This window comes from Prionailurus bengalensis, chromosome A2 (genome assembly GCF_016509475.1).
Source record: "Prionailurus bengalensis isolate Pbe53 chromosome A2, Fcat_Pben_1.1_paternal_pri, whole genome shotgun sequence".
NCBI classification, from domain to species: domain Eukaryota; kingdom Metazoa; phylum Chordata; class Mammalia; order Carnivora; family Felidae; genus Prionailurus; species Prionailurus bengalensis.
Window position 1 is genome coordinate 99,485,342 of NC_057348.1, and position 144,179 is coordinate 99,629,520.

At 37.3% G+C, this 144,179-nt stretch overlaps 1 protein-coding gene across 1 annotated transcript; it reads left to right on the top strand.

Moving 5' to 3' along the window:
• The first annotated feature begins 40,880 nt into the window (after nt 1-40,880).
• Nucleotides 40,881-107,257, top strand: SDHAF3 (succinate dehydrogenase complex assembly factor 3). The gene is made up of 2 exons (XM_043588937.1): nt 40,881-41,197; nt 105,062-107,257. The coding sequence occupies exons 1-2, from the start codon at nt 40,904-40,906 to the stop codon at nt 105,263-105,265; spliced, it is 498 nt and encodes a 165-aa protein (XP_043444872.1). The 5' UTR covers nt 40,881-40,903; the 3' UTR covers nt 105,266-107,257.
• The last annotated feature ends 36,922 nt before the right edge of the window (nt 107,258-144,179 follow it).

The window sequence follows — 144,179 nt, forward strand, 5'->3', positions numbered from 1 at the left end:
TGGTGAGTTAGATTAAGTGGAAAGAGAAGAAAGTTTTCTTTGGAAGGGGTGGGGGAGGAGAAAGAACATCTTTCTTTGCAAATGCAGCACCCTGGGAAAGCTGGCTGCTTGCACACTGCTGGACCAGCACATCGTGGGATGTGCTGGGACCTTGAAGGGCTTTGCTACCAGAACTTTCAGAATTCTCCACATTGCCCTGAATCTGGAATGTCTGGTGGGCTGAAATCATCGTGTGAGATGAAGTAGAATGCATTGTAAGATGAGTCTCTTTGATTTTGTTCTCCTGGGGGTCCAGCTGTGGAAGTGACCAAGCAGTTCTCCAGAGATGGAGAGGCCTGGGAGAGAGGGGGCAGATAAAAGGTAATTTTTTCCTACAAGTCATAGAGATCTGACTGCATATGCCTCCAAAAATTCCTGAAAAAGATTCAGGTTTGGAAGCATCAAAAATGTAAAAAAACACAAAACTTTCCAATTAAAAAAAATCTATATTCACTCTCATGAATTTGAAGAACAATTATGCATTTTTGTCTTTAATAACCTTAACCCAACAAAATGACATTTTGTGATAACCCTATCTTTAACCCTTTTATGGAGTAATTATCAGAGATAGGAACAGGAGCTAGAATCACATGCTTTTGTTATGCCCAAGAAAATGAAGTGGGAAAAAAGTCCAGATGCTTAACGTGTCAAGCGTATGAAATCTTTGCTTCCACTTTAGTGCATGTCTGGCTTCCCATCACCTTAATTTAAATAGTATTTTGGGGGAGCAAGAAAAAAAACCCAAGAATTTGAGTTAAATACAATTCAGTTACCATAGGAAATGGTCATTAAATATTTCAGAAGTCATTTTATGTAGTACCTATTTACAAAAAGTACATACACAGCTACTTAAAAGCCTTTATTGGGAACACAAAGGATATTGTTATAGGATGCTCTGTTCAGAACATTAAGCTATAGCTAAACATCTTGAATAATGAGAGTATCTAAAATATCTTCATTGGCTCAGTAATGAGGACTGTGTTTACACATGAGACAGTGTACTTTGAGCTTCCAAATTGTCACTGCATTAAAAACTCCATTATGACACAAGGAACTCTGGGGTTCTGCTGTAGCAATAGACCTCTGACCCATGTGAGTAAGTTGAACACTCCAAGTCAGATATTGGGTGAATAAAATGTTTTAAAATCACTTGAAAAAGAACTAAACCACTAAGTCAATCTGGCTGGTACACTGCTTAAGAAGTAACAGCCGGCCCTATATGCAGCACTCCTGAATGCCCAGTACTAAAGAAGGGAGCTGTATTAAAAATAAGAATGCAAGAATTGGAGCCAGTTTATTTTAGAAATTATAATCCGCTCTCAGGTAGTCAGAATTTGCTCTTGGGAAGAGATTGGATGTGAGGGAGAGCTAAGTTAGGAAACATTTTGGCTGTAAATATTATGGATTTAAAATTTTTTCTCTTGCCTTGAAAACTTAGTTTATTTTAACCCCACTGAATGCTGTACTTCTAACCTTGAGGTAGGCTGGCAACAGTGCCATCTAGTGGTCATATTGATTCCTCTTCTCTCTCCCTCTCTGTCTCCTCTTTATCTCTGTCTCCATCTCATGCGCCCCCACCCCCCAAAAGAAAGTGTTCAGCACTTCAAGTTGAATTCTCTATTAATATCCACACTTAAATGGTCTTTCTGGGTCTCTAAGGTGCTTCAAATACATGTGTTGATGGATTAAGACTGAAATGTTTCACTTTGACTGTTTCTTTGACTTGTATGAAAGTCACCTAGCAGTATAGCAAAGGGAGAATAATTGGGCTCAAATATTTAAAAGGACAAGTTTGACAGCCCAAAGCGCTTAATGATGGATAGAACGCTCACAGGTGCTGCATTTGCTTTAGCACTGTCCCGCCCACTTCGTCCCATCCACACAGAAGGCTGCCACCAGACTAATCTTCCCAAATAGTAACTTTCATCAATCCTCAGTTGCCCACCACATTGAATTCATACGTGCCTGCTTGACTTTCAAACGGCCCGTAAGAATAGTCCACTTTAATAGTTTCTCACTGTTCCTCTGCTCATTCCTCCATCCCAGCCAAGTGAGTTTCTTCTCTGTCCTCTGAACCCATCATGGTAATTTCTCCTTTCCTGCCTTTGCTTCTCCTCTTCTCTCTCCCTTTCTTCTCTGCTGCCTATTTTTCAAGGCTCATTGTAAGCCCATCTCTTCCCTGAAGCCATTCTATTCTTTATTCTTTAAATCTATGCTGATCTCTCCATCCTCCAAATTATCATTTTACTTATACTCAGTACCACACAGTGAAGCATTAAACTGCTTTTTGAGTGTTTCATGCTTCTTTGTCTTGTCTCATCTTTTAGAGTTTAAACCACACAAAAGCAAGGTTTGCCATTTACTCACTGTTTTCTTGTATGTGTTTTTTATATTTTCCTTAGGGTCTTTGTGGGTAAGGAGGAGGGTAGCAAATTATTTGAATGACAGTACAGATGAAATAACTTAAGCTGATGTTTTGGTACAATCTTAGTTCTTTAATGCTATAAAACATGCAAAGCACATCTTCTTCTTTTTTTAATGTTTATTTATGTATTTTTGAAAAAGAGAAGAGAGAGCATGAGTGGGGGAGGGGCAGAGAGAGAGAGGGAGACAGAGGATCCGAAGCAGGCTTGGTGCCCTCAGCGCAGAGCCCAATGTAGGGCTTGAACTCACAAACTGTAAGACCATGACCTGAGCCTAAGTTGGACACTTAACCAACTGAGACACCCAGGTGCCCCAAAGCACATCTTCTTCTAAACCATTCCTTATTTTTTTTCTCACATTTCAGTGGAAGAACTCTGTTTCCTTTTGTCCAATAAGCTCATGGATTATAGTTTTTGGTAACTACTAGTATAACATTAAGCTGTGATGCAAATCAATAAAATAAGCCTTAGATCAACTTGAATTGTTGTGAAAGTTTATTCCCAGGAGATTCTCAAGGCAACATAAACATAGAATAAATTCTTTTGCAAGTCTCAGATCCTATACAACAGAGAAAAAAAAAAACTTAGAATACTATGGAAATCTTTCTCACTGTTTAAAAGCTCTATTTTCCTTTAGGAAGCTCATCTACTCTAAAAACGTTATCTTGTATCTCCAACTCAAGTTCTGTTCACTATTGTTTGACATCTTGCTACTTTTCAAATACCTGTGATATACTATCATGTGGACTATTAAAGAACTTTGAATGTCAAATGAAGATCCCTAGTTTCTATTATTTTTTAAATAAAAGAACATTCCGTACCAGAATCTGGATAAATAATATTTAAGATTCTATTACACATCTACTAAGCATTGGCCAGGTTAATACCATATTGGTTAAGATTCAACTGAAGGATTGAATTCTCTCCTGGGCACCACGTTTTGAAAGAGACAGACAAATTGGAGAGAGTTCAGAGGGGAAGAACAAAAATGATCAAAGGTTTGGAAAATCAGCCCTGTGAGGAAAGGTTAAGAGAATCAGGCCTGTTCTGCCTAGAGAAGAGAGGGCTGAAAAGGGCCATAATAACTCTCCAAAATACATAAAAGGATGTTTTCAGGAGGAAAGGGACCAATTATCCTCATTAGTCAACAAGAACAGGACCAGGAGTAATGGGACTTAAGCTACAGCAAAAGAAGAAAAAAAGATTAAATATTATGAAAACCTTCATTTCAAGGCTGGGCCTAATGCTTTTTCTGAGTTAGGGATAAAGAAATCAGTCCTGCTGTGACAGTAGGGAAATATCAGAAAATTACCAGAGAAAACCTTGACAACTCAATTTTAAGAGAAAAAAAAAAAGAGGGAATTTTGATATTACATTTCAGATTTACATTAATGTCCACCACACCAGCCCAATGAAGGAATGGTTTTCACCAAAAGTCTTACAAAGATGCACAGAAACATAAATACAAAGGAGGAAAGATAATTACCCATTTCTATACCATCTTGGCTCATTCTTTCACAGCATTAACCCAAAAAATAAGTTTTCTCTTAAAATGATAAAACTAAAACTGTCAATGCCCTTTGTTCCTGGGTTAAATATGATAATTGTATTAAGTGACAATAGGACTGATAGACCTTTAGGTACAGATAAGTCCAGCATGAATGCAATGAAGAAAATATAATATATATGAAAATAATCAAAATTGGTATGTGATTTATTTTTATTGCTTGCTATTTACTCACTATTTTCTTAACCTCCTACTTCACTTAGAAGGTCAGAGTTATCAAACTTGAGTGCTTTGTGTGCATTCTATTCTATGCCATTTGCGTCTAGATCCATTTCCTTTCTGCACAATTCTAGTTCTAAACCTCCATTTCTCCATTCCTTCCTTGTCTCAACATGTATGTATTGTTACCCACTGTTTGACCAGGAACTAGGTTAGTGCTTTTAGCCAGTTTCACTCAATCACTCTCTCAATTGTTTATTTAACAAATATTTGTTAAATGCTTTCCATATCCTGGGCCCTATGATAAACACTCTGGCTACAGCTGAAGACAGGACATAGTTTGTTCCTGCCTTCACGGAGCACACAGTGTTGACACAGCACACACACTGAATGTGTGATGTGTGTTGAGAAGGGAAGTAGAGAGTACTGTGGGGCAAATAGCTGGGGAGTCTAAGCTAGTGTAGGGAAAACTGCCTTCCAAAGGAAGTGACATCTGAAATACAAATAAAAGTTAGCAGGTACATGTGGGGGGAGGAGATGAGGCAGATATTCCAGGTAGAGGGAATAACGTGTGCCAAATTTCAGAGAGGAGAATGAGAGAGCAGTTGTGTTTATGAATTTACATGTTTTAGGAAACTACCTTAACAGGCCTTTTTTTAAAAAGCAGGATTTGGGGCACCTGGGTGATTCATTCAGTTAAGTGTCCAACTATTGATTTCAGCTCAGGTCATGATCTCACGGTTTGTAAGTTCAAGCCCCTCATCAGGCTCTGTGCTGACTGTGGATCCTGCTTGGTATTCTCTCCCTCTCCCCCTCTCCCCCTCTCTGTGACCCTCCCCTGCTTGTGTGCTCACTTTCACACACGTGCTCTCTCTCTCTCTCAAAAATAAACACTTAAAAAAATTTTTAAAGTGGGATTGGACAGGGGTGCCTGGGGGCTCAGTTGGTTAAGTGTGTGACTCTTGATTTCTGCTCAAGTCACGATCTTATGGTTCAGGAGATCAAGCCCTGCCTTGGGCTCTGAGTTGACCATGTGGATCCTGTTTAGGATTCTCTGTCTCCCTCTCTCTCTCTGCCCCTCCCCTTTCCCCAGCCACCCCATGTGTTCTCCCTCTCTCTCAAAATAAATAAATAAAGTTAAAAACATAAAATGAAAATAAAAAATGGGATTGGACAGTGTTTCCACACAGCCCCTTACCATTTGTAACATTTGCCCCAGAGACACAGACTTCCACAGGAGAGAGATCTACATCTACAGAAAAAAACCTATTCATAGCTACATGCACCCCATAAGTGTTATCTACTTGTTTTTTTTACAAGCTTTTTATTATTATATTACATCGATACATGTAGAAAGATTGCTGTTACAAATTCATCACCTAGTTTCAGTGAGTATCAACATGTCTAATCTGTTTTATCTATGCACCCCAGTCCCCCTAATCCCCACCATGTCATAATTATTTGGAAGTAAATAAGTGGCTTTTTTTTTAAATTTGAAATAGTATTTTGTGAGCCTGTTCTGGAGTAGATGTTAAGAGATTATTCTGCGTAATATATATTAGAAATATTGAGTTTAGGTTACAGATAAGAACTTGGGAGAGAGGATCTGCCCTCTTAGGCCTGAAAGAGGAAGAAATTGGAAAAAGATGTATGCATCAAAGAGAAATACTCCAAAATATGGTGGATTGTGGAGCCCAGGAAGAAAAAACTAACTTTGGGAAATTCCCTGAGTCCGGGTTGGGGAAGAATATTTAAGTTTTATAAAATACATTGAATGTTATTTATTATTTGGTGCTGATCTGTAATTTGTTTCCATTTTCCTCAAATTCTAGTAAAAATGTGAAGGTTCATAGAGTAAGTATGCAAGTAGCAAACAAAAACCTACTCTGGATAATTTAAACAGAAAAGGAAATTAGTAAAAGGATATTGATGCCAGAACTAAAAAGCCATGGCCTCCAAAAGGATGGGAGTTGGAATATATGTAGCAAGGATCAGTGGACAGTTCTCAAGGCCCCTGCCATAGGGTGAATAACTTGAATTTATTTTTGTCTTTGTGATTTGCTCAGGATTCAGATTCCCGCAAGAGAGTTTCAGATTGGGCTAGCTTGGATCACATGCTCATTGCTTTGATGTAAGTCCTATCAAGACATATCCAATGGATGAGGCTTGGTATCCCAAAGAAGAACAGTTAGTGGCTGCTGAGCTGGCAAAAACCACAGATGTGTGCTTCTCAAAAGCATTTTCTTTTACAAAAATATAAAATGCCACATAAGTAGCATTTCCGTTGTACCGTGCACAGTGATTCTTGAGCTTGAGATTTTGATTAAGATTCATGAATGTGAAGCTATGATCTTTGTGGCTTTCCTTTTTAATGCATCAGAACCTAGTTCTAGATTCTAATTAATATGGCCTAGAATGCAGACACCAAAGACAAAGGCACTTCTATATCAAACAATAGTCTTATATAAATGCAAGTCATATGCCTACCTTGAAAACCAAAATAAGCCAACAGTTTTCTAGAGTCACATGCTAAAATCTTTTTTAAAAGATAAATCCCAGTTGTAGTCAAGTTACATATAGGGCTAAAAGAGGAAACAATCATCTTTTTGGAACTTGGGGTCAGCCTTCAGAAGAAAGGAGGGGAGGGCGGAGGCAGTCTTGATATGAGATCATGTCTTTTTAGATTACGGTAACGATGATGGAAATGAAGACAAATATGTGGACTCAGGAGACACTTTGGAAGTCGATTTGTATGATTCTACATCATAAGTACTTTTAGAAGTGAGAGTCTGAAATGACTGTAATACTACTGCTGTTTGCTTTTCAAGTCCTCTTCCCTGGTAACCACAAAACGTCCCTCGGAAAGTGACATTGTTATCATTCCAACTCTACAAATACAAAAAGAAGACCTGCACATGTTTAGTGATTTATCCAAGGTGAAAAACGAATCCTGTCACTTTGTTGATTCCCAACTTGTTTTATATCACATTATGGCATATGTGGCATCTCATTTTTCTTAACTATAGGTTTTCAAGGCACTTCCAGGTACCTCGATATCTTCCAAATCAAGATATCTTCTATCTGTCTAAAAGGCCCCATTTTTTAATGTTGTTCATTTTGGAATGGATGACAACTGTGTGTGTGTTTTGAATAAGGAAACGGACAACATATCACAGAAATCAGGACCTTTTCAAAAACCTACTTGGAAATTCTACTCCTTTTATATCTATTTTGTCATATTTTGTTCACTCTGACAGTAGTTAAGATGATGACAATTTCCATGAAGAATGTTTGTTAGGGAAGAAACCAATCATGATTTCTTTTTACCACATCTACTATGTGGAGACTGTACAATTGCAAAAAGACAGATGGCAAAAACCATGTCTGCTCCACTGAAAACATGAGGTTTCTTAGCATTTGTTTAATTAAATACGGCTGCTTCCACAGCTTCTGAACTGATGTTTTGAAGAAATAAACTCTCTAAGAAGAAAAACTTATTCATTTCATTTTATTTGCACAGTTCATGCCAAGTTTTCCAACCAACTCACTTTGCAGAGCTATAATAATATCCAGGAGAGCTCAGGAGAATATGTGAAAAACGGATTGACTCCAGAGTGTTTAGAGTAGGGATTTGGGGTCAGCTCTGGGTGCTCACTAGTTCATATTTAGCACTTACTGGCTGCATTTACAGTTTGCTTGGTTTCTAGCCATTGGAATGTACACCCAGAAAAATCCAGTTGCTGAGGTTATGATGCTTGTTGGAAGGATTTAGGGATTAGACTGGAGGAAACAGGATTCTGGTTTCTGGCTCTGCTCGTGATTGTCTCTGTGTGACTTCAGACCAGCTCCTCAGCTTCTTTGTGCATCCTGCCTCCCGTGCCCTGCACCTTCCACTCCCCACCCCCCCCCCCCCCAGCAATGAAAGGAGCAGTGAAACATAGAGGTGAAGACACTTCAGGGCCAACATAAGTAAATCTGAACTCATGCTTTATGATACTTGGTCTCTTTGTGATCAAAATGTGAGTGGAAAAGAGTATGATTAAGAAGATCTAGGGGCACCTGGGTGGCGCAGTCTGTTAAGCATCCGACTTCAGCCAGGTCACGATCTCGCGGTCTGTGAGTTCGAGCCCCGCGTCAGGCTCTGGGCTGATGGCTCAGAGCCTGGAGCCTGTTTCCAATTCTGTGTCTCCCTCTCTCTCTGCCCCTCCCCCGTTCATGCTCTGTCTCTCTCTGTCCCAAAAATAAATAAACGTTGAAAAAAAAATTAAAAAAAAAAAAAAGAAGATCTAGGGCACCTGGTTGGCCCAGTCGGTTAAGTATTTGATTCTTGATATCAGCTCAAGTCACGATCTCACCGTTGGTGAGATCGAGCCCCACATCAGACTCCGCACTGACAGCGTGGAGCTTGCTTGGGAGTCTCTCTCCTCTCTCTCTGCCCCTCCCCCTGCTCTCTCGTGCTCTCTTTCTCTCTCAAAATAAATAAATAAACTTAAAAAAAAAAAGACCAAATAAGTAAGAAGTAATCGTATGTAATAGGGTTCTTTTGTTTACACTTCCAGAGAATCTCTTTTGTTTTTATTTTGACACACAATATTAAAGGTTCAGGTGTACAACATAGTGATTTGACATTATATACCTTGGGAAAAATGGTCACCACAATAAGTCTCGTTACCATCTGTTTCCATACAAAGTTGATACAATGCTAGTGACTACATCCCCATGACTTATTTCTTTTATAACTTAAAGTTTGTACTTCTTGATCCCTTCACCATTTTGCTCCCTCCCTCAACCCCCCTCCACTCTGGCAACCACCAATCTGTTCTCTGTGTCTATGAGTCTAGATTTTGTTTTGTACTGTTCTTCTAGATTCCACATACAAATGAAATCATTCACTTTCTATGTGAATCATTCACTTTCTCTGTCAGACTTATTTCATTTAGCATAATACCCCCAAGGTCCATCTATGTTGGTGCAAAAGGCAAGATTTTTTATGGCTGAGTAGTATTCCTTTGTCTATAGTGTGTGTGTGTGTGTGTGTGTGTGTGTGTGTGTGTGTATCACATCTTCTTTATACATTCATCCACGGATGGACACTGTGGTTGTTTCTATCTCTTGGGTATTGTAAATAATGCTGTAATGAAAATAGGGGTGCTTATATCTTTTCACATTAGTATTTTTGTTTTCTTCAGATAGATACTCAAAAGTGGAGTTACTGGATCCTCTGATAGCTCTGTTATTAATTTTTTGAGGAACTTCCATGTTCTTTCCCAGAGTGGCTGCACCAAAGTACATTCCCACCAACAGTGCAGTAGGGTTCTCTTTTCTTCATATCCTTACCAACATTTGTTATTTCTTGCCGTTTTGATAATTGCCATTCTGACAGGTTTAAGGTGATAGCTCACTGTGGTTTTGATTTGCATTTTCCTGTTGATGAGTGATGTTGAGCATCCTTTCATATGCCTGTTGGCCACCTGTATGTCTTCTTTGGGAAAATGTCTATTCAGAACCACTGCCCATTTTTTAAATTGGATTGTTTGTTTCCTGGTTGTTTTATTGTATGAGTTCTTGAATATTTTTTATATTCCTCTTATAGGATATATGATTTGCCCTCTCTCATTCAGTAGATTGCCTTTTCCTTTTGTTGATGGTTTCATTCATTTTTCAGAAACTTTTAATTTTGGTGTAGTCCCAATAGTTTATTTTTGCTTTTGTTTCCCTTGCCTTTGGAGTCAGATCCAAAAAAATATCACTAAGACTAATAAGGAGCTTATCGCCTATGTTTTCTTCTAGGATTTTTATAGTTTCAGGTCTCACATTTAGGTCTTTAATCAATTTTGAGTTGATTTTTGTGTACAGTGTAAGAAACTGGTTTAGTTTTATTTTTTAAAGTTTATTTATTTATTTATTTTAAATTATTATTAATAATTTTTACACCCAACTTGGGTGGGGCTTGACCTCACTAGCCTGAGATCAAGAGCCACGTGATGACTGAGCCAGCCAGGTGCCCTGGTCCAGTTCCATTCTTTTGCATGTAGCTGTCCAGTGTTCCCAGCACATTTATTGAAGAGACGGTCCTTTCTCTATTGTATATCCTTGCATCCTTTGTTGTAAATTAATGGACCATATACACTTGGGTTTATTTCTGGTCTCTCTATTCTGTCCCATTGACTTATGTGTCTCTTTTTATACCAATACCATACTGTTTTGATTACTATATCTTTGTAGATAGTGTGAAACCAGGGAGTATGATACCATCAGCTTTGTTCTATCTTTCTCAGAATTATTTTGACTATTTGGAATCTTTGGTGGTTCCATATAAGTTTTAGAATTATTTGTTCTAATTTTATGAAAAATGCCATTGGAATTTTGATAGGGATTGCATTAAATCTGTAGATTACTTTGGTTAGTATGGACATTTTAACAATATTAATTCTTCCAATCCATGAATATCTTTTTTTTTTTTAACTTGGGTCTTCTTCAGTTTTTTTCATCAATGTCTTACAGTTTTCAGAGTACAGGTCTTCAACCTTCTTGGTTAGTTAACTTTATTCCTAGGTATTTTGTATTCACAGAAGTCTTTCATTGTATACTCCCCTGCATCGTTGAAATTCTAGATTTCAAAATTCATTTCAATCAGCTTCTCATGTTTTGTATCTATCTGAACCTGAGAAGCTGAAAATGTATCTCTAAAAAGATATACTTTTCCATTATTATTTTTTACAAAGGTTTTTATTGTTCTATTTCACTCTAGACAGATTTCACTCAGAGGAAAAGATAATAATGACTGATGTGTCAAGGGAAGGTTTGTTTAGATGTGCATTAAGGATACAACTTGATGTTTTCATAATATACTGTGTACAGTAGATCTAGCCCAATTCTTGCTTTTAGCAGATGCCTAGTTCTAAAAGGGAGCATTAGTTTTGTCTGTGGGAAGTTAAGTACTTGATAATTGATTACCTGCAAGTACATTCTGCCTTTTACAAATGATCACTTTGTGATTATTTATTCTTCAATTCACTTTAGCCCAGGAGAATTTACACCCAGTTGAAGCATAGCGATACACTAACACCATATGCCGTGATGTGTCTAAAGTTAGGGACTGTGTAGTTTTCCTTGGTCTGACTCAGGGGCTTGTGCTGGGCAGTGGTATCTGTTGCTCCCAGCTCAACTGGGCTGGCTCCATCCCCTGGTGTCGTGGTTGGCACATGACCTGGGCCTCACAAATGAAAGTCCTACTCTATCCCTTGCCTACAGTGACAGGTTCAGGATCATATGTCTTATCCTGTCCAGGCCAGTGATAATTTGGGAAAGAGAAGTTATTTTGGCACTGCTATGCTGGTAGGATGTAAACGCAGAGCTATCTGGCCATCGTTGCCATCATAGCTTCTTCATTCTCATAGGAAGACATAAAGACAATTTGCTAAAAAGGTAGTAAAGGTGAGTAATATTGGTCTTATTAGTAATCAAAGCAATGGAAATTAAAACAACGATTAGGCATGATTTACTTTTTGAATTGGAGGGTGATTCATTGACTAATTAGATGATAAATCAAAGTGTAAGAAGGGATGCTGTAAATGCTAAAGGTTATAGGGGTAGAAATTTCTGTGATGTTTTTTAGAAGCAATTTGAATGTGTATCAATATGAAGCCACTTTATATCTAAAGGTAGGAAAATGGTAAGTAAATTATAGCAGATATACTTGGGGTATTTTAAGGTCAAGTGAATCAAACAGAGTACAAAATTGTAGGTTCATAGTCTTTTAACACCATCTATAATAGAATTATAATTGATTTGTTATATATAATATGTTTTGTCTCTATGATATTTCCGTTTAAAATACGTATATTAACCAATCATTATTGAGCACTTTTAATATCTTTCCCCCTCTGCTCCAAGTACTATTGTATTCTCTCAGCTGGTAAGACCTAGTGAAGTCTCTTAGGCCAAATGCCACTAGCCTCACCTCTTCCACACTGAGTGTATCATGCAGCGGGTACTATTTATTCTTCTAGGGTTTCTCTTCATATACTTTGTACTTCGTGAATAGTTTTGCCTCAAAACGGTTGACACAATGCATGCAAGTAGTAGTGGAATAACCATTTCCCAGCATCAGATATTAAAACTCAACATTACTGGAAGTTTGAGGAGTCTTCAAGGAAATGGCAGAGGAAATAAAATAAATAAATAAAGTAAAATGAAATAAAGTAAATAAAGAGGATCAGGAGATTAGCGATTGGTGGAAATCCTTCAACTTTCTGAAAACGTATGAACATCACTGCTAATCAGCAAACTTTTTCAGGACAGAATTCCTCTTTTTCTTTGTGGGAAAACAATTCTTTCTTACTACAAAATTTACAACACATGAGAAAAACATAATAAAAACTCTACATAATACATACATAATACTCAACATAATAAAAACTCTTTCTGCCTATGTAATTTGTAAGTCTCAGTGCAAAATAAAAATGTGGAGCCTTTGTTTAAAAGGCAGGAGAAAAATGAATAAAAAACAAGGGGAAAAGTGCTGTTAAAGGTACACATAAAGCTTTTCCCTTTTTGCTGGGGTCTCTGTCTCGGCCTGATTATCAATGTTTTTTCTTTGTTATTTAATGTCATTCTAAGTAAAGAAAATTTTGAAATTTCCCATTTATTTTTATATGATGCAATGCCAATTTTAAATGAAAATATCAGAACACAATATAAAAATGAAAGGGAAATGTTCTGCCTCCAGGGATCCAGTAGAGAAATATAAGCCCTAATCAGGCAGGGTGGAAGAAGTAAGAGAGGATCCCCCCACCCCAGGCAGGAGCAGGACATGCTTTTGGGGTGAGTGCAGACCCTCACAACTGTCCAAGGGCATGGGTGCTCATGTGCATGGGCCTGATGGTTACCAACTTCTGCTCCTGCCAATACTGAACCCAGGCAAGGAACCTCAGCATTGGGGCACCAGGGGAGATCTAGGTAAGTCCACAGTAGATGGCTGATCCCCAAGGTTCTTTAAACCTCAGGGCCATCTACTACAAAGCTGTCATCATCAAGACAGCATGGTATTGGCACCAAAACAGACACATAGACCAATGGAATAGAATAGAAACCCCAGAACTAGACCCACAAACGTATGGCCAACTCATCTTTGACAAAGCAGGAAAGAACATCCAATGGAAAAAAGACAGCCTCTTTAACAAATGGTGCTGGGAGAATTGGACAGCAACATGCAGAAGGTTGAAACTAGACCACTTTCTCACACCATTCACAAAAATAAACTCAAAATGGATAAAGGACCTAAATGTGAGACAAGAAACCATCAAAACCTTAGAGGAGAAAGCAGGAAAAGACCTCTCTGACCTCAGCCGTAGCAATCTCTTACTCGACACATCCCCAAAGGCAAGGGAATTAAAAGCAAAAGTGAATTACTGGGACCTTATGAAGATAAAAAGCTTCTGCACAGCAAAGGAAACAACCAACAAGACTAAAAGGCAACCAACGGAATGGGAAAAGATATTTGCAAATGACATATCGGACAAAGGGCTAGTATCCAAAATCTATAAAGAGCTCACCAAACTCCACACCCGAAAAACAAATAACCCAGTGAAGAAATGGGCAGAAAACATGAATAGACACTTCTCTAAAGAAGACATCCGGATGGCCAACAGGCACATGAAAAGATGTTCAGCGTCGCTCCTTATCAGGGAAATACAAATCAAAACCACACTCAGGTATCACCTCACGCCAGTCAGAGTGGCCAAAATGAACAAATCAGGAGACTATAGATGCTGGAGAGGATGTGGAGAAACGGGAACCCTCTTGCACTGTTGGTGGGAATGCAAATTGGTGCAGCCACTCTGGAAAGCAGTGTGGAGGTTCCTCAGAAAATTAAAAATAGACCTACCCTATGACCCAGCAATAGCACTGCTAGGAATTTATCCAAGGGATACAGGAGTACTGATGCATAGGGCCACTTGTACCCCAATGTTCATAGCAGCACTCTCAACAATAGCCAAATTATGGAAAGAGCCTAAATGTCCATCAACTGATGAATGGATAAAGAAATTGTGGTTTATATACACAATGGAATATTACGTGGCAATGAGAAAAAATGAAATATGGCCTTTTGTAGCAACGTGGATGGAACTGGAGAGTGTGATGCTAAGTGAAATAAGCCATACAGAGAAAGACAGATACCATATGGTTTCACTCTTATGTGGATCCTGAGAAACTTACCAGGAACCCATGGGGGAGGGGAAGGAAAAAAAAAAAAAGAGGTTAGAGTGGGAGACAGCCAAAGCATAAGAGACTGTTAAAAACCGAGAACTGAGGGTTGATGGAGGGTGGGAGGGAGGGGAGGGTGGGTGATGGGTATTGAGGAGGGCACCTTTTGGGATGAGCACTGGGTGTTGTATGGAAACCAATTTGTCAATAAATTTCATAAAAAAAAAAAATAAACCTCAGGGCCAGATATGCTGACAATCTGGATGGGAAAAGGGAAGAGGCATGCCTCTGCCCAGACGCAGCCTCTTGGCTGGCTGCCCAGCAGAATGGCTTGTGTGCTGTGCCTAGGAGTAGAGAAGCAAGCCACTGAGAGCCCATGCATCCTGTGGGGAGATGGGAGGAGGCGGGATCTCACCAAGCTGAGGCTCCAAGATCTTGGTGCATGCTCCATTGTCCCATTGGACTTCACTCACAAAATTCAAATCCAAACATAACATTATTAAGAACTTCAGGACAGTGACCACAGAGCACAAAACCCCAGTATGGGGCCCTTCTGAGCACCTGGCCCCACGTGACTGCCCTGGTTTCACCTCACAGCCCTATATGAAGGACACACCTAGACTTGCTGTCGTCTCCCAGTTTCAGGATATGTGACTCCAGTCTAGGTCACATTTCTTTCTCTGTGTGTGCTTATTGAGCTTAAGATTATGTAACTGAATTCAGTGCTTATTTAAAAAAAAATTACCCAAATAAAACCACTGGACACTAATTAATCCCTTAGTGTGACAAGACTGATGTGAACCTTACTTACTTTCTTACATGAGGGTTCTGTCTCCCCAGATGATTTGTGAAAACCCTAGAGGGCAGAGACCCTGTTTGTACCTCTTGAATCCCTTTGCCCACCATCATCACCCCCTCATTGCCTAACATGCAACTTGAGTCTTCTATTTATGATGGTGATAACTTGGCGTGTTAAGTTTGCTCTCTCCAAATGAAGTAATTACCTTGTTTAGAATAATAAACACGTGCCTAGTCCTAGGTACTGTGCTATAAGTGTTTGCAAACTCATTAAGAAAGCATATTGAATCATCTGATCTTAAAGCTGGAAGGAAGAGGGCGTTCACCAGTGGGCTTGCACTCCTGGTCTAAAGTCACACAGCTCATTACTGACAAACCTGGGACTAGAAACCACGTCACCAAATTTTCAGTTCAAATGCTTTTTGTAATACATGGTACTCCTGCTAAAATTTTAATTAGCAACATGCATTTTTTAAATGTTTGTTTTATTTTTGAGACAGAGAGAGCACAAGTGATCACAAACCATGAAATCATGACTTAAGCCGAAGTCAGAGGCTCAACCAATGGAGCCACCCAGGCGCCCCATAAGCAACATATTTGAATACTGATGGGGTGCCTGGGTGGCTCCATTGGTTAAGCCTCTGATCTTAACCAATGACCGGTTCAGGTCATGATCTCACGGTTCGTGAGTTTGAGCCCCACGTCGGACTCTGTGCTGACAGCTCGGAGCCTGGAGCCTGCTTTGGAATCTGGGTCTCCCTCTGTTTCCCTTCCCCTCCCTGACTCATTCTCTCTCTCTCTCTGAAAAATAAATAAACATTAAAAAAATTTGAATACTGGGAGCCCATTGCATTACACACAATGGAGAGATGGCTTGTATCTAACAATAAGAACAAATTGTGAGAATTGTGAGAATAACTCTCATTCTCAACTTGAGAAGAATGATGAGAAAAAAGGAACGGCTTATTCACATGATTTAAAAAATTCTACTGTTTGTATTTTCCTGTTAGGTCTCTATTGCCTCCACGTAGTTTATTTATTCTCTACCACCGTCTTTGTGGTGGAAAAATGGAAAATACAAACTCCAGACCAGCTCCCCAATCATTCTGCTCTTGGCTCACAGCCTTTCTTCATTGTACAGAGCACCAATATTAACCTTAATCTGCTGTTCCTCAAAAGACACATCAGTTGATTTCCTGCAGTTATTCAGTGCATTTAACTCAACACATTTTTGCTGAAAGTCTATGCTGTGTTAGAGAACTGCAGAGGTTATAAAGGTAATTAAATAAACAATAAAACAAACCGATCTTATTTTCAAGGAGCTCAGAAACAAGGAAAGGAGACACCAGTTTTCTTTGCTATTTTGTTTAATCCAAGTCACTGCTACCTGTTATTACGACTAATCAAAAGTTGAGGTGTATTAGAAAAAACAAACACCAGATGGGGAAGCTGGAGGCCTTGAATCTAGTTCTTACTCAGCTTTTAATTAGCTGTGTGACTTTGGGCAGGTCACTTAATCACACTGGATCTCCATTTTTGTTTTTTCATCTCTAAAATGAGAGGTTTAGATGGGAAATAATTTCAAAGCTCCCTTCGAAGTCTAAAATCCCAATTTATGATTACAATATATTTATGTGAACTAGCAATCACCTAATTTATTCCAGATTATGCCAAAATTAACTTATAATTAACTGATGTTACCCTCACTTTAATTCAGAGTACTGAATAAAACTGAAGTTACAAATTGAAATCAAAATGAAACAAAGCTTTTTAGTGTTGGTGATGTTGGCAAGGAAGGCAGTAGTGAAGGTTTAAATGGCTATATTCTTTTTGTTTAGCTTTTGCCTAATTCAGAGTTGCTGGTGGGAAAGCCCTACTGTGTCTTGTCTTTTTATTTTAAGGTTCAAAGCATGCGTGTGCACACACACACACACACACACACACACATCTTATTGAAGTGCAAAGGAAGGTGAAAGAAGGTATTTTGGCTCAGGGCTTACAATTCACCTATTCTTTGCGCCAAAGGGGGGTTTCCTCTTTCAGCTGTGGTTAGTCTTGATTTCTGTGTGAAGCATTGGGCAGACTGGTACATACGCATATACAACTTTGCCACAGATCATGCCCAGAAGTCCTGACAGTTAAAAACTGTACATTGGTGGTCCTGACCCCTAAGACCCTAGTTTGACAGGGTGCAGTATAGAACTCACATTCTTGTAAGTGTCCTCAAGGTTGGCTTTTTTTTTTTCTTAACATTTCAGCATATCTTTGCTTTCCTTTGATTCTTCTGAGGTTTAAGAGTGGTCACTGGCAGAATTACACAAATAGAGTGTTCACAGCTCAGCAGCCCTTGGATCCACATTTGGAGTTCTACGTGGGTGGCATAGGAATAAATGCCAATAAGAATCCAGGACAGATCTTTTAACAGAAATTAAATCACTCAGGATACAGCTCTGAAAGCTTCCACTAAAAGGCCTGCAACACTTAAAAATTATAACAGTAGAAAAAAAGCCAAATTAAATATTGCTAATAGTGTGAATTTACTGACCTTTTACAAATATCTCTTTTCATATGTCTACCAATTAGTAGTTTTAATAGTTTTAAAATTAAGAGGCCAGGTAGCCTTTAGAATTGAGTTTAGCTTCACATTAGATTCTTAAAAATTGAAGCTAGCAACAAAATTTCTTTGTGTTTCTACTCTGGCAAAAAATAGGGTTGTGGAAACAGATTGGAAGACGAGGAAAATATCACCTAAAGTATAGCCTATTTTTCTACGTTTATATCTCCTATAGGATGTCATCAGTTATTCTGATGCAATCAAAATCAATTTCACTGAATTCAACATTAACTAATTATACTTCCAAAATTCTAATAACTGTAATATCAATGATATGTGTTCATCTTTCTTATTTAAGATTAATGATCTTATTACTATTAATGACTAGCATGCTCAAGATTTTCGCTCAAAAATTACTATGATTGAGCAATTCATATTGCATATATGTAAAAGTATAGATATATTTTTTTTTCCAGAAAACAATCTCAATTTTAGCTTTTAGGGTAGCAGCTATTTCAGGTTCTGGTTTTGTTTGTTTAGAGGCGGGACCAATATCTGAATACACAGTGAAATAATTAACTTTCATTATTTTCCTTTAACTATCGAACATTAGAAGTAACCTAGGTTAAGAACTGTCCCTGTAATTCCTTCCTGCCTGGTTGTTGGGCCACCCATGCTGAGTAGCCGTGGAGCCTGATTTTTGCATCAGAGCAATATTTTCCTCCAGTAGTCACTATACTGTGCTAGGACTGGCATTAAATAATGGCCTCAGACAAGGCTTTCCTGGGACACAGTATATGTTCTTCCCTGCCTCATTGCCAGGGCGGTTATTCTCAGGGAAAAGGTATTTCCAAAGAAGATTATGAAAGACTGCTGGCTGCCAAGCGAGGAATTTTGAAAAGAGCTGTGGGGTTGGAAGAAATGATTGTGATTGCATATGTTCCCTGGGATCTCACAGAGAGCAAAAGCTTGTAAAAGGAGAAGACTACTGCTTCTACCAACCTGAAAAGCAAAGGGGCCTGCCCCTGTGGAGTTGTAAAATACAGATATAGGATTGGAAGCAGCATTCCCCTCTACCGTTACGGAAGGGCTAGTGCCTTTATTCTGTAATATAACAAGCCAGAAGGTAACTGACATTTAATTGGAGCCAGTTGACACTATTGAGTCTGTTAGAGTTGCAGAGGAGGAAAGTCTATCCACCAAATTGTTGCCAATTTCATCCAGCTTTGGCTTCTTATAAGACTTTCATGAAGATGAATGGGCAGGAGGAAATCAAACCCCAGGTAACATTTCTTGAATGCTTTCATTGGGAGGATTGTTCCTATGGTCTCCTGTTGACCCTTATACTCTTCCTAAGAGCCACATAGGTTCTTGGTAGATGTGGAATCTGAAAAACTCAAGCGAATTACTTAGTTATTGTTTATAAGCAAGTGGGAGCAAAGAATAAAGACCAAGACTCTTGAATCCAAACTCTGTGGTCTCTATGCCAAAAATCTCAGGCTGCAAGGGTTCTGGTCAGCAATACTGTTTTTTCCTCACAGCTGCAGAAAAATTGGGTCGTGAGTTCTATACTTTTGGTGACTATTGTAGTTATTGATGCTGTGTAACAAACTATCCCAAAATTAGTGGCTTAAAACACCGACATATTTTATAATAGTCATGTTTTTTATGGGATAGCAATTTAAGAAGGGCTCAGCTGGGTAGTTCTGGCTCAGAATTGCTCATCTGATTGTTGTCAGACAGTAGTTGGAGCTGGAATAGCAGATGGCCAGAACATCTGAAAGCTAGCCAGTCATCTCTCTCTTAATATCGTATCTGAGGCCTCTCCCCATGGACTCTCTGTGTAGCTTTAGTTTGGGCTTCCTCACAGCATGGCAGCCTCAGAGTAGGACTTCTTAACATGGGATCTCAGGGCTCTAGCACAAGTGCTTCAGCAAACTGGGTGGAATTATATCTGCGATTGAGAGTGAAGAGATAAGCAGCTATGCATATGCAGATATGCTGGTTTCTGTGATTGGAACTCTCCTTCTTGGACCCAAATTTTTTTTCATTTTTTAAAATTTTTATTTAATTCATTTTTTAAATTTACATCCAAGTTAGTTAGCGTATAGTACAACAATGATTTCAGGAGTAGATTCTCTAATGCCCCTTACCCATTTAGCCCATCCCCCCTTCCACAACCCCTCCAGTAACCCTTTGTTTGTTCTCCATATTTGAGTCTCTTCTGTTTTTGTCCCCCTCCATGCTTTTATATTATTTTTGCTTTCCTTCCCTTATGTTCATCTGTTTTGTATCGTAAAGTCCTCATATGAGTGAAGTCATATGATATTTGTCTTTCTTTGACTGACTAATTTTGCTTAGCATAATACCCTCTAGTTCTATCCAGGTAGTTGCAGATGGCAAGATTTCATTCTTCTTGATTGCCGAGTAATACTCCGTTGTATGTATGTGTATATATATATATATACCACATCTTCTTTATCCATTCATCCATAGATGGACATTTGGGCTCTTTCCATAATTTGGCTATTGTTGATAGTGCTGCTACAAATTGGACCCCAGTTTTTAAGACATTATGTGTTACTAGAGAATATGCTATATGGTAGAGTTCTTCCTTGAACTACTAGGACATTAGTGAAAAAATCAAATGTGTGCATTCATGTAGCAAAAAGTGATACTTAAGTCTGTGTTTGGCAAAAGAAAGACAAAATGAGAAAAGGCCAAAATTTGGTGGACTCATCCTATAGAAACCACACTCTGTAACTCAAATAAAGCAATAGCTGGTGAAGGTGATGCGCCATGTCTATATTATTATGACATCCTTAAATGGCTTTGTATATTGAAATAAATCCAGACAGAAGCATGGAGCCTGTGCATAAGCTTCTGGAAAGTAAAGTATATGGCATAATCAAGGGACAGAGGTTGATCTTAACAAGCCTTATTTATCTGGAAATTATCCATATTAATTAGGGTAAAGGCTAAGTGATTCTCATAAAGATATTTGAAAATGCCATGGTTCAAATGAGATAGAATGTTCTATTTCCTTTATATATCAGTCCAGAATTAATTGGCAACTTAGGGTACGTAGGTGGTTCTGTTTCATGAAGCAATTCAGGGACTCAGGGTTCCTTCTCTCCTGTTGTTATGCCATCCTTTAGGTGTTGTTATCTTCAACCTTGGCTCATTAGCTTTATGCTGTGCACTTGAGCCTGGACAAGGGGAAGGAGTGATAAATTAGATAGAAAAGAATTCACACATTACTTTTGTTCACACCCCACCAGGTGGCATTTAGTCCTACGCCTTTGCCTAGACACAAGGAAGACTGGACAACATGATGTCAGCTTGGCAGCCATGTGTTCAGTTAAAATGTGAGCTTTCTGTCTTGAGAAGGGAGTAGTAAGGATAGTAACAGGGGGCAGTGAACAGTCTTTGCCACAAAATTCTCATGGAATTATAGAGCCTGCATGGAAATGCTGGTAGAAAAGATAATTATGCTGAAGACATTATTCTCTCTTTATTCTCACTTTACTCATCTGAGCCACTGCAACCATATCTAGTTTGAGTACTGCTGGAGAATACTCAGTCTGTAAGAGGGATCTGGCTGAGGGTCCAAAAAGAATGGAGCCAGAGAACTGATCAGCTCCAGATTACAAAGCAAGTTTTTTACTTGTGGCATCTCTATGGAGCCACTTTGTCACTGATAGTGTGGAATAAGAAATCAAGAAACAGATATCTGTGGAGCACCTACTATGTGCAAACTGTTGTTTTGGGAGCTCTGTTAGATAAAAGGAGTATGAGATGATCCTTGCCTCTACAGAGCACAACGTCTACTTGGGTAGACACAGTCTTGAAAAGTTGAAGAGCAATGAGATCATAAAATAATGGTTTAATATTTATTTGATTACTCATTGTGTGTTCTATAACCCAAAAGGACCATATGGCCCATTGAAGATCCATCTAGCTTCTCTATTAGGTAGGCTGTCTTATGAAGGCAGGAGACAAGCAAAGCAAAAACAACAACAGTACTGAATTGTAAGGAGCTATAGAGAGAAGATACTCTAAGAGTGTGTGGACTGGGGACTGACAGTCCCACTCAGTCCAAACCACCTAGCCCCTTATGTCCACTCATGGGCTAGTGAGTTCTATAGAGAGAAGCACAATCGAGTCCAAGGATAAAGGGCATTCTGGGGGTTCAAGTCCTCTTAGGGAATTTCCTGAAGAAGTAAATGTCATCTTTCATTGGGAATGGATAAAATGGAGAAAAGAAAGGGAGGTTTGGGGATAAAGAGACAAAAATTAAAAAGTGTGAGGCATGTTCTGGAACTATCTAGTTGTGCCAATTGCCTAGAGTGGAAGGTACAGAAACAGATTGGGGAGGAACCGGAGCTGGGATCAGTTTATGAAGGACTTTAAATGCCTAGGCAAGAAATCTTTTTAATGTGCTGTCTTTTGTGGAAAGCAACAGGGTGGGCTTGGCAGCAGATGTTTTTAAATAACACGCTACACCTAGACAGTGAAGGAACATGACTTAGCTACATTAGAATTTAAATGTTAGCTGGAAGTTGCTAATCACAGTGGTTTCTTCTGGAACCTGGGGCAAACACAAAAGTTCCATTTTGGAGATCTATATTTAACTAGCTAAGCATCTTTTACAGACTTTGGTCTTCGGGTGTTTAATCAGTTTTTGTTTATTGTGTTTAATGAGCCTGGTCTCAGACAGCCTCCTTTGGGGCTTCCTAAATATGAGTGTCTTCAGGAGGGAGAGGAGCAGGGGTTCACTGAGGCCTCTCCAGGTTTGCCTGTCGCTCAGAGGAGTATGAAGCCTTCAGTATCATTACTGGTTCTTGGCACACAGCCATGAAAAAGATGGACGTGAGACTATATATTTGTGCTTTCATGGCTGAAGGCAGGTACTGCTGTAACATCAGGTGACATCACTGTAAAGATCAAAACAAAGTGATAAAAAAGCTTGCTTGGAGTAATTCTATTCTCACTGACAATAAGGAAATGAAAATAAAGAGAAATTTAGTAGAGGAGCCTGCATTTCTAGCACCCTTCCATAGGACAATGGAGAGCATTTGGTTAGATATTTGTTTGATGAAAACACATAATGTACGTATATTAGCACATTCCCAATGCCAAGCACAGTGCCTGGTACCTAGGAGATTTTTAATCAGTTATGTTGAATGATGGAATTAAGTAATCATGTAAAATAGTTGTGGAACAAGTACCAACAAGAAAAATTGTTAATTATGCATCTGCTTGTAGGATAGCCTTTTTGTTTGTTTTGTTTTAAAAGGCTCAGAAATTATGGGGGGAAGGAGAAGTAAAGCACAAAGAAAATAATGAAAAATCACTTCTCGTTTCACTTTACCAAGATAATCACTTTAACATTTAGGTGTTTTTCTTACATTCTTCTTTCTTTGTATGTCTTTGTTCATATATAAAATTTAGTTTATGTAAACCAAGTACATAACCTGGAAAACAGAAGCATAGATTAAAGAATACTATGTGTACTTAGGTTTTTTTCTCTGCTGTTGTAAGACATGAAAAAGATATGCAGATATATATCTATATCTTATGAGTCATCAGTTTTTTTTTTGTGAAACAAATCTTACTTAACGTATCAGGAAATCACTTAAACATTAATTAATATGAAAACAATGATTGAGATCCTTATACCCTTTTTAATTTTATTGTGTTAAATCTTGGCTATCTGATGTGTACAGCTGACCCCTGAACAACATGGGTTTGAACTGTGTGGATCCACTTAAACACAGATTCTTTTTGATGAACACAGTCCAGCACTGTAAACATGTTTTCTCTTCCTTATGATTTTCTTTAGAACATTTTCTTTTCTCTAGCTTTACTTTACTGTAAGAATACAGATACAATACATATAACATGCAGAATAGGTGTTAACCAACTGTTTATTTTATTGGGATGGTCAACAGTAGGCTACAAGTAGTTAACTTTGTGGGGGGCAAAAGTTATACATGAATTTTTGACTGTGCAGGGGTATGCTCCTTTTTGCTCTAGATTTTTAGCAGCATTCAACTGAGGTCTAATTAATATTAAACTAAAAGAAAAAAAAAATTTAAAAGATAGACCAAAATTTGAAAGGTTTTGAAGCCACTCAGCTGTGTGTGTCCATTAGTCAGAACTTACCTTCTTCGCTGAGGCTTTAACAAAAGGAAAAGAGAAGTTAGAGGCATATTTATGATTGCCCCCGTATTGGTTATTTTGCCAAGACATGATTGCAGCCTCTAAAACTAGCTTCTAGAGGAGCCTCCAGTCAAGAGATCTATGGTGAAGATAGCACTTAGGCCAGGGAAATATTTTAATATATTGGTATTATATAATTGGATACTATCCTTGTTTTCCATAAGCCCTGAAAGGCTATCCACATACTTGAAGTTTAATGTTTTGAGTATCCTCTACTATATCAGTATGCCAGGAAAATAATGGGCTTTTCTTAAGTAGAGTAGAAGGGGGCTTCTATGGAAGGCATTTATTGTGCAGTTGGGATGTTTTCCCCTCCTTTTTTCTTCTGCTTTCGTATTTAGCTGCACAGGAGGTACGATTAGGCGCCTGGGAGGGGCAAGGAGAGGCTGGTATGTGCTCTCCCAAACCTTTACCACAAACCCGGCTGCCTAAGCTGAAGCAGCCACACAGAGAGCTAAGGAAACTTTAAAAAGTTAATTAAGGGAAAAAAAGCAAACAAAATAATACTATAGTGGATTTACTGAGTGCTGTAGCCTTGCCAGGGAAACCGCAGAGCCTGCATTTATATGTTTCTTATATAAGACATATCTAATTAAAACAGGAGACGAGACAACAAGCTTTCTTCTAAGTTCATTTAAATACATGTTTATGTTTGTGTTTAAATTCCCTGTGGGTTAATGTAACGCTGATCCAAAGGCATAAAAGCAATTTGATTAGGCAACTGTAGGCCTTCGTGAATACTTTTAGCCTTGAGTACTTAAGACTTAATCCCTCCCATACCCCATACAAAAGCTATCTACTGAGGCTGGGCAAGCCCCAAACCTGAAGATAGTACTTCCCCGTTTGGACTGATTCACCTTCACCTTCATGGTATCCTTTCTCTCCTGCCATGGCCTTATTAATTCAAAGATTATTATACTTGAGCTTTATTTTTGTTCTTCTCTGTTCTTGATTATTTATGCTATCCTTTCAGATGATATTTGACTCTTTTTACATATCATACCACTTATTTTTTTAAGCAATGAAAATACTTTAGATTGGACTTCAATTTGGAAAAATTGTAGACAGTTGCAAGTTATCCAAAATATCCACATATACATATCTGAGTAAGAAGATGCAGTTTGGGGAAGTAAAATGTCATTCTCTATTAGCTGATGATACAGATTATGTGTTAGCACCTCATTTCTTCAAGTGTGGCTCATGGCCCAGCAACATCAACATCACCTGGGAGCTTGTTAGAGCCCTCACCAGACCAACTGGATCAGAATCTGCTTCTCAGCAAGATACCCAGATGATTAGTGAGAAGCACCAGTGTAGGATAAATGTTCTTTCTGGACAATTCATTCTTCCCTCAGGCTCATCTTCTTGAGACATTAGTTTTCTCCAATAGGAGGACTTTGGAAAACGTTGTGTGTGCTCAGGTCAGAGTCATCCTTAGGCCATCTTGAATGGCCTTTTATGGACCCATGAGGAGTCTGTTAAGTAGAGTAAAAATGAAAAATTACTGCATAAGATTTCAAGCCTCCCCTTTAATTATGTGTGAATTTAATTTTTAATGGTGCTGGACTATAATTATTTTAAAAACTGATTTGTTTTACATTTGTGAACACATTTAAATCGGGTACTGTTGAGCAAAAATTTTTATTTATTTTTAAATTTTTCTTTATTTTTTAAAATTTCTTTTCAAAGATTGTAGTTTTAAGTAATCTCTACACCCAGTGTGGGACTTGAACGTACAGTCCCGAGATCAAGAGTTCTATACTCTACTGACTGAATCAGCCAGGTGCCCTCCCAAAATTTTCTTTAATATCATGCACCTATACATGGCAAAATAAGTTCTCTGTAAAATGTTTCTTCTCTGCTTGAGAAAGTCTGTAATTCCATCATATATCCATAAAGGAAGATTGAACTTATGTTCTTTTAAAAATTTTTGTTAATAATGACCCTATTTGATCTAACTTTGAAATGTGTGTTTCATAACTGGTCTCATATGTTGTGACATTCTTGAGAAAGGCTATAATTCCATGATATATCTATCTTAAAATAATCTCCTCTGCTTAAGAATATTATTGTACTATCCAAAAGGCCAGTTGAGGCCCAATTAAATAAAGCAATAAAACAAATTATGATTTGTTCTACAGTTGAGCCTAATTCTTAGACATCTGTGATATTTGCTATTATATTTTTAAAGAAATCCTGTAAACATTCACTGCCAAAGTCTTATTTTATGAAGGAAGAACAAATGTTACTTTGCTTAAGCACTCTTAATGAAACCTTGAAAAGAATTTCTAAGAAGTTACTGGTTCAGAATAATGTAGTGTCCAGAATTATCCAGCCCCTACTCTTCATTCCGTAGATAAATGATCCTCCTTCATCATCATGACTATAGAATGGTAGGTAGAGACTAGCCACTAATTTTCACCTAATTTGTCATTCTCAGCCAGCATGAATAGTAGCAATTCAAGTGAATTCACAACACAAGTCCAAGACTGAAACGTTCTGTTCCTATCATTGATGCTGAGAGTCTGTCAGATATTGCAGTATTTATCTTGAATCAGTAAACTCAGTGCAGATTTATAAGAGATTATCTCTTTAAGAGCAACCATCCTTGTTTCTCAATGGAAGGTCATTGGGAAATAACCTTGCGTATGGTAGGCGCTCACATGTAAACTCTGGTTTAAGAATTTGGGTCGTCACCTACGTTGCATTATCTTATTTCAGTTAATTTAACTTTCATACATCTAAGATGTTATGTCTAAAGTGGGAAAAGTTAAAAAAGACTTCTTAAAATAAGAAGTGCAGCTTCTATTGGCTATCAATTTACATCACCATCATCATTGCTAACACTAATCAGCGCTTCCTATGTGCTGAGATCCTTTTTACATATTAAATCATTAAAACATGCAAGAGGCTTTGAGGTACAAAATATCACTCTCATCTTTAGAGGAGAAAACTGAGACCCAGAGAGCTTCAACGTTAGTCCAGGATCATGTAATCAACAAATGGCAGAGCAGGGATCTAAGCTAAATATAAACATGATTTAGTCACCTTGAATTTGTGAGGATGAAGAACACATATTGTGAACTTACTGTAATGTGGTGGTTGAGGGAAAAGAAATGACTTCCCTTTTCAGACAATTATTTTTTGCATTTGTTTATATACTAATTACTTTTGCTTTCTGTAGGTTAAAAGCATAATAGCATTATGAAATGGAAATATTTGAATTTATCATTTAGAATTTTCCCCTTCAATTTTAAGAAAATTGTACAATATATAATTGTACATTATAATGTTTAATATAATAAAAATATATTTTATATTATCATAAAATACTTTTATACATATATAATGAGAAAGTAGATTAATAATAGCTCAGCTGCAAGTTTGCCTTTGGTTTCAGTGTGATTTAAAATTTTTTTTAATGTTTATTTATTTTTGAGAGAGTGAGAGAGACAGAGTGCAAGCAGGGAAGGGGCAGAGAGAGAGGGAGACACAGAATCCAAGTAGGCTCCAGGCTTTGAGCTGTCAGCACAGAGCCCGACTCGGGGCTTGAACTCACAAACCGTGAGATCATGACCGGAGCTGAAGTAGGACCCTTAAGTGACTGAGCCACCCAGGTGCCCCTCAGTGTGATTTTTTAAATCTACTTTTATATTCTGCAGGCACAGACTTTTACCTTGAAGACAATGGGAAAGGTTTGAAGGCTTTGAAGGAAGGAAATCCAGTTAGATCCAATTGTGTAATCATTTAAATGAGGGCAAGAGTCTAGGCAGGTGGGTCAATAAGGTAGGGGAAAAGTGACTGATTTACAAAAGAAGTCTCAACAAAAATTCCTCAATTACAAGATAGATGAGGAGAGTGAAAGACGTTACGGGTGTCTCTTGAGTCTAGGTAAACTGAAGAATGGTAGAGAAAGAGGTCTTTGGAGAAAAATGTTGAGTTTAGTTTGGGACATAGACTCTAAAGAGATGAAGGGACATCTAATTTGAACTTAACCCATGGTTAGATAGGAGGGCGGAAGCTGTAGAGAGGTCACAGGTGTGTGTGATTTGATAAGGTATCCTGGCACTTTTCCAGGTAAGGGTACAGCGAGAGCTTCCAGAGTGGTTACAATGGGCTTGGCCAGGTGGGGGCAGCAGAGCATCACCAATTGCTGGAGACAGCTGGACATAACAAGGGCACTCAAGTAAAGGTGATGTTTGAGCCTTTGGATGTGTTCACATTTGGGGATGGGAGGAAGAACTTCAGGTAGTTAAGGACGCACAGGAAATAGGGCCCTAGAGGTGGGATCACCTGGACGGTACAAATGTATGGCAGTCAAAAGATTTGATTTTGAGAAAGATTTCTAGAAGGTCAAGAGAGAGTAGGTATAAAAACTGAAGGCAAATGACTAGTGACTTTGAAGAAAGTGATCTTAGAAGAGTAATGGAGCCAGGAATAGATTAAAAGGGATTAAGTGGGGGATAGGAATGGAGACAGAGAAATATGTAATTTTTTTCAAGTTTGCCAATGAAGGAAGCAGAGTGATAGGATGGTAGTTTGAGGGTGAGGTAGAATAGATGGAGAGATTTATTTTCTTCTTCTTCTTCTTTTTTTTTTAATGTGAAGTATTCTTGTAAATGTTTATGAGCTGAATCGGACAATCTCATGAAGAGAATAATTGAAGATGTCAGTGAGAGAAAGAATGAGTGGATAATTATGAAGCCACATCTCAGAAGGATTAGGATATAATCAAGAATACCGGTGGAAGTCTTGGGTTGGAGGAGAGTAGGAAGGAAGAAGATACAGTTAATGGAGATTTTGTGGATCTTTATTAACAGTGCCAACTTTGTATAAGTAAGCTGTGTTCTTTTTCTTTCTTTTTTTAAGTTTGTTTGTTTGTTTATTTATTTATTTATTTATTTATTTATTTATTTATTTATAGCACAGCTGCACATGTGGGAGCAGGAGAAGGCAGAGAAAGGGAGAGACAGAATCCCAAGCAGACTCTAAGCTGCCAGCATAGAGCCTGACTCTGGGCTTGAACTCACAAACTCTGAGATCATGACCTGAGCTGAGATCAAGAGTCAGACGTTTAACTGACTGAGCCACGGTGCCCCAAGTAAGTTGTGTTCTGAATGTTCATTAGTTACTTGGAAAGCTTATACCATGTCCTGAGAGAAACACTCTGGTATCGTGGATGTGGCAAATGGGAAGTGGGACAATTCTGGAGTGAGCTCTTTGGGCAGCCCTGAGGTTATAAATCACCTCCTGCTGTATAATTGTGGATGCAACCTAGAGTTATATCACTCTCCTTTCACTCTTACATCCTCTTCCTCAAAGACAATTTTTGCTTTCATGGTTTAGAATATTGTTAGCTATATAAAGTCTCTATTCCCATGATTGCAGAAACTCCTTAGTATTGAAGTACAGGATATTTAGTAACCAGTTTTTAACAGTGTCTTAATATCTTAGGCACTTTTCTCAGAACCTAAGTGTCTCCAAGTTGGAAATTTAGACCATTGGTTCTTAAGCCTGCCTGCACATTAGAATCAATGGAGGAGGTTTTAAGCAATGTCAATGCCTCATCCCACTCTCAGAGATTCTGATTCAGGTGGTTTGGAGTGGGCTTGATTATTAGTATCTTTTTTATACTGGTTTCCCAAGTAATTGTAATATACAGCCAAAGCTGAGAACCATTGACACAGACCAGTAGTAAATTCTACTGATACTATTAGCATCTTTTCAGTGCATCCTGTAGCATAGGCTGTCCCTTCAAACTCAACGTGACTAAAGTGCAGTGTATTTCCAAAAGTAGTTTTCCCTCCTGACTTTTCTGTCTTTATCAGTTGTATTACCGAAGGGAAACCAGGGATACTCTTTCATTCAGGCAATTGTCCCTTTTCCCCCATCTGGTTTGCCCCTATATCAAGTGTCATTCAGAGTCCCATGACTACTCCTACTCCTACCTCAGGCCATCAACTCCTGGCAATCTCAAGCACAGACTCATGTATAGACAGTTGAGTTCATTATATTCTTCTGTAAGTGGCACATTGTAGTCATGGGTTCAATACAAGGCCTTTTTTTTTTTTTCATCTGAATGAAACTATTCTCTTTCTTTCTTTCTTCCTTTCTTTCTCTTCCTTCCTTCCTTCCTTCCTTCCTTCCTTCCTTCCTTCCTTCCTTTCTTTTTCTTTCTTTCTTTCTTTCTTTCTTTCTTTCTTTCTTTCTTTCTTTCTTTCTTTTTAGACATTTGCTTATTTTGAGAGAAAGAGAGCAAGCATGCATGAGCAGAGGAAGGACAGAGAGAGAGAGTCCCAAGAAGGCTCCCTGCTATCAGCACAGACCCTGACACAGGGCTCCATCCCATGAACTGTGAGATCATGACCTGGGCTGAAATGAAGAATCAGACGCTTAACCGACTGAGCCACCTGGGCACCCCTCATTTATTCTTTTAGCAGACTATTTTGCACATGGCTGCCAGCTTTTCCTTTTTTAAGCACTGCTCTCACCATATCCTCCTGGCTCAAAATTTCTAGTAACTTTTATTTCTTACCCTCTAAATGGTGAACTGTGGGGGCAACTGGCTGGCTCAGTTGGTAGAGCACTTGACTCTTGATCTCAGGTTTGGGGTTCAAGCCTCACTTTGGACACTGAGCTTACTTTAAAAAAATGGTGCATGTGTTGCCTTTTAAGGCTATCCATATTCTAATCATTTTATTTTTTTTTAATTTTTTTAACTTTACTTATTTTTGAAGGAGAGAGAGACAGAGCGTGAGTGGGGGAGGGGCAGAGAGAGAGGGAGACACAGAACCGAGGCAGGCTCCAGGCTCTGAGCTGTCAGCACAGAGCCCGATGTGGGGCTCCAGGTCACAGCCATGAGATCATGACCTAAGCTGAAGTTGGATGCTCAATCAATGAGCCAGGTGTCCCTCTCTATATTCTAAATCTATTCAATTGCAAAGTCACTTCTTTGGTCCCAGTTTCACCAATTGTTTAAAATGAGACATTAAGAAATACATATGTATAACTATATATATAATTATACTTATGTATAAAATATATGTATAAAATACAGGTATTATAGGTATATATTAAAACATGTGGATATTCTTTAAGCTCCACATGTTTTATTTTTTAAGACAATTTTCTTCTACCATCCAGATAATTCACAATTCTAATCAGCTTGGTTTCTTCACTGTTTTTATGACACAAGTTCAGTGCTGCTTCTCATGTTGTTTTTCTCTTTCAAAGAGCACTCCATCTTTCCTTAGCCCTTCCATATTGTATCTGTCATTCCAGGCCCAGCTTAAATTCCACTCATCTATAATCTCTTCTTAGAAGAGCAACTGAGTATATGCATCATGAAAATGATACGTGAAAAATGAAATGCATGTTGTTTCATGTCCTTCCCAGTCCTTCAGTGCCTCTTCTTGATATTTTTTAAATACTCTGTTACGTTCCTTTTCTTTGCTCTAACATTTACATGAGAGAATATTTTTAAACTTCCAAATGGTTGTATTTTTCTCATGTAAACTTTTGTTGTGATTTTCTAATTTCATGTGTGGTGTGGTCAGAGAACAAGGTCTGTGAATTTCCTGCTGTTTAAAAAATTCTTTGGAGATTTTCTTTATGATATGATCTAGTTTTTGATCAGTTTTTGTAGAGATTTCATGCAAACTTGAAAATAATATAAACTCTCTTTTCAACTGCTTTTATTATTTATTATTATTTTTTAAAATTTAGCAGAGCGAGAGAGTGAGTGCACGCATGGGGGAGGGGGCAGAGAGACAGAAAGGGAGAGAGAGAATCCCAAGCAGAGTCTGCACTGTCAGTGCAGAGCCTGATGTGGGGCTCTATTCCACAACCACGAGATCAAACCGCCTGAGCCAAAATCAAGAGTCAGACGTTCAACTGACCAAGCCACTCCGGTGCCTCTCAACAGCTTTTAAAACAGTAATGTAAAATGTATTTTTTATATAAAAGAGATAGAGCTTGTTCAAAATTGAAAAGTATGTCAATAATCCTACCAGAAACAATAGCACTGTTAATATTTTAAATATTAATTTCTAGGTTTCCTTTTAGTTAAAAAAAATTACTATCTTATCTATCTATGTATCTACGCATCAATCTAATCTCCTGCTTTTGATGCCTAACAACAATTAAGATGTACTTTCTCACACTAAATATCAACATGGGCACTGTTTTTAAAAGCATATTAAACATTCCATTGTGTAAATATATCATAATTTACTTAATCAGTTTCCTGATGTCGGACATTTAGATTTGATTCCGTTTTTTTTACAATTATAAATAATGCTTTGTACTTCAAATGTTAAGATAAAGACCAGAAAAACAGTATAGTCATTTGTTCCTGTTAATCCTTAGAAATGTGATAAAAGATATATTTTAAAAAGCTTCGAGGGGAGCGTGGGTGATGGGCACTGAGGAGGGCACCTGTTGGAATGAGCACTGGGTGTTGTATGGAAACCAATTTGACAATAAATTTCATATTTAAAAAAAAAGCTGCAACTGGATTAGAAAAATAAAGGGATGCATGATGTTCTAGAAACTGTGAGGAATCCCTGATAAAAGGAGAGTAGCTGGAATCTCCTTTAAAAAGAAAATTCAGCCCAAAAGGTATGCAGAAGAGTAGTGCCAGCAACAGATGAGAGTGATTCCAAGAACGGCCACTCCTGGGGAGATACAAGGCATGCAGGGAGGGTCCCGGCAGCTAAGAGGGTGATTAGTTAGGGTGCTACAGCAGGAACAGCCAGGTGTCTATCTGCAGGTGAGGGCAGTGAGTAAGAGAGCTTGGATCACAGAGAGAGGTGAGTGCCCTTCTGTGGCTTGACAAGGACTCAAGGAGAAAGGAATTTCTACAAGTTGAAGACTGCCCACTGAGATACACAAACTGGCATGACAGCCTAGTGGCACATCCTTTCCACGCACCTACTCCTACCGAAAATAGGTGGGCATTCAGTACTTAGTAGCTTATCTGGCTTTTCCCTTGAATAAAGCAGAAGGAATAGAAACACTAATAAGGCATCTGAATATGAAAGTAAATCCCCAGTCAGAATCATCCACATTTGAGGAGAACCAACATCAGGAAAGATAATGAACTTTAACTGAAGGACCTACACCTCAGGAAACAGTTAACAGAAAGCAGAACAGAGCTTTAGAATAAGTAGACTTTTGGATAGGAGTATTCAAGAAGAGAAGAGAGGATAGTGCATCATTAACCAAGAATAGTGAATGGGACAAAAAACTTAATGAATGAGCTGAAGGCAGATGAACACATCTGGAAAGTCAAGAAATTCTTCTAGAACAGAGAACCAGGGGCTATAAATATGGAAAGTAGAGATAAGTAACATTTTGGCATCCATCCAGTATAAATTCCAGAAGGCAATAGTGGAGATAAGAGAGGGGAGGTAAATTTTAAAGAAAAGCAATAGTGTAGACTGTCCCAGAGTTAAAAAAAAGTCATGTGCCCTCATTTTGAAATGAATCAAAATTAAACCAAAGCAAATCAAATAAACCCAAACTACCAAAAGCTTATTCCCAGATCCTGAAAGGAACTGAGGAAGAAGAAATGAAGTACAAAAGTGGTGGTGAGGCAAGAAACTAATAAAAATTAATGTTAAATTTAAATATGTATTGATTGTTAAGAAAAAGTACTTTTAAGAGTACTTTTAATTGAACCCACAATTCCAGCTGATAACAACAGAGGACTTTGCAGAAGGTAGGCAGGGAGAGAAATAGAATCATGCCAATGTTCTGATCTTATTTAGAGGAGGACATAGCTACTGATTAACTTTACATGTTGTTGGAACCATGTAACATTATGGGTATGGGTTAAAAATTCAAGAGTCATAACCAGAAACACAGATATAGAATGTAAATCTTTCCAGTTAGTAGTTCAATAAAAGGAAACACAGTAGAAATAATCTGGAAATTGTGGTAAGTAGAAAAAAAAAATATGACACCAGGGACTAGTTCAAAAAGGACCATTAAACACAATCAATATGAATAGGCTAAACTCATCTACTGAGAGTGGATTATAAACGGAAAATCTAGCTACAAATAATGAAGAGGGGACAAAAGAAAATGACAGATGATGGTTGACAATAAAAAGGTACCTGAAGCAAATGGTAACAAAAGGAAAGCAATTGTAACTATACATTTTTTTTTTTAAATTTTTTTTTCAACGTTTATTTATTTTTGGGACAGAGAGAGACAGAGCATGAACGGGGGAGGGGCAGCGAGAGAGTCTGGAGACACAGAATGGGAAACAGGCTCCAGGCTCTGAGCCATTAGCCCAGAGCCTGATGTGGGGCTCGAACCCACGGACCGCGAGATTGTGACCTGGCTGAAGTCGGACGCTTAACCGACTGCGCCACCCAGGCACCCCTGTAACTATACATTAATATCAGACAAAATAGAATTAAGACAAAAAATATTTAAAGGGTCCAGAGGAACTCATTTCTAAAAGGTACAAGAAGATATAACAATCATAAATCTTAGTATGTCAGACATAACCGACTTTAAAACTAACTTTTTTTTTAAAGTTTATTTGTTTATTTTGAGAGAGAGCAAGGGCAGGGGAGTGGCAGAGAGAGAGAGAGGGAGAGAGTGAATCCCAAGCAGGCTCTGTGCTGCCAGTGCAGAGTCCAACACGGGGCACGATCCCATGACCCCTAAGATGGTGACCTGAGCCGAAATCAAGAGTTGGACAGTTAATCAACTGAGCCACCCAGGTGCCCCTCAAACTAACTGTTATATGTAATCTAACATTTAAAATATAGAAAGCAAAAACAGATATAACCAGATAGACAAACCAACAAATCCACAATCATACTGGGCAACTCTGATGCTCTGCTTTTTGAAACTGAAAGATAAAGTAGGCAAAAACTTAAAAAATAGAGAATTCAAATAATGTAATTAAGCTTGTTCTGAAATATATTTCACATACACATTTTGTACCTACAAAATAGAAACAACATATTCTTTTTTCAATTTACTTTTTATTAAGTTTTTAATTTTACTTCCAGTATAGTTAACATACAGTGTTATATCAGGTTCAGGAGTACAATATAGTGATTCAGTGATTCTGTATATTTCTCAGTGCTCATCATGGTAAGTGTACTCTTTAGTTCTCTTCACCTATTTCACTCATCCCGCACTCCCCTCCCACTTCTGGTAACCACCCGTTTATTCTCTTTAGTTAAGAGTCTGTCTCTTGGTTTGTCTCTCTCTTCTTTTCCTTTGCTCATTTTTTTTTCTTAAATTCCACATATGAGTGAAATCATATGGTATTTGTCTTTCTCTGATTGTCTTATTTTGCTTAGAATTTTACTCTCCAGGTTCATCTGTGTTGTTGCAAAGTTTCATTCTTTTTTTTTTTTAAGTTTATTTATTTATTTTGAGAGAGTGAAAGAGAGAAAGAGAAAGAGAGAGAATCTACTGTCAGTGCAGAACCTGATGCCAGGCTTGAACTCACGAACTGTGAGATCATGACTTGAACAAAACCAAGAGCTGGACATTCAATTGACTGAGCCATCCGGGTGCCCCAAGATTTCATTCTTTTTTAATGGCTAGGTAATATTCCAGTGTGTGTGTGTGTACCACATCTTCTTTATTAATCTATTGATAGACACTGGGGCTGCTTTCATAATTTGGCTCTTGTTAAACAAGACTGCAATAAACAGGGCTGTGCATATCCCTTTGAATTAGTGTTTTTGTATTCTTTGGGTAGATACCCAGTAGTGGGACTACTGAATTATAGGGTAGATCGATTTTTAACTTTTCGAGGAACCTCCATACTGTTTTCCACAGTGGCTACATCAGTTTGCATTCCCACCAACAGTGCATGAGAGTTATCTCCACATCCTCGCCAACACTTATTATTTCTTGTGAAAACAACATATTGTTTTAAGCATACTCAGAACCTCAAAAAATTGTGTGGAAGGCCCCCAGGAAATTTGAAGAAATTCCTTTTCTCTATAAGTTGATAAATTACAACTGATTCATTGACTATAATGCAGTAAAATTAGACAACAGTTATGAAAGAGAGGCAAAAATCAATTTTTACATCAACTAAATAGCTTTTGGGAAAGGAGGAAATATGTGTAAGTGATGAACTATTGCATATGAAACTCACAGTGTATGGCCAAAGCATCAATCATTCTCAAGGTTTGCTTTCTATATTAGCATTAGCTTTTAAAAAATTTCACGTGGGGCACCTGGGTGGCTTAGTCGGTTAAGCGTCCGACTTCGGCTGAGGTCATGGTCTCACAGTTTGTGGGTTCAAGCCCTGCATCAGGCTCTGTGCTGGCAGCTCAGAGCCTGGGGCCTGCTTTGGATTCTGTGTTTCCCTCTCTCTCTGCCCCTTCCTTGCTCATGCTCTGTGTCTCTCTCAAAAGTAAATAAACTCAAAAGTTTACTCAAAAGTAAATAAACATTAAAAAAAATAAAATAAAAAGTTTATTATTATTTTTTTTCTGTGTAAGATATTTTCACTGCTCAAAACGATAGCAAAGTATAAACTTAGGAACATGTCACTTCCATTCCTATCTCTCTGCCTGCTCCTCACCCAAACTCATCCCTGTAGGTAACTTAAAAAAAAAAAAATCAGTCTTTGGTTTATCTTTTTGCACAATGAGGGAAATATTATATATGTTCTTTTTCCATTCTCTTTTATGCAAAAATCTTGCCTACTGTATCAGATGTTTTCCTATTAGCTAAGGTATTGGATTTTGTGTTGAGAAATCCATTGATTTCTTTTTTTTATTATTATTTTAAAATCAGAAATGGGTGTTGAATTTGTCAAATATTTTCCAGCTTTTTCCAGCTTCTGTGGCAATGGTCAGTTTTTTCTCCTTAGAAAAAATTAGTATCGTTAGTACCTTAAATTATTATACATGACAATTTATCTCAACTTTGTTTGATTTTCCATCCTTATTTATCAATAATTGTAAATATTTAAAACATTCCTTATAGTTAGATCTTTCTCTCCAGGTATAAACACATTTAGTTCCTCTTTGATATTTCTTGTGTAACATGTTTCAGAAACTTAGAAATATACTAAATGAAGACTAATATGTTTTCCAAAGTGACTTTCAAAGAATAGACTTTCTATGAATTTATTTGCTTCTCTCATTCCTGAACTGTTATGTTTAAGTTTGAAAGTTTGGCTTTCAAGATGATCTGCTTCGTTACCATTGCATTTCAGTAGTTAGAGATACTCAGCTACCAAGTAAAAATGTTTAAAGAAGTCTTTCCTCTTACATTTTCTCCTCCACATAGTGATGTTCCTATTAGGGACTCGAAGGTAAAGCAGAAAATGAGAGAACACTTCTGATGTTGTTTGGGGGACTATAGGTAATTACCACTGTTAAATCTAGCTTGTTCATCTCTCCAGGCCTCTAAGCATATGAAAGTTGTTTGGATCAAAGATATATCTTGTTCCAGGCATTTGACTTTTCATTATTTTTGAAGATTGAAAATTTGGCATTTAGTAGCCATAAATTAAAAACTGAGCCACATGTGCAACCAAATCCAAGCCTGAGGTCGTGTTTCCATACCTAATGGCATAAAGCAGTTTCCAAATCTTTTCTCACCAGCCTCTCCGATTCACCAACCCTTTCTCATTCTGCTGTAGAGGAAAAGGGTTTAACATTATTTGCAAGTAAGAATTATTTTCAACATGTCAAGGTAAAGACTGGGGCACACTACAAAGTAATAATGCAGTATGCTCCTCACAGGTGTTTTCTTTCTCCTTCTTTCAGTTAATTTTTTCTTATTCATTGATTTTTCCCTACCTCCTTTGTCCTCACAGTTGTCTGTTTGTCAAAAAACTTCTCTAGCAGCTTCTTCTATCTTTTTTTGTGTGGGAGTTCTGTACAAATTCCACACTGCATACTTCAATTGCTGGGTATACTGTGGTTGTTATAGTTTGTGTACCCTGAAAGGCTTAGGGGATGTGTTCCACATAGAGTTTTGAGGAGTTTCCCCTTTCTCTTAAAAGTCTTTTCAAAGCAATTATTCCAGAATGGATATGTGTCTGCTTCTACCTGCACAAAAAAATTTTGAAGGGAATCTGGGAGAAATCATGATTACGTCATAGATTTGGAAAGTACTGAAAATTGCCTAACCCAGCATTTGACATGTAAGAAAATCCAGGCACAGAGTGGTTGTGTGACTTGCTTAAAAACACACAGGAAATGGGGCGCCTGGGTGGCCCAGTCGGTTGAGCGGCCGACTTCGGCTCAGGTCACGATCTCGCGGTCCGTGAGTTCGAGCCCCGCGTCGGGCTCTGTGCTGACAGCCTGGAGCCTGTTTCGGATTCTGTGTCTCCCTCTCTCTGACCCTCCCCCGTTCATGCTCTGTCTCCCTCTGTCTCAAAAATAAATAAACGTTAAAAAAAAAATTAAAGGGGCGCCTGGGTGGCGCAGTCGGTTAAGCGTCCGACTTCAGCCAGGTCACGATCTCGCGGTCTGTGAGTTCGAGCCCCGCGTCGGGCTCTGGGCTGATGGCTCAGAGCCTGGAGCCTGTTTCCGATTCTGTGTCTCCCTCTCTCTCTGCCCCTCCCCCGTTCATGCTCTGTCTCTCTCTGTCCCAAAAATAAATAAACGTTGAAAAAATAATTAAAAAAAAAAATTAAAAAAAAGCACACAGGAAAAAGAAACACATGGAGAAAGGATAAAGGAAAGGCCTGCATGTGTTCTGATCTGGATTAGTGACCAGGAATACAACTCAGATCTTACTTTCAATTCATGGCTATTTTGACCACAAGAGGAAAACTGGTCAGCCTAAATTGGAAGGTCAAGGAAACAGAGAAAGTTTTGTCCTCAAAACATACCTCACTGTCCAGCTCTTTGTAGAAAAATAATAATAATAAAAAAAAGGTCCTCTATCATTATAGATGTTATTGCTTGATTCCTCTTCCCAAGGCCTAACCACTATGTCTTGGCTTCTTTTTCACCCATCATTTGCCATTTCTGAGTATTGATTGCACAATGTTCTGTGGACCTTTTCCGCTCCCTTTAGGCTGAATTAAATCTTATATTGTTATTTTTTATTAATTCATTGGCAGAATGTTTTTTCCACACTCTAATAAGAGCTTTGGCTCTGAAAGAAGTATTTATTATACATATAAGTTAGCCCCAAAGGAAACCAGAAAAAAAGCAAACTGGAACAAGAAATTAATTTTCAATTTATAGGGATATTAACAGATGAAGTATGGTTAAAAAAAATTCCTGAAGTAAAATAACCACATTGCCATTCAATCCTTGCCATTAATGTGGTTTGTCATAATACCAAATTAAATCCATTTTTTAAAAATGTTCTGTGCTCTTTTAAACAAATATTTTTTTCTAAATTTTAAGCAGAAGGAAAACGTCCATTCAAGGTAATCAATATTAGAGTACTTACTATTCGTCAGGCACTGTGGTCGGCCCTGAAAAGGATTCTAAAATGAATAAGTCCTTGCCCTTGTTAGCCTGTGCGTGTCTTCTTTGTCTTTCAAAACGTCTTTGCACAGAAAAAAGTCTGTGAGGGAATCACACAAATTCCTACACTGCCCCTTCATCACTAGGTCATATGAGTCCCTTGACACCCTCAAAATCAGAAAATGCCTGCCCTCACGGAATTTGTATTCTGGGGTATGTGTAGGGGGGAAAAGACAATAAGCAAATAAGCAAAATTTGTGTTTTAGAGAAAAACAGAGAGGGGGCTTAGGGAGTTCTTGGCATGGTAATGTTGCAATTTCAAATACAGACGCCAGGGAGGGTCTTAGAAGGGGACCTGAAGTAATGAGCTGAGTGAAATGAAGATGTTAGACAAGAAGACATCTATAGGGGAGAGCATTTCTGGCACAGGAAACACCAAGTGCCAAGGCCCTCAGTTAGGCGTGTGCCTGGCCTGTTCAAAGATGAACTAGGAGGTAAATGACCAGTATGGCTGGAACTGGCCAACTAGGGAGAGAGCAGTAGGAGAAAATTTAGAGAGCTAAGAAGTGGAGAGACTTTGGGTTTTTCTGGAGTATTTTGTTGAGCAGAGGAGTAACATGATCTAATTTACAGTTTAGGTGGATCATGACCAAAGTTGATAATGGCCAGAAGCAGGAATACAAGAAGCTACCACAATATTAGGAGGTATTGACTGGAGAGAGAGACGGTTGTAATGGAGAGTATTGTGAGAAATGGTCGAATTTGGCACACATTTTGTTAGTGGAGTTACCAGGATTTGCTGAAGAATCAAAGGTGTGATGGGTCTGAATGAGGCCAAGTTGCTGCCAGCTTTGGAAACCAGTCACATTCTCAGTATCATCTTTCCAAAAGGTGGAGATTTTTAAACGTCCTGATTTAATGTTTTCATCTCAGACTATCTATTCAGCATCTCCAGGATCGTGGCCCTGGAAATAATACACTTAAATGTTTTTCTGTGATTTTTCAGCCAATTTGACTGGAGCTAATGAAACCTGCTGGTTTAGGGCTCACTTGAAAGAGGCTATATTCAGGGCACAAATTGCGAGCACACTGCTGTGCAAAGTATGTGGGTAGGTGGTCTCGTGAATGTACATATTAATCCTAGTCCCTCTCTAATCCCTCTGGGAGAAGAGAAACACTCGAAGACACCTGAAGTGGGTCGATCCAACCACGGAAGGCTTCCTGGAGGGGCCCGACTTTGAAAAAAGCTTTCCCAGGCCTGTATCCGTGGGTAAGAAGAATAGAAAAGAGAGTGTGGCGTGACTGAGGGGTCACAAAAGGCCCACGCCAGAACTCCGGTTGGCTGCCATTCTCCCGGGAACAATTGTGCTTCAGTAACCGCGCCAAAGGTGTTATCTCCACTAAGGCCACGCCTCCTCCAGGCAAGGACCCGCCCATTTCCCCGTCCGCCACTGCGGCTCAGGTTTCCGGAAGGTCCTGATTTTAGAGCGGACCAAACCGGATGAAGGTCGCGCGCCCTCTTCCGCCCGTGTGCCGGTTCACAAAGACCCCTCTTCTAAGTGGGGTGGGTACGCGTCGTCCTTTTGCGCAGGCGCGCGGTGTGAGGTCCACGCTCGCCTCTATGCCGGCAGGGCACGTCTCGCGGGTCCGCGCCTTGTATCGGGGCATCTTGCTGCTGCACCGGGGTCTGCCCCCAGACCTTAAAGCCCTTGGTGACCAGTACGTGAAGGACGAGTTTAGGAGGCATAAGACCGTTGGTTCTGACGAGGCCCAGCGTTTCTTGCAGGAATGGGAGGCAAGTGAATGCCACCTTTTCTTTGCCCCAGACCCTCAAAGGTGTCCCGGTTTGTCCCCGTGAGAGATCTCCTTTCCCTGCTGGTTTCCCGCGGGCTCCACGCAGGATCGAACAGCGGCAGCCTGTTGCGTTTGAATTAAACAGCGCAAAGCTGTTCAAACAGTACTTCCCAAAGTTACATGATCTGCCGGTCTATTTCTGCCACCGGTTCCTGGCAGGAGCAGATCCCGTTACATCAGCGTCTCCAAAACAATTCGTCTTGAGCTCATTCCCATGCCAGGCTCTGTAGAAATGAGGATGGGAGGTTACAAAATTGAATAAATCACCGTCAAGCAGCTTGTTGCCTCTCCAGTACCTTGCACGTAGCAAGCGCCTATTAATAAATTAATGGTTTTCTCGTAACGTAGTTTTCAGACTTAGAGGCTTGTTTCCATACTGTTTTCTAAATGTCCGTGCCCTTTCTCGGGTCTTAATAATGTTCTCAGTTGACTGATAACAGATACCGGATACAACTGCAAGCAGTGGAGGAGAAAAATGCTCAGAGTTAAGTCAGGTGAAAGTTGATTTCTCGGGAATTTCAAGTTTCGTTACTTTGTTGCATGCTGTCCTGTACCATTGCATTAAATCTCAGACACGTGCATTGGGGATTAGCCCTTTGACTTCCCATCCCTTTTTTAGAGTAAGGCTATTTAGAATATTTCGTGCGGTTAGGGGCCTAGCATAATTGCCTTAGTTATGATTTGCAAATATCAATAAATGAATGGATTGGGAGTTAGAGTGTCATCTCAGGTATTTGAAAGCATGAAACAGTGTTAGTAAAAGAACAGAGGTAAGTGATTCTTTGAAAGCTTAAAAAGTTGATGGCCAAATTGATGTCGGTTTTTTTTTTTAATTATAAAGATTATGGTTTGAACACAGAACGTTTTCACTGAATCTCAGAATTCTTGATTGTAGTTTGCAAGATGGTTATTTAGACAATGGTGAAATTTAGAACTTTTATAAAAATCATGTGTGTTGGAGGTAATTAGACTGCATGGAGCCAGGGAAGTTGAATCTTAAATGCAAATTGCTTTCTTTTAATATGGTAACTTGGTCTTGGAGCCAGAACTGGATTCAGATTCAGGTTCTGGAATTTATTAAATTTCACATCGCTTAATTTTTCCTAGTCTTATTTTCTTATCTGTAAAATAATAACAGTATTTATGCGCCTCTAAATTAATGTCTGTAAATTTATTTATAAGCACTTTTTAAATTGCTAATTGAGTGAATCTGTAAGAAATTAGGGTGTTAAAGTGACATTTTTAAAGCTAAGTCAGTTTGTGACAGGACAGAAAGGAGAATCTAGCACTGTGCTGAGAAGATATAAGGGCACTTTGAGAGGTCCTAAAGTGTAAGAACTTGGAAGTTTTTTAGCAAGAGTAAAAACTCAGAATAAATTGGTAATAGGCTGGAGGAGAGAGGCATAAAAATAGAAACAACCAGGTAAATAAAAAATGTGTTGATCAACCTACGAGGCTTGGTATCAGGAATTCAGCCTTTTTTTTTAAAAAAAAACCTGTCGAAATAATCTTAGGCTTACAGAAGAGTTTCAGAGACAGTACTGAGTTCCCATATATTTTATATCCAGCTTCCCCTTACATTAAATTAACATTGTACATAACCATGGTGCAGTTATCAAAAATAAGAATGTAACGTTAAAAAAATAAGGAAATTAACATTGCCACAGTGATGTTAACTACAGGCCTTATTCACATTTTGCCAGTATATCCCCTAATGCTCTTGTTCTGTTGCAGGATCCAATCCAGGATCCCACATTGCATTTAGTCATCCTGTCTCCTTAATTTTCTTTCGTCTGTGACAGTTCTTCAATCTTTTATCTTTCATGTGTTTGACACTTTTTTGAAAAATGTTGGTAAGTTGTTTTGTAGAATATCTCTCAGTCTGGGTTTGCCTGATTTTTTTTCCCCTCATGATTAGATTGATGTTGTGCGTTAGTGGGAGGGTGATACCGTAAGAGTGATGAGTTTTCCGCAACACATCATATCAGAGGGCACGTCATACCAACACGACTTATTGTTTGTGATGTTAACTGTGGTCGCTTGGTTAAAGTGATTATCTGCCAAGTTTCTCCACTGTAAAGTTATTATTTTCCCTTTTGAAATTACTGTATCTATTGGGGGATACTCTGAAGATATACAAATATTTTGTTTCTCCTTAAAGTTTTCCAGTTACTTTAGCATTCATCAATGGATCTTGCCACTGAGTTCTCATTGTGATTTTCTATTGCCCTCATTCCCTCTGAATTTATTTCTTGGAATGTTTCTGTGGGTAAGCCTTGTCCCTTCTTCCCCATTACTGATCTACCATTTTCATTTATTTTTTTGGAATGAAGAAAAGTGTATTTTGATGTGGCTAGGGCCCTGTAATTAATGAGTTCGCAGCTGGGTAAAGATTAGTTTAAACCTAGTTATCTAACTATTTGGGTAAAGTAATAATTCTCACAGTTTCAAGGCAGCTCAGTCTTTCTCAAGTCTGGGAGTTAGAAGGGGGGTAGGGTGGATTCTGCCAAGAGAGCTAGTTTTTCTATTCCAAGGATGAAGACTAGAGAAGATTCTAATGACTTGGAGGGGAATAGAACTTGGCTAGCACAGTGATACCAACAAGTGATATCCTTCAGCCTTCTGGGCTTTTTTTCTCTCCTATGTGTTCTTCAAAATATCTGATTTATGATTATGTTATATATGATGCTACTATTTATGGCATGGGTTTCTGTTGTTTTGGTTAATGATGATTACATATTTGGCACGCATAAGTATTACTAGCTTGATGCTTATGTTTATGTCAAGCTAATTTTTTTATTTTTTTAATTTTTTTTTTTCAACGTTTATTTATTTTTGGGACAGAGAGAGACAGAGCATGAACGGGGGAGGGGCAGAGAGAGAGGGAGACACAGAATCGGAAACAGGCTCCAGGCTCTGAGCCATCAGCCCAGAGCCCGACGCAGGGCTCGAACTCACGGACCGCGAGATTGTGACCTGGCTGAAGTCGGACGCCTAACGGACTGCGCCACCCAGGCGCCCCCGTCAAGCTAATTAAGAGTAACACAGTTGTAGACTTACTGTTCTTTGTGGACTTTGGATTTGGATATTCTCTCATATATTTCTAAAATTACTTAAGAACTTGAATGTATTCTGAATTTGCTTTACTTTAAAGGGTAAATTTGGGTATGGGTACCACTGGGGAAAAGAGAAAGGAAGGATCAGGCATATTAGAGGTCCCAGCATTAGGAAAGTTCTCTGTTCCTTTCGTTTGTAATCATGGAAAACTGGCAAATGATAGAGCGAATTCAGCTGGGGAACTTTCTGTTCAAGGACCACTTAGGGGAAGGTAGGAGGAAAGTATTTCATGTTTTCTAAGGATAAAAATGTATATGCTTACATACAGAGAAAATAGTGAATTTATATAATATCTTACCATAAGAGAAAAAAAAATGTAGGTTCAGTAAGAGTTGTTGGGAATCTGTTAGGGAGAATGTGTGTTGTAATCTTACCTCAGATCTTTTAGGAGGCAACTCTTAGCAGTGGAATTGGGTCTGGGTAGATGAGGGGTCTTATTATTGCATTTTTAAAGTTCTAACTGCTCAGTTTTGAAGAATAACTGATTTAGGTAATACTTTCCTTTTTTTTCCCCCCTCTCTGTCTGCCCTGTTGTGGCGAGAAGGACTATTCACCACTTATTTTCTGGGAAATCAGAAAAAAACGTTGAAGATTAAATAGCAAGTAAAACATGGTTGTTATAGAGTGTGAGATGAAGAGTGATAAACAGCTGTCAGGACTCACTCTGAACAGACTCTGTGTGTTTAATTTTTCCTTTTCTGCCCCATTTGTTTATGTCCATTGTTTTCTTGTCAGGTTTCTTTGTTTTTCCTAAGTAGCTGTTTTGCTCTGAGTCTGTTGGGATATGTTTATAGTAGAGGTTATTTCTGGAAAGAAGTTGTTTCTTTTTGCTTACACATTCTATAAGTAGTTATCAATCACATTATCGATCACAATATCAATCTTATTATTGCCAGGCAAAGTGCTAGGCATTGTGGCACACAAAAATGAATAATAATTGTATTTTATTTTCATGGTGTCCAAAATTTAGTAGCGTATATTAGACAATTGTAATACAGTAGAGGGGCGCCTCAGTGGCTCAGTCGGTTGAGCATCTGACTTTAGCTCAGGTCACGATCTCATGGTTTGGTTCATGGGTTCGAGCCCTGCATCAGGCTCACTGCTGTAAGCACAGAATGCGCTTCAGATCCTCTGTCTCCCCCTTCTCTGCCCCTCCCCTGCTCACTCTGTCTCTCAAAAATAAATAAACATTAAAAAAATTCTAATACAGTATGAAAGTGTCTGTTAAATGCGATGGGAGCAAGTAGGGAGTGGAGACGGTTGAGGGCTACATATAATGTCTAGTTGAGTCTTGAGCAAGTCAAAGTTACCATGTCAAGAAAAAGACTTTCTCAAAAGTGGGAATAACATATACAGAGGTATTGAGGTCAGAAACAGTATGACTTTTTCTAGGATTTGCAGCGATGTATTTAGAATTTAGTGTCGTATATGAGAGATTAGGAAGAGATAAAGTTAGAGAGGTAGCAAGAGCCAGGATATTCTCCTAAGGATTTTAGGAGTCCCTGAATTTTAGGATTATTTGGAATTCCTGAAAGATTTTAAGCAATGGTGAAATGATTCGAATTATATTCTAGAAAGATCACTTTAGCAGCAATATAAAGGAATGATGAAGGATGAGTCAGATTGAAGGTAGGGAGTATTATTAGGAGAGATGTTGTAATCCCAAATATATATGTGCCCAAACAAAGACAGGTGTTGAGAATGGGGAGTATGGATTTAAGTGTTATCCTTTATAATGTAGAATGGGACTTGACTTGGTGACTGATGGAGGGTGAATGAAAGAAGAGGAAATAGAATGGATAACTCTCAGGTTTTCGAACATGATACCAGTAACCAGAGTAGGTCTGTAGAAAGGGCAGATGAAGAATGAGTACAGTATGGTACATTTTGTGTTAAGCATTTTGGTGGGACAGTCAGGTGGAAATGTTCTGAGGTATAAGTCTCATACTTAGGAGACAGGTTGTGGCTGGAGATAGAGAATTGGAATTCATTATCTGTAGTTAGCTGGTCGTTCAAAGGTATGGTTGAAAGTGCCCAGGCTGGGTAAAACCTGGGCGAAGGTAGGCAGAAATAGACCACTAACATTTAGGAGTTAAGAGAAAGAAGGTAGTAGTATAGTGCTGGAACTGTTTAGTTCTTTTCTTCTGCAGTTGGTTGGTTCTGGCCTCTTCTGCACAGGAATGTACTTTTGTCCTTATGTTTAATTGTGTAGATTTGTATGATGGTCTAGATATTATGTAACATTTGCTTTTTTGTTTTATTTTGTTGTATTTGAGAAGAGGATGTGCTTCATAGTTCATGTAACCATCCATTTGTAGCTCACAATATCCTTGTCTTAAAACTTTGAAGTAGATCATCAGATAAAAAATGTATGATTAAGTTGCATGTCACCTATATTTAGAGTTTCCCTAACTTAGGATAATTAGGCTTGAATGGGTATTTTGCAGTTTTTATAATTGTATGCCTTTCTTACCTGATTTGGGGACCTCATTTTGTCGCTTATTAACATCCCGATTTGTGGTTTGTGTTTGAGCTTGCAGAAGAAAAGGAATCCTCTGTTCCATAGATGGATCGTAGATGTTGGGGGATGCATCTACGAAGTAAGAGAGAGTCATTTGTGAACTTCTCAGTTGTGCTGTTCATTCAGCAAGTTCCTCAATATAGTGTTTTTGTGATGGTTTATTGGATGGTGATGGTTTATTGAACGGTGATGTATGTTTTCTTCATTAAGCTTTACCTTTTAAAAATTTTTAGCCATATTACGATCCTTATCTAATGTGGAACAGGGGATAAAGGAGAGGATATGAAACTGTCTATCTTTGGAACATAAAATTTTTTCCCCTTTCTGAGGTATTTGGCTTTGTAGTGATGCTTTTAAGATGTTGTTTTTATTTAGGAATATTTAACTTTTATTGATGTCACGAGATGTGTTATAACAATGCTTGTGTTATAAATAGCTAAAGGTATTTTAAAAATCCCAATTTGATCAATATTGCATGTATTGACATTACTGAAACATACAGGTGTATTTCTTTTATTTAAATGATTTAAAATTTATTTGATTTTTCAGGCTTAAAATAATGGTAGTATAATAATATTAATATGCTAGTGGTTATGGTTCTAAAATACATCTCTACACCCAATGTGGAGCTTGAGCTCACGACCCCAAGATCAAGAGTCAGGTGTTTTACTGGGTGAGCCAGTCAGGCACCCTAAAAAAATAAAGAAAAGAAAATAGATCTGTATGTGTGTGTGTATACATAACACACAGTCTTAAAAATTTAAAATAAATGTTTGCACAGAATTTAAGAAGATAAAGGATTGTATATGCATAGGTTTACTGGTTTAACATACTATTTTTTTTTGAAATATATTTTACAGTTGCTTAAGAAGAATGTCTGAAATTTTACATAGAGAGTATTAGAATTGACTGAAAGGGAGCTTCAGATTGCTAAAATAAATTCATTTTTTATTTTTAGTTAATGCACTTAAAAAAAGTCAAGGTAATGTATGCACATGGTTAAAAATTAGTATAGTACGGTTATAATAAAAAGCAATATTTTTTATTCCTTATTTATCTCTGTAATTGAACGTTTTTCATTATTATGTCTCAAATACCTTGTGAATTTTGGTCATCTGTCCTTATTTACAAATAAAGCAGTAAGAAACAGAATTCTGCATACAGATAGGCTTGTTGATTGGAAACTTACTTTCAGGGTTAGACTTTCAATTAATCTCCCTTAGATTTGCTTCTCACTCCTAGTTTCTTTACCTACCTGTATTTGTGTTCAGTTGGTTCTGGTGGTTTGGCTTCATCTTCAGCTATATTCTCTGTTCTGTATTCTAAGCTTTGGCTCCCTGTATCTGCACTGTTTTATGAGCTATACTCTGCTACCTGCTTTCTGTCATGAGAAATGTATTGAAATCTCTTGGCTGGTAATGGCTCCATTGTTCTTTAGTCATTATGGATTACTCCTAGAAATTCTTTACTATCAGGTTAAGGAGGTTTTGAAGGGGAGGAAATAAGAAATACGCTGCTGCTGCTGCTGCTAGGGTTTCTCCAGTCTGCCATCTTAAACTGGAACCTCCATTCTTTCATTTTTAAAGATAAAGTAACTAAGGCTTACATAAATAAAATAACCTATTTGGTATCACACAGCTAGATAGGACAAAAATCTTGTGCTCTTACCTCATGAAATTAATGTTTCGAAAAAATATTAAACTTTTGCAACATAAAATGTTTTTTGGTGTTTTTCCTTTGAATTTTGCTTGTTTGCTTGCAACAGTTTATTTGTATATTTGATTTTTCCTCCAGTTTTTGTATTTTTCCTAAGGGAAAGAGAAGCTTCTTAATCATATTTTTATCTTCTACACCTCTAGCATAATAAATAAAAGTTTAATTATTGTTACATAATGATTTATTTTTAAGTTTATTAGCCCAAGATGCTAGTTGCCACACATTTCTTTCTCAAAAATTTTTTCAGTAATGAAATGAGAATGGAAGTTGCTACGATACATCTGTTAAACTGTTGTTAAAGTTGGGCGCATACATTTTTCTGTAATTTTTGGAAGGTTTATTTAGGCCTCAGTGGTCTCAGTAAGAATAGTATTTTATCCTTGAAGATAGGGATGGACCAGTACATTTTTTTACCTCTAAGATATGCTTATATTAGATGAGTTAAAACTGTATCAAATTGGCTTAACTTATTTACACTTTTATGGTAACACTGATTTTTCTGTCTAATCTTTTCTGTTGTTTTTAGGGTAATATGTTTTTATAGTAATAGAATGGGTAAGAAAAAAACAAAACAAAAACATTGTATTTTTTTTTTTAAGATTTAATGTTTTTAATTTTTTTAAATTATTTTTTAATTTACATCCAAGTTAGTTAACATATAGTGCAACAGTGATTTCAGGAGTAGATTCCTTAATGCTCCTTACCCATTTAGCCCATCCCCACTCCTCTAACCCCTCCAGCAATCTTCTGTTTGTTCCCTATATTTAAGAGTCTCTTATTTTTTGTCCTCCTCCCTGTTTTTATATTATTTTTGCTTCCCTTCCCTTATGTTCATCTGTTTTGTATCTTAAATTCCTCAGATGAGTGAAGTCATATGATACTTGTCTTTCTCTGACTAATTTTGTTTAGCATAATACCCTCTAGTTCCATCCATGTAGTTGCAAATGGTACATTTTGTTTTTGTGATACAGTTAAAATTAATATAAAATTAAGAACTTCTTAATTTTAGAAAGTTAAAAAGGCAAATGGAATATATTTGGAATTAATGTGATATATGATTAACAGCATTAATATAAAATACTTATTAGCTTGGATAGTGAAAACACTAACAGCTTTAATAAAATAATGGGTAAAAGGGACTCTAATATGAGATCATTCTATGATTTATATACAAGGATGTTAATTGTGCTGCATGTATATGGTAATAATGAAAAATCTAAAGCAGTGTAGATATTCAATGATGGAGGAAGAATGAAATGATAGCATAGCCATATGATGGATGGGTTAGTATGTAGCTAGCAATAGCATTTCAATAACAGCATGGAAACCTGTTCATGATATAATTAAACAGAAACAGTGTTTATCTTTTGGTGTCATGGTTAAGGATGATTATACTTTTCTTCCTTGAACCTCATATTTTCCACATTCCAGATCCAGTTTTGTAAATGCAATGAAAAAAACTATTCAACATTGTAAATGGCCAATGAAGTAAGATAGAAGAAATAAAAGGTATCTGGATTGGAAAAAAGGAAGAAAACTGTGTTTATTCACAGACAATATGATTATGTAGAAAGTCTGATGGAATCTACAAAAAAATCTGGAATTAGTAAGTCAGTTTAACAAGGTTGTATGATAACATGATCAATACACAAAAATTAACTGTATTTTTATATACTAGCAATGCAAACTTGGAAATTAAGATTTAAAAATACTGCTTACCATAAAAAATATTAAATACTCAGAGATAATTCAGACAAAGGATATACAAATCTGTACACTGAAAACTATCAAGTATTGTAAAAAAAAAAAAATAGGCTCAAAATTAAACCTTATCTAGTTACTAACCACTAGAAGACTTATTTTAGAATTGTTAGTGCTCTAAACTGAGATCAGAAAAGAATCATCAGGGCCATTTTCTGGCATAAAGTTTTTTCTTTTTTTTTTTTTTTTTTAAACAGCATGAAGAATCTTCTCCTGCTTAATTTCCTAGAGATCATACTTAACTATTCATTGATTCTCCAGTAACTTAATTTGATCAAAATTCAGTTGCTACTTAATAACTGTTAAAAATCTATTGTCTTTTAATTTTTCACATTTTCTTTTTTCCAAGTATTGTAGAAGTTGTACCAGGCTGACAGGACTGAGAGGAGAGATTGGTTAACTGTTGGTTTGTCTGCTAGTAGGTCAGTCAGAGAGGATGAAGACTGGTGAGTGGGCTAACTTGGTGGCTTGGAAGCCAGTAGGTTTAGGACAGAGATTCCAGGTAGGAATGTCCTCCCCAAGATTGTGATTATAATTCCTGGTGATTGATCTTGTAGGTCTGGAATTGGACTTTGTGTACCAACATACCAATATACCCAGAGATGATCAGAGATGTTGGCATCAGACTCATACTAACTAAATTTATAAATATTGAAGTATGAATCAGAATGATGATTGAAGTATAAACCAGAATATTCATTTCTGTGGGTGGGGGAATGGGGACTGGTGAAGGGGGCTCTTCTTTTCCAGGAGTCAGAATATTTATATTTAGACCCAGGGATCTCTCTTTTTTTTTTTTTTTTTTTAATTTTTTAACGTTTATTTATTTTTGAGACAGAGATAGAGCATGAACAGGAGAGGGCCAGAGAGAGAGGGAGACACAGAATCTGAAACAGGCTCCAGGCTCTGAGCTGTCACCACAAGCACAGAGCCTGACGCGGGGCTTGAACCCACGGACAGCGAGATCGTGACCTGAGCCGAAGTCGGCCCCTTAACCGACTGAGCCACCCAGGTGCCCTGACCCAGGGATCTCTTTTACAGAGATCTCAGAATTCAGAATTTTTTAGATTTTTTAGAAAGGTAATAAGGAGTATGACTGAATTTTATGAAGTACTCCAGTGGAATCTGGGATCGTACCTGTAATCAAATATATTAATATTTCTATAGTAAAATATTTGACAGTTAATATTAAATAGAATAAATAAAGGGCTCATGTCCATTTAAGTTAAGATTTGTTGCCTGATAAGTTCTGAAAAAGCTTTTGTTTTTTTGAAACTTTTTTGACATCAGAATTGTAAGTGCAGGATTGTGGACCTCTATTAAGCTTTCTGGGAAACTGAATTAGTATTTAGAAGGTTGCCTGGTAAACATGGAATTAAAATAATGGGAAGTGGGTAGGCATGAGAAATTTTTCATCAGGCCTCACTGTATCTGCAGCAGAAAACATCGTGGGTTCTATTGCTTCACTGCTTTTTTTTTCCTGGATAGTGCTGAACGCATATCAGCAAGTTTGCCCCCTCTGAATAGTTTATTATTTTATTATTTTCATTGTAAGCACTTTATTTCTGTCAAAGCTTTATTATTATTATTGCTATTAATGTGCTAATAGATTCAGCTACCTAATTTGTCATCTGGGCCTGAGAGAATTCAGATATTTCCCATTGTGTGTTGATTTAATTAGCTTGATTCCCAAGGGAGGATCATATTTATCTTATTTACAAGTTTTTGCTCTTCTCAACTTGTAAATCACTAGAGCTTGGAAGCATTTCCAAAATAAACTGCATTTTGACTTCTGTGCTCTCAAAAAATAAGTATTTATGCTTTATTTGAATAGAACTTAAATACACACATAAATGTTTTATTTTCCTTCAAAAATTTCATTATTATAAACAAATAAAAATAGAATATTACATAGTGTATGTTTAAGTAACAAAGGTTTCTGGACTTTGATGCAGTGACTCTTCATTTTGCTGAAGGTGAGGAGACCTACAGCTTGTTTAAAAACTATCCCATTGAATAAAAAATACATAACTTCTCATAGAGACTTTCCCCCTTCCAAACTAAGACTGGCAGTAGATGGCATGGCAAATACATATATACATTTACCCCAAAACAACCACAACAACGTCAGCATGTAGCATCAGTGGGCCTAGTTTCATAGCACACATTCTAAACCATGACTCCTCCAAAAGGCATCTTGTTCACTGCCTCACACTTCCCAGCATGGGCCGTGATAGTTTGTGTATGTTACTTAGCCATTTCATAAGCAATGGATACATACATTGATAGCTCAGGATTCCTAGCCAATGACCCCAGTTAATACTACTTATAAAAAATACCATGAACATCTTTAAATGCCTTTACAAAGCTAAGAGCAAGATGTGCAGAGTGAGAAAAACTTATTTTAAAAAATTTGGAAACATGTATAACTTTGATAATAGTGTCTGAGTGCTCTAAAACCCTTGGCTACTTCATTCATGTAAATCAGTTAATACTTCCAGGATGCTTTTAGAAAGTGCAATATGATTCTGTTCTAATTTTGTAATTAAATCTAATGAGGGTAGAGACAGAGAGGTCTATACCACGTTTTCTTCACTCTGGAATTCATGTGGAGATACTCAGTTTTCTCTATCCTCCACTCATCCTCAAACCCCTCCATCTCCCCCTCCTCCTGTCATCCTCTTCACTTTCTTCCTCTTCCTCTTTTTTTCTTTTTTAGGCAACAAGCTATCTCCTTTGTACCATCAAGTTTTCCCTACTGGCTAAATTCTTTTTCTTTTTTTTAGCCTCACTACCTTATTTTGAGGCTTTTTTTTTTTTTTTTTTTTTTTTTTTTTGCTGTCAGATTACTCAACATCTGTTTGGTCTTCAGTGGAGATGCTAGGGCTTTTGGCTTTGATCTTAGGGTGCACTCTGAACAGAACAGAAGAAATTAGCCAGTAATGGCCATTTGGGGGCATTAGGATCTTTCCTGCTTCTCCAAATGGTCCAAAATGCTCCATTTTTGGATCATCAAATTTGGATTTCCTTTCCCTACATATTGTCTTCTATATCTCAGGGCACTTAGAACACTGCAAAGGAAAACAAAGCAAAAACTACGATGCTTATTGGGACCTCTGGATTTTTCTTTTGTACAGATGCTGTTTTACCTGCATAAAGAAGGCAGCTGGACTGTTTGCTCTGGGCCACCTTTAGCCATATTAACTATGTCAGCCTCTGCGTATAGTTTTATTTATTTATTTTTTTTCAACGTTTATTTATTTTTGGGACAGAGAGAGACAGAGCATGAACGGGGGAGGGGCAGAGAGAGAGGGCGACACAGAATCGGAAACAGGCTCCAGGCTCTGAGCCATCAGCCCAGAGCCCGACGCGGGGCTCGAACTCGCGGACCGCGAGATCGTGACCTGGCTGAAGTCGGACGCTTAACCGACTGCGCCACCCAGGCGCCCCTACCTATAGTTTTAAAGAAGAATTTGGTAGTTTAATGATTAGGATAGTTACAAAAGTATATAATTAAGAACTATTTAAAAATATATATTTCTATGCCATTTTCAGCTATTGTATTTAATCTGTTTCACCTAGATTTGTCAAGCTTTGGGGACAAAGATTGTAGTGATAGAAGTTTCTGAAGCTTGATACTTTTGTAACTACTTTTATACTATATTTTTGAAAAGTTGTTTATAAATCGATTTTTTTTTAAATGTGACTATACTTTAAATATACTGGCAAACTTACTATTAAGGGAATTCTTTGTGAATCCTTTTGTGGTGAATAATCAGCCCATAATTTGTTTCTTTGTGTAAACCTGCATTTGCATACATCAAATTTGTTTTAAATAGGGTGTGTCTACACATGTCGATGGCGTGTGTCTAAAAAGAATAAAATTTAATTTCTGTTTGATGTGAAGAACAAATTCAGATTTGGCACTTTTGATGAGTGAGACACACCAGATTATTTTAGTTCTATTCTTTTCAACTAAATGCTATCAAAATGTGCTCTACACCCTAAATTAAGGAAGATTGAACTACAGTATATTTTTAAACTATATTTTCTTAAATATTCACTGGGCTAGTTTGAAGTTATCCAAAGTTTAAAAAGTTATTTAGTTTTTTTCTATCTTAAAAGCAAACTGTATCCCAAATCCTAATATTTTGTTTTTCTTTTTGTTTTATCTTTGTAGTCGTAGTACTAGATGTATACGTTGCTTTTTAATTATGTTTGTTAGCTTTCTACTCTCTGTAGTTTGATTCCCAGTAGTTTATTGCTCTGCTTAATACTTGGAAGATACTAATGATAATGTGTACTCCTTTTGTGGATTTTAAAATGGTGTTAACCAGAATTAGCTGTAAACATCTCTTTAGTCCATAATATAGCATAAACATGGTATATTTATAGTGAAAACATAAAATGTGTTTGCTGTTGTGTAATATTCTAACTGCTCTGTGGTTAAATAGACTTTTTCTGCAAGGCTGTCTGGGGAGCCTAACTACTATTTGTTACATTGTTTCTCTGGGAAAGTTATACACAAATCAAAGCTGAGAGCGTTGGGAACTTGGCTGCATCTTTTAGATCCTTTGCACAGCCTACTGGATAGTCAGTCAAAGGAAAATCCTCTCTTGACTGAACATGGGTACTGTTGGGTCCCTTGGAAAGTAAAGCCTTTCCTTGACAACTGGAGGAGTAGTCAGTGGGTTAGGGGACCTTTGGAAATGTCCTGGGATTTAGGAGAAAAGCCTTTTGTACAAAAATAGAGCCAAACATTTGTTTTTCTATGGTCTTTACAAATTGAGTGTATTGAGGGATAGTCCAGAGGACATTATTAAGGTCAAAAACTGGAAGGGAAGTAAAGAATCAGAAATTGTTCCAAATATGGGCCTTGAATTGCGTGAGGATGTTGGTCACACGATGTCAGGGAGGACTAGATGGAAGCAGCCCATCTGAGTTTATTGGTTCACTCATTCATTCAATGCCTACTCATTTTCAGGGAATTCAGAGATTAATACATGGTCAGTATCTTTAGGGAGTTTATTAAGTTGGCTACAAGACTGTGCAAGATAGTATGAGACACATTGTACCTTAAAGAATAGCAGCTGGAAATGTTGGTCTTTGGGCAGTAGGGCAAAAACCTGTATGAGTACAGGAGGAAAACTCCTTCAGCCAATTGCATCAATGATTAGGCAGTTTTCTACGCAGTGTATCTACCTTGTCTCTTGATGTTCCTTCATAGGGATCCATTCTGTTGTATTCTAAAGATCTTTTTATCTTTGAGTTTCTTTTACCCCGGGGCACCTGGGTGGCTCAGTAGGTTAAGTGTCCTACTTTGCTCAGGTCACAATCTGGTGGTCCGTGAGTTGGAGCCCTGTGTTGGTCTCTGTGCTGACAGTTCAGAGCCTGATGTCTGCTTTGGGTTCTGTGTCTCCCTCTCTCTGCCCTTCCCCTGCTCGCTCTGTCTCTCTCTCTCTCACAAACATTAAAAATCTCCCTGTGGGAGATTCCATTGTAAACTGTTATCAGTAACACTTTAATGATTATCTGACATTGACTAGTCCAGTCACATACCCTGTGACCTTGGATAATTTGATTAACCACTCCAAGCCTGTTTCCTCCTCAGTAAAATGGGAATACCAGCAGTAGTTACCTCTGAGGTTAAGGAGTCAGTAAAATAATGTATTCACAACGGTTGCCTTGAGCCATAATTAGTTCTCAATAAATGCTAGCTACTTAACCTCTGGTGTGGGGTAGGAAGGAGGCAAGATTTGTTGATGGTGCTAAAAACAAATTTTGTGATTTCATTTTTCTTAATTCTTCTTTCTCTCTTATCTTCTATATCCAATTAGTTGCTAAATTCTGTTGATTTTGTTTCCTCTTACCATATCAGAACCCTGACCTATTTGCATTCTCATTACCTCTAGATGTTTATGGCAATATCATAAATAATCTTGCTTCATCTCTTTTAATTGTCAGCTTATAAAACACAACTTTGACCGTATCATTGCTATTGTCAAAAATCATCATTGTTTTCCCATTGGCCTCTCTTTAACCTAGAGTTTCAAACTCTGCAAAATCTGGCTTGAATATATTTTTCCTTCCATCTCAATATTCTCTACCATGTAGCCTATGATCCAGTCACATTTGACTGAGTGTTGTTCTCTAAATGTGAGTTGAAGTTGTTTTGACTTTCACTATTCATTTGGTCTAAATGTTTTCCTTTTTCCATATGGCCAAATCCTAAAATATCTTTTACAACAGCTTCAGTACTTTCATATCTACTCTTTCTTAATTAATTCTTCAGTATATAGCAAAACTCTATCTTCTAATTTCCTAAAACATTCTTTTTTTTGGCATTTTTGTTTTGATGTTTCAACATTGTAGTATAGTTATTTATGCACGTTCTTTTGGCATTAGTAGATGGTAAATCCCTTGAGGACAAAAATTCTGTTTTACCTATCTGTGTACTTTTTAAAGCTCCTGGGACAGTGTTTTGCTTATAAAAGATGTTCAGTGAATCTTGTCTTTTTTTCCCAAAAGAAAATTTGTGTGATTATATTTCAGATGAAGACCAAACATACTAATAGCCATAGTTAGATTAAAAAATTAATCAGTTGAATGTGTGTAGCCTTTATAAAGATTAAGAGTTATGCAGAGTTTTTTACCCTGATACGAGAATTCTTAAATTGTATTTCATAAATACATAAGAATTCAGTGTTAAATTTCATAGGGTACTAGGCTTAGTCCAAGCAGTTTAATTCATGTTTTTGTCTAGATATATTGATCAGTCACTAGGCATATGAATGTAGGTACAGTTTATAATTGTGTTGTTGTTGTTGCTGTGTAGCTGTTACTAAGCTTTTGGTCTTTATAAAATTTATAACCAACATGTGTGGTTCTTAATTACTCAGGACAAGTTAAAGTAGTTTTATATTCCTGTTTCCTTTTCCATTGAAGATAGTTTTTAAAGTGCCTAAAGTGGGGAAGAGGTGAGGAACAAATATTTAAGGAATTTAAGATCATGAACTGCAAGAGACCTAGGATAGCCATAATTGCTAAGAATCTTGGAAACAAAAAAGAGGTTGAGTGTCCGTCATGCAGTTTCCTTAAGCCGCAGTCAACACCATCTTCTCTCAGGAAGAAGAGAGGAGCTAAGAGCAACTGTGCATAATCATTTTCACTAAATTCTTCTAAGAATATGTATCTTGTTTATAACTGGATTCTAATATTGGAAAACAAATCCTCTACCAAGACACTGGAATTTTCCAGTATCAGAAGAGATACTGGTATTTTTTGTGAAGTGTAATTTCAGAAGTTTCCACATGATGGCAGAAGATCCTTATATCTGGAAAGGCTGTTGAATGAATTTCAGAAAAGTTTGTTTCAATTTTATCAGAAATAGGGGCGCCTGGGTGGCTCAGTCAGTTAAGCATCCGACTTCGGCTCGGGTCATGATCTCATCGCTCCTGAGTTCAAGCCCCGTGCCGGTGTGTCGGGTGGCCGTGTTGGCCCGTGTTGGGCCGTGTCCGGCCGTGTCAGGTTCTGTTCTGACAGCTCAGAGCCGGGAGCCTGCTTCAGATTCTGTGTCTCCCTCTCTCTCTGCCCCTGCCCTGCTCACACACTGTCTCTGTCTCTCAAAAAGTGAATAAACGTTAAAAAAATATATATTAAAAAAACTAAAAAAAAATTTTTATCTGAAATAGTGTTTTGTCTTTTCATGTTGCAGCTAGTAATTTTCCTGTTTGTATTGTCTCATATAAATATGTATATCTGTATCAGATGTTCTTGCCATTTAAAGGATTTTAAATGTTTTCACTAATTTTAAAGTAGAACTTTTTTTCTATTTTCTTGTATACAGGTTTAATCCATTTTTGAAGGTTTTATGGGTTTCCCCTGAATAGTGTTTAAAATAATTTTTTTGGTAAGTGTATTTTTTCTTGATTAGTCAGTTTAGGGGAAATTTCGCTTGGTTGTTTACTATTTATAAATGTATCAAACCCAGCATGTGGACTTTTATTTGACTTTATTTTAGAAATTAAGGAATTGATGCAACATACATTCTTTTATGTTAACTTGCTTAGAATTTTGAATGGTTGTCTCAGGCTTACTGTTTTCACTATCATTGTCAGATCTTCTGTGAAAGTGCCCTTGTCTTAATTTAAGAAATTCATTTCATTCTGTAAATATTAATGCTTGCCATGTTTCATATACCACTGTAGACACTGATAATTCATAATCATAAAAAATTTCACCAGGTATAATCTTTGTTTTCTGGAGTTGACAATCTTTCAAGGCAGATAGCTACCAAAATACATTATTGTTTTTGAGTTAATATTTGTGATTCTTACTAAAACAGTGTACTTTTAATAAAAATTTAAAGGTCATCATTTGACCTGAAAAAGATCAAAGTAAAAATTTGGAAATTTTGTGGAAATTTTGTTTTGAACATTAGATGATTATCTAGTTTGAAAAAAGGGAATGGCATGGCATTTTTTACCTGTGGCTAGAAACATTATGGCCTTTTTCAGTGTGCAAGTGTTTTTTTTTTGTATTGTATAATTTGTCAAAAGTGGGACACCTGGGTATAAAGCATTATAAAATTGTACAACACACATACACATATATAAAAGGTATATTTATTGACCTACAAATTTGGCTTTTATTGATAGACCTATACAATAGTTCTTTATGAAAACTTTCCAAAAATAAATTTTCAAAATATAAAAATTATATGTATCTGTTTACTTCAAGGCACCTCCCGCCCCTTTATAGTGATTATATGAACAATACAAAAAGAACATAAGTAGGATAATAACTCTTGGGATATAGTAATATCCTTTCTTTTTAGCTGTTTCTGTCTATAATACTGTGTCACTTTTTTCCTGAAGAACACAATTTTGGCAATATTGTTTTGTTATTTAAAATTTTTCCTTAAAATTGCCTGCAAGCCTTTTCAAAGTTACATTTTATCATTAACAGCTTTGAATTGTTGACTTCTTTGAGAAAAACATCTTTCTGTAGGTACTGAGACATCAAAGGAGCTAAGGGTAATTCTGCTCAATGGAGGATTTCTCAAATTAACCTTTTTTTTTTTTTTTTTTTTTGTACTTTAAGGTATCACTATTTAAGCCCAAATATTTTAACAGGTACTATCTTTTAATCTCCATTTAGAGTAACTTTCTTTGACAAATATTTTTACAAGACAGACCTTGTCAGATAAGTTGTCTTTATGATTATTTTGAAAGTTTTGCCAAATTTAGATGCTCGAAAATCATAGGCCTTTTCAATTTTTATCCATTTTAGTGTGAGTATAAATATATCCATTTATAAATAGCTCCTTTAAAAGATGGCTGTCAAAAGTTGTAATAGATATGTAATGATGGAATTTCAGAATTAAATCTTATATGCTGTTTGTGCTTTTAAAATTTAATGTTTCTTTTAGTAGCAACAAATTTCAATCTTCTTGTTTACAAACTTTGTTTTTTAAAAATGCCATTTGTTGTAAGTTAAAAGCTTAAACTTTTTGCTTCTTTGTCTCATAAAGAATTCCTACTGATTTGAACAAAATGCAACCAGAATTTAAAAACTTGTTTACAAAAATGTTCAATATTATTGTAGAACTCTTAGGTTGATGTACAAGTTAGTTTTTTTAAAGCTCCAATATTTTTAAAATTTTTAATGTTTATCTCTGAGAAAGACAGAGTGTGAGCAGGGGAGGGGCAGAGAGAGAGGGAGACAGAATCCAAAGCACACTCCAGGCTCTGAGTTGTCAGCACAGAGCCCGACGCGGGGCTCCAACTCAGGGACCCCAAGATCATGACCGAGCTGAAGTCGGACGCTTAACCGACTGAGCCACCCAGGCACGCCTTTACATCTGTAGATAATAGGCAGCACAAACAGAAAGTTGATACAACTGTGCTGAAGCATTGCATTCAGTGTCAGCCTTGTTACAGAATTTTGTGGATTACTTTTACTGTGAACTACAGATTCGTAAGAAGTGTTAGTTTTAACAACAGGTACTGTTCTGATTAGAATATCACAGTTTGGGCACAGTTATAAATTACATACGCACCACAACTAATTACAAATACCGTACATTCCTTCTCTAAGAGTCTCTAAATTTAATAATCTCTGTTTCTTTGGCACTACACCAAAACATATTTGTATTATCACTGTAAAAATGATGTTGAGCTTTTTAACAGAATTTGAGTAGCACTGACAATAATGTCAGATATTTTACCTCCAAGAGAGTGAATTTCGGTCTACTCTGGACCAGGAAGTTATGAATCTGGAGCGCTTGTGTCTGAGTGCACTTGCTTATCAGTCAGGCCTTGCATGCCGTCTTCAAAAAGAATATGTTACTTATACTGCATCAGGAAAGGGTTAGGCAAGAGTTGTGAATTATTAATAGTCATCTTCCAGATTTAACCACTTAAAGTGAGAGCTTGTCTTTGTTGCATCTCTGTCACTACTAGACTCAACTGGCTGAAGTCGGAAGTACAAAATGGAGGTATGCCAATACCACCCCAGCTGTCTTAATGCAACTGCTAATATTTTGGTAAAAAGTGACAAAATTCAGGACACATTTTAAACTGGATGAAATGTGAGAACAGTGGTAATGAACCAGGATGATCCTCTAACCAACCAGAATGTGTGGTTGTTATACTTTTATCCACTTAAAGTTTATCAGGTGATGGTTTTGGTAGGGAAGTGGTATACTGTAGTTTTATGAATAAAGTACTGAATTTAGTCAAGATTTTTTTAGTTTTGGACTCTGTCCACTGATTTGCTCTATCACCTTTGTTATGTTTCATAGTTTATTCTTTACTTTCTCCATCTTCCAAATAAAAAGAATATTTGCTTTAGACCCATTTTGCTAGAAAGTGCAAATTAGACCTGGCAAGATATTTGGATCTTATAGAAATCTAAACCTAAAAGAATTGGCCACATAACGTGAAAAGTTAGGGCTGCCAACAGCACTCCTAAGAAATACCCATGAAAATGTTCCACTAAGCTTAAGTAAGAGCTTAGATCCAGACCTTGCTGGAGGGGGCACAGCTATAACTCACTGGATGACAGAGAAGTTGCCGTGGTGCTGTGCTGGCAGACCTTGCTAGAAATCTGTCATTTGGAACTTTCCGGAAATTAGCACCCAAGCTGTATACAGGGAGATGCCTCACTGAAGAGGGAGCTGTTGGCTACTGGTGGTTTGGCCACCAGGCACTGTGTGAGCTGAGAGTTCTGGAGGCGCCCTGCTAGATCAAGCGCCAGGAGGCAGAGCCCTTTACCCAGGCAGTGTCTCCCCTGTGCCCTCTACTGACAAAGTGTAGCACTGCGCCAGCAGGCAGAAGGAAAGTATTTAAAGGGCCCAGGTCCATTTCACAAAGTAGGCTTTTGGTGAATTTGGAGCAGAGCGGCTATAAATGAATAATTGGCACAAAACCAAACAGCTTTCTCATTTTGCTCTGCTCTAGTAAATTACATTTTCCATTCATCATGAAATTTGTAATAGCTTCTTCCAGTTCTTCTGGCTTTTGGATCTATTCAATTCTGTATAATTCTGCATTAATATGTCTTTCTTTTAAATTTAAAGTTGTCCATACTAGAGTTTTAAGCTGAAACAAATGTAATTATATATAATTTTTAAAAGAGGTATTTTGACTTAATTACCAATCGATAGTTATACTGTAAGTCATGCTGTCTTGCATCAAGTATTCTAATGTGCATGACATTAGAGATCACTTGAACTGAATCGGTCTGTGGACACTAACTAGATTAGCTGTGTGCCTGTGTGTAGTGCTACAAGTAATGCTTGCACTTTCCTCCCCTAGTACAACACAGTAATATCTTACACAATGCAGTTGTTAAAGTAAAATGTTTCCTATCAAAACAAGAAGTTTGTGTTTACTGGGAAAATATTTTATGCTGGTTCAGGTTTTTTTTTTTTAACTTTATTTTGAATTCGTTATAGATTTATAAGAAGTTGCAAAGATACGTATGGGGGGGGTGTTAAGCTACCTTTGCCCAGTGTTAACATTTGTATAACTGTAGTACATTATCAGATCTAATTGACATTGTTTATACCCCAGATGGTTTATTTTTATTTCTGCAGTTATAAATGCACTTGTGGCTGTGTATGTTGATCTGTGCAATTTTATATGGGAAGTTTGTGTAAGCACCACCACAATGATGATACAGATCTGTACTATCATCACAAGGCTTGGGCCACCCCTTTGTAGCCACACTCGCCCCATCCCTTCCCCATCCCTAATCCCTGGGGACTACTAATCTCTTCTCCACCTGTGTAATTTTGCTATTCAGGAATGTTGTATAAATAATCATAAAGTGTGGAACTTTTGAGATTTGCTTTTTCACATAGCATAATTCCCTTGAGGTTCATCCAAATTGCTTTGTGTATCAATAATTTGTTCTTTTTAATTGCTGAGTAGTATTCTGTGGTACACATGGTTCCACAGATGGCTTAACCATTGTGAAACCATTGTCCATTGAAGGACATTTGCATAATTTGCATTTCTTGGCTATTACGAATAAAACTGTTGTGAACATTTGCATATAAGCTCCTGTATGAAAATGTTGTAATTTTTCTGGGAGGAATCCCCAAGAGAGCAGTTGCTGGACTTGCAGTGCAAACCCATTCGAAAGGAATTGTCAAACTATATTCCAGAGTGACTGTACCATTTTATATACCTACCTGTAATGTATAATTGGCTAGTTTGTGTGTGTGTGTGTGTGTGTGTGTGTGTGGCCATTTTGATAGTTGTGTAGTGATCTCTCACTGTGTTTTAATTTGCATTTTTCTAGTGACTTACGATGGTGAACATCTTTTCATGTGCTTATTTGCCACCTGTATATTGTCCTTGAAATCTGTGTGCATGCCTTTTGCCCATTTTCTAATCGGATTTTTTTTGTGTTGTGTTTTGAGAATTCTTTATATGTATTCTAGATACCAGTCTTTTGTCAGATATGTGGTTTGCAAAAATTTCCTCTAGTCTATAATTTGTTGTTCATTCTTGTAACAGTCTTTTTCAGAGCAGAGATTGTTTTTTGTTTTTTAATTTTTTATAACATTTATTTTTGAGAGAGAGAGAGAGACAGTATGCGTGGATGTGAGTTAGGGAGGGGAGGAGAGAGGGAGACAGACTATCTGAAGCAGGCCCTGGAGCTGTAAGCACAGAGCCGGATGTGGGGCTCAAACTTACAAACCTGTGAGATCATGACCTCAGCCGAAGTCAAGAGTTGGCCGCTTAACTAACTGAGCCATCCAGGTGCCCCCAGAGCAGAGGTTTTAAATTTTGAAGTCTAGTTTATCATTTTTTCCTTTTATGGACTATATTTTTCGAGTCAAGTCAAAAAGTCTTCACCTACTCCTAGGTCATGAAGATTTGCTCCTATGTTTGTTTGTTTTCTGGAAGTTTTATAGTTATGTTTAACATTTAAGCCAGTGATCCATCTTGAATTATACATGCACTGTAAGGTTTAGCTCAGGGTTCATATTTTTTTGGCCTATGGATGTCCAATTGCTTCAGCACCATTTGTTGAAAAGACTATTTCTCTTCCATTGAATTGCTTTTGCACCTTGTTAAAAAATCATTTAGGCATGTTTGGGTGAGTCTGTTCCTTGGTTCTCTAATTTGTTCCATTGATCTCTATGGCTGTCCCTCCATCACACTGTCTTGTTTGCTGTAGCAATATAGTAAGTCTTAACCTCAAGAAGGGTGACTCCTCCCATTTTATTTTTCTTTTCCAAAATTGTTTTAACTATTCTAAGACCCTTTTTTCCATATATACATTTTAGGATAAGCTTGTCTATGCCTACAAAAAGCATTTCTGGGATTTTGATAGGAATTGTGTTAAACTTGGAGAATTGATCTCTTTACTATGTTGAACTGCTTCAGTCTTAAATGAAATAAAATTAAGAATTCAGGTTCTCAGTAGTCCTATTTCAAGCATTCAATACTCATGTTGGCTTATGGCTATACTCTTGGACAACATAGCTCTAGACTTCTGTACATGCTCGTCCCTCTTTCTGGGACAACTTCCTCCTATTTAGCTGACCACCTTCTTATCCCTTGAGTGTCAGCTTAGATGGCACCTTGTTCCAGGCACATTCTCTGCCTCATGTCTCATTTCTCAGCCCAAGTGCTCCCATTGAACTCTGTATTCATTTCTATTTTTGGCAGGTGTTTTCTTACTGTTTTTTATTATTACATTGTGTGCTAATTACCTTTTCACTTGTCTGTTTGATCACTAAATTATAAGCTGCTTTGAATCAAATTGTAAGATTATCCTTGTATCTCTAGCACCTGATGTTTAATGTGTATCACATCTAATTAATCTCATAATTTTCTAGAATTGTGGTTTTTATGCTTTTGGGGCATAGATTTATATATACTTACTGTTTTATAAATTCTGAGTATGTCTTACCATTAGCTAACATTTAAATCACAATATGCATTTAAGGCAAAGTGTTCATCATTAACAGTTGTGAATGTAAATTTGTATTTCAAGTCTTGTTTTTGAAAATTTTGGGCTGAGTTTTTTAGACTTGATTATATTGCCATTTTTCAAAACGTATGGCGTATTTGTCACAACCAATGAACCAGTATTGTTACACTGTTACTAACAAAGTTCATCCTTTATTCATATTTGCCTAATTTTTACCTAATGACCTTTTTCTGTTTCAAGATTCCACCTAGGAGACCACATTGCATTTAGTTGTCATGTTTCCTTAGCCTCTTCTAGACTAGGAAAGTTTCTCCGATTTTCTCAGTTTTTGATGACCTTAACAGTTTTGAGGGGTGCAAGTTGGATATTTTGTAGAATGTCTTCCAACTTGGACTTGTCTGATGTTTTCCTCATGAATAAACTGGGGTTATCAGTTTTGGGGAGGAAGACCACAGAAGCAAATTCGATTCTCATCACATATCAAGGGTACATTTTTACCATTATTTTTACTTCATTAATCTGGTCGAGATACTAGTAGTACATGTACTATTAGCATGATGTACTGGCATGGTTACAGCAAGGCAATCCCCCAGGGTAAGGCAAGAAAATAGTCAGAATTTCTATAAGGTTCTCATTGAAAAAATAAGGGACATTTTGTTCTATTGGTATTTAAATTACAGGTTGTCACTGGCATCCTCCTAACTGTGTGACAGGATCTTGTAGGATTCACTCAGTAAATGAGGTTAGTTCTCCAGTACTTCCAGGCCACCCAAACTGACAGAGACCTCTCCCTATAACCTCTACATCTGTTTCTGGTGTATGGTGTTTGGAGTATATGTTTGGTATATGGTATAGCAGTAGGAAAAGTGTCTCTTCTCTGTTATTTTCTTTGCTGGTGCATGTGTTATTAATACTGTGTTCAACCAGAAGATTCTTTATGGGCATCTTTTAAAGGCACCTGTCCATTTTATGGATGAGTTTAATTAAACTTGATAATATAAATGGAAAACCTATTTAATTGGCTTACCAAGCCAACACATCCAAATACCAAATAAGATATTTTCCAAATAAGGAAAAGAAATTCATGATACTTTTCAATATGGCATATGGCAACATGCTCAAGGAAGTTAGTATTTTATGTGTATATGATATTTTTTGAGATGCAGTTTCTGAAATTTTTTCTGTGTATTTTTGGAGCATTTTATAAAACTATTGTTTTTTTTTTGTTAAAAATATGAATTCAAGATGAATACAGGTTTGGGGCTTTGGTCATTCCAGGTAAACCGTGCACAATTGCATGTTTTTCTTTTTTTTTTTTTTTAATTTTTTTTTCAACGTTTATTTATTTTTGGGACAGAGAGAGACAGAGCATGAACGGGGGAGGGGCAGAGAGAGAGGGAGACACAGAATTGGAAGCAGGCTCCAGGCTCCGAGCCATCAGCCCAGAGCCCGACGCGGGGCTCGATCTCACGGACCGCGAGATCGTGACCTGGCTGAAGTCGGACGCTTAACCGACTGCGCCACCCAGGCGCCCCACAATTGCATGTTTTTCATTTGTTTCTTTGCCGTCCACAGCTTCAAGTGATTCTCTTATTATTCACAGCTATTCTTTGTCATATATTTCTCATCTGAAGCATTATTATTCAGAAGAATAATTGCATTGATTTGAATACAATTTGAATAGATTTGTATTGACTCTATTACTTTTCATTTTTAGCTTGAAAGTAGTTCGTAGTTGTTATTTTCAGTTCTTGGTCCCAGATGTTAATGCTAAAATTCTCTGAATGTGGTGAAACTCACTTTATAAGATAGATGTATTCTAGCAAAGTTAAATTTGAGTGTATGTAATTCCATTTACATAACAATATGTTTTATGTAATTTAAGATATGGTGGGGGGGTAGCTGCCATGCGCTTATAGAAGAATACGCCTATATACACATAGGAAAGCAGCCTATTTTTACGTTTTTCTTGTTAATGTTTTTGTTAGTAATTCAGCAATATAAAGAAAATATATTTGTTGATAGCCAAAGTGAACAGAACGTAGTATAAAAAGTCACTTTTCTTTAAGCAAATTCTTCACTTTACAGCAAAATAACACACATGTCTTCTAGGTTCCTTAGATTCTAGGTCTGTATTATTCATATAATTAATGCCAATTTCTGTAACAAATAATCCCAAAGTCTCAGTGGCTTACGATAAAAATTTATGTCTTGCTCTTGAAAAGTGTGTGTGGATGTACCTGTTCAGGCAGCCCTCCCCAAGGGCTCTCCTCTAAGCAGTGGCACAGAGTCTAAACTTCTTCAACATTTTAGATATATGGCCCTGCCTGTGACCTTTTAAATTCCCAGAAATATGTGGGTGCTTTTTAAAACCTTTACTTTGCAAAGCATCTCATTAATTAGCCTTTATTCAGGTTTTTTGGTTAGTCTGTTGTTTGTCTTAACTGTTATATCTTGCCCCAGGCATCAATAACCTGCCTTACAGGTTTTTGACAAATGTCCCTGGGTGGTCCCCTAGCACTGGGGGCGTTCTGAGAGGAGGAATTAAAGCAAGGCCTTTGAGCTGCTCCTGTAAGGAGTCACCAAACAGATCTCAACAACAACAACAAAAATCCCAATTGTTTCAGAATAAGGTCTGTTCTGTTCTCTCTGATACTGGATACCTGTATTGGGAACATGAACTTTTGTCCTCAACCACTGCCCAGTTGGAGAACATGGGACGGGACCAGAATGAGTTAAAATACCACAGAGCTCTCTGACCAAGATTTGACTGTTTTTCTTGGCTAACCATTTACTTGATTGCTACAAGCTTTCCATTAATTTCCAGAATTCTGAAAAAGTTGGTTTTGACCATTTTTGCTAGGAAATGTATTGCTTTTGTGGGGGGATGAACTGTTGGGAGTTTCCTACTCTGCCATGTTTGGTGACATCTCTTTGTATGATTTATAATGTTTGTGAATGGTTCGATTCTGAGGACGTTGGGAAAGACAAGGACATGTTACCCACTGAATGCTGATGGAAAAGTATCAAATGGAGATGAGCTCTAGGCAGTTGTAAATACAGGATTATAGTGAAAGGCAGAGGTGTCAAGGTTTGAGATTAGATTTTGGATTTGGTAATGTTGAACCTCTGGAATTTAGAAGTGAATTTGTAGAAAAAATAGCCAAGGGCTGCTGAGGCTTTTGTTTTGGAGAACTGTACACAGTCATTGTGTAAAAGGAAACCTGTGTAACTGGTATAGTAGAACTTTTTTTTGAATGGGAAAATTATTTTTGGAATTTGGTATAAACTAACACCGTTTGTCATCTTTATTATTTATTTTTGAAATTTATTTATTGAAATATCATTTATTCATTATCCTATTAGTTTCAGGTTTAACATCCCAATGATTCAATATTTTTATACATTATGAAATCCCCACAATAAGTATAGTTACCATCTGTCACCATACATAGTTATTACAATATTATTGACTGTATTTCCTATGCTTTACATTACATCCCCATGACTTATTTATTTTATAACTGGAAGTTTATCTCTTTAACCTCCTTCAACTGATTTAACCCTCCCAACCTCTCCCTGCTCTGGTAACCAATAGTTTGTCTCCTGGATCTTCGAGTATGTTTCTATTTTGTTTGGTTGGTTTTTTTTAGATTCCACATCGAAGTGAAATCATATAACGTGTTTTTGTCTGACTTATTTCGCTTAGCACGGTACTCTCTAGGTGGATTCATGTTGTCATAAATGGCAGGATTTCATTATTTTTTAATGGCTGAGTAATATTTCATTATCATCCCCCCTCCCCCCACTTCTTTATCCATTCGTCTGTCATTGGACACTTAAGCTGCTTCCACCTCTTGGCTACTGTAAACAATGCTGCAGTGAATGTAGGGCCTTTGTCATCTCTTAAAAGAATAACTAGAATGTGGTCTCCAGTTAATAATTAGCTGCTGTTGGTTGGGATTGGAAGAAGAAATGATTACAATAGCAGTGTTTCTCTGCTTAGTTTTTAATCAGAGGATCACTAATTTGTACTATATAAGAAAGACCTAAATAGTGCCATTATTTTTGTTACCTTTTTTTCACTTTGCCAAATTCCTTCTTCCTTCCAAAATTCAGGTAGCTTATTTCTAGTTACTATTGATACAAGGGCTTTTAAATCTCTGCTGAATCTACTTTGAACAACCAATTTAACAAATACTTTCTACCATCCTGTCTTTCAAGTAATCAAACTGATCTTATCCTGTTTTTTTTCTTCTCCCTCCCCTTTTCTTATATTTAACACTGTTACAAGCCTGCAGGCATTTAAGAAAAGGCAATGAGATGAAATCTGTCAAAAATTCCAATATACTTTGCCAATTTCCAGGGTGGAATAAATACCAGAGGTTTTAATTATTTGGAGCTGCCAAAAAAAAACCTATTAAATTTCAAAAGTGTAGTTCATAAATATAATATTGACTGAATCATAGCCTCTTGGGAATTTCAAAATAATTTCTCTCTAGTGACTTGTAGGTTATTTGTCTTTTAAAAATCAATCCATAATTAGACTGGAAAGGGAAGAATCTATCATGAAAGTTTTAATTGCTCCCTTAGTGTATTTTACCAAAGTAGTAACATTTTTTTTTTTTTTAATTGGGAAAGGAGGACAGTATACTATAGATTGTGTTATTGAAAGTAGAAGCATCGGGGCGCCTGGGTGGCTCAGTTGGTTAAGCGGCCGACTTCGGCTCAGGTCATGATCTCGCGGTCTGTGAGTTCGAGCCTCGTGTTGGGCTGTGTGCTGACAGCTCAGAGCCTGGAGCCTGCTTCAGATTCTGTGTCTCCCTCTCTCTGACCCTCCCCAGTTCATGCTCTGTCTCTCTCTGTCTCAAAAATAAACGTTAAAAAAAAAAATTAAAAAAAAAAGAAAGTAGAAACATAAAAGCATTTTCCCTAGCATAATGGTTTAGATAACAATTTGTGTATCTACCATTGAAATGTAGAGATTTTAAGGAGATTCTGTTTAGGGTTGAATACTCAATTTTGTGAAAATGTATTCTTTAAAATATTCTTGTTCTATCATTGTATGAATTTAGCATAAAAACTTATTTTTGTACATTGGAGATTATGTACACGCTTTGGAAGAGATAGGAGCATAAATCCCACGGAGTGCAGCATCTCCATTTCTTTGCATTTTCTGACTGTTTGAATATGACCTTACCAGACTGGGAATCGAGAAAGGTGAGAAGTAGAGCATGCTGGCCGAGTTCCCCTTTACTCAGTAGGCAGTGTGGGAGAAGGATCCAATGTACTCAGTCACTGTCTCATTCCTGGAAACCTGCAGTGATTAAGGTTCTTAGTAACTGCAGTGTCTGATACCCGCTTGTTTAAAACTATAGTCAGGCAGGTCACAGTGTTTTTGGAAAAATTGTCTAAAGTCCAGTTCAGCTGAGTGGAGTATACATCAAATTTAACCATGCGTGACTTGTATTATCTTCATTATTTTATCTCTTCACTCTTATGACTGTTAAGACTATTTGTTATGGAAATTAATAATTTTTTTCATTTTATTGATTTTGTGGTTGTATTTAAGAGCCTTTTAAAATTGACTCCTATTTCTGTTTGAGGAGTTATTTTATTTAAAAAGAGTGGGTAAAGGGGCGCCTGGGTGGCGCAGTCGGTTGGGCGTCCGACTTCAGCCAGGTCACGATCTCGCGGTCCGTGGGTTCGAGCCCCGCGTCGGGCTCTGGGCTGATGGCTCGGAGCCTGGAGCCTGCTTCCAATTCTGTGTCTCCCTCTCTCTCTGCCCCTCTCCCGTTCATGCTCTGTCTCTCTCTGTCCCAAAAATAAATAAAAAACGTTGAAAAAAAAATTAAAAAAAAAAAAAAAGAGTGGGTAAGATTGTATTTGAAATGATAAATTTGTTTTGTAAAAGAGAATTATTTTTCTTAAGGTGATTCTACTATGGTGTAACATTGAGAAATAAACCAGAGTTTACAGTTGGACTTACTACAATAGGTATAATATATAAGAGAAATATGCCAGAGCTTAGAGTTGGACATACTATGTAGCCAGATGCATTATAAGTGATCAGAAATTATATCTTCATAGTTTGCATTTTGAACCATTTTAGGGATTGGCCATCATAGAAATGTGTCTAAATTTTCTTTATTTTTATTAAAGTCTAAAATTCTTAAGGTGAAATTATTTGCCATATGTAACACAATATGGATCTCTTGTCTCTGGTAAATACAGGATTAACATGTTTAGGTAGATGAAATTTCCCAGAAACTTTACTTTGCTAACTATATGATATGTATAAAACTGTTTGTTTTTTTTTTGCATAATATTTTTCTTAAGTTAATCAATTGTAGGTCTGTTATTTTCATCCTGAGGTCAAATTGAATACAGTAAATTTCCATTTTAATATAATGAATAAAGGTTTTATTGAGGAAAGTAACCCTCCTCCAGGCTCATATGACCTGAATATATTATTTGTGTTTATTTAAAAGTGCTTGAAGTTTAAGATATACCAAAGTAGAATAAAATAGCAAAAATCTTGCTAAGACTCTGACCTTTATAGTCACTTTAATTTTAATACTGATTAATTTTTACAGAAACTAAAACTAGCTACAAATTATGATTGCTTCCACTGAAATTTACTTTGGTACTAAGCTAAGCTCCATTTAACCATATTACTTTCTTCTCTAACAGACAGTTGATTTCAGTTTTGTTCTAGGGTCCATGTTAGCTTTCATCATTAGAATCACAATAACAATTGCAATTTATATATTGCTATGAAGAATTGGACACACTATATAACATTAAAAAATACTAGTACTTTTATTTGAATCCTTTATTAAATCTTAAGCTGTCTCCCTGGCTACTAAAAATTGTTTAAAATTTAATTTAAAAATAGTCCTTAGAAGCTTTGTTTGGTTTATTAGCATTTATGGACATGTGCTATAGAACACATTCTGTGGTTTTGATTAAGAATTAAGAGAGGATGGGGCACCTGGGTGGCGCAGTCGGTTAAGCGTCCGACTTCAGCTCAGGTCACGATCTTGCGGTCCGTGAGTTCGAGCCCCGTGTCAGGCTCTGGGCTGATGGCTCAGAGCCTGGAGCCTGCTTCCAATTCTGTGTCTCCTCTCTCTGCCCCTCCCCCCTTCATGCTCTGTCTCTCTCTGTCTCAAAAATAAATAAACGTTAAAAAAAAAAGAAGAGAGGATGAGTCAAAGTGGTAAAAAGTGTGATATTGTACTTTTTTTTTTTAAAGTTACTTATTTTGAGAGGGAGGAAGGGAGAGAGAGAGGGAGAGCATGAGTGGGGAAGGGGCAGAGATGGAGAGAGAGAATCCCAAGCCGGCTCCATGCTGTCAGTGCAGAGCCCCACTGGGGCTTGATGTTATCAACTGTGAGATCATGACCTGAGCTGAAGTCAAGAGTCAGATGTTCAGCTGACTGAGCCACCCAGTATATCTTTCTCTTTTTAATGTTATAGTATTTATTTTGTTGTAATTTATAGTTAAGAAAGAGACTTTTATTTGGTGAAAAGGTCTTCAGGGCATCTCTTCCATACTATTTCCTTTCATTAACACTTAAAACATTTAAAATTTGTTATTAAACATCTATCATATCAGCTTCTGGATATTAGAGGGCTGAATAAAAAGCAGTGTTTATGATAATTGTCCCCTATTCCCCAGATGTTTATGTTAAGTAGAACCAATTTTTTGCATGGGCTGTGTGTGTGTGTGTGTGTATACATATACATATATATATACACATATATATATATACACATATATATACACATATATATACATATACATATATATACATATATATGTATATATATATATGTATATGTATACATACATATATATATGTATATATATTTGTATGGAAATTGATAGGATGCAGTCTTTGTTAAGGAAGGAGTCAGGAAAAGAGAATGTTAAACCATTAATAGTAGTGGTTCTCAAACTTCAGGGTACATAAGAATCATCTGGAGGGCTTCTTAAAACACAGATTGTTGGATCCTACTTGAAGTTTCTGATTCTGTAGATCTAGGATGAGACTAGAAATTTACATATTTAACAAGTTTCAGATGATGCTAATGCTGACTCTTTCTGTCTTAGAGATTTAAGACAAATGAGGCTGACCGAAAATCAGAAGAAAGACTTCGCTTTAGGAAATGAAGGCAGGTTGGAAATCTAAGAAGCAATTAGGGTATAGGGTCATGGAAAAACTGGATCTAGTTAAGCAACACCTACATCACCTGCCAAAAGAACATAATCATCATTCTTTTTATTTTTTCAAAGCTGTAAGTTTCAAAATTCAAGTGGCACCAAAACATTTATAATAAAAACATTACTGCCCTATCCCATTTCTCCCCATTCTTGTTTTTTTTTTTTTTGCTTCCTACAGGTAATCGCTTTTTTTTTTTTTTTTTGGAGGGGGAGGGTAGGGGCAGAGAAAGAGGGAGAGAGAATCCCAAGCAGGCTCCATGCTGTCAGCGTGGAGCCCAGAGCTGATGTGGGGCTTGATCTCACTATCCTGAGATCTTGATCTGAGCCAAAATCAAGAGTTGGATGCTTAATGGACTGAGCCACCCAGGTGCCCCAGGGCAATCACTTATTCTTAAGTCACATGATTTGATGTGCAACTGATCTCACACAAACATGCCTTTTTAGTGTATGCATTTTACCTATACAAAACAAATTTATATGCATCTACTTGAAGTACAGGAAAGGGAAAGCATAAACATTTCTAATGTGCAAATAAGTAGAATTGAGTAAATTATATTGATATGTAAAATATCATTGATACTGACTTTACTCAGTCTGTTGTAATTTTTTTTATGCAAATCTTAAGCTATAAAGAGCTTCTATAGCTATAGTTTCAATGTTGGTTTTAGACTGATAAATGAGAAAAGGGAGGGCCTTTCAAATGGTAAGAATAGCTGGAGTAGAAGTTTAGAAGCAGGAAAAAGTGGACTTAGAAATGGATCTAATGAGAAAGGTGATTTGATATTTATTTTCTTAATTCATCTTTCATTGTCTATTATAGAATAAAACATCTTCGTTCCAAATAGCTTTAGATCTAGTGGCTGTGATAGATATATAAATAAGAAATTAAAAAAAACTGGTACATGCCGGTGTAGAGTTGGAGATACATATATGTGTTTATAGATAGGCACATATACATACACAGTAGGATATACCTACTAGGAGTAGGGAATACCTATTTAAGTTGAAAATAATTTGGTTGGTTGATAGAATTTAAATTTGATCCAGTGAGAAATAGGACACCGATGTGGTTTCTAATGTAAGAGAATGACTGTATTTAATGTCATTGTTTCTGAATGTATAGTGGCAAGGTGATAATTATCCCCAAACTAAACTTAAGGTGTGCTGATTCATGGTTCTTTTATATAGCTGTGACAGTTATGCTGGTAGTCCTTTTGATGAATTGTTTGAATTAACTAAGAGTGAAGTTTTGGAGTAAAACCAGTCTACCAATTTGGGGATGGAGGGAGGACAGACTAACATAATTTCTCATAATTTTCTGCACACTGAAGCCATATACTATTGTCATATAAAGCAATTGTGTAGTGAACTTAAACTACAATAAGAGTGGCAAAATAAATATATTAGGAACATAGTTGAAATGTTACCATGGCTATGAGGAAACTCTAATGGAAAACAGTAGCTTGGAGTTCTTTGATCAGTGAAGGAGTAACTCACTTTTTAAAAGATTAAGCTGTAGCTGGTTGAAAAGCAAAGAGATGGGATCTCAATGAGAATCATCCTCTGAAAACTGTTTTTTGTTAAGCAGGTTTAAAATCTATCATCATTTGAGAAAGTTTATACATATATAATGGGTACATTTTAGCCTTTAAATAAAAATTAAAAGCTAAAGGAAACTGATGTGAGTATTTACTGAGACTATTATGTTTAGTGATGCAGGTTTTACATAGAGGAGGGAAGAGAGGAAGGCATGGACATCCTTGGAACTGCTTTGAAGTTTAGTTTTAAGAAACCAGGGTATACTTATATTTATATACTGGTAAAATAAATTTCTTGACTTAAGATTAGCATATGTGAAATAAATTTTCCTGTTTTTGTTTTGTTGCTTTTCTTCATTTTTGTTACTATTTAGTATTTCTTTATATGGTTTTTAAAGTATTTTGTTTATTTAAAAATTAACATTTGACTCAAATATAGGATTAAAGAGACTTTCCTGCCTTTTACTATTTTTTTTAATTAAAAAAAACTACAAAAAATCTTAGAGGAGATTTTGTGAAACACAATAAAGGAGAAATGAAAACCACCCCCAGATAATCACATTTTTATTAATACAGAGTATCTTCATTTCATTGGGACAGATCAGGATCTGAATTCTGGTACTTAGATTTGCAAGTTCATCCATTCAAATTTGTCAAGTTGTGTGTTTTGTGAAATGTAAGAGGTAATATACAGACTGTAATGCTAAATTAGTGATTTCCCTTGTGAGACAAAATTTGTCAGGTGAATTGAGAATGTGGGTTTTAGTTGGCCAGCACATTTTATTCCTTTTCCCTGCTTGTTTTCTTTAATAAACATATATTAAAACTTTGTAATACTGGACTCTGGAGGCGTGAGTGTCTAGGCCTGCTCCTTTGCCTCCAGGTCTTTGCCTTCGAAGTCTTACATGAAGAACATAACATAAATAACCTGCTGTAAGATGTGTGCTCTAAAGAATGTATGCAGAGTGTCAGGGGAGCACCAGAGGCAAATGGGGTATGGGTACAGATGTAATGGAGAAGAAAGTGACACATGAGCTGAATCTTGAAGTCTTATGCCAAATGAGTAAGGACATTCCAAATAGAGGCAATATATGCCTGCTGTTGATGCAGGAATGAGAATGGGATGTATTTGGGAACTGTAGGGAGTTTGTAATGAGGCTGGTGACATAAGCGGGGGCCAGATGATGAAGGATCTTGTAGAATAGTAGAAATAATAGTCACCATCCTTGGAATTTGAAAAAATGGCAAGTCCAAAAATAATTACACATACTGAGTGACGTATATGGGCTTTCATAACTAAGTTTTTGTAATGGTAGAACTTTCTCCACCATAACGTCACACTTAGGGGATCAAAATACTCATTTGATCCAGTTACTCTGTCACTTGAAAATGCTCGATAACATTTTATAAAATGTAGTGCTGTTTTTCATGCCAAGGCATTTAAAGAGGAGTGTTAAGGATGGTTATACACTTCAGCTTTGTCTTTTCCTCATGCCTTTTAGTTTTTTATTGTGTTGTTTTATAAACAAATTTTTGTTTTCTCTTCCTGTTATTTCTTTTTGAACCTACCAGTAAATATCCTAAGTTCATTTAAAAAAAAAATTTTTTTTTAACGTTTATTTATTTTTGAGACAGAGAGAGACAGAGCATGAACGGGGGAGGGTCAGAGAAAGAGAGGAGACACAGAATCTGAAACAGGCTCCAGGCTCTGAGCTGTCAGCACAGAGCCCGACGCGGGGCTTGAACTCACGAACCGCGAGATCATGACCTGAGCCGAAGTTGGGTGCTCAACCGACTGAGCCACCCAGGCGCCCCCTAAGTTCATTTTTTATACGCTTAATCATACAGTCTCTTTTAGTGATTATTTGGTTTTTTTTTTTGGTTATAGATAAGTGGTTTCTGGGTAGTTCATATAATATCATTGTGACAATGATAATGCTACACTTTCTTACTTGGTTCATTAGAATAATGTTTAGGGGTGCTTGGGTGGCTCGGTTGAGTATCTGACTTCAGCTCAGATCATGATCTCATGGTTCGTGAGTTTGAGCCCCACATCGGACTCTGTGCTGACAGCTCAGAGCCTGGAACCTGCTTCAGATTCTGTGTATCCCTCTCTCTCTGCCCCTCTCCTGCTCACCCTCTGTCCCTCTCTCTTTCAAAAATAAATAAACATTTGAAAAAATTAAAAAAAATAAAAGTGCAACTAATGGTTCAGAACTAGTGATGGGTAAAATTAATGGCACTTGGGCACAAATTGAGGCCAGGGCACAGGTAAAATTGTATTCCTTACTGCTTTGCACTTGCAGTTTTCTTTTCCTCACTTAAAAATTATTCTGAGAGAGCAAGCAAGCAAGCAAGCAAGCAGGGGAGGGACAGAGAGGGAGGGAGAGAGAATCCCAGTCTCTGCACTGTCAAAGAAGAGCCTGACACAGGACTTGAGCTCAAGAACCAAACAATGAGATCGTGACCTGAGCTGAAATCAAGAGTGGGACACTTAACCCACTAAGCCACCCAGGCGCCCCTGCAGGTTTTTTTTTTTAATTTTTAAAAAATGTTTATTTTTCAGAGAGAGAGAGAGCATAGTGAGGGAGGAGCAGAAAGAGAGGGAGACACAAAGCAGGGTCCAGGCTCTGAGCTGTCAGCACAGATCCTGATGCAGGGCTCGAACCCATGAACTGTGACATCATGACCTGAGCCAAAGTCGGACGCTTAACCGACTGAGCCACACAGTGTCCCCTGCAGTTTTCTTTTTTTATTGAAGTATATAGTTAATAATGTCATATTGGTTTCCGGTGTACAGCACTGATTTGACAGTTCTATACATTACTTAGTGCTTACCACAATAGTGTAGTCACCATCTGTCACCGTGCAACATTATTACAATATTATTGACTATATTCCCTATGCTGTACTTTTAATCTCATGACTTAATTTATTTCATAACTAAGTTTGTACCTCTTAATCCCCTTGATCAGTTCACCCATTTCTATCCCTCCCCACCCTACCCCCATCTCCCATTTGGCAACTATAAGTTCTTTGTATTTAAGAAGGTTTTTTTCCCTTTGTTCGTTTTGTTCTCTAGATTCCAAATAAAAGTGAAATCATATGGGATTTGTCTTTCCCTATATGACTTATTTCACTTAGCGTAATACCCCCTCTGTCCATTCATGTAGTTGAAAATGGCAAGATCTCATTCTTTTTCGTGGCCCAGAAATATTACATTGTGTGTGTACGTGTGTGTGTGTGTGTGTGTGTGTTTGCATTTGCGAGTGTGTATGTGTATCCTGTCTCCATTCTTTCATCTATCAGTGGACACTTGAGTTGCTTTTGTATCTTGGCTGTTGTAAATATGGGGTTATGTATGTTTTTGAATTAGAGTTTTTGTTTTCTTTGCATAAATACCCAGTAGTGGAATTACTGGATCACATGGTATTTCTATTTTAATTTTTTTAGGAACCTCCATACTGTTTTCCACACTGGTTGCACCAGTTTACATTCCCACCAACAGTGCATAAGTATTCCCTTTCTCCACGTCTTTGCCAACACTTTTTTTTTTTTTTGATACTAGCCATTCTGACTGATGTGAGGTGATATTTCACTGTGATTTTGGTTTGCATTTCCCTGATGATTAGTGATGTTGAGCAGTTTTTCATGTGCCTGATGGCCATCTGTATGTCTTCTTTGGAGAAATGTCTGTTCAGGTCCTCTGCCCATTTTTGAATTGGATTGTTTGTTTGTTTGTTTGGTGTTGAGTTGTAGGGGTTTTTTAATATATTTTGGATATTAGACCCTAATCAGGTATATCATTTGCAAATATGACTTCTTCCATTCACTGGATTGCTTTTTTGCTTTGTTGATGGTTTCCTTTCCTGTGCAAAAGCATTTTATTGTGGTGTAGTTCCAGTGGCTTATTTTTTGCTTTGTTTCCCTTGCCCAAGGAGACCTCTCCATAAATACATTGTTAGGGGTAATGTCCAAGAGATTACTGCCTATGTTTTCTTTAGGAGTTTTAGGATTTCAGGTTGCACATTTAGGTTTTTAATCAATTTTGAGTTTATTTTTGTATATGGTATAAGAAAGGGGTTTGGTTTCATTTTTTTTCCATATAGCTGTCCTGTTTTCCCAGCACCATTTATTGAAAATACTATTGGGGCGCATGGGTGGTTCAGTCAGCTAAGCGTCCGACTTCGGCTCGGGTCATGATCTCACAGTCCATAGGTTCGAGCCCCATGTCAGTCTCTGTGCTGTCAGTTCAAAGCCTGGAGCCTGCTTCAGATTCTGTGTCTCCCTCTCTCTCTGCCCCTCCCCCACTTGTGCTCTCTCCCTCTCTCTCAAAAATGAATAAATGTTAAAAAAAAATATCTTTTTTCCACTGTATAGTCTTGACTCTTTTGTCATAGATTAATTGATGATATAGCCATGGATTTATTTCTGGGCTCTCTCTACTGCTCTGTTGACCTATATGTCTTTTTTTTTTTTTTGTCAGTAACATACTGTTTTGATTACTGTAGTTTGTAGTATATCATGAAATCTTGCGTTGTTATATCCCCAGTTTTGTTTTTCTCTTTCAAAATTACTGTGGCTATTCAGGGTCTTCTGTGGTTCCACACAAGTTTTAGTATTATTTGATCCAGTTCTGTGAAGAACATTGGTATTTTGAAAACACTGGTATTTTTATAGGGATTACATTGAATGTGTAGATTGCTTTGGGTAGTTTGGACATTTTAACAATATTCCTCCAGTCTATGAACATGGTATACATTTCCTTTTGTCATCTTCAATTTCTTTTATAAATGTCTTGCAAATTTCAGAGTGTAGGTCTTTAACCTCCTCAGTTAAATTTATTTCTAGTTATGTTCTTTTTGGTGCAGTTGTAATTAGGATTGTTTTTTTTTTTTATCTTTCTGCTACTTCATTATTACTTTATAGAAATGCAACTGGTTTCTGTAAGTTAATTTTGTATCTTGCAACTTTACTGAATTCATTCATTCTAATAACTATATAGTATGTCATCTGCAAATAGTGACAGTTTTGCTTCTTCCTAACCAATTTGGATGCCTTTTATTTCTTTTTCTTATTTGCTGATTGCTATAGCCAGGACTTCCAGTACTATGTTAAATAGAAGTGGTGAGAGTGGACATCCTTGCCTTGTTTCTGATCTTGGAGGAAAAGCTTTCTGGTTTTCACCATTGAGTATGATGTTAGCTGTGAGTTATTCATATATGACTTTTATTATGTTGAGGTATGTTCCCTTTAAATCCACTTTGTTCAGGGCTTTTATCATGAATGGATGGTTGTGCTTTTTCTGTTGTCACATGCTTTTTCTGCATCTATTGAGATGATCGTATGGTTTTATACTTGTGATTTTGGTGTATCACACTGATTGTGAATATTAAACCACCCTTGCATCCCTGGAATAAATCCTACTTGATCATAGTGAATGGTATTTTAAATGTATTTTTGAATTTGGTTTGCTTAGTTGAGGATTTCTGCATCTACACACACCAGGGGTATTGGCCTACGGTTTTCTTTTTTTATAGTGTGTTGGGTTTTGGTACAGGGTAATGCTGGTCTTGTAGAAGTTTTCCTTTTCCTTTTTCTTTTTTCTTTTTCTATTTAAAAAAATTTTAATGTTTTTATTTATTTTTGAGAGAGAGAGAGAGAGAGAGAGAGAGAGAGAGATTGTAAGCAGGAGGGGGAAGAGAGAGAGGGAACACAGTATCTGAAGTGGGCTCCAGGCTCTGAGCTGTCAGTGCAGAGCCTGTCGCAGGGCTCAAACTCACGAACTGTGAGATCATGACCTGAACCAAAGTTGGACACTTAACTGACTGAGCCACCCAGGTTCCCCTTTTTATTTTTTGGAATAGTTTGAGAAGAGTAGGTATTAACTCTTCTTTAAATATTTGGTAGAATTCATCTGTGAAGTCATCTGGTCCTGGACTTTTGTTTGGAGTTTCGTGATTTGTGATTCAGTTTTGTTACTAGCAATTGATTTGTTCAGATTTTATTTTTTTCCTCATTTAGTTTTTGAAGGATGTATATTTCTAGGAATTTACCCATTTCTCCTAAATTGTCCAATTAGTTGGCATATTCATTTTCATGATATTTTCTTATAGTTCTTTGTATTTGTATGGTGTCAATTATTATTTCTCTTTCTTCATTTCTGATTTTGAGTCCTTTTTCTTGATGAGTCTGGCTAAAGGTTTATCAATTTTATCTTTTCAGAGAACCAGCTCTTGGTTTCATTAATCTTTTTGTGTGCGTGTGTGTGTGTGTGTGTGTGTGTGTGTGTTGTGTGTATTAGTCTCTTTCATTTATTTATGCTTTAATCTCTATTATAATTTCCTTTCTTCTACTAGTTTAGGCTTTGTTTTATTCTTTAAGATTTTTTATTTTGTTGAGGTGGTCTGTATTGCTATGAACTGTTTTTGCTGTGTCCCAAAAATTTTGGATTGTGTGTTTTCATTTTTACTTGTCTCCATGTATTTTTTAATTTCTTCCTTGCTTTCTTGGTTAACCCATTCATTATTTAGTAGCATGTTGCTTACCCTCTATGCATTTGTGTCCTTTCTAGATTTTTTTAAACTTCTAATTTTATATCATTGTGGTTGGAAAAGATGCATGACATTTCAATCTTCTTAACTCTACTTTCCCCTCTACGTTTTATGTATATGACTTCGTATTTTATATCTTTTTGTGTCTCTTGAGTAATTTATTGAGAATTATTTTGTGGCCTAACATATGATCTATCCTGGAGAATAGTCCATTTGCACTTGAAAATAATGTATATTCTGCTGTTTTGGGATGGAATGTTCTATATATCTGGTTCATCTGGTCTGTTGTGTTGTTCAGAGCCATTGTTTCCTTTTGACTTTCTGTCTGATCTATTTATTGATGTAAGTGGATGTTAAAATTCCCTACTATTGTTATATTGTTGTCAATTTCTCCCTCTATGTTAATGGTTGCTTTATCTATCTACATGTTGCAATGTTGGGTGCTTAGATATTGACACTTGTTATGTCTTTTTGTTTGATAGTTCCCTCTATTGCATAGTACACTTTGTTGACTTTTTATACTCTTTGTTTTAAAATCTATTTTGTCTGGGGTGCCTGGGTGGCTCAGTTGGTTAAGCGTCTGACTTCAGCTCAGGTCATGATCTCGTGGTTCATGAGTTTGAGCCCTGCGTTGGGCTCTGTGCTGACAGCTCGGAGCCTGGAGCCTGCTTCAGATTCTGTGTCTCCCTCTTTGCCCCTTCCCCACTTGAGCTCTCTCTCTCTCTCTCTCAAAAATAAAAAAACACTAAAAAAATAATAAAATAAAATGTATTTTGTCTGATATAATTATTGCTACCAAGTTTTTTTTTTTTTTTTCATTTGCATGATCTATGTTTTCCATTTTTTCCCCCTTTTAACCTGTATGTATCTTCAGGTCTGAAGCAAGTCTCTTATAGACAGCATATAGATGGATTTTTTTTTTTTTTAAATCTATTCAGTTGTATATGTCTTATTAGTGGAGCATTTAGTCCATTTACACTTAAAGTAATTTTTGATAGGTATGTACTTATTGCCATTTTGTTAACTGTTTTCTGGTTGTTTTTATAGTTCTTTTGATTCCTCTTTTTTTGCTCTCTTTGCCTTGTGTTTGATGGCTTTGTTTGTGTGTATAATAGGTTTTTTATTTGTTGTTACATTGGAGTGATATACATGTGTATATCTGTCTGTATTAAGTTGATGGTCACTTAAGTTCAAATACATTGTAAAAGTGCTCCATTTTTACCTCCCCTCCATATTTTGTGTATATGATTGCATATTTTACATCTTTTTATTTAGTGTCTCTTGACTAATTTTATCGACATAATTCATTTTACTACTTTTGTATTTTAATCTCCCTACCAGCTTTATAAGTGATTAATCTACTACATTTCCTTTACTATATATTTGCTTTTATAATTTCCTTTTGGTTATAGACTTTTCACTTTAAGCCCCTCTAACATTTCTTAGGCTGGTTTAGTGGTGATGAACTCCTTTAACTCTTGTTTGTCTGGGAAACTCTTTATTTTTCATTCTATTCTTAGTGATAACTTTGCTGAGTAGAGTATTCTTTGTTGCAGGTTTTTTTCCTATTAGGAATTTGAATATACCAGCAAAGTTTCTGCTGATAAATCAGCTGACAGTCTTATGATAATCTTATGAAGTTTCTTTGTAACTCTTCTATATACCTCTTTTATTTACTCTTGCTGCTTTTAGAATTTTTTATCATTACTTTTTGCCATCTCAATTATTATATGTCTTGGTGTGGACCTCCTGGGGTTAATCTTGGTTTAGGGGATTTCTGTGCTTCCTGAATCTGGTTGTCTGTTTTCTTCCCCAAATTGGGGAAGTTTTCAGCTATTATTTCTTCAAACACATTTCTGTCCCCTTCTCTCTCACTTCTCTTTTAGGAATCCCTATAATACAAATATTATTACACTTGATAGTGGCACTGAATTCCCTTAACCTATTCTTATTTTTTATTACTATTTTTTTCTTTTTGCTGTTCATCTTAGTTGCTTTCCATTATCCTATCTTCCAAATTGCTGATCCATTCTTCTGCATCCTCTAATCTGTGGATTCCCTCTAGTGTATTTTTTTCATTTCTTGAATTCTTCAGCTCTATGGATTTTTTATATTCTCTGAGTTCTCAGTTCTTAACACTCCTTTCTCAAGGCCAGTGGGTATCTATGATTATTACTTTGCATTATTTATCAGACATTTTGCTTGTCTCCATTTTATTTCATCCATTTTTTTTTTTTTTGTCATTTTGTCCTCTTTTTTCATTTAGGACATATTCCTCTGTCTCCTGATTTTGTCTAACTCTTGTGTTTGTTCCTATGTATTAGAGAAGTCGGTTCCATCTCCTGGTCTTGACAGTAGAGGCTTTGTGTACAGGAGATCCTGTGGTGCCCTGGAGCCCAGTCCCCTTTGGTCATCAGAACCAGGTGCTCCAGGGTATCTTCTGTGTGGACTGCATGCACCCTACTGTTTTGACTGTGTTTGGTTTCAGCCCAGCCAGCTGCAATGACCTGCTTAGCTTGCTGTGGGTGTACCTGGCAAGGTTTGGTCCCTGTGCTATTGAGAGGCTTCTCTGGGTCACCACAAGCCTGCAGGTAGGTGGGGCCAGCAGTCAGACTAGGTACCTGCAGTTAACCCCTCAGCCACACTTGAAGGTGCATTGAAAGGCAGGGCTTTCTCCCTGTGCAACCAGACCAGCTGAGAGGCCCAGCTACACAAGAACCGCGGGCATGCTGGTGTGTATGGTTACCTACCCCTCTCCTCAGAGCAGTAGTCACTTTGGAGTGATGGTCCCTGCTGAGGCTGCTTGCAGGGTGTGGTGGGGCTGGAGCTGCTTTGGACAGAAGTCAGCCAAGGCAGGCAGGCTGGATGGGCAGGTCCTCAGGGAAATGTAGGGGCCAGGCATATGGTACTAGCAAGGTAGATACAGTTAGTGCTGGCTTCCACAAATGTCTGGCTATCTAGGTTGGGACCTGCTACCACTTTGTTTTTGGAGAAACTTCCTGAAGATCCCTGCCCTTTCAGCACAGGTTCTGAGATTAGTAAATAAACTTCATTCACATATTTCCTAGGCACTTTTCAAAGTGCTGCTTCTGTGCTGTGTCTCCAGCCCAGTTTATTATCATGCTGACTCTTTAAGGTCAGGGACTCAGTTTCCTATCAATGTTGACTTTCCATGGTATTAAGCCCAATGAATTCTAAGTGCCTGGAATTAAGTCCCACTTATTTGAAAAGCTCCTGAAGTTAAGACTCACTTGTTTTCAAAGCCAGGTGTTATGGGGACTGATCTTCTCAATGTGGGTCACCATTGCCAGTGTGTGTCTGATTTTCTGACTTTTCTGTGCTTGGGGTGTCCTCCCATTTATATTTAGTCTTGCTGGAGTCTCCACCCCGCCTATCTTTTCAGTGTGGGCTCCTATCTCTGATTACTTGCAGAAGGTCTCTTCTGCTAGTCTTCAGGTCATTTTCAGAGCTGGTGTATACATGTAGCTGTTATCTTGTTGTGTCTGGGATGAAGGGAGCTCAGGATCCTCTTCTGGATCTTCCCTGAAATCCTTTGCATTTTGTTAAAAGCGAATTTTGTTTAAGAATGTGCCTAATGAAACAGTAAATGTTACTTTATTAAACCTTTACTTTGAGTACATGTCCTTTAATATTCTGTGCGAAGAAACAGGAAGTACTCGTGAAACAGTTTGGCTTCATGCCAAAGTATAATGATTGTCTTGAGTCAAAGCACTGGTAAAGATATTTGAGTTGCAAGTTAAATTACTCATTTTTTAAATTGTATACAATTTTTACCTAAAAGAACTGGCAGGTAATCATTATTTGGACTTGGGTATTTGCAGACATTTTTTCAAAAGTGAGTGGAGCCTATTACTTCATGGAAAATTACTGATATTGATTGCCAAAGATAAAATTTGACCTTTTAGGTAAAAAATTAGGATTTTGGAAAACTTGTATCTACCACTGTAAGCTTGACAGTTCCCAAGACAAAGATTTTTCTCATTTTATCATTGGTGACATTAATAAATGTAATTTAAAAATATTGTGTAGTAAAATGTCAGCATTTGGGAGATTGGCATAACTTAGCACTATTTTACAAATGACCAGTGCATGGTATTACAGAATCACGTTGGATAAAAACTTCATTCAAAGGGTGAAATGGAATGATGAATTTCAATGTAATAGAGTAGGAAAAATTCATTGATATATGGTATATTACAACCTTTCAGAAACTACCATTTGTTTAGTTTTGGGGTAGTCTCAATATTATCCACAATTATCAGAAAAAGTACTAAAAATGGATCCCTTTTCCAACTATTAATCAATGTGAGGTTAGATTTTCTTCAAATACTTCAATCCAAATTACATAGTACAACAGAAAAGAGTCTGTAGCTGCCTTTTGAGTAAACCAGTCATCAGATTTGCAGAAGTATAAAACAGCATCACTCTTCTAAGAGGTTTTGTTTTTGAAAAGTTATTTTTCATAAAAATGTGCTGTTACATTGAGTTTATTGATAATACATTTTAATGAATAATTTAAAAATGTTTTAATTTCTAATATGGTGAATATTGGTAGATATAATCTACATAAGCAAAAACTTTTACCTTGTATTTAAGAGTATAAAGTTCTGAGACCAAAATGTTTAACAACCGTTGAGCAAAGATAACCTTTGAAAATGTCACCAGTGAGAAATAAGATATTGGGGTGTGTATGGATGTCTCCGTACACTGAAGATATCAAATCTTAAGTTATGAATCTTTAAAAAAAACTAGCTAAAGTAGGTGTATTTGAAGACTAGGCATTAACTTTGTATCTCTAATACCCTGAAAGAGCAGTTTCTGGTAGATATTTGGACAACATTCATTATTTATCATTAATATGGTAATGACTGAGCACTTTCTTTGATATAGGCACCGTGTTAGATGAAGGGAATATAGTGAAAAAGGTAAGTGTGTCCCTGTTTTCATGGACTTCTCATTCTAGTGGGGGAAATGAAAAGATCAGATTTGGATCAGTACTGAGCAGGAAATGTAGGGTACCGAGGAAAAGAGTGCCAGGGTTATATAGGAAGGGGTAAGGAAGGCCTTTCTGAGGAAGAGACATTTATGGTGTGACTTGAGGGTAAGAAGCTGGCTGTGAGAACATTCTAGGCAAGACTGTTCACAAAGACACATAACCAACAAAGAGAATTCTGCAGTATTTTATACACTGAATACAAATGCCTTTTAAAAATATTAACTGTTAATCATTTAATTCTCACAATAATCCTGTACTATACATATTTGGTACTTCTGATTAATAAAGATGTCCAGGTTATTAGCTTGATGATAGTTTTTATCATTTTTAAATTTCCTGTGTTAATGGATCATAGTATTATACATTTAATTCTATATCTAGAACACAATAAAGTATTACAAAACTTACCAAAGCAAATCATGGTATGAAAGAATAAAGTTCCTAAATAAAGCATAAAAGGTACAAACAGTACATTTACCTTCATATTTTTCCTTAAATTTTCTTTTAACATGGAGCTTGATCTCACAAACCGTGAGATCATAACCTGAGCTTGAGTCCAGAGTTAGATGCTCAATCAACTGAGCCCCTTACCTTCATAGTTTTAAAAAATGATGAGGGTAATGTATTTTTTGAAATATTATGTATATGTTTTTAGGCGGTAAAGAGTTGCCTTTTAAGTAAGGTACCTTGTGTAAAAATAAGCTTCCAGGAACTTTTGAATGAAACATAAACAGAAATGTATTTAGTTTTTACTGACTTATCATTTCTGCTATTGTGAAATATTTGATTTGTATGTGTCTAATGTCAAAGACATACAGAATTCATCGTAAACAAGTATAAAGAACATTTGTGAACCAGACCTTCTCTAAGTTTCCTTACTACATCCTTAGCCAGGAAGGAACCTTCCATGTTAATGTGTTTAGTCAGTCTCTCTCTCTCTCTCTCTCTCTCTCTCTCTCTCTCTCTCTCTCTCGATTTTTGCTGTGCTGTGAGTAGCAGCTACCACCTTTTTTTTTTTTTTTTGCTAATCCCTGGAGTCACCAGTGAATCCTGAGTTTATTTCCCTTCACTGGGCAGAGGAACCTGGGGAACTTGATTCCAGAGGGGCCCAGCTTCATGGTCACCTGAGAAATAGTTGTTCATGACACTGATGCTACTTTCTTTTCTTGTTGTTTGTATTCCCTGAATCAGTGTGATGATTATAACTATTTGGGTGTTAGGAAATAACACAGGTGGTATTTGATATGTTTTGTGCCATAAAAATGATCTGTCATCACTGACATGAAAATAATAAAATCTGTCAGAGAACCAAAAAATCAAATTACTGACAACATAGATTCCTTTTTTCTGTAATATTAAATATTCTGTATTAATGACTTGGGCAGCTGTGCTTCAAATCTCTAAGGTGTCTTTGAATTATTGTAATTCAGGTAACTTTCAGGTTTCTTATGGGGGGGGTGTTTTTGTTGTTTTTGTTCCTTCAGGAGGCATGGCATTTTTAATCAGTTCTCCGGGGAAAGCTTGACTAAATGTTCTAAACTTTTTTGGTTTGATGTTGCTGAATAAAGCTTTACAGTAATTAAATAATTTTTGGGAGGGATCTAGTAGGTGTCTTTCTCTTTTGGAGTTTACATTGAAGGAGTACAAATAATTTAATTTAGCAAAACTCTGAAAAATTACTTATTTTAGCTTTCCAGGAAATTGTGGGCATGGCAACACCATATATGCCTACCTTATAAGGGGAATTAATAATACATATAATATGTAGTTCAAAAGAAAGATAGGCTTCTTAAACCACTTGTTATCACTTTTAGAAGGGGCCTATGAAAAATGCTTTTCTAAATTTAGCTTTTCTAAAACTGTTCTGTGAAACAGTTATTTTTTTTTAATTTAGAGTTTGACAATTTGGATTAACATATTATGATTTCTTACAGAATTAAAACATTTCTGACTGTCTTTTGGGTTGTTCAGTTGCGATTTTGTTTTAAACAACAAGGGCCAAGTAGTAAATCTGTGATTAAACAAAATGTGAGAATTTGAGTTTTCGTTAATGTTTATGGCAAATTGATTTGGTTTCTGCTGTTAGGGCAAATCATGAAAAACCAGAGCTGTAACTTCCTCCACTCCAGAATGTCTCCTATAAAGCTTCTTTTTGTTTTGTTTTCCTTCCATTTAATTGTTTTATAATATATATTAAATAATATTTAAAGATCAAAACATTACAGAGGTGAAATGTTCAGAACAAAATATGAAAGACCACCCCTCAAACTTTTGTGGGCATCCTTTCAGTTTCATTTTCATGTATAAATATATAAATATTCTATTACATATATAAATTTGTACATATTTAAAAACATACACAAATGACATTCACATAATATTCTGCAAGTTGCTTTTTTCACATGTCTTGGGGAGCTTTTTTGTTGTTGTTGAGTTAGAGAGAGAGAGAGAGAGTGTGTGTGTGTGTGCGTGCCGGGGAGGAACAGAGAGGAGAGAGAGAATCCCAAGTGGGCTCCATGCTGTCAGCACAGAGCCCAGCGTGGGGCTCAGTCCAGGAACAGTGAGATCATGATCTTAACCGATACCAAGAGTCAGACTCCTAACCAGCTGAGCCACCCAGGTGCTCCTTGGGGGGCTTTTTTTAAACTGTTGCATGCTATAGTACAGGTGTAGCATATTTAATTTGACCAACCCTTATATCTCTTTCTATATACATATAAGACTTTTTAAAGATATGAATGGGTCTAATAGCTCTTCTGTCCTGGTATTCCTATCACTCACAATAGTCTCTGCTGTCAACAGTCCATAGATTTTTGTACTTGATTCCTGGCCTGTGACTCTATCACTGTCCTGTGTTCAAATGTTACTCTCTTACTAACAGTGTTTGTTATTGGCATCTTAAAAAATTGTGGCCCAGATTTGTTCATAAGAACCAACCAGTCTTAATTTTTTTATGCCAGGTGTAAAAGGAATCGTATTCCACTTTGATGCTAGTTTGTGGGGCAGGTGGTGCAAATCCAGTGATTCACATTATGAATACAAGTCATAATTTAATGGTACACTAAGTGAATTTAATCAGGGTTCACAAGCATATGCTAAAGTATCAAGTTGAAATCCTATTCTTTTGGTAAGGAAACTGTGAAACCTATTTAAAAATTATTTTGGTATGTTATGCTTAGATTTAAAAAAATATGTATGGCTTAGAAATTATTGTAATGGTAAGGTGTTTAAGAAATATTTCCAGAAACAGAGAGAAGAAAAACTGATAAATGTAGGCTTTTTTTTTTTCCCATTAAAGAACCTTAGTGTGTTCTCTAATGAACACTTACTAGTGAGGAAGGAGAAACTTAAAGAAATTGTTAATTGGCAGTAGGAGAGAGTGAGGATAAAACAACATGAATTAACAATAGGAACTAAAAGGGAGAAAACTTTGTTACCTAGGCAATTATCATGACCTCATTAGAAATAAAGATCTCAGAATTAAGAAAGGACAGTGTCAAAGCAAACTAGTTTTCTTCTTTGAATGCTGATGACTCTTATGAGAAAAAAAAAGTTTATTTTAGAAGTTGACATGGCAAAGAACAGATAATATTGAAATTAATTTAAATTTGGCATTAAAGACACCATGTCCCTCATTCATTGAAAGAAAAAGAATTGTGAGCTATGGTTTTTGGTTAGAGAAGTTAAAGCAATATGAGAGGAGACTCTAGAGTCACAGGCTTGTGCTTAGATTAGGCTGAAGGTAGCTTTCCAGTGCTTGGGAAGCTTTGTAGCCAAGTTGAACTTCAAATGCATAATTGAAATTTAGGAGTGATTGAAATAGTTTTAGTTGAATGGTATTTATACATGGCTAATTCTGTTTATTTAAATTTGCCTCTGATTTTATTCTTTTAAGTTATATGTATATATGTATATATGTATATGTATATATATATATATATATATACACACACACACACATTTTAGTTAATGGAAAAAATTTCAAACATACACATGTAGAGAGGATATAACAAACTACCATGTGTCTTTCAGCATTTATCAACTATGGCCAATCTTGTTTCATTTGTACCTTCATCGACTTTCTTCCCTCACCCTCAGATTATTTTAAAGCAAATCACAAGCATATAATTTTATTCACAAGTATTTTAACATTTATCTCTAAAAGAAACTCTAAAATTGTGATAATACCATTATTATAACTCCAAAATTAGCAGTAATTCTTAATATCCTCAAACATCCAATCAGGTGTTAAAATTTCCTAGTCATCTCTGTTAGTGTTTTTATTTGAATAAGAATCCAAATAAATTGATACATTGTAATTGATATATCTGTTAAATCTCCCTTTTTTTGAAATTTAAAAAAAACTTAACTTTTGGAGTTAACTTGGGAGACTTGGGAGTGGCAAAAATAGTACAGCTTCCCTACATGTTAACATCTGGCATAATTATAGTGTAATTATAAGAACTAAGAAATTAATATTGGTACAATATCATTAACTACTTAGTATATTTTGCTTCACCAGTTTTTATACTAATGTTTTTTTTCTATTCCTGGGCCTAATCCAGTACTCCACAGTGCATTTGGCTATCATGTTGCCATGGTTTCCTCTGGTCTATGACAGTTCTTTAGTCTTTGCCTTCATGACATTAAAACGTTTGAAAACTACCGGTATCTTGTGACGAGTCCCTTAATTGTGCTTTGTCTGATGCTTTCTTATGATTATATTGAGGTTGTACGTTAATAGGAGAAATACTACAGAGGTGGTATACCCTTCTCAGGGCAGTATTATCAGGTGGTACCAAGCTGTCAATATCACATATTACTGGTGATGTTAACCTTGATCATTTGATTAAGGTGGTGTCTTCTTGGTTTCTCTCTTTAAAATTAATTTTCCTTTATTAGCTCTTAGATTGGGGTGTGTTTTGTAGTTTTTTGTTGTTTGGATTTTGCCGATTGAATTTCCATAGTGATGTTTAACACATTATTCTGTAAGTTGGGTTAGATGTATAGGCTTATTAGGTATAGGTTGATTTTTGGTATAGGTGATAAGTATTTCCATTAAGGGGTACATCTTGTGGTTTCTCTTCTTAGGTTATCCTTTTAGTTTTATTAATTTCCAAAGCTGATAAAAAATCTCATACATTTTACTTTTATTTTTTAAAACAAAAAACCCTGTGCAATAGAAGTCAGTTTACTAATACTTTAGAGGTAATTTTATTAAACTGACAATGTATTTTTATCTTTTATGTACATTAAAGTCATAATCTAACAGATTCTCTTCACTTTGTTGCCAGTATTTAGTGGTATCAGCTGGATTCACGTTTAATACACAGGTAGAGAAGTAGAAAGTATAGTGAAAGCAGAACTAGTCTCAGAAAATTTTGTTTTATCACTGATAAACTGGTACTGTAGGTCCTTTGCTTTTTCAGAAACTCTAGTGAGAAATGGAATTAGCAAACTGCACCGAATTTTCCTTTTGGTTATACCCTAAGTTGTTATCATAGCATGAAGGGTAGTTTTTTTCTGTAGAAGACTTTTCCCAACGTGTTTCAGTAGTTTACTGCTGTATTAGTATCCTGGGGCTGCTGTAACAGCACAACATGATGGTTTAACACCCTGAGGAAACACAGTGCATTTCTTTTCTTTCCTTTTTCTTTTCTTTTCATTCCTTTTCCTCTTTCTTTTCCTTTTCCTCTTTTCTTTCATCGACAGACCATAAGTCTTCTAATTTAAGGAAAATTCTGGGATAGCTTTATATTTAGAGGCTAGTATGACCAAACTTGAAACCAAGGAATGCTGTAGCTCATGTGGTGTATTTTTCTATTGAGTTTCTTCCCTCCCTGGAGGTAGATTTCCTTGGCAGGGGACCTAGTTAGAAAATTCTTATTTTATTGCTGCTTCTTCCTGTATCTGGATACCCCATATTATGGTCCCAAAGTTGATATGTCTATATCTGTATATTTTTTACTTTCTTCTTGTATCCTGCCAGTAAAGGAATGTTGAAAATACATGGGGCAGACTAGTAAGCAATGCTGGGAGAAGGGGTGTTCTTTTTTCTGTTTGTGATAGTCTTTCCACCCAAAATGTGTATTGATCATTCCTCAGGTTTGTTGTTTTTTTTTTTTTTTTCATTTCACTAAACAAACGTGAGTTTGAGTCATCAGATTTTTTTTAAAAAGGAGATATTGACATATAATATTGTGTTAGTTTCATATGTACAACAGATTTGAATATGTAGTACTTTTTCTTTATCCATTTATCTGTCCATTGACAAATAGGTTATTTCCATGTCTTGACTACTGTAAATAGTGTTTCAATGCACTTGGGAGTACAGATATCTTTTCAAGTTAATGTTTTCTTGACCTTTGAATAAACATCTAGTAGTGAAATTGCTGGATCATATGGTAGTTCTATTTTTAATTTTTTGAAGAAACTTGATACTGTTTTCCACAGTGGCCGCACTACTTTACATTCCCACCAACAGTGCAGTAGAGTTCCCTTTTCTCTCTACATCCTCCCCGACACTGATCTTTTCATTGTCAGCTGTTCTATCAGGTATGAGGTGAATATCCCACTGTAGTTTTGTTTTGCATTTCCCTGATGATTAGTGATGCTGAGTACCTTTTCATGAACCAGTTGATCACTTGTATGTCTTATTTGGAACAATGTCTATTTAGGCCCTCTGCCCATTTTTAATCAGATTTTTTTTTTTTTATTGAGTTGTATTCCTTTATATTGGATAAAGGATTTTGGATATTAACTCCTGAGCAGATATGATTTGTAAATATTTTCTTTTTCCATAGGTGGCCTTTTTGTTTGGTTGATGGTTCCCTTTACTATGCAGAAGATTTTTGTTTTGCTACAGTCCCTCTTGTGTGTTTTTGCTTTTGTTGCCTTTGCTTTTGGTATCAAATTCAAAAAATCATTGCCATGACTGATGTCAAGGAGTTATCCCCTGTTTTCTTCTAGGAGTTTTATGGTTTCTGATCTTACATTCAAGTCTTTAATCCATTTTGAGTTGATTTTTGTGTGTATGGAGTAAGGTAGGGGTACGGTTTTTTCAGCGCCACTTATTGAAGAGACTGTCCTTGCTCCATTGTATGGTCTTGGCTCCCTTGTTGTAAGTTGACCATAAAGGCATGGTTTTATTTCTGGGCTCTCTATTTTGTTCTTTTGATCTATGTGTCTTTTTTTTTTTTTTAAACACTGTACTGTTTTGATTACTGTAGCTCTGCAGTATAGTTTGAAATCAGGAAGTGTAATGCCTCCTGCTTTGTTTTTTCTCAAGTTTATTTGAGCTATTTGGGATACTTTGTGGTTCTATACACATCTTCTCTGAAAGTACCACAGAAATTTTGATAGGGATTGCATTGAAAATGTAGATTTCTTTTGGGTAGTATGAACATATTAGCAATATTAATTCTTGTCCATGAGCATGGAATACCTTTCCATTTATTTGTGTCTTTGGTTTCTATCATCAGGGTCTTATTGTTGTCAGTATACAGGTCTTTCACATCTTTTGTTAAATTTATTCCTGAGAATTTTATTCCTTTTGATGCATTTGTAAATAGGATTGTCTTCTTACTTTCTCTGATAGTTCATTATTAGTGTGTAGAAATACAACTAATTTTTGTATATTGATTTTGTATCCTGCAATTTTACTGTATTAGTACTAACAGTTTCTGCTGGAGTCTTCATTATATTTATTATAATGTTATGTCACCTGCCAGAAGAGACAGTTTTACTTCTTTTTTTCCTATTTAGATGCCTTTTATTTTTCCTGCCTGATTGCTCTGTCTAGGACTGTCAGTAGTGTTGAATAAGTGGTGAGAATGGGCATCCTTGTTTTGTTTCTTGTTCTTAGTGGAAAATATTTCAGGTTTTTATCAATGAGTCTGATGTTAGCTGTGGGTTTGTTCTTTATGGGCTTTATTAGGGTGAGGTACATTCCTTCTATGCTCAGTTTGAGAGTTTTTATCATAAATGGATATTGAATTTTGTCAAATGCTTTTTCTGTATCTACTGAGATGATATGATTTTTATCCCTTGTTAATGTGATTTATCACACTGATTTGTGGATATTGAACCATACTATGTCCCAGGGATAAATCCCACTTGATTATGGTGTATGATCCTTTTAATGTATTGTTGAATTGAGCTTTGTAATATTTTGTTGAGGATTTTTGCAGCTGTGTTCATCAGCGATATTGACCTCTAATTTTCTGGTGGTGCAGTGTCTTTGTCTGGTTTTGGTATCAGGGTAATGCTGTTTTGTAAAATAAGTAAAACAGGAAATATTCTCTCTTCTATTTTTTAGAAGAGTTTGAATTAGATTGGTGTTTTTAAATGTTTGGTTGAATTTACCAGTGAGGCCATTGGGTCCTGGACTTTACTGATTCTGTTTCTTACTAGTAATTGGTCTGTTCACATTTTCTATTCATGATTCAGTCTTCGTAAGTTGTATGTTTCTAAAAAATTATCCATATCTTGTAGGTTGTCCCAATTTGTTGGCATATAAGTGTTCATAGTAGTCTCTTTTATCTTTTGTATTTTCTGTGGTATTGGTTGTAATGTATTTTTTTTTTTCTTGGCAAATCTAGCTAAATGTTTGTTTTGTTTATCTTTAAAAAAATGCAGCTCTTAGTTATGTTGAACTTTTCTATTGTCTTTTTTTGGTCTCTACTTCATTTATTTCTGCTCTGATCTTTATTTCCCTCTTTCTATGAACTTTGGGCCTAGTATTTTCTTTGGTTCCTTCAGGTGTAAAGTTAGGTTTATTTTTTTTTTATTTGAGGTGTTTCTTAATACAGTTGTTGCTTATCACTGTGAACTTCCCTCTTAAAACTGGCATTTCTGCATCCCGTAAGTTTTGGTGTGTTGTATTTCCTTTTTCTCAAGAGATTTTTTGAATTTATATTTTGATTTTTTTTAATGTTTTTTTTTATTTTTGAGAGAGACAATGCAAGCAGGGAAGGGACAGAGAGAGAAGGAGATGACAGAATCTGAAGCAGGCTCTGAGCTGTCAGCACAGAGCCTTTTGTGGGGCTCGAACCCATGGACTGTGAGATAGAGACCTGAGCCGAAGTCAGACGCTCAACCAACTGAGCCACCCAGGTGTCCCTAAGTATGTAAAAGTTTTGACATTATCCCACATAACATTGATCTTAAATTTATTTAATGTTTTTTTTTCTTTCAGATTGGATAACTTCTGATGTTTTTACGTTCATTGAATCTTTCTTCTTTCAACTCCAATATGGAAAACCTTATGCTATTAAGCCCATTCAGTGAGGTTTTTGACATTTCAGATACTGCATTTTTGAGTTCTAGAGCTTTCATTTGGTTCTACTCATTCCTCATTTTGTTTTGAGATTTCTCATCTATGCGTTTGTTATGACAAAATTTTTACTTACTTGCACATAGTCATAATAGCTGCTTTAAAATCCTTTTCCACTGGGTGTACCTGGCTGGCTCAGTCAGGAGAGCATACAACTCTTGATGTTAGTGTTGTGAGTTGGAGCCCCACATTGGGTGTGGAGAAAAAAAAATCCTTTTCCAATAATGTCTGAATCATTTCAGACATTGTCTTTTCTCTCAATTATGGATCACATTTTTCTGTTTCTTCATGGTTCTAGTAATCTTGGATTTTTTTTTTTTTTCTGGACACTGAATGACAGATACATTGTAGAGACATTATTCCACTATTTTTTTAAAAAGCGTATTGATTTTATTAAGCAGTTACCTGGCAGAACTCAGATTCTAAGCTCTGTGTCTTCTTTGACAAGAAGCTGCTGAAATTTCTATTCCTTTCTTTTTATGCCTTAACTGGGCTGTTTGAGTCTTGTCTTGAGCATTCATAGTTAAGGGATTAGCCAGAGATTTTGGCAGTTTATTCACAGGGTTCCCTTTCAGTAGCTCTTTTTTCCTGAGATTTCCCCTTATAATTTTCCAATTGCTGTGCTTATCCCACAGTGTCCTCTGATTGTTCAGTTACCTCTCAGTACCAACTGGGATCTTAGACAAAAAGTCATAAAAATGGGAGCCTAATCCAGTATTCTCTGTCATTTTCTGGAGTCAACTCTTTCTTATTTTCTGTGTGGCTTTGGTTGTTCTCCAGTGTCTTGGGTTTGTTGTTTGATTATATCTGTCCAGAGTTTACGAGTTTATCTTGTGGAGTTGTTCTGATAGACGCTACCTCACCATTAATTGAAGCAGAACTTCTTGCATAACCTTTTTTTTAAAATGTGATAAAAATATAGAACATAAAATTTCCCATTTCAACCTTTTTTGCACATATAATTCATGAACATTAATTGCATTTACAGTGTTGTGCATCGTTTACCACTATCTGTACCCAAAACCTTTTTTACCCAAGCAGAAACACTATGCATGTTAAGCAATAAATCCCATTTTCCCAACCCATGGTAACCTCTATTCTGTTTTCTGTCTCTCTGTTTGCTTATACTACATATTTCGTGTAAGTGGAATCCTATAATATTCTTTTGTGTCTTGCTTATTTCACTTACTGTAATGTTTTCAAGGTTTGTCCATGTTATAGAATTACCACAACTTCATTCCTTTTTGAGGATAAATATTATTTCATTGTATATCTAGACCAGGTTTTGTTTATCCATTCATCTCATAATGGACACTTGGGTTGTTTCCATGTATTACCTATTGTGAATAATGCTACTATCAACAGAGGTGTAGAAGTATCTGAATTCATGCTTTTATTTATTTTGAGTATATATGTATGAGTTGAATTGCTGGATCATGTGGTAATTCTTTAACCTTCTGAGGATCTGTCATAGTGTTTTCCACAGTGGCTATACCATTTTGTGTTCCCATTAGCAATGTCCAAGGGTTCCATTTTCTTTAGGTTCTTGCCAACACAACAGGGCTTTGATTTGCATTTCCCTAATGATGTTTAGTATCTTTGAATGTGCTTGTTGACCATTTATATATCATCATTGGAGAAATGTCTGCTTAAGTCTTTGCCCACTTTTTAAATTGGGTTGTTGTCTTTTTGTTGTTGAGTTGTATGAATTTTTTATATAGTCTTGACATTTTTATCAACTATATAGTTTGTGAATATTTTTTCCTATTCTGTAGTTTTTCACTTTCTTAATATTTTCTGGTGCAAAGAAGCTTTTAATTTTGTAGAAGCCCAGTTTATTTTTTCTTTTGTTGCTTATGTTTAGGGGTCATATTTAAAAGTCCATTTCCTGGGTGGCTCAGTTGGTTAAGCTTCCAACTTCGGCTCAGGTCATGATCCCACTTTGTGGGTTTGGGCCCCACGTCGGGCTCTGTGCTGACAGCTCAGAGCCTAGAGCCTGCTTCAGATTCTGTGTGTATCTCTCTGTCCTCGCCTGCTCATGGTCTATCTCTCTCAAAAATAAAAATAAAAAAATTTTATTTTTAGGTCTGAAATTTCATGGATTTTGTGTTAATTTTTGTATATGATTGAAGGGTACAAATCTAGTTTTCCCAGAAGTATGTTTTTTTTTTAATGTTTTATTTCTTTTTGAGACAGAGAGACAGCGCGAACAGGGTAGGGTCAGAGAGAGAGTGAGATACAGAATCCAAAGCAGGGTCCAGGCTCTGAGCTGTCACCACAGAGCCTGACGCAGGGCTCGAACTCATGGACTGTGAAATCATTACCTGAACTGAAGTTAGACACTTAACTGAGCCACCCAGGTGCCCCCAGAAGTATCTCTTAAAAAGACTATTGTTTCCCCCCATTGAACTTGACACCCTTGTTGAAAATCAGCTGGCCATATGTGTAAGGCTTATTCCTGCATTCTCACTTCTCTTCTTTTGGTTTATATGTTTATCCTAAACCCAGTACCACACTGTTTTGATTATTTAATGTAGCTTTGTCAGTTTTGAAGCTGAATGCTGTGAATGCTCCAAATTTATTTTTTTTATGATTGTTTTGGCTGTTCATGGCCTCTGACATTTCCATGTGAATTTGAGTGTCAGTTTTCCTATTTCTACAAATGAATAACTTTCTAAAATCCACTTTTAAGATTCTGTTGTGGACATCCATTCATGCTGATACATACACATTTAGTTCATTCACTGTTAATGGGTTATAAAGTAGTATCTGAAATTCCAGTCCAAGATGGTGAGACACTAAGACCTTGCTTCCAACATAGACATACCAAATCTACAACTATTTATAGACCAATTCCTCCTGGAAAAAAAAAAAAAAAAAAGGGATGACTGAACAGTTTCTGCACAATTTCCATCTCTCTTGCTGTTCTCTATGTGGTAGCAAAGGGAACCCCTGCCTCCAGCCACTGCAAACTATACTGGGGAGGTATAGTACTGAGGGACAGTAAGCAGATATGCTTTCTCTAGGCCCCAGAAAAAAAAGTTGTGGTTTAAAAGGGCAATTAGAGGGGTGGTTCAGTCAGTTGAGCGCCTGGCTTCTACTCAGGTCATGATCTTGCAGTTCACGAGTTCGAGCGCCGCATTGGGCTCTGTGCTGACAGCTCAGAGCCTGGAGCCTGCTTCAGATTCTGTCTCCCTCTCTCTCAGAAATAAACATTAAGATGATTAAAAATAAATAAAAGGGCAACTAGAATGTAAAGGAATGAGCCCTAGAACTCTGCCAAATGGCAGCAGAGTTGTTGGTGAGCACCAGACTTTATGCTTCCTCTACATTTTGAAAGTACAGATCAGAGGCTGGGTACCCTGACAGGACTGCTGCCTCAAGGGGCTGCAAGCCATCTAGCATACACCAGTGCCAGCTGCCCTGAGGCACAGTAAAAAAGGCTGCCATTTAAAAGAGCAACTAGAAGAAAACCAAAACTGGAGATATTACAATTCCAGACTTCAAATTATATTATAAAGTGGGAGTAATTAAAACAATATGGTATGGACATAAAAATAGAAACATAGATCAATGGAACAGGAAACCCAGAAATGAACTCATGATTATATGGTTAATTGTTGACGAAGGAGGAATGAGTATGCGATAGGAAAATTTCTTCAACACATGGCGTCAGGAAAACTGGATAGCCACATGGAAAAGAATGGAACTTGGACCACTTTCTTTCACCATACACAAAAATGAACTGAAGATGTATTAAAGACCTAAATATAGGATCTGAAACCATAAAACTCCTTGAAGATAACACAGACAGTAATTTCTCTAACAGTGGCGGTAGCAACATTTTTCTAGATACGTCTCCTGAGGCAAAGGAAATAAAAGCAAAAATAAACTATTGGGACTATAGCAAAATAAAAAGCTTTTACACAGTAAAGGAAACAATCCACAAAACAAAAAAGCAACCTACTGAATACAAGAAGATATTGCAAATAATATACCCGATAAAAGACTTGTATCTAAAATATATAAAGAACTGATAAACCTCAACTCCCAAATAATCAAAAAATGGGCAGAACACATGAATAGACATTCCTCCAAGGAGGACATCCAGATGGCCAATAGACACATGAACAGATGCTCAACATCACTCATCATCAGGGAAATGCATATCAAAACTACAATGAGATATCAAGTCACGCCTGTCAGAATAGCTAAAATAAAAAACACAAGAAATAACAAGTGTTGGCAAGTATCTGAAGAAAAAGGAACACTCTTGCACTGTTGGTAGGAATGCAAACTGGTGTAGCTATTGTGCAAAACAGTATGGAGTTTTCTCAAAAAGTTAAAAATAGAACTACCCTGCAGTCCCACTATTGGTATTTGCCCCAGAAATACAAAAACACTAATTCAAAGGAATATATGCACCCCTATATTTATTGAAACATTATAATAGCCAAACTATGGAAGCAACCCAAGGGTCCTTTGATATATGAATGGATAGAGTATGGTATGTATATACAATGGAATATTACTCAGCCAAAAAAGGGAAAATCTCTCCTTTTGCAACAATGTGGATAGAACTAGAGAAGATAATGCTGTGTGAAATAAGTTAGAGAAAGACAAATACCATATTATTTCACTCATGTTTGGAATTTAAGAAACAAAACAAATGAGCAAATGGAGGGAACACAGACAAACCAGGAAATAGACTCAACTATAGAGAACTGATGGTTACCAGAAGGGAGGTAGGTAGGAGAATGGTGAAATAGATGAATAAGATTAAAAAGGACACTTATCATGATGGAAAAACTATAATATAAAGGATCCAAACAAGAAGGGAACTGCTGGGAGGGGCTAGCAAGAGCAATGGTTATGTTTTTCTTCCACCTTGATACCATGGACAGGAGAAAGGTCTGGGTGCCCTAGCTGACCTATCACCCTAGTGAGCCCCAGGACCCTAGCCTACACCAGCCCTCGCCATCCCATCAATGCAGCCTCAGAGCGACATAACCCAGGATGCTCATGGTCAGTACTTACTGCAGTTACAGACATTGCGCCAAGGTGACACAGGTGGAAAGCACCCTGGAACACTCTAGGCCTATACCACTTTGGTTCCAGAGGGCTTGCTAGGGCACCTATAGTGAGAGTGCTTCTGGAACTCCCAGGTCCTGCCTGCACTGAGCACCCTGGGACCCTCCCAGTGTGTGCCCCACCTTGGCTCCAGCCACCCACTACATGGCCATCCCCTACCCCACCAGGGCACCCTCTGCATTTAGTACCCCAGGACACCCCAGTTTTCCCTCACTTTACCTTTAGCTGTCCTGCCAGGGTGCCCTGTGCACAGACAGCTTTGGGACTCCCAGCCCACGACAGCTGTAGCTCCAGCCAGCCAAAGTCACCAGGCATACATAGCTTCCAGTTGGGATGACCATACACAAGACCTTTCCTTGAAGTTTAGGAGAATTCTAATTCATATAAACAAACAACAAATGTTAAGCAAAATGAGACAGAAGAATATGCTCCAAATGGAGATTAGCCATATGTCTGATAGAGTTTAAAATACTGATCATAAAGATGGACTGGAGGAAAGAGTGGAATCACTCAGTAAGAACTTGAACAAAGAGATAGAAAATACCAAAAAGAACCAATCAGAGTTGAATACAATAACTGAAATGAAAAATACACTAGAGGGAATCAACAGATTAATGGATGCAGAAGATAAGGTAATGGAAAGCACCCAAGCTGAACAGCAAAAAGAACTTTAAAAAATGAGGACAGATCAAAGGATGTCTTGGACAATATCAAGTGGACATTCACATTATAGAGATCCCAGAAGGGAAGGAGAGAGGGGAAGAAAATAGACATCCAGATTGAGCAATCAGAGAGAATTCCAAACAAGATGAACCCAGAGAGGTCCACATACTTGACACATAATAACTGAAATGTCAAGGGTTAAAGATAGAGAATTATAAAGCAGCAATAGAGAAGCAAAAAGTATATACAAGTGACACCCCATAAAGCCTCTGCTTATTTTTCAGCAGAAACTTTGAATGTATAATGTCATGCCCTTTGGGCCTGCAAAGAGCTGAAAGGAAAAAAATCCTACAAGCAAGAATATTCTATCTGGCAAAGAGAGAGAGTTTCCCAAAGAAAAGTTAAACTAAATCAACCTTAAATGTTAAAGGGGCTACTTTAAGTGGAAAAAAAAAAGGCCCTAATTGCAAGTAGGGAAATTTTATGAATAAAAAGATGTAAAATATAACAACATTTACATGACCTGGGGAGGTGGAAGTAAAAAAATTCTTTTAGAATTTTTTTGAACCTAAGTGGCCACCATTTTAATATAGATTGCTTTATATTTGGGATGTTATATGTAAACCTCATGGGAACCACAAACTAAAAATTTATAAGAGATATACACAGAAAATAAAGAGAAAAGAAGCCAAGCATAACACAACAGAAAGTCACCAATTGCAAGGGAAAAGAGCAAGAGAGGAAATGAACAGAGAACTACAAAAGCAACCAGAAAACAGTTTAACAAAATGACAATAAGTACATACCTATCAATCATTACTTCAAATGTGAATGGTCTAAATGCTCCAATTAAAAGACATTAGATGACTGAATGGATAAAAAAAATAAGACCTGTTTATATGCTGTCTACAAGAGACTCACTTCAGAGCTGAAGACACACATAGGATGAATGTGAAAGAATGGAAAAAGACATTCCATGTAAAAGGGACAAAAAAACAAAACAAACTGGGGTAGCAATACTCATATCAGATAAAATAGATTTTAAAACAAAGACTATAACAAGAGACAAAGAAGGGCCCATGTAATGATAGAAGGATCATCCAATGAAAGTATAGCAATTATAAATACACACTCAACATTGGAGACCTAAATACAATAAGGCAAATAATAACAGATATAAAGAGAGAAATTGAGAGTAATACAATAATAGGAGGGGACTTTAGCACCCCACTTATATCAATGGATGGATCATTCAGGCAAAAAATTAATAAGGAAACAGTAGCTTTGCATTCAAGACAAGAGGGACTTTTATATTCAACATTCTATCCAGAAGAATGTATATTCTTTTCAAGTGGACATGGAATATTCTCCAGGATAGTTTACATGTTAGGCCATAAAACACGTGTCAAAAAATTTCAGAAGATTGAAATCATGCATCTTTTCTGACCATAAGGGCATAAAACTATAAATCACAAGAAGAAACTGGAAGAAACACAAACACAGAGACAAAACAACATGCTACTAAACAACCAGTGAGTCAACAAAGAAATCAAGAGGAATTTTAAAAAAATACATGGTGGGGCGCCTGGGTGGCGCAGTCGGTTAAGCGTCCGACTTCAGCCAGGTCACGATCTTGCGGTCTGTGAGTTCGAGCCCCGCGTCGGGCTCTGGGCTGATGGCTCAGAGCCTGGAGCCTGTTTCCGATTCTGTGTCTCCCTCTCTCTCTGCCCTTCCCCTGTTCATGCTCTGTCTCTCTCTGTCCCAAAAATAAATAAACGTTGAAAAAAAAAATTAAAAAAAAAATACATGGAGACAAATGAAAATGAGAGCACAACAGTCCAAAATCTTTGAGATGCAGTAAAAGCAATTTAAGAGGGAAATTTATAGTCATACAGGCCTACCTCAAGAAACCGGAAAAATCTAAAGGAACCTAACCTTACGCCTATAGAAGCAAGAAAAAGAACAAAGCCCAAATCTAGTAGAAGGAAGGAAATAGAGCAGAAATAGATCAAATAGAGGCTTAAAAAAACGATGGAAAAGATCAATGAAACCAAGAGCTGGTTCTTGAAAAGATAAGTATCTTGAACAAACCTTAGTTAGTGTATTTGTCTTTTCTCTTACTGAAAAGTACAATGAGATTGTTTCCAATTTTTGCTTTAACAAGTAATACCACACTTCTTGTGCTACTCATTCACATGTTTGAAAGTTTCTTTAGGACCATAGTTCTCAACCTGGGTCAGTTTTGCCTTCCAGGGAACATTTGGTAATATTTGGAGACATTTTTGATTATAAAGACTGAGAGGAGGTATGCTACTGGAAACTAGTGGGTAGAGACTAGAGATACTGCTAAAACATCCTACCTACAATGCAAGAACAGACTTCCATTCACCCCACTACAAAGTATTGTCCAAATTATCCAATTTGTTAATACTGTGAGGGTTGAGAAACACTGTTCTGGGGCATATACTTAAAGGTGGGATTGATAAAGCTTGGGGTATGTGCAAGTTTTTTTTCAGTTACATGAAATAGAGTTGTGTAAAACATGAAGAAAATATTTTCAATACAGGTTAAGTTTTGGAGTGTATTGAATTGAAGTTTCTGTGGTGATGATGGCAATCCAGCAATTATAATCAATTTAATTATCTTAAACCAGATAGAGTTAGTGGCATTATATAGAGTTAACTAATTTATCTACTTACCCAGAAGGTGCATATAATCTTTTAACTTCATGAACTAAAATACATTGTTACTTACTGTCTGATTAAAAGATTACGGAGTGAGAGTCTGCTTTAAAAAAGTATCATTTGTGCAAGACAATAGTAGCTGGACTATTTAGGCTGAAGATGCTAATTGAATGAGAGAAAAATTAGAGCATGAAAAATGTAGAATTTTTTCCTGACAAAGATTATTATTAAATACAGAGAAGTTAAAGGTTTGAAAGCTTTCTCTCTAGTTTGATTTAAATTCTTTTTTAATGTTTATTTTTGAGGGAGAGAGATGGAGAGAGACAGAGTGTGAGCGGGGGGAGGGGGGGCGGGCGTTGCAGAGAGGGAGACAGAATCGGAAGCAGCCTCCAGGCTCCTAGCTGTCAGCAGAGCCCAACGCAGGGCTCGAACTCACCAACCGTGAGATCATGACCCAAGCAGAAGATGGACACTCAGCCGGCTGAGCCACCCAGGTACCCCTACCTCTAGTGTGATTTAAATTAATATTTTGGGACGCCTGGGTAGTTCAGCAGGTTCAGCATCTGACTGTTGACTTTGTCTCAGGTCATAATCTCATGGTTCATGAGTTTGAGCCTTGCACCAGGCTCCACATTGATGGTGCTGGAGACTACATGGGATTCTCTCTCCCTCTTCCTCTGTCACTACCCCCTCCCAAAAATAAATAAACATTTTTAAATTTAAGTCTGTAAGACCCACCTTTGAAAATTTGATAGTCCCAGATTTGAAAGCTATAACTCTGAAAAACTATAGCCCAAGAACTATCTGCAATGCTTGTGTGCATACAGTTTAGTGTCTGACTTTTGGGTGGTTTATGCATGTTCTTGAAGTCTATCTGCAGGCCACTCCCAGTCCCCAGATTTCCAGGTTAAGAACTTTGCTAAAAATCTATGAAAACTCTTAAAGTGCTAAAAATAAGATACATTTGAAATTATCACTGAGTAGTCAAGACACATCTATATTGTTTGCATCTTCAGTGATGGAGAAAAATAGGTGACTTGGAATTAGAATTTTTCAAGTCCTCTAACATTGAAGGAGTGAATATGTATCTTAACTTTATAACCTTCATTTTTCTTTGTCTTCTGTTAGGTGTATGCAGCAGTGCTATGGCAACAAACTAATGAAAACAGACAAAATTCAACAGAAAGAGTGTGTTTTGGAGTTGCCCTACCAGAAGAAAAACTTGATGACTTTCGTGATGAACAGATTGGACAGTTGCAGGAGCTGATGCAAGAAGCTACTAAACCTAACAGACAATTTAGTATTCCTGAATCTAGGAAACCAGAATTTTAGTCTATACAATAAAGCTTACACATTTTAAGTTCAGAACCCCTTACTGGGTTTCTAAAAATGTATTTCTTCAGCTTTTAAGTTTTGTGAATGCCTGGTGTTCATGAAATATTCTTTAATTTGGGGTTGTTATTAATGTTGTCTACAATATGTAGATCAATATGGCTAGTAAACAAAGCTTTATATGATTGAAGTAACAGTACTTGCTGGATGGGATTTGATTTTTTAAGTACATAAGAAGGAATGACTTTAAAATGACAAAGTTGTGGAATTTTGCCAAAAGGTTTTTTTGTATGTAAATTTAATGCTGTTCTTGTTCAAGCATTAGCCTCATAGCTTTAGCTTCAACAGACAAGTATGTTATGATAATGACAGATGTGGAGTTCCAAGGTTATTATTTACATACATGGATTGTCATCCTGAAAGTTTCTTCCTTTCTCTTTTAATAATACATGTATGATTATTCATGTAAATATGCCTTCTCCCTGAGTCACTATTTATATACAATGAAAGATTAAAAAGAAGCTTAAAGAGTCAGTATTATACACTGTATAATCTATCATGCAAATGATAGTATAATGTTTGTACAGTGTTTGGTAGTAACAAATGACCCCTTAAATTATGTAATTTATAGTTACGTTGAGAATCTCATTTACTGCCTCATCATTGGGGAGATAAAAACACTTTCATAAATTTGTCGTAAGTTATAAACTGAAATAATCAAGTGGTAATCCCATTCATGTGTTTAAAATGTTTAATTTTTTAAAAATTACACACTTGTGGGGCACCTGGGTGGGTCAGTCAGTTAAGTGTCCAACTTCGGCTCAGGTTATGATCTCACGGTTCATGGGTTCGGGCCCTGTGTCACACTCTGTGCTGACAGCTCGGAGCCTGGATTGTGTCTCCCTCTTTCTCTGTCCCCCCACCCCTTGCTCACACTCTGTCTCTCATAAATAAGTGTTTAAAAAAGTAAATAAAAATTACACACTTATAACTTTAGTTTTGTATGTCTACTTTGAGATTCTGAAATGATCATTTTTCAGATGCTATTGCATTTATTCAACTACTTAAAAATTGACTCATACTTACTCTCTTTTGCTGGATTGGGCTTTTTCTTTGTGTATGGCTGCCAGACTCCTCAGTCCTTTTTAATATTCCTCATTGAATCAGTCTGGAGGTTGATACTTGTCTTTTTTCATTGAAAGATAGGTGGTCAATCAGTAATGAATCTAGGTTCTACATTGTAGGCTCTAGGAATACAAGAAATGAATAAGATAAAAGCTCTTGCCCTCCAGGAGTTTAAAATCTAGCTGTGCATTTAGGAACCATTTCATCATGAACAAATATATCACATCCTCAAACTCTTTCAATCTTTCTTGTCTTCCTAGCTTATAGAATCTAACACCCGTAAGGACACTGCTTCTCTGTGTTTTGTGAAGTGGGGGTTATGGGTCATTTTACATTCACTGTAATGTATAATCCCCTCCTAATGTCTCTTTGAACCCATCACTGGGTTACCCTCACATAAGAATTCTTTTTCATTTGTAGTGTTTTCTTTCTGGTTATACTTCCCTATTCATTTTCTTTGGCAACTGGCTCATACTTTTCCATCTCAAGTTTTGCTATCATTTTGGTGACCTTAACACTATAATCCATATGGCTGACATATCTAGTACCTAATTGGTCTCTGATGGTTCATTATTCACCACCCATAAAAAATTTTTGGGAAATCACAGCCATATTTATTGGCCATCACACAAATTACTACCTTGAGGTATTTCACAGTTTTACTACTATATTGCAACATTCTTTTGGGTGACATATATTTGAGAAGCTGTGCTTTTAGTGATTGCTGTGGTAAAAGTATCACAAACTAGTAAAATGCTCAATATGATTACAAAGTTTGAAAAGCTGTGTTGTGTCTAGTAGGTGCTAAATTTTTAGGGCATAAAACCTAAGTTGTTTGGACTATGTAATAAATGAAACTACAGTGTTTTTTGTTTGCTTCTGTTAGTTTTTGCTGTATGTATGCTGTGTAAATACTAAAACACTAAGAGTGTGTAAATTGAGAAAGTCTGGGAAGTGGTGCAAAAAGCAGTGTTAACTGTGAACTCATTAGTGTTTTGACCATTCAGTTTGTTCAATGTTCTTTTACTTCCTTCATTTCTATCTCAGTCTGACCTCGTTTCTGTGATCTTTCACTTCCTTCAACCATTTAGCAGTACCCTCAATGTCATTGTCTCGTTTTTCTTTAACCTCATCTGCTCTCACCAATGTAACCACTCACTTGCTAAAATCAATAGGATACTAATCAGTACAAGACGGATGTGTTATCCTGAGTCTTGATAGTGTTAACTATTCCCTACTGCTTTTAAATCACTCCTGCTTGGAAGACATGATAATACTGTATATAGAAAACACTAAAGACTCCACCAAAAAACTATTAGAGCTGATAAGTAAATTCAGTAAAGTTGCAGAGTATAAAATCAATGTACAGAAATCTGTTGCATTTCTATATTCTAATAATGAAGCAGTAGAAAGAGAAATTAAGCAATCCCTATCAAAATAACACCAGAATTTTTCACAGAGCTAGAACAAACAATCCTAAAATTTGTATGGAGCCAGAAAAGACCCTGAACAGCCAAAGCAATCTTGAAAAAGAAATCCAAAGCTGGAGGCATCACAATCCCAAACTTCAAGCTGTGTTGCGAAGCTGTAATCATCAAGAAAGCATGGTACTGGCACAAAAATAGACAGATCAATGGAACAGAATAGAGAACCCAGAAATGGAACCACAAAGGTATAGCCAACTCATCTTTGACAAAGCAGGAAAGAATATCCAGTGGAATAAAGACAGTCTTTTCAGCAAATGGTGCTGGGAAAACTGGACTACTTTCTTACACCATATGCAGAAATAAACTTAAAATGGATGAAAGACCTAAACATAAGACAGGAAACCACCAAACTCCTAGAGGAGAAAGCAGGCAAAAGCCTCTTTGACCTCAGCCACAGCAACTTCTTACTCAATACGTCTCCAGAGGCAAGGGAAACAAAAGCAAAAATGAACTATTAGAACCTCATCAAAATAAAAATCTGCTGCACAGCAAAGGAAACAATCAGCAAAACTAGAAGGCAACCGACAGAATGGGAGAAGATATGTGCAAATGACATATCAGGTAAAGGGTTAGTATTCAAAATCTATAAAGAACTTACCAAATTCAACATCCAAAAAACAAATAATCCAGTGAATAGGCAAAAGACATGAATAGATACTTCTCCAAAGAAGACATCCAGATGGCCAACCAACACATGAAAAAATGCTCAAGATCACTCACTCATTATCAGGGAAATACAAATCAAAACCACATTGAGATACTACCTCACACCTGTCAGAATGGCTAACATGAACAACTCAGGCAACAACAGATGTTGGCAAGGATGCAGAGAAAGAGGATCTCTTTTGCACTGCTGGTGGTAATGCAAACTGGTGCAGCCACTCTGGAAAAAAGGATGGAGGTCCCTCAAAAAATTAAAAATAAAACTATCTTACAACCCAGCAATTGCACTAGTAGGTATTTATCCAAGGGATACAGGTGTGCTATTTTGAAGGGGCATATTCACCCCAATGTTTATAGCTGCACTATTGATAATAGCCAAAGTATGGAAAGGGCACAAATGTCCATCAACAGATGAATGGATAAAGAATATGTGGTGTGTGTGTGGGTGTGTATGTGTGTGTGTGTGTACACAAGTATTACTTGGCAACCAAAAAGGATGAAATCTTGCCATTTGCAAGTGGATGGCAAGTGGGTATTTTTTTTTTGTGGATGGAACTAGAGGGTATTCTAAGCGAAATTAAAGACAAGTATCATATGACTTCACTCATGAGGAATTTAAGCTACAAAACAGATGAACATAAGGAAAGAGAAGCAAAAGTAATCTAAAAACAGGGAGGCGGACAAAACATAAGATACTCTTAAGTATAGAGAACAGAGGGTTGCTGGAAGGGTTGTGGGAGGGGGGATGGGCTGAATGGGTAAGGGGCATTAAGGAATCTACTCCTGAAATTATTGTTGCACTATATGCTAACTTGGATGTAAATTTAAAAAATAAATTATTAAAAAAATAAAGCAATCCCACTTACAGCTACACCAAAAATGATAAAATACTTAGGAATAAACCTAAACAAAGAGGTGACAGACGTGTACTCTGAAAACTATAAAATACTGATAAAAGAAATTGAAGATGACACAAAGACATGCAAAGACACTCCATGCTTGGAGGAATATTGTTAAAATGTTCATACTACTCAAAGCAAGCTATAGATTGAATGCAATCTCTGTCAAAATATGAACAGCGTTTTTTGTAGAACTAAAAATATCCTAAAATTGGTATGGTAACATAGAAGACCCTGAATAGTCAAAGCAATCTTGAAAAACAAAACTATAGGTATCACAATTCTGGAATTCAAGTTGTATTATGTAATTATACAATCAAAACAGTATGGTACTGGCACAAAAATAGACACAGATCAATGGAACAGAAAACTCAGAAAAAAACCCATGATCATATGGTCAATTAATATATAACAAAGTAGTAAAGAATATGCAGCGGAAAAAAGATAATCTCTTCAACAAATGGTGGGGAGAAACTACAGCTACATGCAAAAGACAGGTATGTGAAACTGGACCACTTTCTTACTCCATACACAACAATAAACAAAGTGGATTGAAGACCTAAATGTAAGACCTGAAACCATAAAAATCCTTAAGGAGAGCACAGGCAGTAATTTCTCCGGCATTGGCTATAGCAACATTTTCCTAGATGTGACTCTTGAGGTAAGGGAAGCAAAGGCAAAAATAAACAATTGAGACTACCTTTAAAAAAAAAAAAAGCTTCTGCACAGTGAAGGAAATAACAAAACTAAAAAGCAACCTACTGAATGGGAGAAGATATTTGCAAATGACATCTGATAAAGAGCTAGTATCTAAAATCTATAAAGAACTGATAAAACTCAACACCCCCAAAATGAATAATCCAATTATAAGATGGACAGAAGACATGAACAGACATTCCTTCAAAGATGACATCCAGATGGCCAACAGACACATGAAAAGATGCTTAACATCACTTGTCATCAGGAAAATCAGAACTACAATGAGATATGATCCTCACACCTGACAGAATGACTAAAATAAAAAAATGCAAAAACCAACAAGTATTGGCAAGGATGTGGAGTAAAAGGAATGTTCTTGCACTGTTGGTGGGAATGCAAAGTAGTCCAGCCACTGTGGAAAACAGTATGGAGTTTCCTCAAAAAGTTAAAAATAGAACTATCCTACGATACAGTAATCCCACTACTGAGTATCCCCCACCCCAATACAAAAACACTAATTCAAAGGGATACATGTACCCCTATGTTTATTGCAGCACTGTTTACAACAGCCAAAGTGGAAGCAGCCAAAGTGCCTATTGATAGATGAATGGATAAAGAAGATGTGGTTGTTAATACACACATAGGAATATTACTCAGCCATAAAAAGGAATGAAATCTTGCCTCTTGCAACAACATAGATGGAGCTAGAGAGTGATGAGGGAGCATAAGACAAGCTGGCAGGTTACAGCTCCCCCCACCCCCCACCAGGTGGGATATGTGTGATATTCCTCAGACACTCCTGGCTGCCCAAGAACAAAGAAAATGGGAAAAACAAATGGTTAACTGATAGAGATCATAGTCCTGCAGGACCTATCATCCCTCCATAGTGATGTGGGAAACAAAGGCAGAAGGAAATGGCAGAACTAAATTTCCTTCTAACTTGCTGCCTATTGACAAACAATTGAGGCTGGCAGAGTAAAACGTTTCTCCAGGAACTCCCTAATGTCTTAATACTAATGCTTTGCTAGAGGAAAAAACAATGCTAGCTTGACAATAGCTAGGCCTCCAGTATCCTGTGAGTCTTTAGTATATGAAAGTCTCACTGGAAACTTCCCCTGGACTTTACCTCCCTCCAACACCACAGTATAAAACCAGTCTTTCCTCATGGTCTCCAGGCACCTCTTCCTACCCACGGGTCCTGTCCCCGTGCTTCAATAAAATCACGTTTTCGCACCAAAGACGTCTTCAAGAATTTTTTGTTGGTCATTGACTCTGGACCTCACAAACCCCACTGTCACCCCCCCCCCCAAAAAAACCTCATCAGAGAGTACAGTGCTATGCAAAGTAAGTCAAGGAAGACAAATACCCATATGATTTCACTCATCTGTGGAATTTAAGAAGGAAAACAAAAGAGCAAAGACAAGCCAGACTCTTAACTATGGAGAACAAACTGTTACTAGAGGAGAGGTGGGTGTGGGGATGGATAAAATAAATGATGGGGATTAAAGAGTACACTTATGATGAGCACAGAGTAATGTATAGAGTTGTTGAATCACTATATTGTACACCTGAAACTAATAACATTACATGTTAACTATACTGAAATGTAAAAACTTAATAAGCCACTCCTGCTTGGTTTGTATACTGCCTAACTCTCCTTTATGGTTGTAATTTTTCTTTCATTTTTTCTTTTCTAATAATGATGTTCTCTGAGATTTCATCTTTAGGACTCTTCACACATCCATTGCTGCAAATATTAGCTGTACTCTTAAATCTATAACACCAACCTAAATCTCATTTTTGAACTTCAGATCTGTATTTGAAATTCTATTTGGCATTTCCAACTCATTTAAAAACGAACTTACTTTCAGGGAGTCTGGGTGGCTCAGTAGGTTTAGTGTCCAGCTCTTGGTTTCAGCTCGGGTCATGATCTCATGCTTCATGAGATCAAGCCCCACACTGGACTCTGCACTGACAGTGCAGAGCCTGCTTGGGATTTCTGCGCAAGCCCCCCAATCTGCCCCCGTCCTTTCCCTGCTCACATGCTCTTTCAAAAATAAATAAAAATTTAAAAGAAAACAATCTTTCTTCCCTTATTAGTAAATGAATATTAATAAAAAGCTTACCACTTCAAAATTCTGTAATTCAGCCTAGATTTCACCATTTCTCTAGTGACCTCCTTCTCATTATACAGCAATTCTGACAGCTTCATATAGTGGATTGCAAAATGGCCATAGTTCTCTACTGCCTGGTACCCATGCCCTTTGCAATGTGACTTTGCAATTCCTCCCATTAAGATTTCCATCTACTTTCCAATGCTTCAAACCTGGACTGGCCTTATTTCTTGATTTGCTCAAAAGAGTGTGGATAGTGACATCTTACAGTCTGGGACTCAGAGCCCTTACACTCTACCTGCATTATTGGTAATCTACCCATCTACCATGTGAACAAGCTCGGATTGGCCTGCTAGAGATTGAGAGATCAAGTGGAGGAGGTGAACCACTCTAACTGAAGCAATCCTATATCGGCCAGCTCTTAGCCAACTGCAGATACATGAATAAGTCTAGCCAAAAACCAGAAAAAAACTGCCCAGCAAATTCCAGCCCAAATTGTCAGTGATTATCTAAACAAATGGTAGTTCTTTAAAATCATTATGTTTTTTGGTGGCTTGTTGTATAATTAGAGGTGATACACTCTATCCAAAACCATTCCCTTTTCTCCACTTATTAGTCTGATATCTTACACTTAGAATTTTTATTTTTGCCCCTGTAGTAACCTATGTGCAGTTTCCTTCCTATATGTGTCATGTCTTTGGCATGTACTAAGAACTTTAAAAATTATATCTTTTGGACCCATTATCTCTATTTCTAGGATTCTATCATAAAAAAAAATTCAGAAATGTGGGCAAAATTTTTGATATAAACATGTTATTAGAATTGGTTTTTAAGAGTGAAAACTTAAGAACAGAAAAATTCCATAAACATCAGAAAGATTAAAGTGATTTGTGATAATATGTATAACTCAGAAATTTAAATTTAGGTTTACAAAGAATTTTTAATGACATGAGAAATATCCTGATATTGATAACCGAGAAAACTGCTACACAATATACCAACACTTTTACAAAGATGTTGGATTGCCTTTTCTGTAATGTGGCATAGTATATTAATCTGAGCAATTCTCTCACTGAAAACAAAAACTTAGAATACAAAACAAAAAATTTTTGAGAAGCATCTAGAAATTGTCAATGTCCTATGAGATTAAATAATTCCATGGTTAATAACTAAGTGAAATTGCTGAAGACTCTTTGGCCTGTGGGTGAATTTCAGCTCTGGTTTTAGTGGTCCTTTGGAACCCAGCGTGCAGCAAACAAAGCAGAGAGCCCACCTGAGGTGAAGAAAGCCAGCCCTTAAGAATTACACTCTTAGAGTAAGAGCGAGCCAGAAACAAACCTGCCCAATATTTGTGCAAAATTGCAGGCTACCCCAAATTCAAGCCATCTGAGTGGTAAAACACATAATTGAATACAAGTGAATTTAGTAGCTCCAGAATGAATGCCTGGTTGATGTAAAATCTTTGGGGAATGCTACAGTCACAAATTTTTTTCCTTGAACATCTCAAGCTTAAACAAACTCCACCAGTAAGACTAACACTGTGAATGAAAGTCAACAAAGACCATCAGAAAACAACTTTGGAATTAGTACATGTATAATATCAGACATCTATGTTTATATTAGTTTTTTAAAATTAAAAGTTTGAAGATATCTACAGAAAACATGGCAACATAAAAAAACTCACTAGTGTATTTGAAAAAGAAGTTCTAGAAATGGGGAATAGGATGACTAAAATTAAAAATCAGTGGGAGGCTTAACAGAAGATAGGATGGGCCTGAAAAGAGAATGACTGCAAAATAGGACAGAATAGCAATTCAGAATGTAGCATAGAAAAGGAGCTTGAAAATATGAAAGAGTGGAGGATCAACCAGAAGGATCTAATGTATAGCTAATAATAGTTTCAAATAGATAACAGAGCAGAAGCAATATTTGAAGTGAAATTTGCTGAGATTTTTTTCAAATCAATGAAAAATACCAGTCTACAGATTTATCCCTAGCAGGATAATATAAAATCCTTATTTGGATAAACCATCGTGAAACCATGGACTACTAAAGACAGAAATGTATCAAAGCAGCCAAAACGAAAGTCACAGTTAACCTAGACTTTTCTTTAGCTGATTTCTCAACATTAATAACGGAAGTCAGAAACTTGTTGAATGACTATCACTGATGTGTGAGAGAAAATAACTTCCAACTTAAAATTCTATACTCAGCAAATATGTTTCAAAAATCATGGTGGAATAAAGATAGTTTCAGGCAACAGAATGTGAGCAAGGTTGCCACCTGCAGGTTTTTACTAAAGGAAATTCTAAGGGTGTGCTTTATATAGTAGGAAAGTGATAAAAGAGAGTATAAGAAAAACCAAGATGGTTGTAAATATGAATTCACATCACAATAGTGATCTTTCATACGGTTAAAAAAATGAGAGATTTAAAATACCCAAGAATAAGTTGGTAGGTTAGTGATTGCTGTATGTGCTCTAAGTGTGGGTGGTCTGATGGAGAGAGGGGAAGATGGCAGAGAGGAGGATCCTGAGCTCACATCTTCCCACAGGCACACTGAGGCAACTACGTGTAATTCAACTCCTTGAAAATGACCTGACTAGCAGAACAGATCTTCCACAGCTAAAGGCATAAAGAGAGAGGTACATCAGGAAGAGCAGGCAGGGAAAACACAAGGTATGGAACCAAACTTCTGGTGCAGCGGTGACCCATGAAAGAGAGGAATATCGTAGGTGTAGATGAGTGAAGGGGTCAAGCTTTAAATTGGACACCCCTGGCCCTGGGGACCTGCACCAAGAAGATGAGCCCCCATAATGTCTGACTTTGAAACGCAGTGGGGCTTAATTCTGGGAGAATCAGAGGGCCACAGGAGTATATCACTTGGCCTGAAACCTAGCATTAAAGCAGCAATTTGAAAAGCACCTGGGGTATACATAAAGATTTATTGACTAATTTTAGGACATGTGCTGGAGAGGTAGGGACCTTTAGGAGCTTTTTCCAGGAATGAAGGTGTTGGCTGGCACCATTTTCCTTGCCCTCCTTTGGCTAGCTAGCCACATGTTTGCAGAACCCAATTCTAACACTGTCTATCTACCTTGTTAGCACCACTTGCCCCACACCAGCAATTCACTGAGGGTCCACCACACCCAACCCACCAGGCCTAGCAGTTACCTCTCCTGCCACACGCAGTGGGCAGCCTGCAGTGTTCTCCCAGAGCAACTGCCATGCTGCCACAGCTGGCAGGCAGCCCCATTTGGGATAAGCACTGCTCTAAAGCGACTCCTGCTCCAGGGAGGGGAGAGCTAGCCCCACAATCTGCACATGCAGTAGGTACAACTGGACCTCTCACTGAGCTGTGCCAGGAGTGAGCCTAACCCCCACCAGCAAGCCTGAAGTTGCTGCAGTTGAGCCTCTCGGGCAGCCATGCCAGGGCAAGCCCTGCCCACAAGTATACCAGCAGTAGTCATAGCTTGTTACTAACAGCTGGGCTGAAGGCCAGCCTTGCCCACTGGCCACCTGCAGCAGCGTAGGCCCAGCCACAACAGGAAGGCACAATACAGCCTATGCAGAGGACACCCCCGGAATGCTTGGTTCTAGTGAACGGGGTGAGACTGCAATCCTGGACACCACAGGATGGTTTCTACATAAGATTACTGCTTTCAAGACCAGGAGATGAGGCTGACCTACCTAAAACGTAGTGACAAACACAGAAAGTCAGACACAATTAGCATAAAGAGGAATGTAACCCAAACAAAATAGCAAGACAAAACTCTAGAAAGAGAGCTAATGAAATGGAAATAAGTCTACCTAATTAAGAGTTCAAAGGAATGGTCATAAAGATACTCATTGAACTTAAGAGTAGATGAGCTCTATGAGAACTTCAACAGAGAGAACATATTAAAATGACCAAGTCAGAGTTTAAATATACAATAACTGGGGTGCCTGGGTGGCTCAGTTGGTTAAGCGTCTGACTTCAGCTCAGGTCATGATCTCACAGCTTGGGAGTTTGAGCCTTGTGTTGGGCTCTGTGCTGACAGCTCAGAGCCTGGAGACTCCTTTGGATTCTGTGTCTCCCTCTGTCTCTGCCGCTCCCCCACTTGCTCATGCTCTCTCTCTCTCTCTCTCTCTCTCTCTCTCAAAAGTAAATAAACATTAAAAAAATTAAAAATAAAATAAAAAAAATACAATAACTGAAACAAAGAAGATGCTAGAGGGAATCAACAGCAAATTAGAGGATGAAGCATGGATCACTAATCTGTAAAACAAGATAGTGCAAAGCAACCCAACTGAGCAGCAAAATAACAAATAAGTAAATAAGTAACTAAATGACACTTACATACATACACACACACACACACACACATACATACATACATACAAATGAGGGTAGGTTAAGGAACCTCTACAATAGCATGAATTGTAATAACATTTGCATTACAGGCACTGCAGAAAGAGAAGAGAGAGAGAAAGGGACAGAAAACTTATTTGAAGAAATAATAGTCAAAAAAGCTTTCCTAACCTGAGAAAGGAAATAGATAATTTACGTCCAGGGAGCAAAGAGAGTCGCAAGCTAGATGAGTCCATGGTGGTCCACACCAAGACACATAACAATTAAAATGGCAAAATTAAAGATAAAGAGAGAATCTTAAAAGCAGCAAGAGAAAAGCAAACAGTTAAATACAAGGGGAACCCCATTTTTCAGTAGAAACTTTGCAGACCAGAAGGGCTGAAAGAAAAAAGCCTGTAATAAAGAATACTCCACCCAGTAAGATTAGCATTAAGAATTGAAGAAGAGAGAGAGTTTCCCAGACAAGCAAAAGTTTAAGAAGTTCATCACCACTAAACTGGCTTTACAAGAAATGTTAAAGCACCCTCTCTAAGGGGAAAATAAAAGGCCGTAATGAGAAGAAAATTAAAAAAAGGAAAAAGTTTTTACTGTATAATTAAACTTAACAGTAAATGTAGTAGATCAATCACTTATAAAGCTTGTCTGAAAGTTAAAACACAAAAATAGAAAACCCATTTCATCTACAAAAATCAGTCAAGGAATATACAAAATAAAAAGATGTAATACATGCATCATATGCATAAAAAGTAGAGGGGGGGAGTAAAAATGTAGTGCTTTCAGAATGTGTTCCAACTTAAGCACCATCAACTTAATATAGACTGCATATAGCAGGAGGTTTTACATGAACTTCCTGGTAACAGACTAAAAATCTATAATTGATACACAAAAAATAAAGAGAAAGGAAAACAAGCATAACACTAAATAAAATCATCGAATCACAAGGGAAGAGAGCAAAAGAAGAAGAGAGAAAAACTACAAAAACAACCAGAAAACAGTTAACAAAATGGCAAACACCTGTTAGAAATTAAAATGTAAATGGTCTAAATGCACCAAAAGACACAGGATGATTGAATGGTTAAAAAAACAAGACCTGTCTATATGCTGCCTAAAAAAGACCCACTTCAGAGCTGAAGACACATAAGGACTGAAAGTGAAAGGATAAAAAAAGATATTCCACACAAAAGCAAACAAAAACAAAAGTCTGGGGTAGCAATAATTATATTAGACGAAATAGACTTTAAAGCTGAGGCTGTAACAAGAGACAAGGGCACCACATAATGATACAACAATCATCCAACAACAGGATCTAACCATCATAAATATGCACACAAAATAAGAGCACCTAAATACATAAAGCAAATATTGAAACACATCAAGGGACAAATTGAGAATAATACAATTATAGTAGAGGACTTTAACACTGTACTTACATCAACGAATAGGTTATCCAGACAGAAGTCAGTAAGAAAACAATGGCTTTGAATGATACATTACACTAGATGGACTTAACCAATATACACAGAACATTCCACCCCCAAGCCAGCAGAATACAGTTTTTCAAGGGCCCATGGAACATTCTGCAGGATGGATCATATGTTAGGCCACAAAACAAGTCTCAACAAATTTTAGAAGACTAAAATCGTATGCATTTTTTCCCAATCACCCTGATATATAACTAAAAATAAATTTCAAGAAGGAAACTGGAAAAACCACAAATACATGGAGGCTAAACAGCATGCTATAAAACAACCAATGGTCAATGAAGAAAACAAGGAGAATATAAAAAATAACTGTAGACAAACGGAAATGGAAACACAATAGTCTAAAATGTTTTGGACACAACAAAAGTGTTTTTAGAGGGAAGTTTATAGTAATGGGCCTACCTCAAGAAAGAAAAATCTCAAGTAAACAATGTAACCTTACATCTAAAGGAACTAGAAAAAGAAAATCAAAGCCCAAAGTTAGAAGTTAGGAAATTATAAAGATTGTAGTGGTTATCAATATGAGACTTAAAAAAATCAACAGGATCAACAAAATGAAGAGCTGATTTTTTGAAAAGATCAACAAAATTGATAAACCTTTCACTAGACTCATTAGGAAAAAAGAGAAGACTCAAAGAAAATCAAAATGAAATGGAGGTTACAACAGAAACCACAAAAATACAAATGAGTATGAGACTACTACTACAAAACAAACAAACAAACAAAAACAATATGCCAACACATTGAACAATTTAGAAGAAATGGGTAAATTTCTAAAAACATACGGTCTTGCAAAAATGAATCAGGAAAAAATAACAAATCCTAATAGATCAATTACTGCTAACAAAATGGAATCAATCAACTCCCAACAAACAAAAGTCCAGGACCTAAAAGCATTACTGCTGAATGTTACCTTAAAGAAGAGTTAATACATATCCTCAACTTATTCCGAAAATAGAAGTGATAGGAATGCTTCCAAATTCATTCTAAGAGGTTAGGATTACCCTGACACCAAAGCCAGATAAAAATACTACCAAAAAAAAAAAAAAATTACAGACTAATATCCCAGATGAACACAGCTGCAATAATCTTCAAAAAAATGTTAGCAAACCAAATTAAAAAATATATTAAGAGGATCATTCACCATGATGAAGTGAGATTTATTTCAGGAATACAGGATGGTTGAATATCTGTAAATCAATCAACATAATATATCACTTGGACAAAAGGAAGGATAAAAATCATATGATCATTTTAATAGATGCAGAAAAAGCATGTGACAAAATCCAATGTTTATTCATGATAAAATTCTCAACTAAGTGGGTTTAGAGGGAACCTACCTCAACATAATAAAGGCCATGTATAAAAAACCCATAGCTAATATCATATGCAATGGTCAAAAAAAAAAAAAAAAGCTGAAAGTTGTTTTTTCTGAGAGCAGGATCAAAATAAGGATGTCTATTCTCACCACTTTTATTTAACACAGAACTAAAAGTCCCAGACAGGGGACTTTTCAGGCAAGAAAAAAATAATAAAAGGCATCCAAAGTGATAATGAGGAAGCAAAACCATCTCTATTTGCAGATGACTTAATTTTATATATACAAAACCCTAAAGAGGCCAACAAAAACTATTAGAACCAATAAATGAATTCAGTAAAGTTGCAGTATACAAAATTTATAGACAGAAATCTCTTGCATTTTTATAAACTAAAATTGAGCTGGCAGAAAGTGAAATTAAGAAACCGATCCCATTTACAATCACATGAGAAAAAACAAAATACCTAGAAATAAATTTAACCAAGGAGATGAAAGACCTGTACTCTGAAAACTATAAGACATTGACTAAATAAACTAAAAACAACAAAAATAAATGAAATAAATGGAAAGATACATACTACCCAAAGTAATCTACAGATTCAATGTAATCCCTATCAACATATCAATAGTATTTTTCACAGAACTAGAACAAATAATATAAATATATATAATGGAATATTACTCAGCCATAAAAAGAATGAAATTTTGCCATTTGCAATGAAGTGGATGGAGCTAGAATGTATTATGTTAAGTGAAATAAGTCAACCAGAGAAAGACGAATACCATATGATTTCACTCATACATGAAATTTGAGAAACAAAACAGTTCAACATATGGGAAGGGGGGAAAACAGAAAAAAGAGGGAAACAAAGCATAAGAGTCTCCTAACAAGAGAGAACAAACTGAAGGTTTACAGAGGGATGCTGGTGGGGGATGAGCTAGATGGGTGATGGGCATTAATGAGGGCACTTGTTATGATGAGCACTGGGTTTGAATGGAAGTGATGACTCCCTGAAGTCTACTCCTGAAACCAATATTGCACCGCATGTTAACTAACTACAATTTAAATAAATAAATAAATAAATAAATAAATAAATGAAATTGTAATGGATCTTAAAATATATGTGGAACTGAACACTAGTGAAATACTTGATAAAACTATAGTCTGTAGTAGAAACAGTAGCTGGAGGAAAGTGATAGCTTCAAATGTGTCTAGCAGAAAGAAAGACTGAATATTAATGAGAAGCATCTAGCATCTATTTTAGTAAGTTAGAAAAACAGCACAAAATAACCTCAAAGGATATAAAGATTAGAGTGGAAAGTAATAAAAAAAATCAAGTTTATTCTTTGAGAAAAACTTTCTTCAGTGACAAGTCTCTGGAAAAGTGGATTGAGAAAGAAAGAGGAGTGATACCAGGTGTGAAAAAGAGGACATAACCATTTCTTTTGTGACATTAAATAGATGTGGCATTCTGAACAACCCAAAGCAAATAAATTAGTAACATAGAAGAAATGGGTTGATTTTTAGAAATATATAGTTACCAAAATAGACAAAAAAAAAGTGGTTCTATAGCTCTTAAATTAATTGTATCAATATTCATTGAAAGAAAATTCCAGGCCAGAACACCTTCTTTGGTGAGTATAGACAAATATTTCAGAAATAAATAATTCTTTGGTGAGTACTGCCAAATATTCAAGGACCTAAAGAAGCTTTTCCAGAGAAGAGAAAGAGAGGGATAGCTTGTAACTCATGAGACCAGCAAATATCTGACACCAGATGATGGCATGAGAAAGGGAATTACAGGCCATTTTCATTTATGATACAGATGCACAATTCTAAACTAAGTATTAGTAAAACAAATACAGCAAAGGATGATGCAGCATGATCTGGTCAGATTTATCTTAGAAATACGAAGTTGTTTTTACATTAAAAAATCAATTACTATGATCCACCACATAATTAAATTTAAGGAGATTTTATTGTGATCATCTCATTAGATGTATAAAAGAAATTTGCAGGGTGCCTGGATGGCTCCATCAGTTAAGCGTCCAATTCTTGATTTTGGCTCAGGTCATTTTTTTGCAGTCTGGAAGTTCACGCCCTGCATCGGTCTCTAGGCTGAAGTGCAGAGTCTGTCTGGGATTCTTTCCCCCTCTTGACCCTTTCTCTGTTCCCTCCCTCTCTCTCTCCCTCTCTCTCAAAATAAATAAACTTAAAAAAAAACCCAGCATTTGCCAAACATTCAACATCTATTCATGATAAAGATGCTCTTAAGAAACTAGATATGAAGGGCACTTTATCAATCTAATTAAAGGGTTTCTACCAAACATCTGCAGCAAACATAAATGATGAATCCTTGAAAGCTTTCTCTTTGAGATTAGGAAAAAGACAAGAATGTCTGTCATCATTGCTTTTCAAGTCAAAACTTAGTCTGAGATAATATTAATGTATATGTTGAACATCCAAAAGAAACTACAAATAATTAAAATGAGTAAGAGTTTTACAAGTTTGTTGGATGCCAAAATTGCTATTCAAAAATCAATTGCATTTCTATATAACGGCAACAGAATGTGAAAAATTATGAAAATATTATCAAAATAATACCAACAAATATTAAACATTTACAAAGCCATTTCACAGAAGATGTTCAAAATTCTCTAGAGAAAATTCTGAAATTTAACTTAAACACACTGAAGATGTGGACCTCTCTTGTGGTATTCTCTTGTTCACTTGGTTACATTTGTATAAAGTTCCGATTGCCAGGTTCTCAGGTAACAAGTGACAAGGCAGAATTCTTTAAAACATTGAAGTTCCTTTTCCTAAGGCTAAATCTTGAATACATTATTGAATTCATTAATAAATATCCTGATGGGTAGCATATCAACATCTTCATATTGGCATACTTCATTACTTCTTTTAAAATTTCTCATTGCAGATTTATTTAGAAATATACAGTAAATTTTGTAAACTTGTATCACGTTTATGAATAAAGAACTATTAAAAAAGTGGCACTCCATGCTCAAAGATTGGCAGATTTTTGAATTGTATCATAATTATTCCCAAATGCTTTATAGTTTCAGTGCAATCTTCATCCAAATTCCAAATGGTTTTTTTTTAAGGTTTACTTATTTTCAGAGAGAGAGAGAAAGTGAGCGAGAATGGGGGAGGGACAGAGAGAGAAGGAGAGAAAGAATCCTAAGCAGGGTCCACAATGGCAGAACAAAGCCCCACGTGGGTCACGATCCCACCAACCATGAGACCGTGACCTGAGCCAAAACCAAGAGTCGGATGCTTAACTGACTAAGCCACCCAGATACCCGAAATGGTTTTTTAATTGAAAAGCATATTTTAAAATTTATATGGAAGTGCAAACAATAGCCAATGCACTAAGAAGAATGTAATAGAACTCACCCTGCCTGCCAAATATTGAAATACATTATAACTACAGTTATGAAGATAATGCAGCATTTTATTCCATGGCTTATATACATTAGCTTATGGCAATGGTGGTACCATCCTACAGGGCAGAAAGGACTGCTTTTCAACAAATGGCTCTGGGACATTTAACGGGAAAAGAATCTTGGGTACCTAGAATTGGTTGTATGTTTCTTCAAGATCAAAATGTTGAAGACAAAATTATAGCACTATAAGAACACAATATAAAGAATATCTTCAAAATATTGGAGATGATTTTTTAAAGACACGACCAGCTCTGGCTATAAAGGAAAACTGTGAATATATCTAAATACATTAACAAGTTACTTTTTCCATCAAAAGCAATAAAGAGTGCAAATGCAAACCTCAGAGTATGAAGAGACAGTTCCATCACGGACAATGCTCAAAAAAAATAGTATACAGAACATCTAAAGAACTCCATATAGCAATAAGAAAGATGTAAAATACAATAGAAAATGGGGGAAAACCTGAACGAGAAATTCACAAATATGGAAATTCACATGGTCAGTAAACAAAACTAAAAAAATCCTTTGCTTCATTTGTAAGAGAGAAATGCAAGTATAAATCACAGTGAGGTTGCATCACACAAGTTTCAGATTGACTAACATAAGGAAGCTGACAATAACAGGCGTTGCAAAAGATAGGAAGTAATAGAAACTCTCTCATTCTGCTAATGAGAGTGTTACTTAGTATAACTTCTTTGGAAAACAGTTTGACCTTCTCTAACAACTTTGAAGATATTTCTACTGTATAAATACTATTGCATTATGACGTAGTGCTGCCAAGTACATGGATCGGAATCCCATCTTTTTACTTCTATGACCTGGAGTATACAACTTCACAAATAAAAAGAGTAAGATTTTTTTCTGTCTTACCCTTAACTCCTGCCCCAAGAGCTAAATTTTGCCCTCATGGGATTTATTTTGTGAGGATTACATGAGTTAATCTATCTGAAATGCTCAGAACAGTATCTGGAATGTAATAAATAATATAAAGTGTTTTTTATCATTGTTATTGCTATTACTGTTAGTAATATTATTTTACAACCCACACAACGCTCCAATGTATGTACACTAGATAATCTTGTGCATTTGTAGATTGGGTTTCTATACGAGACTGCTCATATAAGAATTATTTTAGCAGCCCCAAACCAGAAACAATCCCAATGTCCCTCAAACTGTAGAATGTATAAAAAGGTATCGTATAATCATACAGCAAAGAAACTGAGTGAACTATAGTTCTTCATAATTGTAATACCAATGGAAAGAAATAAGTCAAATCCAAACATGGGCAGTATGAATCCATTGGCACCAAGTTCAAAACCAGGCAAAGTGAAACAATATTATAAGGAATGCTGATATTAGTGGTAAAACTATAAAGAAAATCAAGAAAATAATAGTCACAAAAATTAGGAGGATGGTTATGTCTAGGGGAGCAGAAAAGTTAGGATTGGGAATGGATACATGAGGTCTTCAGGGATCTTGGGTGGCAAGATTGTATATTTTGATTGGGTAAGGTTTATATGAATGTATACCATCATTCTTGACCTCTCCGCCCCCAACATATGGTTTATTGGGCCTTGTTTAAAAAAAGAAAAAAAGGTCATTTCACTTTTAAGTATGATGTTGGATTTTAAAAAATACAACAGGTGCCCACTCTAAATATTCAATAAAGTAAGAAAATAATAATTTTATTTTATTAAGGATCAACCACAGGTTTTCTTTCATTTAATATAAGTAGCTCCCCCCTTTCAGTGTAACCCAACTCTCTACAGTTTTGATTTATTCATAACATTTCTATGAATGTGTTCAATATGTAACAGAGGAACACGCTGGTTTGAGACGGAAAATAAAGAGAAGGGCTACGTTTGTATTTGCACTTGTTGCTTTTATTTTTTATAAAGCTCTTTACATTCTAGACCTTGGCACTATTTTTTGTTGATGTGTTTCAAGTAAACTTTGTTTTGCAGTGAACACTTGAGGACTGTTTGCATTTTCTCTTTGGTCTTTAATTTACTCTTTAGCAAGACAACTAATAGAGAAAAGGCTATAGGACCTTTGTAACGTCAATTAGATTCATACAAAACTACTGAATTTGAAGACGTTGATAAGGTTAGCTAGTCTAACCCTAGTTAGACTAGTCTAGTTTTACCCTTTCATTTTTAGAATTTCTTTGATCAAGAAATGCATTCTAACTCTCAAGATTAGTGAATTTGAAACACAAATTTACTTATTCCAACTAGTTTTGTGCTTTGGATATCTCTAATTCTCATAGAAACATGTAGAAATGCTGGTTCAATTAGCAATTATTATTAGCTCTAATAAACGTATAATTTCTATACAAACTTTAAGACTGTGCTATTTTAGCAAAGAAGTAATGGAGTTGAATGCTAAATACCTGAAATCAGGGTTTCAAAACATTTCAGTGCAAAAGCTGATAGGAGCTGAATGTTAAATAATTGTTGCTAGGCAACTTTAAAATAATAACTATGCGCAGAGTAACAGCATATCTACTGAATGCTGCCCCTCACACTAGAGGACTAAAAAGAGAAGCGAGCACCAGGAAAAAAAATGGTAAAATTGTAAGTTTAAAATGTATGTTACAATGAACTTGTAAGACAAGCTCACTCAAAATAATGTGATTTTTAAATGGTTAAAAAAAATTACGGTAAAAACACTTGAATGAACTGGATTTGTACTAGTTGGTATTTTACACCAACTTTTCTAAAGTAGGGAAGAGATGTGAATTTGATCTCCAAGCTTCATGAAACATGTGAGGGTTATCTTCTGCCTTCTAGAGACAAGGAGACGTCTCACATCATTTAACTGTTGCTCCAATCTGTCTTCCTATAGAGAATGCAAATTCCTTAAGTGCAGGAATTTCATCTTATGTATTGCTGTTTCATCAGGACTTATTATCTATTATTAATTTTTTTAATGTTTATTTAATTTTGAGAGAGAGAGAAAGAAAGAATGGAAGCAGGGAGGGGGGCAGAGACGGAGACACAGAATCCGAAGTAGGCTCCACGCTCCAAGCTGGCAGCACAGAACCCAACGTGAGTCTTGAATCCACCAACCATGAGATCATGACCTGAGCTGAAGTTGGATGCTCAACTGACTGAGCCAACCAGGCGCTCCATGTTTCATCAGTATTTAGAACAGTGCCAAGCACACAGCAAGAATTCAATACATATGTGTTGAATAAAATAATGACATCTAAAAATAGTGCATCAGTCAAGATCTATTCTGGAAACCAAAATCACCATTACTTTGAATGTAGAAGGTTTAATGTAAAAAAGTATTAAATATAATCAAGAAGCAACTAAAAAGATCTAAGGAAAACTCTAAAGGAAACACTAGGGCTGATGGAGAATATCCAAGGAAGGACACAGTTGGAACGGGGGGCCCTCCCCAAGGCTGGGATTCAGAACTCACTGGAGAAAGTATGGTTGTAGCTGATGGGACAGCAGAGATATTTGTTGTTTTTCCCAGGCTAGAAGTAGTCTATATTTTCTGGGCAAGCAGGAAGCTACCCTCTGGTGGGTGTGCTGGGGCTGGGAGGTGGGCTTGCAGAGAAAGTGGGGTATCTGCATACTGTTCATTGGCAGGGCAGTGTGTGGCCTGGGGTATGCACTGTTCATATCCAGAGGAGCTGGGGAAACAACATAGGGAGTGCAGGAGGGCCAAGGCTGGCAGCAGGCACACAGAGTGAGTCAGGGCATCAAAAGCCTATTTGTGGGCAAGGTGCCATGAGGCCTGGGATGCCCAGGGTCCATGTCAGGAGTGCCATGTGAAGTGTTCACCAGCCCAGGCCAGGCTGCAAGCTTGATAAGAGGCTATATATTCTGGGTGTGCAGCTGGGGCAAAGTATCTCTGGATATCTCAAACTCTGTCTCGCTGACATCTATACAGCAGGAGCAAGAAGCAAAAATGGCACACTGCAATCAGGGAGAGAAGTCCCTCCTCTTGCAGTAACCCTCCATCGACAAAGCTTAATACTATGCTCACTGCAAAGAAGAATTATTTAAATCTCCATTAGCACAGAGCTGGTATTGAGGATGACTTTGGAAAGGAGAGGCAATAAACTGATTTCTAGCACATACAGCTAACACAAAATGTTTATTTTATGCCGGGCACTGAGCTTTACATGGATTCTCTCATTTAAATGCCAACTCTTCTGTAATTTGGGTTGCTATTATTTTCTATATTTTATAGATGAATCATCTGAAATTCAAGAAGTGAAATAACTCGCTTGAGGTCAGATAGCTGCTAAGCGCAAGGACTGGGATCATATGTTTTAGTTTGCTAGCACCTGTGACTTTAACCACCATACTGTTACACTTCCTCCCAAAGGGAAATGTAATTGAGTTGGTAAAGGTGATAGACGGGTCCCCTGTTGGGTCAGCACTTATTGGTCATGTCCTCATCCAGTGACACTTTACTCACTTGCTTTTCAGTGGTCTTACTCTCTCAGAGGGTCTCATTCGCTCACAAAGTTCTCAGCATGCTTTGAGGCACCTCTGCATCAATTCCTCCTGGATGAGCGCCCCACGCTGGCCAACTAGTAGTCATGCCAACTAGTAGACAAATAGGGCTGTCCTCACTAGAGTCCCCGATGCCAGGAGACACTGATGGTGTGGCAGTAAACACTAGATGATAGCAGCTATCTCAAAAGGAGGAGACTGTGTGGCAAATTTCTGAGGTCCAGGGGTCACACAAATGGGCCCTAAATCTGAACAGAGTTGTTAGTATCTTTCAAATTCAGGAATGGAGAGAAATACACCTGTTTACTCTGAGAACCACACGAAACATCTTCATATTCGTTAACATTTTAGCCTTAGATGTATTTTCACTCCATTTTCTCTCTGGGTGCTCCATCAACTCCTTTGGCTCTCTGTACTGTGTAATTTGTGATTCCCAAATCTCTCTGTTTCTCTTGATCTCCAGATCTGTGAATCTAACTACTAGATGTCCGAAGGCCCAAAGACCACAATTCAAAACTAAATTCATTTGATTGCGTTAAACCTGATTAACCCTCAGTGTTTGAGCTTCTTTTCTATGAATAAAATTACCCAGTTGTCATTACCAGAGACTATCAACCTTGCTGACTTCCTCATTGTCACTTCTTTTCTTTTTATTATTATTGTTTTTTTAAATTTGCATTCAAGTTAGTTAGCATATAATGCAACAATGATTTCAGGAGTAGATTCCTTGATGCCCCTTACCCATTTAGCCCATGCCCTCTCCCACAGTCTTTCCAGTAACCCTCTGTTTGTTCTCCATATTTAAGAGTCTCTTATGTTTCATCCCTCTCCCTGTTTTTATATTATTGTTGCTTCCCTTACCTTATATTCATCTCTTTTGTCTCTTAAAGTCCTCATATGAGTGAAGTCATATATTTGTCTTTCTCTAATTTTGCTTAGCGTAATACCCTCTAGTTCCATCCACATAATTGTGAATGGCAAGATTTCATTCCTTTTGATTGCCGAGTAATAATCCATTGTATGTATGTATGTATGTGTATATATATATATATATGTGTGTGTGTGTGTATATATGTATATATATATGTATGTATATGTATATATCTCATCCTCTTTATCCATTCATCCATCGATGGACATTTGGGCTCTATCCATACTCTGGCTATTGTTGATAGTGCTGCTATAAACATTGGGGTGCATGTGCCCTTTCAAAACAGCACACCTATATCCTTTGGATAAATACCTAGTAGTGCAATTACTGGGTCATAGGGTAGTTCTTTTTTAAATTTTTTGAGAAACCTCCATCCTTTTTTCTGGAGTGGCTGCACTAGTTTGCATTCCCACCAGCAGTGCAAAAGAGATCCTCTTTCTCTGCATCCTCGACAACATCTCTTGTTGCCTGAGTTGTTCATGTTAGCCATTGTGACAGGTGTGAGGTGGTATCTCATTGTGGTTTTGATTTGTATTTCCCTGATGATGAGTGATGTGGAGCATTGTTTCATGTGTCGGTTGGCCATCGGGATGTCTGCTTTGGAGAAATGTCTATTCATGTCTTTTGCCCATTTCTTCACTGGATTATTTGTTGTCCTGGTGTTGAGTTTGATACGTTCTTGATAGATTTTGGATACTAACCCTTTATCTGACATGTCGTTTGCAAATATCTCCTCCCATTCCGTCATTGCTTTTTAGTTTTGCTGATTGTTTCCTTCTCGGTGCAGAAGCTTTTTAATTTCACCTCTGTCACTTCCAAATGAAATAAACTTCTTGCCCTCCTTCCCTACCTTTATCCAATCCAACACCAAGTTCTGTTGGTCCTAACTATTTAATAGCTACTACTTCATTTTTTTAAAGAATTTTTATTTATTTTATTATTTATTATTTTTTTAATATGAAAATTATTTTCAAATTGGTTTCTGTACGACACCCAGTGTTCATCCCTAAAGGTGCCCTTCTCAATGCCCATCGCCCACTTTCCCCTCCCCCCATCCCCTATCAACTCTCAGTTTATTCTCAGTATTTAAGAGTCTCTAATGGTTTGCCTCCTTCCCTCTCTGTAACCTCCGCCCCCTTCTCCTCCCCCCTGGTCTTCTGTCGAGCTTCTCAGGATCCACATATGAGTGAAAACATATGGTATCTGTCTTTCTCTGCTTTACTTATTTCACTTAGAATAACGTTCTACAGTTCCATCCACATTGCTACAAAAGGCCAGATTTCATTCTTTCTCATTGCCACGTAGTATTCCAGTGTATATATAAACCACAACTTCCTATCCATTCATCAGTTGATGGACATTTCGGCTCTTTCCATAATTTGGCTATTGTTGAGAGTGCTGCTATGAACATTGGGGTACGAGTGCCCCTATGCATCAGCACTCCTGTATCCCTTGGGTAAGTTCCTAGCAGTGCTATTGCTGGGTCATAGGGTAGATTTATTTTTAATTTTTTGAGGAAACTCCACACTGTTATTCAGAGCAGCCACACCAGTTTGCATGCCCACCAACAGTGCAAGAGGGTTCCTGTTTCTCCACATCCTCGCCAGCATCTATAGTCTCCTGATTTGTTCATTTTAGCCACTCTGACCAGTGTGAGGTGATATCTCAGTGTGGTTTTGATTTGTATCTCCCTGATGAGGAATGACGTTGAACATCATTTCATGTGCCTGTTGGCCATCTGGATGTCTTCTTTAAAGAAGTGTCTATTCATGTTTTCTGCCCATTTCATCACTGTATTATTTGTTTTTTGGGTGCGGAGTTTGGTGAGTTCTTTACAGATTTTGGATACTAGCCCTGTGTCTGATATGCCATTTGCAAATATCTTTTCCCATTCCTTGGGTTGCCTTTTACTTTGGTGATTGTTTCCTTTGCAGTGCAGAAGCTTTTTATTGTCATAAGGTCCCAATCATTCATTTTTGCTTTTAATTCCCTTGCCTTTGGAGATGTGTCAAGTAAGAAATTGCTGTGGCTGAGGTCAGAGAGGTTTTTTTCCTGCTTTCTATTCTAGGGTTTTGATGGTTTCCTGTCTCACACTCAGGTCCTTCATCCATTTTGAGTTTATCTTTGTGAATGGTGTAAGAAAGTGGTCTAGTTTCATCCTTCTGCATGTTGCTGTCCAGTTCTCCCAGCACCATTTGTTAAAGAGACTGTCTTTTTTCCACTGGATATTCTTTCCTGCTTTGTCAAAGATTAGTTGGCCATATGTTTGTGGGTCCAATTCTGGAGTCTCTATTCTATTCCATTGGTCTATGTGTCTGTTTTTGTGCCAATACCATGCTGTCTTGATGATTACAGCTTTGTAGTAGAGGCTAAAGTCTGGGATTGTGATGCCTCCTGCTTTGGTCTTCCTCTTCAAAATTACTTTGGCTATTCGGGGCCTTTTGTGGTTCCATATGAATTTTAGGATTGCTTGTTCTAGCTTCAAGAAGAATGCTGGTGCAATTTTGATTGGGATTGTATTGAATGTGCAGATAGCTTTGGGTAGTATTGACATTTTAACAATATTTATTCTTTCAACCCATGAGCATGGAATGTTTTTCCATTTCTTTATATCTTCTTCAATTTCCTTCATAAGCTTTCTATAGTTTTCAGCATACAGATCTTGTACATCTTTGGTAGATTTATTCCTAGGTATTTTATGCTTCTTGGTGCAATTGTGAATGGGATCAGTTTCTTTATTTGTCTTTCTGTTGCTTCATTATTAGTGTATAAGAATGCAACTGATTTCTGTACATTACTTTTGTATCCTGCAACTTTGCTGAATTCATGTATCAGTTCTAGCAGACTTTTGGTGGAGTCTATCAGGTTTTCCATGTATAGTATCATGTCATCTGCAAAAACTGAAAGCTTGACTTCATCTTTGCCAATTTTGATGCCTTTGATTTCCTTTTGTTGTCTGATTGCTGATGCTAGAACTTCCAACACTATGTTAAACAACAGTGGTGAGAGTGGACATCCCTGTCGTGTTCCTGATCTCTGTGGGAAAGCTCTCAGTTTTTCCGCATTGAGGATGATATCAGCTGTGGGCTTTTCATAAATGGCTTTTATGATCTTTAAGTATGTTCCTTCTGTCCTGACTTTCTTGAGGGTTTTTATTAAGAAAGGATGCTGAATTTTGTCAAATGCTTTTTCTGCATCGATTGACAGGATCATATGGTTCTTATCTTTTCTTTTATTAATTTGATGTATCACATTGATTGATTTGTGAATGTTGAACCAGCCCTGCATCCCAGGAATAAATCCCACTTGATCATCCATTCTTTTTATATGCTGTTGAATTTGATTTGCTAGTATCTTGTTGAGAATTTTTGCATCCATAGTCATCGGGGATATTGGCCTGCAGTTCTCTTTTTTTGCTGGGTCTCTGTCTGCTTTGGGAATCAAAGTAATGCTGGCTTCATAGAATGAGTCTGGAAGTTTTCCTTCCCTTTCTTTTTTTGGAATAGCTTGAGACGGATAGGTATTATCTCTGCTTTAAACGTCTGGTAGAACTCCCCTGGGAAGCCATCTGGTCCTGGACTCTTATTTGTTGGAAGATTTTGGTAACTGATTCAATTTCTGAAGCAATGCTGCATTGCTTGTTGGTAGTAGCTGTCTGCAGGGTCTGTGCTGCTCTGGTGGAAATGCAGTGCAAAGGGGCGTGGTTTGGTGAAATCTGAACCCACCTCCACTATGGGCCCTGGGAGTGATCCCTGAAGCCCTGCCTTGGTGGTGGTGGTGCAGGGGAATGGTGATCCTCCAGTCTCTTCTCCACGGAGCCTGACCAGTGGACTCAGTTTGAGTCATCCTCACTGTGCCGCGGGTGCAGACGGGGCGGTCGTTCTCTCTCCAACAACTCCCCTGACCCTGCGCTTGGCTAGGATTCAAAGTCCCGCTCCATGCGCTCTGGCCCTGAGGAAGCACCTCTCAGTGCCACGATATGTGGTCCTGGCTGCCTGGCTTTGTCTGTGCTGCAGCACTTCAGGGAGGACTGCCTTTTCCTACAGAGGACTGGGCCTCGACCCTCCACGCAAGCCTTCCCGGGGTGGTGGATGCAGGCAGCCTTTGTCTTTTCCCACAGCATTCCAGGGAAATGGTGGCCTTATCCTCCCGCAGACTGAGCCTTGGCCCAACCACTGGGCCCTGGGGTGGCGGACGCAGGCAGGTTCTGTACTATCGTGCAGCCCTCCAGGGAGGGAACCACTTTCTCCAGCTGCAGACTGAGCCTCTGACCTAACACCGCACCCAGGCCTGGCTCCCCTCCTCCCCAGGTGCGTGAACAGGTAGCTGGCCCCAGTCCAAAGAAAGCCCTGCAGTTAGAGATCAGATCCCTCTCAGTCTCAGTCTGCGGACTTTCTCCCATCCAGATAAGGTCCTGCACTTCCCTAGCCACTCTTTCTCTTCTCTTTGTCTCTCTGCAGAAGGGGGTCGCTCCCCTCCGTGCCCATGTGGTCTTTTTTATCTCTCCCAGTTCGCAGTTACCCACCTATCTTTTCCCCAGCTTTCCCATTTTCTTCCTAGTAGATTCGGTCTCTTTTCCTCCCAGGCTCTGCTGTTCAAAGTCATTGGGCTTCTACACTTCTTTGTTTGAGAGACGCAGGACGTATGGATTCCTCCTACTTCTCTGCCATGTTGGCCGCCAGAGGAGTATGTGATTTTTTAAAAACAAATAACTAAGAAAGATTACAAAGATGTTTCACTTTTAAAAATAACTAAGAAAGATCACAAAGATGCTTCACTTTACCACAAACTGATTCTGAAACTCTCTTTAATGTTGATTTTGCAATCAGAGTAGAGGCAGCTCAGAGCCAGTGCACCTCCCTGTGACAGGAGTCTCCGAAGGAGAAGAATGAGATCCCCTACTTCATTTTTAAAATCAGTTTCACTTCTTCACTTCAAGCCACCATCTCATCTGGATTTCTGTGATCCCTTCCTAAATGCCTCTAGGATTGACCCCTCCAATGTATTCTCCAGAGTGCAGCCAGGGCACTTTTTCTCAAGTCCAAATCCGATTGCTACTTTCTTGGTTTAAAAATTCTTCAATGCCATTTTACTGAGAATAAGTCCAAACTTCTTAATGGGTATCGTAAGATGCTTTGTAATCCAGCCTGTGTGTGTGTGTGTGTGTGTGTGTGTGTGTGTTTATGCATGCATGTATGTATGTATGTATGTATGTATATATGTATTAGTCAGTGGCCATTCAGGAGACTGAAACTGCACCAGTCTTTGTTACTAAGAGAACTGAATATAAAGAATTGTTAACTAGTTATTGAAGAGCTGTCAAAGCAAAAAGAGAACGCTAAGATAGCGTAGAGCAAAGAATGAAAGAAGTGGTTATTAATCCTAGGGATGGAGGAATAAGGGAAGAAGTTGAATTGATAAAAGTTTAGAAGTTTAGAGGTGGTATCCTGAGTGGCTGAAGCTTAGACCTCTGCAGACACTGGTGCTGGTGTCTCTGAGATGGAGTAGGAGGACGCTAGTCTGCAATTGTTGGACATTGGGCTGCCACTTCTTGAGGAAAGAGGTGAGGCTGGGGTATCACTGACAGAAACAGAGCAAGTAAGAAGCAAACAGTAAGTAACAGGAAGGACCAGCCTCTTCTCCCTCCTATGTAGTTTTCTTGGCATTCCTATTGGCAGGATCTAACAAAGCCTTTTGGCAGAGCAGAAATGTGATTTGTAGAGCCCTAGCCTTAATGTCACAAACAGGGTAAAGAGGGGTGGGTTTTTTATTTTTTATTTATTTTTTAATACGAAATTTATTGTCAAATTGGTTTCCATACAACACCCAGTGCTCATCCCAACAGGTGCCTCCTCAATGCCCATTACCCACTTTCCCCTCTCTCCCATCCCCCATCAACCCTCAGTTTATTCTCAGTTTTTAAGAGTCTCTTATGGTCTGGCTCCCTCTAGAGGGGTGGGTTTGAAGATAACCAACAGTAACTTAATAACTGGCAAAACCCATCCCTTTGGCTAGTTAGCACACACACGCACACCCTTTCTATGCCTATTTGTATCTCAAACAACAAAAATAGCTCTCTTATTTCAACCAACAAGGTAACCATCCTTTTTTACAAATGAAGATGTTCTCATCCTTTTCTCAAAATAAGAATCAAAATCTCGGGGCGCCTGGGTGGCGCAGTCGGTTAAGCGTCCGACTTCAGCCAGGTCACGATCTCGCGGGCTCTGGGCTGATGGCTCAGAGCCTGGAGCCTGTTTCCGATTCTATGTCTCCCTCTCTCTCTGCCCCTCCCCCGTTCATGCTCTGTCTCTCTGTCCCCAAAATAAATAAACGTTGAAAAAAAAATTAAAAAAAAAAAACAAAAGAATCAAAATCTCAACAACAAATGCATCCAACTTCATTAGTAATCACACCTTTCATCTCTGAACTATAACACTTATTCCTCAATTTCAGTCACAATTCCACTCGAATATTTAATTGCCTAACGACTAAATTGTAAACTTAGCTGCCAACAAAACTTGTATAAATAAAAGAAATGTGAGAGGAAAATAAATTTGTATTTAGAAATACACAAACATACATCCATTCCTATAATCAGCAAAGAAGAAAAAAATGTATGGCCATTAGTCATTGTTTCTATAATGAGCCACAGGACCATTGTTTATATTCTAACTTCCTTCTTCCTCTACACATCCCACGTTTCCTGTGCTTACAGCTATAACTTCAGAAGGTCAAAGTATTTCAATTGGTGGCTAAATCTTCATTCCTGATGGGTCTGCTTCTCCAAAGAACCTGCCTTTTTTGGGCAGACCAATCCCTGGATTTCACATATAGTCCTCCCTGTTGTAATGTATAGCAGCAGACCAGTTTCCTTCTAATAATCAGGGATAATCATCTCAGCCAGTGGATTAAACCCACCTTCACCTATTGACTCAGTAGTCCGAGGAGCTCTAAATGGTCAAGTTGTAGTCTCAATTTCTAATTCAACAGAACTGTCATTGTGTCTCCTAATAGAAACATTTCCCCCTTCTAAACTGGAAAACCTCAAAGTTGTAGGGACAGAAAGCAGAAATTCTGCATGTGGATTATTAATAGTGGGGGGAACCACATGCAATTCCATATGTTGATTTCTAGACCCATGTAGTCTAACTGTGGGAGAGACTGTTTTACTTATTGGTCACTGATTCCAATTATGAACTGCATCCTGTAAAATAGAATCCTGTCCTTTCAGGATATCATTTCCCAGACGGAACCAGAGCTGAGTCTTCAGTAGGGTATTTCCCCATTCTACTGGGTTAATTCTTTCTAGGTGATAGGTACTGGAAGACTCATGAGCTCCATTGGCATGAGCCCACTGTGCACCTCTTTTTCTCTGGAATGAACTCCCTGATTAGAAATGATATTTGCATAATACCGTGATGACAAATGAAGCATTTCAGAGGTTCACACATTGTGGTGCTGGCAGGACCTTATAAATAGGGATGTCAATTCATGTCCAGAATATGTCTATTTGAATAAAGATAAATTCCTGTCTCTTCCGTGTAACCAATGTAATCAATCTGCCACTAGATATCTATCTTGTCCCTGTAGGGAATACTGGCAGACCAGGGGCTTAATCTCTGGTGTTTGCAGATTAGACACTAACAACAGTGGTAGCCAAGTCAGCTTTGGTGAGGGGAAGTCAATGTTACTGAGTTCATTTATAGCCTCTGTTCCTGCCACCATGGCCACTTTGTACATGGGCCCATTGAGCAAGACCTGGGATGACTGGGGAGGGATTGACTGACATCTATATTCCATGTCATTTCACTGGATTACTGAGAACTTCCCCTGCAATAGATGTTTTCTGATGAACAATAGCATGGCATAAGAATATTTTCACAGTCTCTACCCATTCTGAATGGTTAATCCTCGTATTTCTTCCCCAGACCTCACTGTCAGGTGTCTTCCAATATTGTTCTTTCCAAGTCCTTGATCATCCAGATCAACTGTTAACAACTGCCCATAAATCAACGTAGATACATACATTGGCCCATCATCTGGTACACAGTGAACAATCAAATAAACTTCCCACTGGGAAAATCTTCCCTTAAGCTACCCTTCATTGCCAGCGCTGAGAAGGATTGTGATGCTGCAGCCATTTACCTCTGGTTGGTGCTAGAATATTGTGCAGAAACACCTGTAAACCACGACTGAGTTTTTCTCTCTTCAACCTACTGTCATAGGAATTCCTATGGTGCTGTAAGTATGGACTAGGGGAAAATAGGTAATGCAATCAAAATAGGTATCAAAGAAGTCTGAACCATCTACTCATGGAACGTGCTGATAGATGGCTGTTGTATACACTCAATTTATGGCTCAGTGAGTTAGCACCCAGGTTTGTATTGGCTGCTCAGTTCACATGGTCACTTGATATCTCATGGTGAGACATTTAATCTATTGGTACCTGTAGCAGGCTGAAAACTGTTTCTCAAAAGGGTAGTTTTCTGCAGAAGAGGATGTGAGTTTGCTTCAAAACCCCCTAGCTCTATGCTGTGATTCTCCTTTTGTTGCTTATCATAGACTCGTACACCATCCCTATTTATCACAGGTATCTTGTGTCTCATTGGATCCGCTGAGTCATAAGGCCCAAAAGCAGCTTGCATTACAGTGTTGACTTGCCGTAGAGCCTTCTATTGCTTTGGACCCTACTCAAAAGTGGCAGTAATATGGGTTACATTGTATGGGTAAAAGTAGAAACCTCATCTTAGCCTTTCCCTTTTCCAACTTGAATTTTCTTGTGAAGTTTGTGAACGTCATGCAGTTTCATTAATGTGGCATGCTTTATTTCTCAAGCCTAGGACTTTACACATAATGCTCCACATTTCTGGAATGCCTGCTATCCCTCTTCTAGCCCTCACTTGTCATTTTGGCCTCAGTGGAGATGTTGTCTGCAGAGTAGTCTTCCCGTCTCCTTGAGCCCAGGTTAGGCGTCTCTATTTTGTGCTCTCACAGTCCACTTGGTTTATTACAGCATTTGTCACATTGTGTTGAAACTTCTTGTTAAATTTTCTTGTGTTTCTTGACCCATTTTTAATACCACTTCTCCCCAAAAACCTTTCTAGGCATTTTGTTCATAAGCACTATCCCTCCCATAAAATTTTAACACCACATACATAGTGTGTATTTGTTTATTTATTGCATGTATGTCTGTGCTTTATAGGTTTAAAAACAGATTTTTTTCACTCTGCCAAGAACCAATTTTCACCCACTTGTAGGTGATATTACCTCTTCCCTCCCTCCTCCCTCCTGAGAATGCCTGGTCTATAAGCATGAACCCCACCAAGGCAAAAGCTGTGTCTTGTTCTTCATTGAATCATCAGACTCAATATTCGGGAATCCACAGAGTTCAGAATCCCTGAGCCTAAACACTTTGCTAATCACCTAGCACCCCAAAGGTCATGTGCCGAGCTCCCACTCTCTATTGCAGCTACAGTCCGTGTCCATGAAGTGTAAGTTCTAGAGCAAACAATCTTCCCAACTAAGTACAACATACTCAGGAGCATTTTTGGCTCCCTCAACTGACCACAGTGGATATTTCCAAGAAGTTTAACTAAAGATCTAAACATGGTCAAGTATCTCTGAGGCTGGAGGAAGATTTACAGTTCAGCTATTAATTCTTTCCTTTCACCAGGTCACATGTAGAATCCTGGTTCAAAGGGAGTTTGGGAACAGCTTTCCTATCATCTATGGCCCAGGAATCCAGACAAGAAGAAAGTTGGGGCAGACTCTGTGTGGACCAGAGCACGGTAGTGCACATACTGCCTAAGTGCTAAAGGCCTGGGGGTCTGGCGATGGGCCTCTAAACCATCTGTCCTAAGTGGGGACTCTGGACAAGTCACATACTCACTTGGGTTTTCAGCTTCCTTATCTGCCGCAAGAGACTTTTGGAGACTGTATTGCTTTTGCAATTAGTCTTGCTGTAACATTATACGATTCCATAATTTGGGGCAGATCTATTCCAAATTCACTGAGCTTTAGCGCCACAGAGGACACATAAATAGGCCATGCGTAATTAAGGCCTTTAAATGAAAACTCCATCCCACGTCAGAACCTTAGCTCTTATGCATCGTTGTGCTATTTTCAGATTTTTAAAGTATTTTTCCTGCTCCTATGCTAATGGGGCTTATATAAAAGTCAGTTGGGTTTAATTCATGTTCATAATATTCAATTTCATAACGTTAAAATCTCTAACTATTTTTAATTGTTCTGGACACATTTGATTTCCAGAAAAAGAATACTTTTTTGTAAAGAAAATAGCACTACATACTATTGTGTATATATTTTACATACACAAAATATTGTGTGTCAGGTGGTATTCATCAGCTTTTAAGGTAAAAATGAAACTGCCTCAATGTGACCTAAAGTCATAGTAAAGAGAAGCGTCATTTTATTACCTGCTAGGTCAAAACCCTAAAGGAACTACCTTGGAATCTCTCTGTCTGGCTTGGCTTTCCTCACAAATTTGTTTAAATTCTTGCCAGAAGAATAGTAAAGCTCTATTCATTTCATTACTTCTTTAGAATGACATAAACTTTAGAAAGACATTGAAAGAGCATAATGATTACAGAAGCAGAACTGAGAGAGGTTCTATGATAAAATTAATTTAGAAATGAAAAACCTTCTGACAGGTGATATTCACCTGAGTGCAGTGGCTAACAAAAAGCCCCAAAGTTGGTTAAGCACATTTTTACAACCTTAATGAATTGGGATTGTGTTGTGTCATGTCATTTAGTCCAGATTACAGGGCTAACTGAGATTAAAAACATAAACTTACTTTGGCGAGTTCTTTAGGATATTTCTCAGGGGCAGCTTACCTTCTGCCTTTGAGGGTGGGATTGAGTTTGGAAAATGGGTGTAGCAAACACCGTGGATGATTAATCTGACAGTACACAGCTATTATACAAAACATTCATGATAAATAGATTGATTTCCTGTTCAGAGGAAACCCAGTTCTGTTGAGGAGCTGGACACACAGCTGATAAAGCTTGTACGTTGAGAATTTTGTGGTCCAACTTTTGCTTTCACAGTTCTTCATGCTCCCCCTAATCCCCAACCTTCGCAGTTGCAAAACTAATATAGGTTTAGGTCTTGAATTACTTAGTTCTCAGTATGACCACCAGCTCTTTTGGCTTTTTCCTCTTAGTTTTAGAACAATGTGATGATAGAAGAGACCAGTACATGCTTTTACCTGAAAAGGTCTGAGAGCCATTATTGGCAGGGGATGGAAAAGATGGGGGGAAGCCAGAAAAGCCAAATGAAACCTTAGCAACCTCTGGGGAAAACAATTACAAAAATCATCTCTTCATGTGTCAACCTCCATGACATAAAAAAAAAATCCCCAAACCTTCAAGAGGTCCACAGGCCTATTCATGTTACCCTCAGAAAGTGACCAGAGGTTGGACTGTGATGACTTCATCAAGCCCAAGGCTGAGCAAATATTTCATATTTTATGATTTTGGCTTGAAAAATGTAACAAAAATTCTAACACAGAAAAGATGGCAAGTTAGTCATCACATAGTGTCTGGTGTGTAATGAATTAAAGGAAGGACCAAAAAAGGGTGCTTCAAGATTTGATTCAAATCAAAAGAGTGGGGCTGCATCTGGGTGATTCAGTCGGTTGAGTGACCAACTCTTGATTCCAGCTCAGGTCATGATCCCAGGGTCATGGGATCGAGCCTCGTGTCAGGCTCTGCACTGAGCATGGAGCCTGTTTAAGATTCTCTCTCTCCCCCTCTGCCCCTCTTCCTGGCTTGTGCTCTCTCTAAAATATAAAAAGAGTGAGGTTTTATTATTTATTTATTTTGAAGCAAATAAAAATAGCAAAATAAAAAAAGCTGGAGAAGACTTCTAAGTATAGCTGTTAAAAGGTAAGTCTGTGTCCTGGAAGATGATGGTGCTTCTATCATCACATTGTTCTACAACTAACTAGGAAGAACATTCCTTCACTAAGTTATTTCTGTTTAAGGATTGTCACCTTGGTGACAGGAGAGACAGTAGAAATTAGTAGAGGTGATTTCTGTCATTCCAGAAAAAAAATGGACAGACATTTCATTTGTCAACTATGGAATTAGAGTGAAAATAGGGACAGTCACTCAAGAGAGTGGGTCCATTTGGGAAAGAACACTGATCAGGTCCTAGCAAAAGATGAAACACTTGGTCTCTGGGGTGATATTTGAGCAGGTGGGAAGAGATCTTAGAGGTAGGGTTGCCAGATTTAGTAAAAACAACAACAACAACAACAACAACAACAACCCAAAACATACAGCACAACAACACACACACACAGGACAGTCAAATTCGAATTTCACATAAAAATAATTGTGTGTGTGTGGTATTTTTAGTCAGCCCCAAAGGACATACTAAATGAATCCAATGAATATACACAATTCAAATTTAACAGGGTATGCTGTATTTTATACCAGAGAAAGCCAAGCCAGCCCCAGGAGAGCATGGAAGCAAAACCAGACTGTGGAGGAGGGACTGGACACTATGGTACTATTTTTAGCAAGGAGGGGAGCAGCATTTGAAAAGGAATAAGAGGAGGAGCTAGAATTGGGTGCTTTGGAAAATGCCAGGTTTCCTACAATCCTGAAGTGTCCTGTCCTCCTTTATGGCAGCCGTCCTACCTGGCTGGACACATAAAGGACAAACTTCAGGAGAAAGGAGTTCTATCTGAAGCATCTCAAACTAAAAAAAAAAAATGGGACTGGGCAGTCAACAAACATGTCATCCACTTTTCTGGAAACATGAAGCTTTTTCTGGTCTGTACTTCATTTTCTCCCTTTTGACAGAGGTAGGAGTATCCCCCCCCCCCAATTTTTTTTTCATAAGAAAAACAAAAGAGCTCACATGATGATAAATGGTAGATGCTGGGGAGACAGAAAGATCTGGTGAGGACTGTGGAGATCTCCAGCATAGGAGTCCTGTCTGAAGGTGCTGGTATCATAACCCATACATAGGATGTACAACACAAAAAGTAACCCTAATGCAAACTGTTGACTTTTACTTAATGATAATCAATATTGGCTCCTCGACTGTAACAAATGTACCATACAAATACAAGATATTAATCATAAGGGGAAAAACTATGTGTTGTGGGAACGGGTATATATGGGATTCTATACTTTTTTGTGAAATTATTCTGTTAACTGAAAAACTGTTCTAAAACGTAAAGTGTATTCATTTAAAAAAATGAATTTCGTGCTAGAAATCAGCTGGAGCTTGTTGGAAATGCAGAATCACGGGTCCCTGATGAAGCACGCTGAATCAGAATGTATTTCAAGATCTTTGGTATCTATGAACGGCAAGTTTAAGAAACTAGCACAGCTGTCAGAAACCCGGGTTATGACGTCAGATGGACCTGGTTTTACATTCTATCATACCCTTTCTTCTAACTGGCCCCTGTGGGCAAGTTACCTAACATCTTTAAACCTGGGGTTTTTTAAAATTTCCAACATAGAAGAGAATAACCTATCCCAAAGAAATATTAAGGGGAAAAAGTGAGATCCTGTTTACGAAGCTCTTACTATGGTGCTTGGCAAATCAGAAGTAGTCGATAAAGATTAAGGATCGATATCCCTAACAATGTCAATGGTAGAAAACACCTAGGAAGAATTTGAACTTATGTTAGAGCTTTGCCTTTTTAACTTCCAAGACACTTCTTTTTCGTAAGGAAGTAAGGAAGAAGGGAGTAGAATAAAGGAAAGAAAGAAGAAATGTCTTATTCCTTAAAGGAATAAGCATGCTAAAGTCACTCCTCAGATAGCTGGATTCTTCCTTTCTATTTGTGGAAATAATTGGCATTGTTCTCTTGGAGCTCTGCATGAAAAGCAAATGAATCAGTCTGCTGGATTGACACGACATAAATGAACTCATTTAGTCCAAGTGACTCGTTAGCTACTCATTTAGTCCAAGTGACTCCTTAGTTACTCATTTTGACTTGCCTTTTACATGGAAAGAAACACAAGGGTCCTCTTCTAGTCCTATTAGCACTCGAAGTCCCAGTGTGTCTCAGCAATGGAAACTGTTAGCTGGCACCCATCAATCTTTGGGATCCTATTATTTCTAGAAGATATTTAATGCTACAATAATTTCTTTCAGGTGGCAAGTTTAGGAAGTAGAATTGCACCTTATCTACACTGAACTCAGTTATAAGAAAGGTATTTGGATTAATCGTGCCTTTTTATTTTCTGTATTTCTGGTGCTTTGACATCTTGGGGACTTGTTGACCCTGGGGAGTCTATCCCTTTCAGGGCTGGCCAATTCCTACAGACAGTAAACTCAGTAAACCCAGGAGTGTGCCCTTCACGTGCAGACTAATCCAGAGCCTCCCCACACCTCACCTCCTCTCTCTGGCTCTCCCTCTGGACCATTATCTACCTGCTCTAATCACCCCACAGCCAGGTACTAGGGACAGCCCATACACCACAGAGCCCACTGAAATTATCCAAACTAGTCAATCCTAAACCTGCTTACCTGGCCTTCCTTGGTTTCCCATGGAAACCACAACTAAGGTCCTTGCCTATGTTTTTCTCCTGCTCTCTCAGCCTCTTGACCAACACTGATGATTCCCCATGTGGCCCCTGCAGCAAATGGTGTGTCCCCTCCTCTTGGGAAGTGTAAGAAACTAGGCACATATTCACTAATTGCCTCCTGATCTGTTGGCCTCACGATACCCGAATAACACCTATGTTTTATTACTTTATTTTAAAGTTTATTTCTTTACTTTGAGAGAGGGAGGGAGGGGGGAGAGAGAGAGAGAGAGAGAGAGAGAGAGAGAGAGAGAGAGAATGCACAAATGTGTGCAAGTGGAGGAGGGGCAGAAAGAGAAGGAAACAGAATCCTAAGCAAGCTCTGCGATGTCAGCACGGAGCTCAACGTGGGGCCCAGTCTCACCAACCCGGTGAGATCGTGACCTGAGTCAAAATCAAGAGTTGGACACTTAACCTACTGAGGCACCCAGGCACCCCTACACTTTTAAAATAGTATTTTTAAAGGTGTCTTACACCTTTAAACAGGTGACTCTATTTGACAACAGAGTAATTGGTTTTGAGCAAACAAATGGACACCTTAGGGCAACTGCCTGTAATATCAAAAGTCAAAGGGTATATGATGTATAGAAGGTTATTTCTGTGGATTTGAATGCAGACAATAATTCAACTGGCCATGACAATAAAATATATGATGGGATCCTTTCCTGATGCTATTCCTTCTGTTTCAAAAGTTTGTTCCTGGGGCGCCTGGGTGGCGCAGTCGGTTAAGCGTCCGATTTCAGCCAGGTCACGATCTCGCGGTCCGTGAGTTCGAGCCCCGCGTCGGGCTCTGAGCTGATGGCTCAGAGCCTGGAGCCTGTTTCCGATTCTGTGTCTCCCTCTCTCTCTCTGCCCCTCCCCCGTTCATGCTCTGTCTCTCTCTGTCCCAAAAATAAATAAACGTTGAAAAAAAAAAATTAAAAAAAAAAGTTTGTTCCTCCTATTTCTGTAGAATACCTACTTGTTCCTCAGATCTAGCCTCAAAGCCCCTTTTCTGTGAAGCCTTCTTCAATCACCGTAGCCATAGTTCACATGTCTACTCTCCTGTTTGGTACTTATCCCTATCTTATTCCATTGGTTCCCCTTGGTTAGTGCTGGTGGTTGGTGGGTCTGCCTCCCCGGACCTTGCTCCCCTGGAACTGTGAGTTCCTGGAAAGTGGGGATCATGCCATTCATCTCCATGTTCCTAGCACTCAGCATGGGGAGACAGTAGTGGATACCTAACAAATGGTTCTTGACTAAATGTATTAGCAGAAGTATTTCTTGGATGGTACATTAGGTTGCTAGGGCAGCTGTAATGAAGTGCCCCAAACTGGTGGCTTAAAATGAGAGAC

Coding starts and splice junctions, on each gene's coding strand:
- SDHAF3 (XM_043588937.1), top strand. CDS start 40,904: ATGAAGGTCGCGCGCCCTCTTCCGCCCGTGTGCCGGTTCACAAAGACC. Junction 41,198..105,061: donor GTTTCTTGCAGGAATGGGAG/GCAAGTGAATGC, acceptor GTCTTCTGTTAG/GTGTATGCAGCAGTGCTATG.